Raw genomic sequence first — 144,179 nt, 5'->3', positions numbered from 1 at the left:
TCAGTATTGAAAAAAGTTCTTTAATCGGTAGGAAACCTAAATATTTAGCACCCGAATGTGACCAATGTTCTTGTGAAATGAAGAATTCAACCATAATCGGAAGTTTAAAACAATAACTAAACTTCCGAATCTGGGTAGTAACCTAAAACCCTAAAAAAAATAATCATGGATTCGTCGAATTGAAGCAATAGAAACCAAAAAAAATGGTAGAATCTTACCTAATCGGGGACATTTGAAGTTGCTGGAGAGTTTGGCTATTAGAATCGCCTACATAAGGGGCTGCATCTTCTTCGTGTTCTTCGGGTTTGTGAGTTAAAACCTCTTTATTACGGGCATGCAATCCAATGTTTGGATCCTCACCGCGATAAACGTTTTTGGTTTTAGCTTTCTGACGTTCCTTTTCTTTCATCTTTATAGAGAATAATCGACGATGATTCGATTCGACGATTAACGATAACGATGTATTGAAGCAAAGTTGAACGAGGGGGAAAGTTTTCCTCTCTGCAATCGGGGGGGAAGAGGAGAAGAGGAGTTGAAGTTGAAAAGAAATGAAATGAATTTAGGTTGACATTGGTTTTATCGGTCAAACGGTTATTAATCGGTAGCTAATACCATCTCATTAGCTACCGATTTTTAAGTGTCCCCAAATTTCAATTATTCAAAATTCTAAAAAATATGAATTTCTCGAAAATCTTAATCGTTAGCTTAGACAGTCTTTTTTTGCGTCCGATTACACAGGAGCCCCAAATTTCAATTATTCAAAATTCTAAAAAATCTGAATTTCTCGAAAAAAAATTCGTCCGATTATATAGGAGCCACAAATTTCAACATGGCAAAATTATTAAGATTTCTTATTTCTATACTTAAACAATCGGTAGTCTCGTGAGGTTCTTGTTCGTTCCGATTGTGATAGAAGCCAGATACGCGTTTGGCACAAATTTATATTAATCGATAGTGTATATATTAGAGTTACTTAACTCTTGATCCAGTATATACAATCAGACACGAAATATCTTCCGATTATGTAAGGGCATTAACGCATTCTACTAGCCTTTAGGACATCCCTTAACGTTGTATATGGGTTGGGAATAAAAAAGTCGCCCCTAATTTTTTTGGGGTCGCCCCTAAAAATGCCAGGAATAGTTTGGGGCCCAATTATATAACAATGGACCAAATTTATAGAAGTAACGTGTTATAGGGGCCGATGAAATCATTAGAAGGGCTGATATAATATATGGGACAAAAAGGGTCATTAGATAGTAATTTCAAAAACCCCTTATCAATTTTTGTTTGAAGCCAATCGTAGCTCATTGCATCCAACCGTAACTGATTAAATCCAACCATAACTCATATTTTTGGTTTTTGGAACCAGCCATAACTCATCAAATCCAATGGTAACTAGTTACGGTTGGCTTCTTAAAACGAAGAAGCCAATAGTAACTGGTTCTGAAATCGTTTTTTCAAACTTGATTGAGAAAAAAACATACTTCTATCTCATTTTCAATAGATTGATTTTTGGTCGTTGGTTGGAATTAGAGAATTAGGTTTGTTTTTCTTTCTTTTTTTAGGTTTGATTGATTGAAGGGTTATTGATGATGATTAATTTTGAATTGTTGTTGATGATGATTGATTTTAGGTTATTGTTGAATTATTGTCGATGATGATTGATTTTTGGTTGTTGTTGTTGATGATTGGAAGAAGTAAAGAGTTATTTTTTTATGTTTAATTGATGAAAGGTCACCCCCTAACCAACTAACTAGATATTAGGATAAGGGATCAGCCCCTATAACAGGTTACTTATAGAAAGCATTTCTTGTCTAACATTATTTTATTTTATTTTTGAAGCATGGAAAATCGGAAGGAACATGGCTATAAAGTTATTTTTATTTTATTATTTTTTTATAAGTAAGTTTAAGATAATATACAACTGAGCCAAGGACTCAAATGTCTCATTCCATAAGATTGAGCCCATATCATACAACTACAAAGAAAGTAAACTGATTTTTAGCTATTATTTATGGTTGTTTTCCAATCCATAATCAAATTCCTGAAATCAAGAGATGTAAACCAATCAAAAAGAGATCCCCATTGGTAAATTAGGCGTTGAACTTCAATTATCACCATCTCTTTGCATCTGCCTTTCTTTTTGGCCAATTATGTTTCTTTCTCCCCAAAGTGCCCAGCAAATTGCAAATGGAAATATGTACCAGACCTTTTTTGCCAGCTTTTTACAACTGTCAGAATGCTAGAGAGTGAACTGATCTTTTAGAGTAGTCTTGTGATCCCAAGCATGATCTAGAGATTGAGAAAAGTAGTTCCAAATTTCTTTTGAGAATCTGCAGTGTAATAGTACATGGTTAACCTCCTCTTGATCGATGGTGCAGAGAGAGCATCTATCTTATGAAATTTGACATAATTTCTTATTGAGATTGTTCACCGTGGGGATGGCATTGTGGATAGTAAGCCAAGCGAATAGTTGTGCCTTTGGGTGTGTTTAGGGTTAAAATTGTTTCTGCTGGTTTTGGTAAATGTGGGTGTGTGGATGAGAAACAAATCTAAACCTTAAACAAATGCACTGCACTGGAGTACTTTAGATTCGAGAGATCAATCTGTACAATCCTAGCCTAAACCAAGAAATGGCCGTTCCAGTCTTGCTTCTGTCACAAAGTGAAGGAGAAGGGTTGGTCTTAGGTAGGGAAGCAAAGAAGGTGTTGAGATCAGAATGGTTAACTCTGAAGGTGTGGCTATTTTATGACTTGTATCAGAACTTTGAACTGGCTTGCAGGATGTAAGCTATCAGTTCTTTGGTGTTTTCTGGATACTGTGTTGTTGTTAACCAAAAACTTGTCTGGTTGGAATAGGTAGAACCTATTTATACAAGTCATATTGAACGCACCCTGATCTCGTAGAAAGTGGGAATGATTGAATGATGGATAAGTGGGGTTGTGTGTAAATGCCAGAAAACCACGTTCCTACTACGAAAGAGACGGGTTAGTTTACACCCACTACTTCTTGCCGCCACTAACTTCCATGCTTTCTGACACTTTCGTATAATGGGCGTGTTGCACGCCGCACACTGTAAACCGCCAGAGCAATACCCTGCTGAGTATCCCCCGGTTTGTGACATGTTTGATGTCTCGAGTGATTTCGTGGAAAACGTGTAGCAGATTGCTATGTGTGGAAAGTCAAAGTCAAGAGACTTTACGCAGGAGAATAACATATGGCGCTATTAGGCTTGTCTTGGCTGGTCACTTAAGACTTGCCACATGCCTGTCAATTATGTGGAGAATTTGGACGACTGAGATTGTAACTTATGAGAAAGGGTGGCCATTGATTATGTCCACATTCTGTTGGCGCCCAATAATAGCACAGTGGCGTCATTAGTACATGCCAATGGCGTAGTGACATATTTAGCACATGCCAGCGGCACAATGGCATGGTTGGCATAATTAGCGCATGCCAGTGGCACGGTGGTGCAAGTAGCGCCTGGCGTAGCCATGACCGATAGATTTTGGCACATTGGTGTTAGACCCAAATATGGCTTGGCAACATTAGTTCTAGTTTCCACATCAATCCCAATTCTCTGGATAGCATGATTAGTCTTGGTTGGCGTAGTAACTTTGCCTAAATTAGGGTTTGGCATGCCGAAACCCTAATTAGTGTGTGGCATGCGGATGCGGCATGGTGATGCTTTTGTGCAAACGATGCCAAGTCACGCCAAAGGAATTATAGTAAGGCCATAATGTGGAAACGACCATAGGAGAAAGGGTTGCTATGAGTGGCTATGATATGGCGCCATTCCTAAGGTTTCTCGGGTCCCGCATGGCTCGTGGCATGTTGTGGGGCCCAAAGTGGCATAATTTGAGCCACAACTGGAACTTAGGGTTTTTGTTAATGGGCCTAAAGCAGAGTCGTGCTTCTGACTAGAAAACCCTAATTTAAGCACATCATGGCGTTGGCCACGAACAGGTGGTAGATTAGCACGTAGGCGCGCTATTTACGACACATTGGCATGCTGCCACAAAGTGGCATGTTTGGCGCGGCGGAGTGGCATGTTGGCATGCCGTTCAGCTCATTGGCGCAACATGGCACATTTGGCATGTTGGCGCGGTTTTTGGAAAGCCAATGGATTTGCGACCATTTGGCGCAGTTTCCCTCTTTTAACACAGTGGCAAGTTTGGAGAAACCTGATTGGTTAATATAAGAGAGGCCGGGCAACCATGGGCGTGGCCACACTTCTGGTATGCGTGTAGCGGATTTAAAGCGACCTGATTGGTCGATGGGAAATAGGGCCGGAAAGTATAGGCCCAGTCAGCGTGTGGCGGGTTTAAGGCGACATGATTGGTCGAAGGGAAATAGGGACGGTCGGGCAACATGGGGCATGGCCAATTACAAATGGCGCCGGCTGGCCTAAGGCATGGCCACACCTCCCTTTGTTGCTGCTCCTATTCTGCGACTCCTTTTATTTCTTGTTTTCTGATTTTGGGTAGGATTTTGCACCTACTAATCCATGGCGGATTAATTTCTTAGTTCGCCTAAGCTTAATTTTGACCAACGGGGTCTAATATATTACGCAAGGCGCAAAACCCTAATTTCTGCAAATTAATCAGGGTAATATTTAAGTCTTGTGAATTATCACAAAATTGATTGAATTATATGTGTTGACACAGAGTTCTTTAAGTTTATTGCGAGAGAGCAGTATGCTTTCTGATTGAGTACTTTTATGCAAGGACCTTAACCTCGATACTTGGAAATCCGTGCTACTCTGCTGCGATTGAATACAAATTGTCATGTCATATCAACATTAAGGGTTCGGCCGGGGAACATAGAAAGTATTCATAGAAACTTATATTAATTGAATAATATGGGCATGGTGCCGAAATTTATAGAATATATGGGATTGTTGCTACATGCACCATTCTGGGTAAATTTCATAAGAAAATATTGAGTTGCTCAATAAATGCGCCAGTGAAGAGGTTGAACGCTCATTACTTTTACATGGCTCCGTTTCTTTGCAGAGTGATGGCATATTAAACGCAAGGTTTATAATTTTAACCTTGAACTAAAAACTACCATCAACATTAAGTCCCCTGCTTAGCACGTAACAATGGCATTGTTGCGGGGTAAGCATTAGATGGTGACAGTCAAGCGGCAAAATGGTCGATCCAGAGTAAGCAAACATTACCAAGAAAGTGGCTGCTTCATATCTTTAGGATGTGTTGACGTTAGAGCTCCAATCTAGAAAACTCATCCTTACTTTGACTACATGGCCATTTTCTCCCGGTCTTTATTAAGGTTTCGAAGAAACATTGCTCGGTTGAAGTGGAATCCTCGGCTATCGGATAAGCCCGTTGTGATTTCTCAACATCCGTTTCTTCTTAGGGTTTACACGATATATATTCAGGTGAAACTGGATTGTCCCTCTCAGTTTAGAATAAAGACTCTTCTTGTTGAATTTATATCTCTTCATCATGTCGAACAGAAGTGAATTATCCTCGAGCCAGCCAAATTCCTCGGCCAAATGCAGGCGGCTCGCTTCTAGAGTACGACTCTAATTACCTCCTGATTTTGAAGTGATAATTCTTCTTTTTCTCATAACGCTGCTGTTTTTTTTTCTTTTTTTTTTCTTTTAGAGTGGGCAAACTCCTGAGTCTTGTGACAACTCCCCCGTCCGTATCATCCGAGTCAAGAAGATTATACCGGTATGTTTTTTTACTGACGAATGGATATTTGATTGCTACCATAAATAGGTAACAAAGAGCGATTTTATTTTGTGCAGAGGTACCCAGTTGGAACATGCGTAACTGTGGTTGATGACGACGATCTGGCCACACCCCTTCCTTCAAACTCGAGTACGGCAACTGCTGTAGACCTGGAAAATGCTGATTTAGGTATTTCCCGCTACGAATATACCAATGCAGGTTTTCCGTTCAATATCCACATGAAGTGTTTATATTCTAGCTACCGAATTGTAGGTAGGTTCTTAGTGCATAAGGAGTTAGTGGCTTTGTACACGAAGATATGGAGAAGATACGACCACATTGCAACCAGGAACGTGGTGCAACATTGCTCATCTGCGTTACCCACAGTGAACTGCCTTCTGCCCATGATTGTCGAAATGGAAGGCACATCCATTCGCGACGTCACTGAATCAACCGTTGAAAAGTGGGAGAATATGGTATCTACATGAGAATCCCTGGAGTTTAACATAAGTTGCCTGCGGCACCGTCTTGACATTGTCAAAGTTGATCGAGCCGACCTCCTTACCAACGTTGTTCCTGCTACAAAGGCCATTTTGGAAGAGGAAAAGGCTCTGACCGCTGAATCTCAAAAGGTGGAACAGGCAATCCGGGATTTGAAGAGCAGGACTGAAAGGTACCAAAACAGGCTGAAGATGATGCTTTCAAGAAACTACAACTTGTTGCATGGCCTTTTATGAGTTGTTATTTTGAATATGTAGCCATGAGAACGTCCGATTTTTCTTTTGGGTTCTGAAAAAAAAAATTTGAATTGTACTGGTGTTTGGGAATAAATGGAATTTTCATTAATACGTCTTGACTAAATGAAATTTTGATAACTCAGACATGAGGGAGGAAGGAAAAGAAATGCCTGGACGACCGTGCTATGAAACGGCGAGAGGTGGAGCAATGGTCATTGATGACCGTTTCCAACTTGCTTCCATCTTCTTTGACAATTTTGTAGTACCCACTGTTGTAGGTTTTGGTCAGCACATAAGGTCCCTCCCATCTTGGAGGGAATTTTGGTGCGGACATGTCTTGCTGAATGAGCTTGGCAGTCTTCAACACCGGATCTCCTGCTTGAAAGATTCGAGGTTTTACGGCTTTATCATATGCTCTGGAGACCCTATTCATGTACGTATGAGCATGTTCTTCCGCCTTAGTTCTCTTGGAGTCTAGAGTATCTAGCTCCGCTATTATGGCATCCGCTGCCTCAGCCTCATTCCGCTGGACTCCACTTGTTGCCACTATCCTAACCGACGAAATTTTGATCTCTGCTGCGAGGATTGCATCTACACCATAGACGAGCGAATAGGGAGAAACGCCAGTAGAGCTTCTAGGTGCCGCCCGAAATGCCCATAGTGCCATAGGAAGTTGCTCGGGCCATGTCCGAGGGTTATCGTGTACTGTCCGGCTGAGAATCTGAATTGAAATCTTGTTGGTGCTCTCGGCTTGCCCATTCCCTTGGGGATAGTAAGGAGTAGAGAAGACTTGCTTAATTCCGTACTCCTCGAGTAACTCTTGTACTTGCTTGTTGGCTAAGGGAGTGCCATTATCAATAATGATGTGCTTAGGCATGCCAAACCGGCAAATGATGTACTCCTTAATAAAGGCTGCAATTGTCTCTCCAGTAGTCCCTCGTAGAGGAATGGATTCAACCCATTTAGTAAAGTACTCCGTTGCGTTTATGATATACTCATGCTGCTTTGACGATGGCGGGTTAATCTTCCCAATGATGTCAAGTCCCCAGCTGTAAAATGGCCACGGACTACTCACCGAGTGCAGGGGAGTGGAAGGTGCGTGGATGAGGCTCCCGTGAATTTGGCATTCGTCACACCTTTGAACAAATGCTGCTGCATCGTCTTCCATAGTCGACCAGTAGTATGTCTCGTGTATCTGGAGGAATAGTTTCTCCTTCCCTTGGTGTTCACCTTCATGCGTCTCCTTTAGCATAATTGGGATTTCCGCCTTTGCCAGGCATCTTAGCAGATCACCTCAAAAGCTCTTACGGTACAGGGTTCCTTCATGGAATACGAATCTTTTGGCTCTGTGCTTCATCTTGGATGCATCCTTCTTATTAGCAGGGAGCATATCGTCGCGGTGGTGGATCTTAAATATCTCCAATTAATGTGGCGGTGCTTGACAGTTGGAGCAAGACCCTTGGAGCAATCGAGATTGAGCCTCCTGTAGATGGTGGATTTTCAACAAGGGTTAAAATCGTAAAATCATAATAGTATATGCTCCTGATATTTCCCTAAAATCATGAAAATATTTTAAAATTAGGTTAAGTGACATGGGACCGTGCCCATTGGCCGGCCGACCATGCCTTGACCATAGCCGGTCCCACACTTCATGACTCCCTATTTTATTATTATTATTTACGTAATCTCATGGAAATTCCTTAACTTCATGAAATTCCTCAGTTTCATGATATTTCCTTCACATCAGGGAAAATGCATAAAATTACATAAAATTGGGAAAGGTGTTGCGGGACCGAGCTTGCTAGCTGGCCAGCCATGCCCTAGCCGTGGCCGGTCCCACACCTTGCAATTCCCTATTTTATTAATTATTTTTCATCATCTCATAAAGATTCCCCAGTTTCAGCAAAACCCTGAATCCTTCATATTTTCTCAAAATGTTGTTCAAACGCGCATCAGAAAATATCGAAACTCTCAGGACTGAGACACGAACATTATGGTGACACGGGCATGTCTCCTTGACCAACCAAGGTCGGCCCTAAGTCATGCAAATAGCCGGTCCCGCATGTTTTAATAATTTTGACCTAATTTGCTCAATTGCTCATATTGGGTCCAAACTCTTCTCAAACAACTTAGAATTTGCTCAAACGACCATCAGCTGGTCCCAAGACCACCAAGAGCCGGTCCCATGACCCTTGGTCGGTCCCTCATCTCTCCATAATCAGGTTTTACTACCTGACGCTCACACGAGCACTATTTTAATAAATGATTAAACCAGCATTTAATCATCCTTTCACCAACTTGTCTTCAAGAGATTTTGGTATTTTGCTCAGTTGAGCATATGGGCGTGACATGGTCGATTGATCATCCCGTGACATGGTCGATTGATCAAAAATTAGGGTTTAGATCCAGAGCTTTGCAAAAACATAATTCTGAGCAGATTCAAACATTAATAATTTTATGTTTGTCCCGTGATCAACACTTTAATAATTATGCTCGGCTCATATGTCAGCATCTTAAATTAACGTTTACCCTCAAACGAGCAATATTTGCTCAGACGAGCAATATTTTCTCAGACTAAGGAATGCTGGTTCAACTATCAATCTTCAACGATACCAACAATTCATCAAACGAGCAATATTTGCTCAGACGATCTCGCTCAGTTTAAAGAATATTGGTTCAACTATCAATATTCAACGATTCAGCAACATTTTCTCACCTTAAGTTATCAACATTATTCGACAATATATCTTTGTTTCAACAGACATGTTCAATTCATGAGTCTCAGAATATTTTCAAATCACTTTCGACTCAATTATACAAGGACTCATCGTCTCATAAAGTCAGCAACCGACTCCACAATCACGAGCTGTCAATCGTGTCACATGGGGGATATTAACTAGGGTTTTGGTCTGGCGGTCTACGACACGTGTTTTTATGTACACGACGAGAATGTGAGAAAGTCGTGCAATCAGTTGGAGGAGTTAGCAAAGTAGTGGGTCGAAAATTAACCAAGTCTCCGCACGATGAGCAACTGGTTTTGACACGATTTCCCACTTCCCCACTCTTTAAATTCAGCAACTGTCTCACTTCGTGGTATCAAGGTGTTCACAATTCTATCAATATAAATAAGTCTCTGAATCATGATTGAAAAGAAGAACAATCTCTCGTCAAACAGACAACAAGAGATTAACAACTCAACATCTGAGCAATTACTCTCAACAGAGCAAATTCAATCAATCAGAACTTATCTTATTTTCTTCACGCAGAATACACAACACACCTACAATCTTTGATCACAATTGATCTCACATATTTCTCAGCTTCCCTCCTACAGATCAACCCATCCTCTCTTGTGACTGGATTGACTCTGGAACGACCATTGTCTTGGTTTAGGCCGGATTCCTACAGATTGATCTCTCGAACTTAAAGCACTCCCTTCTTTCAGTGCATCTGTGTGAGGTTGAGCATTTTCTCGGTTCAAGGAATTTCCTCCGCACGGTCATCTCCTCAATCCCGTAAAAACCAACAAATCGTTTTCCCCCATCTACAGATTGGCGACCACAGTGGGAGATCATTCTCTCGGTTGCAATCTCACATTCTCACAAGATGGTTGATCTTAGGTCGCGTACAGTTACAAATCCTAACACAAATTTGCTAGCACTAGCAACGACAATAACGATGATATTCCAGAAACCATTCCTGCTTCCAACAGTGGTGGTGGTGGTGTCACTCCCCCTCATCCCAACGCCGGGAATCATCCTCTATTCGGTCGGCATCCCAAAGAAGTTAGAGGAAATCCGCCTACCATAGGCGATCTCATGAAGGTGCAAGAAACTCTCGCAAAATATCTGACTGACATGGGTGCCACCCAGAAGGAATTATTCAGTTATCTTAAGACTCTTACAGACAAGGTGTCAGAGAAAACTCAAGAAAAGGGAAAAGGAAAAGAAACATCCTCAGATGCTGACCCTGAGGTCGTTCCAGTTCATACAGTGGATTACAATGAAGTCCGCAAAGCTGCAGACGATTCATCGGTAAAGGAATCATCAAATTTCGTTACTCAGGAAGATTTGGAACGCCTCCTGGAGAACCATGGAAAAGACAAGACACCACATGTCGGCCACCAGCCTCCGTACCCTGTTGCTATGCAAAAGATTCCACTACCAAAAGGTTATGTCTCTCCAACATTCACCCTTTATGATGGAACAGGCAATGCTCGAGAACATGTTTCTCGGTTTCTGGAAGCTTTGGGTGAACATGAACATAACTATTTTGTCAGCCTCAAGGAATTTTCAAAATCTTTGAAAGGCAGAGTATACACCTGGTACAACAACATCGCACTAGGGACTATCAAAAGTTGAGGAGAAATGATTAATGCCTTCTACAGGAAATATTTCTTCGTTTCAGAGCAAATCACTCTCTCTGACCTTGTAAGGATGTTTCCAAGAAGCAACGAACATCCTAACGATTATGTGAAAAGGTTCAGGGTTCAAGCCCTGGACTGCCACAATCCAAATGTTACGGAGCAGCAACTTGTGGACTTGTGCATCAATGGAATGATCCCGGTCTACAGAGATTTACTGGAAAATCTACGCTTCCAGACCTTTTCATAATTTCACGAAGCGTCTAAGAGATCGCCAACTACCGCACCCGCTTTACTAGAAAGGACTAAGGATACAAAAGCTGAGGAACCACGAGAGACTCGAAGTAACATGCGTCTGGTCAACAAGAAATACAACCTCCAGCCTTCCACAAATGTTGTTGCGGAAGGGAGCAAACGAAAAGCCGAACCACAGCACATGCCTGCATCTTCATTTCCTCCAAAGGCACCAAGAAAGGGTAATTAAACCCGGGAGGCACAAGTTCCAATTCAAAACGCAGATCAAGAGGCACCCGACTTCCCTTTTTCCATTGAAGATGTGATCAAACTCCTGGATTTCTGGATCCAAGATGGTGCAATCAAGTTGCCATATGTCAAGAAAGAATCAACTGAAGAGGACATGGAAAGTCCTCGTTACTGCCGCTTCCACAGGTTCTTCAATCATCCCACAAGTGAATGCAGAGTTTTGAAGCGCATATTCAGGGAAAAGGTTGAATCAGGAGAGCTTAACTTGGGGACTGAAGGAGTGCACAGAGACCCTCTCCCAGTCAGGACTTTCTCCATCTCTGAACAACCAGTCAAAGAAGCAGTTCATTCATTGATCGAGCACGTCTGCGAATTGCTTTATCTGTCGAAAGCGCAAAGGGGAGACATGTTCATGGCTTTTAATCACATAGTATATGGGAAACGTCTACCGATTCCAGAAGTACCTCCTGAACCTCCAGCTACTGACAAAGAAATGTATGACGGGGGACTGCTCACCACAGTGCATATTAAAGGAAATGAATTCAAGAGAGCATTTGTTGATGTTGGCACTTCCATTAACATCATTCCTTTCAAAACTCTCAGAGCCACCGGCGTTACTCGACAAGAAGCCACTCATGCTCCCATGTCAATCAGGGATCACAAAGGGACGCCCAGAGATGCATATGGTTACATCACCCTCAAGATCACAGAAAGCTCGGTTTGCACTGAGGCCAAGTTTTACATAATCCGAGAAGATACAGGATACGACATGATCCTCGGCCAAACTTGGATTCATGCTGGAAAGATGGATCTAGTGCATTCAACACACCCTATTGTTGAAGAAGACCCTGTTTCGGAAGAAATAGAGGATACCCCACTATTTGAGCATCTGGAGCAAGTTAAAGCCTTGATGGAACTTACACAGAAACCTAGAGAAAGTGCACACACCTTTGTCAAAAGGTTCCGTACTCGGGCAAGTCTTATTCCTCTTCATGCGCCAATATTACCAATGTTCAAATATGCTACTCTGGTCTGGGGACTTCTCCCCACTAACAACTTAGCAATTACAAAAAGCTACGAGTGGATAGCCTCACCTCAACAATATTACACCAAATGGTTGAGTACATAACCTCTTCAAGTTGACCATTCTATCAAAAGATTTATTGATGAAGACATGGCTAAGCATGACATACAGTACGCTAGATACTCCCCTCTGCACGATTGTCCATATGTACCGCAACCATGGAATCCCACCACACGAGGAATTCCGAATCAGCAGAAGATATTCAAGGCGCGGATGACCAAGCCTAACAAATTTTGTGAAGGAGACTTAGTTCTCAAAGCAACTCAAGGCAACCTTCATTCTGCAAGAAACTCCAATTGGGAAGGACCATTTATGGTTGCTAAGTCCCTAACAAGAGGATACTACAGGTTGATCAACACAGATGGCAGGACCATGTCGGTGATTCACGAGAATTGGCTTAAGGCATTTGACGCCTGAAATTATTGGGCATTTGAGGTACTGGGCGTTTGAGCATTCATGACGTCTGGGATTTGACATTTAGGATTTTCTTTCATTGTATTTCGATTTCTCCAAAATGTTTGCAATACTTGCATTCAATATTTGAATTCAGCAATTTATCGAAATTCAGTTCATTTTGCTTTAAAGAAAATCTCTATCAAATCCAAAAGAAAATCCTCAATCATCTACCAATCCAAAACCAATCAATACCAAAACCAAAATAAAACCTCACATCTCTCAGAAGTTCGGAAGTTCGAGAGATTATGAAGAGGAAATCAAAGAAAATCATCAAAGAAAGATTTTCGCTCCTCCGCATCCTTCAAGACTTGCAAAGCCGCCTTCTCCATGTTCAGGTCCTCGGTCAGCTTAGCAATCTTGTCTTCCTTCTCCATCACATCATCATTGGGAAAGGGTATGATGTTATCACACGAGTTCTTGATAGTATCTATTTTCTTACGAAGCCACTTCACGTTGAAGCCATGTCTTTTAGAATTATCCAAATTGAAATCCCAATCAAAGAGTACATCCGGAGTCACTGTATTTCTGGCCCTAGCGTATATATCACTTACAACACGCAAGATGACACTTACTTGCATTGTTAAAGCATAAGTGCGTCCAAGGTCCCTGGTAACAATGATGTGACCAAACTTCCTCCATATCTTCTCATACAAGCCTGCATATCCAATAGGAACGCTGAATCCACCAACTAGTTCATGATATGAGAGCGATGCATCAAATGGAGGATCAAAAGCAACTTCTGCACTTGGATATTCATGCACCACTATACGTTTATCAATTACTGGAGCAACTTCCACGGTCATGACAACAGTTTCTTCAGTCTTCTCTACTTGTGGATCGGTTTCTTCTATCACTGAAGTAGCAACAATCGAGGTTTCGATAACTTCAGTGACAACTCTCTCATGGCCTTGAAGTGCAGGGATGGTTGTCTCTTCATTAATAACTCTAAGGCTGCTCGAATTGTCCTTATTGGTTTCAGTATCCTCAACTTCGGTATTTAGCACCTAATACGAAGATTACATGAGGTTAGAGCAATCTAAACATGGAAAACAAATGGGATCATAAACTACAGCATATAAACAGTCCAACATCATCAAAATTCATCATTATGCACTCAAGACACGAACAAATAGCGTGAAAGTCATAAAAACACGTTTTGCAGCAAGCTCATCTGAAGAGATTTTACTCTTCCCTGTACAATACGACAAACTGGGAGCAATATACAAGGAATCTGAGGATGAGTTATATACCATTCTCTTCGTATTTATGTTCTCTACAATATATAAAAATTTCATAACAATCCGATGAACGAGCAAGGAGATATGGTCAAAACATTGGACAACATATAGTCTGAAAAAGTTATGAAAGTCTCCTGTAAGTTTACTGTTTCGCCTTTTTCAAGCTCTAAACATGCTCAAAACTTAAAAATCTTCTTTCAAAAAACTTGGAAATTTCTCGGGCTTGAAGATACATATGAAGACCGTGAAAATCCGACTTCAGACGAAGATTTTATGGCGTTTTTGCTAAAAATCTGAGTTCTGAATTTTCTGGCGACGTATTTTAGCAAAGTTTTTCGTATATGCACATGGATTCTCGTTCATTCATTCATAAATCAACATTCTTATTCCTCATGTATAAAATGCAAGGGAAATACTTACTTGGGTGGTCTCTAAAACGTTCAAAGAATCGGAATTGCCCGTGTCAACATCAAGAGTCTCATTCCATTCGGTTTGGAACCTTGGGAGTTTTCTTTATCTCTATTCTCCGAAGATGAACGAGCATAAGTACTCTCCACTTCCCTGTCAACATCCTCCTGGATATATTTTCAAACAATTAGCATTTTGTCTACGAAGCATCATATTTTGATTATATGAAGAAGTACTCACGTCATTCTCTTCTTCAACACTCAAGTCAGAAACCGTTTGCCCAGCAGCAGAGAATTGAAAGCCGTCAATACTTGATGGAGCAAAATTCTGTAACCAAATAACGAATATTGGTTTTATGATCCTCATAAAAAGGAAAGGAAAGGGTCACGGCGGAAAAGTATTGACAATTCACCAAGGAAACGACTGGGGACTTTATGGTGTTAGGACACAACTTGCAATTCTTGTTCCTTCCCTCTCCACCATGAATGACTGTTTCTGCTTCTGAGAAGTTTACTTCAATTCGAGGTCTCACAGTGCGACCATCCTGCAAAAAGAAATTGATGCAGAAATCAAAAAATCAATTATTTTAATTCTATGAAGATTACGCAAAAGATACATATTGGTGAGCATCCTGGAGATGCCTTTCGCTTATCGCCGCCGGAGATATGTTTCAATCTTAGCCGAGAAGAAATCATCTCAGCAGAAGGAGGCTCTTTCACTAAAGGTTGGTCAATCTTTACAAAATCACGTAAACGCTCAAGCTGTTGATCCCATAAATCTATGTAACCTGGAGTTACATATGTTATTCGTTCACAACAAGGGAACCAGTAAGAGCTTCCTTGTACATGTGTGCAATCTAAATAGGTCTTAAGCTGTTCCACTGATGGTTTCCTCCTTCGAAAAATTGGAACACAGTGATCCATACCCATTTGACGAGCTTCTCTATCGATGTTGTATTCTTCTACTGAAAAGTCTCAATACATTGCTGATATCAAATGACTCGGGGTACAACTCAACATGAAGGATCTCTCGCCCTCACTCAAGTCACCACCAGATTTCAAAGTCATACTTTCTTCATTATTGAAGGTTGACAACTGAGAAACATAAGAAGGGATTGACACCCAGGGGAGAAAATTAAACTCAGATTCATCGTCTCACACATCAATGAGACGTGTCTTGGATTGAGGTTGCTTTGTAGACCAGCGCATAATCCTGGCATTATCCTTCTCAGGAAAAATACGACGAGCATCAGCAACATTCAGTCCTTGCAAAGTATTACGAGGAATAGGTACATAATCCTTGAAGCGTTCCCACATCAAGGCTTGGAGAAACATCGTATTGGCGTAGCATTCAATCTTCATAAAGCCATTCTAAATGCTGGAGTTTATAACTAAGGAATCTAGGTTAGAGTACAAAGAACCCAAGAATAGACTACCTATGGGAATTTGTTCACCTTGAGCCATCTTAACGGCAAAAGGAACTACAAACGACTTTAGCAAAGTTCCAATATCCTAAAATACGTCCGTCGAAAGCCATAAACACAAGAGAGCAGCAATAGATAACATACCATCGACAGGTCTATCAAGAGGAGTATCTCTCGGCCACCAGTGTGTTGACCAGTGGGCATAACAACCTTTGCCAGACGCTTTATTAATTCTCTCTATCTCGGCTGTTAAGATGTTAGAAACTGCGGCCTCCTCTGCCGAAAGTATTCCAGAAAAGTTACCCGTGAATGGGAGATGCAACAAAGCAACTACATCCTCCAAAGTGATGGTAAACTCTCCCCATCTGCATATGAAAGTATGAGTTGGAATGCACCAACGAGCAAGTAGAGCTACAATACCTCGCGCATCATGAAAAATGAACAAGTCTCCAGATGTTTGGATAGCGCTGGTCACCTGTGCACTATCCAACATGGCTCTAACACGAGGAAAACCCAGCATGTGTCCCTCCCATCCCGAGACTTTTTCTAAAGGTCATCGGGAAAGCTTGAATTCTATGATCGACGCAGGGAAAAGTCCTCGTTCAAGACAAAATCGAATGGCTGCTCGAGGAGTCACCAATTTCTTCTAAATAACCTCCCTGGGATTTATCAGAAGACGAAATGCTGGAGTTTTGAGGCGTTTTTCAGTTCCCTTCTGAACCTCGAAGAATGCATCATCTATGTTTGGAACGTTTTTGATTCCAGGGGTTTCTTCTTCATCACCAATGGAAGTTTCATCCATATATGTGTCGTCTCTGGAGGCGTCATTTTCTTGTAAGTCAGACATCCTTGCGAAGTAGCTGTAATGTGTACAAAACACTTTACTTCAGTACATCATCATACAAGATGCAAACTTCGGCAATATGAGGGAGTTATACAATATGATGACAAAATGCTCATGCAAATATCTACAAAATGGTAATTCTTAACTTCTACCTTTTTACAATTCCACTAACAGTAGTGATTGTGATGCAAGAGTTGGCACTTCAAAACTTGCTCGTTTCTTCGAATCTACAAAAGACGAGTAAAACTCAGGTTTTCATAAAACCATGAACGCTTCCATCATACGAACATTAATCACCGGATTATGAAAACTAAACAAATATTTCATCATAAATAATTTTTTGCTTTTAATTGCTCAAAATCAGGCTTTGATTTTCGAAATATATATGTACATATATATATATATATAAAAGAGTACGAAAAAGTGATTAACTCACGTAATTTTTTTTTTTAAATTTGACTTGAGCAAAAACTCACGTGATTTTATCAAAAAAAACAAACTTTGTGGATACTCCACGGTTTGATAAAAAAAAATCTCTTTTCCTTCGTACGATCGTCTTTCATTGAAACGAAGGTTTATTTCGGTTTTGTGAAAATTCACATCTTTTAAGATAAAGTTTTGGTTTCCATGAAAGCTCATAAACAAAATTTTATCAATGGACACAAATTTATTTCAAAATAAAAATCTCTCAAGCTTGGGATTATTGCTAGTCTCTTGAACTAACGATCGAACGAACATATGTTTAGTAAAACAAGGGTTTTTCTACAAAACTCACACTTAATATATGCACACGTATACAACTTCAACGTAATCAAGGCATGAACAATTCATGAAATCAGCAGAAAAAAAATTATATCTGTCGGTGCCGGACGGGATATAGCCGGACGGTGATTGGACGGTCGGACGACGACAACAGCTCCAGCAAAAATTTTCTCCTGTGCTATGATGTGAAGGTGATGAAGGGAGAAAGGTGGTGGTCGGTCGTGGGAAAGAAATTAGAAAAAAAGGATTAGTTCCCTTTTATATCAAATTTTATTTCCAAAACCTAATCTCACAAGGATTTCCTTATTTGCCCGTCCCGTGAATCCTAAATCGACCAAGATCCCTCCATCGAGTCGGCGGTTCTACACCAATTTATGCTCATTAGACAATACTCTATAACGCCACTGGGATCTTTGTTCAAGCTTTGGTTCGCTCGCGTGATCGAAAATCCGGTAACATCTTATCTTATGACTAAGTTCAATTACTTATTTCGTTCATAATCGGTTCATCACCATTTAGTGCTGACTGATGAACATGACGGTCCCTCACTAAGCAGGGGACTTAATGTAGATGGTGGATTTTCAACAAGGTTTAAAATCGTAAAACCATAATAGTATATGCTCCTGATCCAGCAATCATATGAGTATTGAGGCTCATGTCTCTCATTGAAGCATGAAAGCTCATGCCGCATGAATCTCTGACTGAGAATACTATCTCTAAGAGTATATAGAGATATGCAGTCTCTCAGCTGAGGCAACGACATATCTCATAAATGCTGAGCAACTTCAGTATTTACTTCTATATAGAATCAGAAGATTAGACGGCTCCTAGACGACTTACCTGCTAGTATAGAGCAATAACATCTTCGGGATGTAACAATGTTTTCCCTGACTATATGAAAGAACTATGACGCTTCAACAAGCTCATATTACTCAATTACTGAATAATTAATGCTCCTAGACGATCGTGCTAGTATAGAGTTATCAATTAATTATTCCTAAATTATTAGATTTATTAACTGAATCCCTGGAAAATATTCTACATTATTCATAATATTTCGTCACTTCAATTCGTGGTTCTTCCCAGCAGAACTCCACGGTTTAGTGATAACTATTCAATATACAGGCGTCTGAGCCGCTATCGAGTAAGCCCCGACTAAAATGGTGCAAGTGTACTCAGCAATAATGCACAAACGAGCATTCCAAAACACGAAGGAACGATGAACCTATGCAAAATAGGAAGAAAATAATAATAATAAAATATTAGCAAAGGCGGCAGGGGACTGGGACCACTAGCCTGCCAGTCACGCCATGGCCAGTCTCATGCCTAATTTTATATTTTATCATATTTTATTATTTTTCCATGATCTCATGAAAATCCCTTCATTTGAACAAATCTCCTTCGTCTCAAGGAACTCTCCAGTCTCATGGTGTTTCCTCATATCAAAGAAATAATAAAATTTAGGAAAGGTGTCGCGGGACCGGGCCCACTAGCCGGCCGTCCATGCCCTAGCCATGGCCAGACCCACACCTCATGATTCCTTATTATATCCCTTATCCCATGAAAATTCCCTGATTTCATGATATTTCCCTCAACTCATGAAAAATAATATAAAATTAGGAAAAAGCTTAGGGGACGGGCTCATTGGCCGGCCGACCATGCCCTAGCCGCGGACGGTCCCACACACCCTTGTCTCATTATTTTGATATTATTTGTTTCCATCATCTCATGGAAACTCCCTCACTTAAAGGAAATTCTTAGTTTCAACAAACTCCTTGATTTCATGATATTTCCCTAAAATCATGAAAATATTTTAAAATTAAGTTAAGTGACATAGGACCGTGCCCATTGGCCGGCCGACCATGGCTTGACCATAGCCGGTCCCACACTTCATGACTCCCTATTTTATTATTATTATTTACGTAATCTCATGGAAATTCCTTAACTTCATGAAATTCCTCAGTTTCATGATATTTCCTTCACATCAGGGAAAATGCATAAAATTACATAAAATTGGGAAAGGTGTTGCGGGACCGAGATTGCTAGCTGGCCGGCCATGCCCTAGTCGTGGCAGGTCTCACACCTTGCAATTCCCTATTTTATTAATTATTTTTCATCATCTCATAAAGATTCCCCAGTTTCAGCAAAACCCTGAATCCTTCATATTTTCTCAAAATGTTGCTCAAACGCGCATCAGAAAATATCGAAACTCTCAGGACTGAGACACGGACATTATAGTGACACGGGCATGTCTCATTGACCGACCAAGGCCGGCCATAAGGCCTGCAAATATCCGGTCCCGAAAGTTTTAATAATTTTGACCTAATTTGCTCAGTTGCTCATATTGGTTCCAAACTCTTCTCAAACAACTTAGAATTTGCTCAAACGACCATCAGCTGGTCCCACGATCACCAAGAGTCGGTCCCATGACCCTTGGTCGGTCCCTCATCTCTCCATAATCAGGTTTTACTACCTGACGCTCACACGAGCACTATTTTAATAAATGATTAAACCAGCATTTAATCATCCTTTCACGAATTGGTCTTCAAGAGATTTTGGTATTTTGCTCAGTTGAGCATATGGGCGTGACATGGTCGATTCCTTATCTCGTGTAGCCGGTCCCTCCTTCACTCTGTGGTTGATTTTCAATAAATCATCAATTAATCAAAAATTAGGGTTTCGAATCCAGAGCTCCACAAAAACATAATTCTGAGAAGATTGAAACACTAATAATTTTATGTTGGTCCCGTGATCAACACTTTAATAATTATGCTCGGTCAGATGTCAGCATCTTAAATTAACGTTTGCTCAGGCGAGCAATATTTTCTCAGACTAAGGAATATTGGTTCAACTATCAATCTTCAACGATACCAACAATTTATCAAACGAGCAATATTTGCTCAGACGAGCTCGCTCAGATTAAAGAATATTGGTTCAACTATCAATATTCAATGATTTCAACAATATTTGATCACCTTAAGTTATCAACATTTATTCGATAATATATCTTTGTCTCAGCAGACATGTTCAATTCACGAGTCTCAGAATATTTGCAAATCACGTTCGACTCAACAATACAAGGACTCATCGTCTCATAAAGTCAACAACTGACTCCATAATCACGAGATGTCAATCGTGTCACATGGGGGATATTAACTAGGGTTTTGGTCAGGCGGTCTACGGTACGTGTGTTCATGCACACGACGAGCATGTGAACAAGTCGTGCAATCAGTTGGAGGAGTTAGCAAAGTAGTGGGTGGAAAATTAACCAAGTCTCTGCACGATGAGAAAATGGTTTTGACACGATTTCCCACTTCCCACTCTTTGACTCCAACAACTGTCTCACTTCGTGGGATCAAGGTGTTTACAATTCTAGCAATATAAATAAGTCTCTGAATCATGATTGAAAAGAAGAACAATCTCTCGTCAAGCAGAAAACAAGAGATTAAGAACTCAACATCTGAGCAATTACTCTCAACAGAGCAAATTCAATCAATCAGAACTTATCTTATTTTCTTCACGCAGAATACACAACACACCTACAATCTTTTATCACCATTGATCTCACACATTTCTCAGCTTCCTTCCTACAAATCAACCCATCCTCTCTTGTGACCGAATTGACTCTGAAACGACCATTGTTTTGGTTTAGGCCGAAGTCCTACAGATTGATCTCTCGAACTTAAAGCACTCCCTTCTTACAGTGCATCTGTGTGAGGTTGAGCATTTTCTCGGTTCAAGGAGTTTCCTCTGCACAGTCATCTCCATAATCCCGTAAAATCCAGCAAATAGTTTTTACCCATCTACACTTCCATATCCGGCCAGTAGTAGCCAAGACGTTGAAGATGACGGTAAAGGGTTCCAACAACGTTTGTCCACAAATTTCTCCATGAACGTGGTTAAGATGTAGCTGTGCTTCTTCATCGCCGAGACATCTCGACAGGGAGCCATCTGGGTTTCGATGATATAACACTCCGTGAAGTATGAAGAAATTTTGTAGTGTTTTGAGACTAACCTTTCCTTGGGAAAGTGAACTGTTGAGATCTTGGATAATCGGTGTCCTCCGATCGCTTGTTTCAGCATCCTTGGACTGCAAGAGCCATGTCGATGCTATAGTCCGTCTCCTTACTGTTAAGGTTTCTTCTAAAACTTCGAATTGCAGCTTCGAGGCCAATGTGGCTAAGCAATCAGAGTGTTTGTTGTTACTTCAACCGACATGAGTTATGGTTGCATCAACGAAGTAATTCAATAACTTTTGCCCCTCGGATCTATACGAAGATAGTGTTATCTCTTTTAATGCATATACTCCATTCATCTGGTTAACCAGTAACTTAGAGTCGCCTCTAACTTCCAGGTAGGTGGCGCCTGCTTGTTTGGACAACGACAGCCCTATGAGAAAAGCTTCATATTCCGCTGAATTATTGGTGCACTGAAAGTCCATCTTGAAGCAATGCGAAAAGACTTCACCAGTGGGAGACACCAGAACCATACCCGCTCATCCAGTATTATTGTTAGGGGTGGTAGAGCCATCGAAATACAGTAGCCACACTTCCTCTTTAACAAAAGAGATTTCCGGAAATTCTCCAGGAAGGTCTTCATGTAGAACGGTGGTTCCTTTTCCCGAGAAAGCTGCTAGTAAATCTACGACTGCTTGTCCTTTGATGGCCCTTGGGGAAGCACATGTTATATCCATCTCTGACATTTGGAGGAGCCATTTGGCCGGCCTTCCCATCAAGGCCGGTTTTGAAAGCAAAATTTTTACGGGGCCAACCTTAGATATCAGCACCACTTTGTTTGACAGCAAATAATGTCTAAACTTCTGAATTGAGTGAATTAGGGCTAAGCACGCTTTTTCTGCCTTAGGATATCTGAGTTCAGCATCCCTCAAAGTTCGATTGAAATAGTATATAGGATGTTTAATTCCTTCATCATCTTCTTGAGCGAGGAGAGCTCCAACGACAGTATCACTAAAGGCGGTGTAGAGACACAATGGTCTTCCTTGTACAGGAGACTTCATAACTGCTGGGGATGACAATATTTGTTGGATTCTGAAACGCCTCTTGTTGTAGCGCAGTCCAAACGAAACTTGCTTGTTTCCTCAGTAAGGGGGTGAACGAAGCATAAGCTGGGCTAAACTAGGTATAAAGCGTCGAACGTAATTTACCTTGCCCATGAAGCTCTGGAGTTCTTTCACTGTTCGAGGAGGCGGCATCATTAGGATAGCATGGGTCTTGGTTGGGTCAACCTTGATTCCCTCAGCAGTCACTGGAATCCTAAAAATTTGCCTGAAGAGACGCCAAAAGCACACTTCAAAGGGTTCATTTTCAGTTTGTACTCGCGACATTTTTCAAACACTTGCCGCATAACCTCTGTGTGTGCCGCTCGGGTTTTTGATTTGACCACTATGTCATCCACGTAATCCTTAACTTGCTTATGCATCATGTCGTGGAAAATCGCAGTCATGGCGCGTTGGTAAGTAACGCCAGCATTTTTTAAACCGAAAGGCATCACGGTATAATAAAAATTTCTAATAGGGGTTCGAAAAGATGTCTTACTTGCGCCATGCTCATACATTTTTATCTGATTGTAGCCGTTGTACCCGTCCATGAAGGAGAACATGCCATGCCTACTGGTGGCGTCTACCGGCATATCAATGTTGGGAAGAGGAAAATCATCCTTGGGGCAGCATTTTTTCAGATCCCTAAAATCGACACAAGACCTGATTTGACCGTTCTTCTTCTTTACAGGAACCACATTGGCCAACCAGGTAGGATGGTGAATGGGTTTGATAAAACCGGTGGCTAGCAACTTTTGAATCTCAATCTTGATTTGTTCCTCCACATCGTGTCTGAACTGCCTTGAAGATTGCTTGACTGGTTCGGATCCAGGTATTATATGTAGATGATGAGTGACCAGTTTTTCATCCAAGCCAGGCATTTCCTCGTACATCCACGCGAATACATCTTGATATTCCTTAAGAAGGTTCATAAGTTTTGTGCGTTCATCTGTACATAGAGTCAAGATGATGGAGACGGGCCGCAGGGATTCTTCATTTCTGATGTTGACAATCTCGAGTTCATCTGTGGTGGAATTCGTGCCGTCTTGCAACTGTCGTGGAGCGTATGGTACTTCTTCTTGTGGCTTGCCGTTATGATTGCATTCCATTGGGCAGAGAGACTGGATGGTAGTCTCCCCTGCTAATTTTTAACAACGGTGTCGATATACGGTTTTCCCTTTTTCATCACGACTTGCAACAAAAGCCCTCTCCCTTTTGTATGAGGATGAGACACACTTCCGTTTGATGAGGGAAAATTGGCGTGCCTTGTGGGTGGAGGTGTACCGTGAGACTGGGTCCCCTTTTTTAGGGACGTAAGTCTGTCCTCCTCCTCAATTGACGACCATGTAGGGAGTAGAGTGCAGTAAACCTTGCTTGACGAGTTTCGTGAATTTCCCCTTGGCTCGAACAGCTCCACGCCACAAATTAGTGCATAAGGAGACAATGACGCAGGAATGAGGACAACTTCTTCGTTCATCATGGTTTTCAGGCATTGGTGATACGCTGAAGGGATGATCCTGTTGTCATGGAGCCACGGTCTTCCCAGTATCATGTGGTAGTCCGGCTCTTTATCTATTACTTCGAATTTTACCTTCGACTGGACTGGTCCAACTGACAGATTCAGACTGATATGTCCATACGTGCTGGTTTGGTTTCCTTCGAAATCTGTCATTGTGGTAGGATACCATACGATTTCAGTTGGCCGCACCTTGGTTGTCCTGAGTGTTCTAAGAGTAATAACATTTGAGGATGCTCCTGTGTCGATGGAGCTCTTTTGAATTCTGAATTCTGAATCCTTAATGCATGCAGTGACATGTAGGGCTCTATTATGACCTTCTTCTGCCATCATGTCATCTTCGGTGAATGTAATATTGTTGACGAACATCTCTAACATTCTTTAGGTCTCCGGATGTGAAGGATCTAAATACGCATCCAAGGCTATTTGATTGATTGCAGCAAATGTCTCTGCTCGCTGATCCCTTGAAAGGTGTAGAAGCTCACATAAAATCTCCACCAAAGAGGTTGCTTCCTGGTCCACTGGCCTCTGGTTGGTGGTGAAACTGTTGATCTGAGGGAGATCATCCGGGGCATCAGTCCCCAGCGTTAGAATTTCTGGGACAGGTGAACGGCTCCAATTTGATGTCAAATGGACAAGAAAATCGAGTATGTTGTTTATCGCCTCCTTTATCAGGTCCATGTTTCTTGTGTGGATCTCCTGAACTCGTGCCAACTCGATCAGTCTTGGGATTTTTTCATTGGCTGCACCATTGGGTATAGCGTTGGGAGGAGAGGCGTCGCCATTCGCCAGATTATGAGCGGAATTAGGATTTGCGGAATCAGTTATAAGACCGATCATTCTTTTGGAAATTGAAGTTGCAACCGGGAGATTAATCTCCCACTGTGGTCGCCAGTTGTTTATGGGTAAAAACTTTTTCTGCTGGTTTTGGTAAATATGGGTGTGTGGATGAGAAACAAATCTAAACCTTAAACAAATGCACTGCACGTGAGTACTTTAGATTCGAGAGATCAATTTGTACAATCCTGGCCTAAACCAAGAAATGGCCATTCCATTCTTTCTTCGGTCATAAAGTGAAGGAGAAGGGTTGGTCTTAGGGAGGGAAGCAAAGAAGGTGTTAAGATCGGAATGGTTAACTTCGAATGTTTGGATAATTTATGACTTGTATCAGAATTTTGAACTGGCTTGCGGGATGTAAGCTATCAGTTCTTTGGTGTTTTTTGGATACTGTGTTGTTGTTAACCAAAAACTTGTCTGGTTGGAATAGGTAGAACCTATTTATACAAGTCATATTGAACGCACCCTGATCTCGTAGAAAGTGGGAATGATTGAGTGATGGAGAAGTGGGGTTGTGTGTAAATGCCAGAAAACCACGTTCACACTATGAAGGAGACGGTTTAGTTTACACCCACTACTTCTTGCCGCCACTAACTGCCCTGTGATGAGTGCCAAATATTGCATATTTCTACACCTTTTTATTGGCATTTATCTCATCTTTTGTGCTTTAAATCCCCATATTATCCCAAATTCAGTGTTTTCATTGTTTTCAAGAATAAATATTTTTACTAATTAATTTTATGTTTTTAGGTACGTAATAAAGCTTGGATGAGTTGAGAAGCCAAAAGAGCATAGGAATGGAGGCTAGCGACAATCGTAAGAGATACAACACAAGGTTCCCGCAAGAAAGCCGTGAAGTGCGAAGGAACAACACGTAAAGGGCTTCCGCAATCCACTTGTGCACCTCCCGCAAGCCGCTTGCAAAGCCTAATCCGAGCAGTGGGCTTGGTAAATAACTCAAACCCAAACCAAAGATCCAATCCCAAGCCGTCAGATTTGTTGAAGCTGCTTATCATCCAACAACTCATCCTTCAGAACATCAACATCTGATGCTCTCGCCTAAAACTCTAGCCACCTCTATTATTTCCCCTAGTCGAGCAAAACCAGACCAATTCCATTTCATCCTGTTCTCCGTTTCACAGAGCCAAAACCTTCAATAACTCCTCCGTACACTGAGTACAACTTCACCATCATTAACTCCTAATTCCTCATCTCTCTCTATCTTATCTCTATTTTTATCAAGAACAGTAACCCTAAAAGATAATATTTAGAGAGATAGAGTTAGGTTTATATATACAAGTAGGGGAGCATTGATTCAATGAAGTTGCAGAGAAATTGAAGACAAAGAAAGTCAATGGAATATCGTTGGTGAGTTGGGTTCTAATTAATTGTCGAATTGAATAAGGATTGAGAGAAAATTATGTATAAATAGAGAAGGAAGTGAGATGACAAAGTCATGCCCGGAGTAGCAGGTGCACCAAGTTGTAGTTTATATTTGTTTTCAGTACTATCACTATGTTCTAAATTCATCTGCTAGGGTTTAGATGAAGCCCTAGCCTGCTACTGTGTGATTCATACTATGTGTATTGTTCTTGAATGCTTGAATTGTTTAGGATATAATTTAATCTTAGTACGTCAACATTTTGCTTTCACAGTGTATGCCATGTACCCATTGTAGTTAGAATACCAATGTGTTGATTATGCTGCAACTCATGCTTAAACAGATTGTTATTGATCCTTAGATTAGTTGTGATTTAACTAGACAGTTAATGCTTTGGAAAGATACCTTAGTTGTGATTGAATTATCCATCGGAGAAACACCTTAGATATAGGGTAGATTTGATCGTCACCCTTATCTGCTAAAAGGACAAGAATAACATCATTAGTTGAATAAATAATGTAGGTTAGTGGTGGATTTGAAGGCCCTAGTATCCTCATTATCATTGTCTTGTATCATGTTTTACTATTTCAGTAACTACCAACTTCTCAGTCATTTCGGAAACAAAACCCCCCTTGTTGTTACTGTTTGGAGTGAATCGGTATAGAAAGACCACAACTTCAACTTAAACCCACTTTGTCCCTGAGGATCGACCTGTGCTTGACTTGTGTTTCATTAGGACACTGTGCACTTGCAGTTATCATTGTAGGTACTCTTTCTAGACCTACCACCCTGCTTTCTGACACTTTCTTATAATGGGCGTGTTGCACACCGCACGCTGTAAACTGCCATACCAGTACCCTGATGAGTATCCCCCAGTTTATGACATGTTTGATGTCTCGAGTGTTTTCGTGGAAAACGTGTAGCAGATTGCTATCTGTGGCAATTCAAAGTCAAGAGACTTGCCGCGGGAGAATAACATGTGGCGCTATTAGGCTTGTCTTGGCTGGTCACCTAAGACTTGCCACGGGCCTGTCAATTCTGTGGCGAATTTGGACGGCTGAGATTGTAACTTATGAGAAAGGGTGGCCACTGATTATGGCCACATTCTGTTGGCGCCCAATAATAGCACAGTGGCGTCATTGGTACATGCCAATGGCGTAGTGACATATTTAGCGCATGCCAGTGGCACAATGGCATGGTTGGCATAATTAGCACATGCCAGTGGCACAGTGGTGCAAGTAGCGTCTGACGTAGCCATGACCGCTAGATTTTGGCACATTGGTGTTAGACCCAAATATGTCTTGGCAACATTAGTTATAGTTTCCACATCAATCCCAATGCTCTGGGTAGCATGACTAGGCTTGGTTGGCGTAGCAACTTCGCCTAAATTAGGGTTTGGCATGCCGAAACCCTAATTAGTGTGTGGCATGCGGCTGCGGCATGGTGACACTTTTGTGCAAATGATGCCATAGTCACGCCAAAGGAATTATAGTAAGGCCATAATATGGAAACGACCACAAGAGCAAGGGTTGCTATGAGTGGCTATGATATGGCGTCATTCCTAAGGTTTCCCGGGTCCCGCATGGCTCGTGCCATGTTGTGGGGCCCAAAGTGGCGTAATTTGAGACACAAATGGAAATTAGGGTTTTGGTTAATGCGCCTAAAGCAGAGTCGTGCTTTTGACAAGAAAACCCTAATTTAAGCACATCATGGCGTTAGCCACGAACAGGTGGTAGATTAGCACGTAGGCGCGCTATTTACGGCACGTTTGGCATGTTGGCGTGGTTTTTGGAAAGCCAATGGCTTTGTGACCATTTGGCACAGTTTGCCTCTTTTAACATTGTGGCAAGTTTGGAGCAACCTGATTGGTTAATATAAGAGAGGCCGGCCAAGCATGGGCGTGGCCACACTTCTGGTGTGCGTGTAGCGGATTTAAAGTGACCTGATTGGTCGATGGGAAATAGGGTCGGCAAGTATAGGCCTAGCCAGCGTGTGGCGGGTTTAAGGCGACCTGATTGGTCAAAGGGAAATAGGGATGGTCGGGCAACATGGGGCATTGCCAATTACAAATGGCTCCGCCTGGCCTAAGGCATGGCCACACCTCCCTCTGCTGCTGCTCCTATTCCGCGGCTCATTTTATTCCTTGTTTTCTGATTTTGGGTAGGATTTTGCACCTACTAATCCATGGCGGATTAATTGCTTAGTTCGCCTAAGCTTAATTTTGACCAACGGGGTCTAATATATTGCGCAAGGCGCAAAACCCTAATTTCTGTAAATTAATCAGAGTAATATTTGAATCTTGCGAATATCACAAAATTGATTGAATTCTATGTGTTGACACATAGTTCTTTAAGTTTATTTCCAGAGAGCAGTATGCTTTCTGATTAAGTACTTTTATGCAAGGATCTTAACCTCGATACTTGGAAATCCTTGCTACTCTGCTGCGAGTGAACACAAATTGTCATGCCATATCAATATTAAGGGTTCGCCCGGGGAACATAGCACAAAAAGTATTCAAATAAACTTATATTAATTGAATAATATGGGCATGGTGCAGAAATTTACATAATATTTGGGATTGTTGCTACATGCACCATTCTGGGTAAATTTCATAAGAAAATATTGAGTTGCTCAATAAATGCGCCAGTGAAGAGGTTGAACAATCATCACTTTTACATGGCTCCGTTTCTTTGCAGAGTAACGACATATTAAACACAAGGTTCACAATTTTATCCCTGAACTAAAAACCACCATCAACAGGGGGAACCTGTTTTCTCCATATGTATTTGAAATCATCTCCAATTCCATGCTGAAGATTCTAGACTTGTCATAAATACCATTCTTTCCTAGTGTATGTGGATGATGTATAGAAAAAAGATGGAATCCACATTATTCACCATTGGAGGAGCACCAATAATCCCAAGAATATTGAGTAGTTCTGCTTTGGTTTCTTCTTCTGGAATGTGAGAGAGTTTTTAATTCCATGTGCCATTCTGAATAAAATTTGCTAATTTAGCATCCTCCTCTCTAACTGCCTTGAATACCTTCTTATGTGTTTCACTGAAAGGAATTTTGCTCTTCCAAGGGTCTAGCCAGAATTTTATACTTGTTCCATCTCCAATAATCATGGTAGAGTTCCAATGCCATGTGCCTTTCTGATTCTCCATGCCTTTTCAGAATCCTTTAGGAGAGTTGTAGTTCTTGGGATATAATATGCTTCATCTGTAGATGTTTTCAGTTGGTTACTTTCCTCCATATGGCTTCTTTTTCATGTGCATATCTCCAGCTCCATTTGGCTAATAATACCTTGTTGGTTGCTCTAAGGTCTCTCAGAAAGACCTCCAATCTTTTTTGGCTTTGAAACCTTGTCCCAAGAGATCCATCTAATCTTTTTCTTATCTGTTGTACCTCCCCAACAATAAGATCATTTTCTTTTCAACTGAAACTAACATTTGAATTAGAGATAGGAAATATACCGGAAGACTAGCAAGAGCACTTTTTATTAACTCAATTCTTCTTGCCTTTGACAAGAACCTCTTCCTGTATTTGGCTAGATTGGACTTAAACTTTTCTAGGATTGAATCCCAAATGCTATTTGTTTTCTGCTAGCTCCAAGAGCCATCCCCAGATACTTGAATAGTAAAGCTTCAATCTTAAAGGTTTAATATCTGTGCAATGTCTTGAATTTTAGAATCAGCTCCAATACTCATAACTGTGCTCTTCTCTAAATTAACCCTCAAGCCTGTAATGACCTCATATATTTGTAGTACCATCACCAGATTCTCAACTTCTTCTTCTTTTGCATCAAGAAACACAAGAGTATCGTCAGAAAATTGAAGTGAAAGACTTTTATTTCGAAGCCAATATTGAACCCTGTGATCATTTGAAGTTCTTCTTCTCTTTTTATGAGTCTTTTAAACACTTCTGCTATCAATAAAAATAGAAATGGAAAGAGAGAATCCCCCTGCCTCAGCCCCTTGTAATGCTTGAATTTTTTTGTAGAGCTTTTATTAACAAAAACTGAAGATTGAGATGATGAGAGACACCAGTATATGCAGCTCCTCCATTTGTCTCCAAATCCTGCGTTCTAGTAAAGAGTCTAAACAAAACCAGTTTACATTATTAAAAACTTTCTCTATATCGAATTTACAGAGAATACCATGCCTTTTAGCTTTTAATCTATAGTCAATCAGCTCCCCTGCTATGAGAATACCATCCTGGATTTTCTTCCCTTGAATGAAAGCACCTTGGTGTTCGCTAATGAGTTCGGGTAGCACCACTTTAAACCTTGCTGCTAAAATCTTGGAGATGATTTTGTAGATACAACTCATTAGACTTATAGGTCTAAATTGATTTGGAGAGATGTCATCCTCTTTTTTGGGGATTAAGGTGATGAATGAGCAGTTCAATCTCTAGTCTACTCTTTCCTCCTCATAAAACTCTGCAATCACTGCTAGAACATCATATTTTGTCACTGGCCAAGCTACTTTAATGAATTCCATACCTATCAGGCCCTGGAGACTTGTTATTTCCACAAGTTTTTATGGCCTTCCACACCTCTTCTTCTTCAATTAGTCTTTTCATCCATGTTTTTTATTCTTCTGAGATTTTAGGGCAGCCATCCTCTAGCAGCTGAGGTCTCCAATGATGTTGCTCTTGAAAAAGATTGGATAAGTGATCAGAAAATGCATTCCTGATGTCTTTTTGGTCAAAATTATCTTCACCGGAAATTACCAACTTGTGGATTATGTTCTTCTTTTTAATTACATTTTCCATCTGGTGTAGAAACTTTGTATTATTTTCCCCATCCTTTAGTTGCTTAGTATTTTCCCTTGTAAGCCATCTCTATGGTCGTCAATTCTTATCTGTTTTAGCTCAATTCTGTTGTTGGCTCTGTCAGCAAATTCTCCAACTTCAACTTTCCCTTGCTCTTTGGGGTTTAAAGCATCAATCTTCTTTGTTAGTAGTTCTTTTCTCACTTGTTGTTTACCATATTGTTCTCTTGCCCATTTTTTTATAAATAATTTTAAATTTGCATTTTTTTTGCAAGCATAAAACTTGCAGAACCTTCGAATTTCATAACATGCCACCAAATTTCCAAATTTGGCACGAAAGATTTATTTTGCAGCCAAAAAGTTTAAATTCTGAAGGGTGCATGATGAGTACTTACAGTGCTTGTAGTGAGAATGACTAGAGCATGGTCTGATACGTTTTTGGATAACAAGGTTTGAGATGCATCCTTGTACTTGGCTGCAAATTCCGGAGAAATTATTTTTCTATAAAGCCTGCACAAGATTGGATCATCCTTCATGTTTGACCATGTGTATAATCCTCCTCCAACTGGTAAGTCTACTAGCTCTTGATTTGACATGAAATCATTAAAGAGTCTTTTACCCAAACTAGAGCCGCCTGGTTTGTTTCTCTCCCAACTCCTTCTGACAGCGTTAAAATCACCTGCTATGCACCATGCTTCAGGCTTCCATCCCACTAAACTATCCAATTCTTCCCAAAACTCCTTTATTTCATCTGCAGTACATGGAGAGTATATGTTTGTCAGTGTCCATTCAAACTGATCACACTTGTTTTTGAATTTTTGACTGATTGTATTTGCAGAGAAGACGACTGGTCGGATACCAATGGTGGCCGGGTCAGAACATCGACTCGATGGATTTAGCCTGGGAAGCTGTTTCGGATCGGACAACATCGGTCGGGCGGGATGTATATGGTGGGGATGCATTGGGAAGCGGATTATTGCGAAGGTCTGAAACGAGATGGAAAGAAGAAATGTCGGTATAGTCGGTTGAGCGAAGAGTGTTCCCCTTGGCAACAAGGGCGCTGAGGCGGTCTGGCCACGCCGGCGGGACATCAAATGTCTGCAGCACTCACGGTATAAACGGCGCGGATTAGCTCTCCCCCAAAACCACCCAACCCGATGTGCACTAAAAGGAACAAAGGGTAATCTTCACTGTATTTGCAGAGAAGACTTCATCCAAACATTTAAGCTTTTCAGAGTCCCAAATAGATAGCATTCCTCTACCCAAACCTTTAGAAGCAATCCAATTCCATCCAAAATTTTCATTGCCCCATAAATTTTTGACAAACCAAGGTTTTTTTTTTTGAAAAGTTCACCACTTCATTAAGAACCAAGGTATAATTTTAATCATCTTATTTCTTGAATCACAACTGCCACTGGTTTAAACTTCTGTATCAGACCCTTCAAATGATCAATATTATCTACTCCATTCAAACCCCTTGCATTCCAGGTTATGATGTGAGAATTCATTTGATTAGCATCCATTGATAATGCCCTGTCTTGTGCTTTGGATATAGATTTCAAAAAGTTTCTCCATGCGTTTCAATAATCTCAACAAACATATGCTGAATATATTATTGTTTGCATGTTTGATCTAATCTTAAGTTACTGCTGACCTCCATTAACAACTGTTGGAAAACGATTAATAAAAAATATTTTTTTAAAGTTTTAATAAAAAATTATAGTTTATTGTTTTCTTTTGTGAATGAAACTTATTAGTCCCACATTGTGGAGTTTCTAATTTTTAGTAGTTTTAAGAAACTATATAAACCTTTTAGTCCCACATCGGGGAGTTTTTCTTCTTAAGTTGTATTTGTCAATTATATAAACAAATTCACTACTTTTGTAAAATCTATGGGAAAGGGGTTGCTCTATATTTAGAAGGACCCCTAAGGGAAAAAACATTTTATATTGTTTTCTCAAGTGTTCGAGATTTTACTTTATGGTTTTTTCGGAGTTGCCAAGCTCAAGTTGAGCATCTACTACATATGCTAGTAGTAGGTGTATTAGGGTGTTTTATCCTGGAGATATCCGTCTTGTGAGGGCTATAGCATCACTCTTGAGTGTATCCGGGCGCTAATGACTTAAGGGAAACGTGTTGAACACGTGAATCACTCTGTTTTTCCAAAGTTTTGCCTTGTTGCTGTTGCGGAGATATGGGGAGCTCGTCCGTTTCATCAAATGGATCACTTCCATAATAAAGGAGCTAAATATCAATAACTTTTGCTTATTTGATTTTTCCTTGTTTTTGATTATGCACCCAACAATCTTAAGACATTATAATTTGTAATAATTGAAAATGGTTGGTTGGTTTGTAAATCATGGATGTTAATTGTGGAGTGAAAAACAAAAACGAATTTTTGGTCAGCTGTAGAGTTTCGAGTTTATCTCTTAACCTAGAAAGAATCTCGATGAACTATTTTGACACAACGTAGTAGACATCCTGATAGTTACCCACGTAAAATTTCAGAATCTTTGGAGTTGTAAAAGTATTTTTTTTGATATTTTACAAAACAGAGAAACGTTCCTGAAAAATTCTGACGAGCAGAATTTTGTTGTTAACTGAAGTAGTTTTTATGGGGTAACCATGAGTTTTTTGATATGGTGGTTCAAACGAAGTTTATAAATCTATATATTATCTTCAAAACTCATATTTTATCTGAGCTAAGGTTTGTGAGATGTGGTGTATTAGGTGATTGGCAAATTACCGTGTCCGTGGTCAGAGTATAAACGAAGTTTGTGACATGAAATTGAAAAGGAACATGGCTACCAGGCGCATATGGATGAACACAAGTCTTCCAAAGCTGACAAAGGCGAGAACATCAAACACAACTCTAAGCATAGTCTTCATAAGAAAGGTATGTTTCCTAAAACTGAATCCGGCATTACTTTAATTAAGGGTGATTGTTATGTTTGTAAAATTCCTGGCCATACGGCAGTAAAATGTAGACAACATAAAACCTTAATAAGTAGAAAGTTAATGCTAATTTAGTTGAAACAAATTAGAACAAGTTCATTGACATGATGTCAAAAGTTATTTTAATAACCAATGTGAGAGACTGGTGGGTGGACTCTGGAGCCACTAAGTTTTTTTGTTGAAACAGAGACCTGTTCATCTCTTATCAGAGGATAAGGGATGTCGAGAAACTCTATATGAGTAACTCATCTGCGACAGAGGTTGCATAAAAGGCAAAGGTCGAGCATAAGCTCATATCTGTAATATTCTCACACTGAATGAAGTTTTCATGTTCCGAGCATATGAAAGAATCTTGTATCTTGTTCTCTTGAAGATGGTAAAAGATTGAAGATCTTAACTAAATGTGGAAAACTTGTTATAACTAAGGGCATTGATTTTCAGGTAACAGTTATATGACTTAGGGTCTATATAAGTTTAAAGGAAAATCTGATGAAGTGAATATAGTTGATTCTTGTGCTTTCTTTTGTGTGTATTTGAATGTTTTGCATGGTAGACTTGGAACCGTAAAATTATAAGTCAATGCATAAACTGCATAGCATAGGCTACGTACCCAAATTTAGTTTGGATCTTGAACACAAAAGTGAAATGAATATGCTATAAAATCTTTTAGCACAAATGTTCATAGTAATTCTAAGCCCTTAGAATCAATTCAGTTATGCCTAGTTGACATGAGTTCAACCCAAAACCACTATGGTAAAAGATGGTTTATAACTTTCGTGGATGATTGTACGAGGTACTATCTTGTATACTTTCTTAGGGATAAGGATGATGCCTTAGAAACCTTAAGACGTATAAACTTGAAGTTCAAAACCAATTAGAAGCCTTGAACATAACAACTGTATCCTTAAGAAGATGATAATTGCCATGTTGATTAGTTCAGGATTACCTGCGGCCTTGTGGGGGGTGGGAAGTCCTCTTAACTAGTATATCCTGAATATAGTACCCTTAAGGATCAGATGAAACTCCATATGATTTATGGAAAGGTAGATGACCTTCTCATGAATACGTCAAAGTGTGGGGGTGTTTGACTAAGATTGTCATTCCCCTTCCTAAAAGAACTAGATAGAAACCAAAAATGTTGATTGTGTCTTCATATAGGGTATGCTAAGTATACTTCTACATATAGATTTTTGGTTGTGTGTTCTGATTTTTCATACTTTGGTGTGATTTTTATGACTTTGTTGTGAATACTATTACATAATCTAGGGATGCTGAGTTCTTTGAACATGTTTATTCTTAAACCTGTACCTCATTAGAGATATGTTATTGATCCCCTAGATTTATTTTCAAATAGTCAGAACTTATCTTAAAGGAAGATGAAGTTAAGGTTGAGCCTAAGAGAAGTAAAACAATTAGACTTGAAATTTCTTATGAAGCCGACTTCATAACATTCCTAGCTTAGTCTAAGCCCTGGACTTGTAAAGAAGCCTTGATATCTACTGAAACCCCATTCTGGTAAGAAGCTTCATTTAGTGAAATTGACTCAGTCCGTCGGAACCTGACTTGAGAGGTTTATAGTTTACCTCCAAAGAGTAAGACCATGAGATGTAAATGACTCTTTAAGAGGAAACATTAGGTATATGGAACTATGGAAAAATATTAGGCTAAGTTGGTAGCTAAAGGCTATAAACTAAAAGAAGGTGTATATTTTCTTGATTCTTATTCACATGTGACGAGATTTACTTCCGTTGAGATGCTAATTTTTATTGCTGTCATAAACAAATTAGAGATACATCATATGGATGTTAAGACAGCTTTTATAAAATCGTGAATTAGATAAAGAAATTTACATAGACCAACCTGAGGACTTTGTAGTGAAAGGTTATGATGACAAAGTTTGTAAGTCGAACAAAATTTTGTATGGTTTATAAAATAAGCACGTAAACAGTGACATGGAAAATTTGATCATGTGATAATGTGTAGTGGATTTAAGTTAATGAATCTGACAAGTATATTTACAAGTAACTTGTTAAGGATGCCTGTGTGATTGTATGCTTGTATGTTGATGATATGCTTATACTTGATACAAACATAGATGTGATTAATTCCACTAAAAACATGCGCTGAATGAGAACGTTGACTTGAAAGACTTAGGCCCTGTTGATGTAATCTTAGGGATGATGATTAGAAAATAATCTATCATATATAGTCTTAGTCATTCTCATTATGTTGAATTTGTGCTAAAGAGATACAATCAGTGTGATTGTAAAGCCTGCTTGTACTCCGTACGATTATTCTTGTAGACTCGAGAAAAAAGGGTAATGGAGTATCTTAACTTGAATACTCAAGAGTTATAGGATGTCTGATGAACTTAATGAATTGTAAGAGTCCAGACATTGCATATATAGTGAGTAAGTTAAGTAGATATAATTGTAGTCCAGAGCAATAGCATCAGATGCACTGAGTAGAGTATTATGGTACCTAAAATACTCTATTACCTTTTATTTGATTTATCAAAGGTATCTTGCTGTCCTTGAGGGACTTTGTGATGTAAACTGGATAGTTGACTCAGTGGAGTCTAAGCCTACGAGTGGATATGTTTCACTCTAGCATGAGGGTTTGTTTTTGGAAGATTTACAAACAAACATATATTGCTCAATTCATTATGGAATATGAGAGTATTGAGTTAGATAAAGCAGGAGAGGGGGCCGAGTGCCTAAGATGCCTTTTAGAAGACATTCCTCTCTGGCATAGGCTTGTGCCAGCTATATCTATACATTGTGTTATCCAAGCTATAATAGCTAAAGCTGAAAATAACTAATCTCAATCGGCGTTATTTCCATTGATTGGATAAATCCCAAGGAGAATATCGCGCAACATTTGACGAAAGGTTTATCCCAAGAGATAGTTAGAAATGCATCGAGGGGGAAGGGGCTTAATCTCATAAATTAAACTTCCCATGAAGGATACTCAACCTTGCTGATTGGAGATCCCAAGATCAAGGTTTCGAATGAGACAACTAATTTGTGGTGGGTAAAGGTAAACATTATCAGAGAATTTTATTCTCTGTCCCTTCCCTATGGTGTAGACGTGATAGTGTGAATGCATGTGAAGGATGACTTTTAAGAAGTCTTAATGAGTTATATAGTTTCAATTTAAGATTGAAGTGGGGTGTAGCAGTAACACTATTTATGGAAACTCACCTATCTGAATGAGGAAGTGGGCCGCTTCCTATGAGAATATGAGATTTGATTCTCTAGAGCATTCTGAGAAACAGGATATGTCCAGGGCCAAATTGGACAAAACGACACGAGCTTGGCAGCAACCTTGGAGATATCACCCGTGGTTGTTATCGCGAATTACATCAAATGCTAGCAGTTCAAGACATAGTTCACTGTCTCTAGCAAGTAATTCCGGTAATATCTCACTAAGTAAAGGTTCAAGACCTCATGGACACCTCTGCCTAAAATGGTATTTCCTGCGCTTTTTATGTGATTTTCGTTTTGATGGTTTTGGTATTACTGGAACTTAGGACCTAAAGGTCACTAAGGGTTCACTAGTTCATGATTTTTCACTTTGGTGAAAGATACCTATAGTCTCACCATGTGAGAACTAAAGATGAAAGCTCTCAATACTATTATGACTTGTGCAATCCATAGTATGACCCTGGGGTCAACACACTTTTGTGTGAGAGAGAGGATGTAGAAATGACTAGTATGATTTCAACACTTGCACGATCAGTCTGTTTGGATCGTGAGATTGGGATGTTGATTTACCAAGATCTATCTGTGTTTTCATGTTTTATTGAGTTTTCATTCATGTGGGGGATTGTTGGAAAACGATTAATAAAAAATAATTTTTTAAAGTTTTAATAAAAAATTATAATTTATTGTTTTCTTTTGTAAATGAAACTTATTAGTCTCACATTGTGGAGTTTCTAATTTTTAGTAGTTTTAAGAACTATATAAACCTTTTAGTCCCACATCGGGGAGTTTTTCTTCTTAAGTTGTATTTGTCAATTATATAAACAAATTCACTACTTTTGTAAAATCTATGGCAAAGGGGTTGCTCTATATTTAGAGGGACCCCTAAGGGAAAAAACATTTTATATTGTTTTCTCAAGTGTTCGAGATTTTCCTTTATGGTTTTTCGGAGTTTCCAAGATCAAGTTGAGCATCTACTACATATGCTAGTAGTAGGTGTAGTAGGGTGTTTTATCTTGGAGATATCCGTCTTGTGATGGCTATAGCATCACTCTAGAGTGTAGCCGGGAGCTAATGTCTTAAGGACAACGTATTGAACACGTGACTCACTCCGTTTTTACGAAGTTTTGACTTGTTGTTGTTGCGGAGATATGGGGAGCTCATCCATTTCATCAAATGGATCACTTCCATTATAAAGGAGCTAAGTATCAATAACTTTTGCTTATTTGATTTTTCCTTGTTTTTGATTATGCACCCAACAACAAATCCACTGTATTAAAGATTGTATCCACATTGGACCCAGCGGTTGATTTGAATTTTGAGAGATCAATAATTACTTTATCATTTAAAATTTATATTTGTTGGTCCTTTGCAAACTGATTAATATTTTCCTACGTGACAAGATGCCTTCCTTGGTTGAAGCTTATCTCTTCTAATCCTTTGGTGTTTGATATTTACAGATTTTCTGGAGCTATCGCCGGCAATATTTGAATTTCCGTTTCAGGTACCATTTCAGGTATAGTCTCAGGTACCGTTTCAGGTACTGTTTCAGGTACAATACTCAGAGGTGGTTCCGATACTATAGCCGGTGTTGACAATTCTTTCTGTGGTTGCCTGAACTTACCAAAAAACTCAGTAATTAGATAGTTTCCCCCCTTCTTTTTTGCACCCAAATTTGAATTTTGTTTAGAATTTGAGTTTAAGTTTCCGTTACAAAAGGATTTCTGAGTGGGTCCACTTTTGAGAGCCGTTACACCCAGCTTGTCTGACTCCTTATGACTCACATTTTGGATTTTAAAGTGTGCATTTTCCATCTTCGACAACTGCCATCTGTACCCTTTGAACGACGGTGGCCTGTGTTGAGTGAATTCCGATTTCCATCTAATTGCAAGAATGTAGATTTTCCATCAATTTTCACTTCAGTTGCAACTGGAATCTTTTTGATGTCACCAGTAATTGTTAGTCTGCATATATCTGGGTTGCAGAGACATGTTTCCTATTCTCTTTCAGTTAAACCACCTAGATGGTCTCCTATGATCTTAAAATTATTGTAAGACCATAAATGTAGAGGGAGACCTTGAATTCGTACCCACCATTTGCACGCATTGAAGGCTGATTTGGAGATGGCCTCATCTTGATTTCAATTTTTGTACCTTATGAGACCCATTTAATAGGTATCCAAGATTTAACCCATTCCTTATCATTATTTGGGAAGAAAACTGCACTGTTAAAGTCAGTTATGGAGAGTTTAATGTATTTATTCCAATTCAATTTCTGTGATAATGCTTTTGCAACTTTATTCCAAGGTAAGGTACCCTCTTTAATCACCATTATAGATCTGGACATTCTCGCTTTGGTGCTGATTGATGTTGTACTTGCTTCCATGAAATCATTATTTGTTGTTGCTCTTTCCTGTCCCCAACCAGAGAATCTAAAATTTCACCCATACCCCACCAACCTTCTTCATTAACCCCTTTAGGAACACAGGTGGAACTTTTTCTTCCTTTGCTTGCATCATGTCGAGCAATCTTCAAATATTCCCCTTTGTCATTCTTTCGTACTTCCACCAGAAAGGAGAATGAACCATCTCTTCTGGTACATCTGCGTTCTTTTGATTTCTTCTCAATCAACGATTCCAAAATATTTCTGATCCAGCCTCCGATTCTAGCAGATAACAACACCCAATATCTCTTTCCCTCCCTTCCTTTTTCTTCAATTCTGACTCTATCAGCCTTTCCAAGTTTAATCTTGGACGCTTCAAATGTCTTTGTAGATGGGGAAAAACGGTTCGCTGGTTTTTTAGGGAACGAAGAGACGATCGAGCGATCGAAGACTCCTCAACCGAGCAAACTGCCTAACCTCAAACAGATGCACTGCACGGGAGTGCTTTTAAGTCGAGAGATCAATCTGTAGGACTCCGGCCTAAACCAAGTCAATGCCCGTTCAAGAGTCAATTAGGTCACAAAGAGGGAAGATGGTTGATCTGTAGGAGGGAAGCTGAGAATTTTGTCAGATCAATTGTAATATGTGAATGTGTTGTGGGTTTCTGCAAATGATGAATAAGTTTGAGTGATTGAAAGAGTGTTGGTCACACGATGATTTCTTGGTTAGACGATAGATTTTCTGTTTAATATATATCGTGGATTTTCTGGGTGTTTTCCGTACTATCTTTCAATCATGGACTCAGAGACTTATTTATATTGCTGGAAAATGTAAAACACATTGATATTCAGTAAGTGTGACGGTTGCTCGAGTGAAAGAGTGGGAAAGTGGGAAAGTGGGAAATCGTGGTTTCACCAGTTCCTCGTACGTGAGAGGGTTGGTTGATTGTCGACCCACTACTTTGCTAACTCCCTCAACTGCTTGCACGACTTACTCACATTTCTCACCGTGGATGAACACACGTGCTGTATCCGCCAGACCAAAACCCTAATAGATATCCCCCATGTGACGTGATTGATTGTCTCAAGAACGTGGATTTGACTAGTCAGTCATTTGATTTGATTAGACGATGGGTCTAATTTTTGTTTAGTGGATCATGATAGTCGAATGCTCTATGACTCATGGATCGAGCGTCTTCTAGGACACGATTCTCGAATGAATGCTGATAGTCTGAGCAAATATTGCTCCAGCAATTGATCGATAAATTACTGAATATTAGTATATGAATCGAGCATCTGAGCAAGTATTGCTCACTCGATGACTTACTAAATATTGATAGCTGGATCAATATTTGAGCAATTGAGCGAGTATTGCTCGTTCAGTGAATTATTGAATACTGATAGTTGGATCAATATTCAAGCAATTGAGCAAGTATTGCTGTAAGTTACTGAATATTGGTAGTTGGATCAATATTCGAGCAGATGAGCAAGTATTGCTCATTCGATGGATTATTGGTAGTGTGACCAAATAATAATTAATTAAAATATTACCAGGGCCGAATATTATATAATTAATTTAGATGTTGAATGCCGGATCAATCATAAAATTATCAGTGTTTGAACTGCTCAGAATTGTGATTCAGCGAGCGTTTGTTCAAAATCCTAATTTTCGGTCAATTGATGAGTTACTGAAAATAGGCTATTGAGTAAAGGAGGGACCGGCCACATGGGATGATGGACGACCATGTGGTTCCCAAGTGCTTGAATGAGCGTGCTCCAGGGTTTTTCGCTAACCGACTGGTGAAAGAATGATCAAATGCTAGTGTTGATCATTTATTATAATAGTGCTCGAGCGAGGGTTAGGTAGTAAAACCTAATTTTGGAGAGGTGAGGGACCGACCAAGATGGCATGGGACCGGCCCTTGGTGGTCATGGGACCTATTGCCAGTTGTTGAGAGCGTCCCAAGTTGGTTGGAGAGAGTTTGGACCTAATATGAGCGATTGATAACAAATTAGGTCAAAATTGTGAATATACGTGGGACCGGCTCCTTGCAAGCCTTAGGGCCGGTCTTGATCGTTCAAGACAGCATGCCCGTGTCACCATGGTGTCCGTGTCTCAGTCCTGAGAGTTTTGGTATTTTCTGATGATCGTTCGAGCAATGTTTTGGATTTTCAGAAGAGTTTGATCTTGACTGAAATCTCAATTTTTGCTCGAATGAGCAAGAAGAACTATGTTCATGCGACAGATAATTTGAGATTATTAAAATAATGATATTTAATTTTTGACGTGGGAAGCCTAGTCGGTCGAGTGACCATTTGACTTTTTGGCTTTTCCATGGTTTGAGCAATATTTGAGAAAATATTGAAAAAACTAGGGTTTTCGGTCAAACGATGGAGTTCCATGAGATGATGGAAATAACAATATGAGAAAATAAGGAATTATGAAGTGTGGGACCGGCCACGTCTAGGTCATGGCTGGCCGGATAGGTGGCCCGGTCCCGTGACGCCTTTCCTATTTTTTGTTTGATGAAAGTATGGAAAGCTAAGAGTTTCTCATAAACGAAGGAGTTTGCTCAAGTGAGGGAAACCCTGTGAGATGAGGGAATAAAATAATAGTGAAATAAAATAATGGAAGGACCGGTCCCACTCCTCTAGCTTATTTTATTAATTATTATTTCCATGAGTCGCTCGTTTGTTCATACTTTGATCGTTCATTCATGTGTTTGGGTGTTCGTATGTGCATTATTTTTCAAGTACACATGCACCATTTTCTCAGGACTTACTCGATGACGGTCAGACGCCCGATTGTGGAGTATTTATTATTAATTCATGAAATTCTGATGGGAATGATTCATGAAACGGAGTAATAAAATGAGTTGAGCATCTATTACTAATCCATGAAATCCAGTAGGGGAATTCAGGGAACAAAGTAATGAGATAAAGTGATTATCTATTACTAATCCATGGGATCAGTCGGGGATCAGCCTTGGAACAGAGTAATAAGATAGAATAGATTATCTTCTAGGAATTCAGTCGGTGAATGTCACGGTAGAATTAATCTATCGTAGAATCGAGATATGAGATAGTTGAAGCATCATACTCGTTCTGAAAGGTGCATAATCAGGGAACAACGTGTAGCGTTGTTAACGTCCTGAAGGCGTTTTTCCCTCTCAACAAACAATTATGTAGGGAGAGCCGCCTGAATCTATACACAGTCTCTCTACATATTCAGGAAACAGCGAATGAGTATCGCCGATGTCCTGAAGGCGTTTTTCCCTCTCAACAAACAATTATGTATGGAGGACCGCCCAATCGTTCTTCTATGTAGAGGCAGGTCTCTCTATGTAGTCTGGGAACAACGAGTGTCACCGACATCCTGAAGGCGTTTTGCCCTCTCAACAAATAATTATTTATGGAGGACCTCCCAATCTTTCTTCTACATAGAGAGGCACGATGAAATGCGTAGCATCGAACGCTCAGCAAGTGGGAGGCCTTTCTAGAAACATATTCATCGTGGCTATGAGAGGTACTCGATCAGAGATCGTGAAAATAGTTCACGGATCGTAAAAACACAAATCGTCACATGCGTTCCTGAAGCCGGGTCAGAAACATGCAGTATCATGATTTTACGATTTTAGCCCTTGCTGGAAATCCACCATCAATATTAAGTCCCCTTCTTAGTGAGGGACAGTCATGTTCCGCAGTAAGCATTAGATGGTGATTTTCCAGTTAAACGAGATAAGTAGTCGGACTTAGACGTACAAAGGCATTTTCAGAATCCTTGATTTGCTCCGATGATGTCGTGCACGAGCAAACCATAGGTAAAGACTTTGACATGTGATAGAGTGTCGTCCCATTGTCACAGAGAGACGAGGCACTATTGATTTGGATGGTCAGACGTGCAGTTTTGGTCGGTTTAGCGTTTGCGGGCCCAGACCCAAAAAGGAAACCTATGTTTTATTATGTTTTAGAAATAAAATAGATTTAAAAGGGAAGAGACCCTATATTTTTTTTCTTCTATTGACTGACCACCTCTCCTTGATTTCTTCACGCCCAAAGCAGGAGGAGAAAAATTGCCCGGAGCCGACCGTCGCCGTCACCGTCCGGCGAAGTTCCGTCCAACTCCGGCCGTTTTTAAGGTAAGAGATTTTTTTTTATTGTTAGTTTTTCCATGAATTGTTCAAAACAAAATTTCATGTGCATGCATGTGTAGGTTTTATGGAAATTTATTTTTGTAAATAGTTGTTAGTCCGTCCGTCCGTTTAGGGATCGAACGATAATCCGTAGTATGATAAAAACACGTATATGTTTTGATAATAGACCTAGTCCAGTAGTAAAATTTTATTTATGAACTTTCATGAAAACCAAAATTTATTTTCAAAGCATGAATATTTTTTGGAACGTATGCTCGTTCGCTAGATAAAGTAGTATACAATAATCCCTAGCATTAAAGATATTTTTGAAATAGACCCATATCTAATAACAAAATTTCGTTTGTAAACTTTCACGGAAACAAAATTTATTTTGGAACATATGGATCTATGCAAGGTAGAAAAGACACATTTGACGAACAAAAGCTCGATTGAGCAAAATAATTTTTTTACATACATACGTGAGTTTAGTCACACAATTTTTTTTTTAATAATTTCCGTGAGTTACCAGCTCACGAAATTCTTTTTTTTAAGGAAAAATACGTGAGTTGTTCACGTTTTTTTTGTTTTGCGAAACTAAAAATTTGTGTATGATCGAGTTCAATTGTTAGACATAAACAATTGTTAGTAAAATGTTGTTTGTATGGATTTTATGATTTAATAATGTATGCACAAAAACCAATAAATGTTCCCCAGTAGGAGTTGTCCACATGATGTAAGTTTTGTGGATCGTTCATATGAGTTTTATGAATTGCTCATGGTTTTGTGAAAATCATGTTATGATTTCAAATAATGAATTTTTATTCGTCTCTACAGGTTTCAAGAGACGAACAAATTCTAAGGATTTTGCGTTGTAATCACTAAAGCTAGTGAAACTATAAACAAGTAAGAGTTAAAGTGTTACCATTTTTGTAGATGTGCATTTTCATTCCACGATCCGTTGTTCTGTTGAATAATGTGTTGAAATAAAATGTGGCATGCTCAGCAACTTTTGCAAAGATGACCGATTCTCATGATGGCACCTCCAAAGACAATGCTCCCAGGGATGATGCTTCCAGGGATGATGATTCCAGGGATGATGCTTCCACAGACACAACTTCAGACAATGGTGTTTCTGCAGATGGGACTTCTATTGACGAAGAAGAAGAAGAGGAAAGAGTTGGGCCAAAGAACATTCCAAACGCTGCTGATGAATTTTTCGTGGTCCAATATGCCAAAGAAACGTCCCCCAGTTCCGGCGTTTCGTCTTCTTATATATCCCATGGACATTACTCAGAGAAAATTGGTGTCTCCTCGAGCAATTATTCGATTTTGTATTGACGGGAGACATTATGCCGGCTCACATATATACTTCAAGATTTCTTGGAAACCTTTGACCGACTTTTATGGATGGGCGAGGCATATGCTGGGACATAGTCACGTGAGACCCATGTTGGACCGTGCGCAGGTGACACGAGCTATCCAAGCAGCTGGAGAATTGCGTGTTTACCATGATGCGAGAGGTATAGTAGCTATTCTCGCTCGTTGGTATTTCCTACTCATACTTTCATATTTAGATGGGGATAATTCACCATTACTCTAGAGGATGTGGTTGCTTTAATGAATCTTCCAGTCACGGGTAATTTCTCAGCAGCACTTTCCACAAACGAGAAGGCGATATATGAGATCTTGACAGCTAAGATGCATGGTATTAAAAAATTATCCAACAAAACTTGTTATGCCCAGTGGTTGAAGGAGTGGTGGCCGAGTAGAACTCCTGAGATACATGTGGATGGTATGTTAAGCATTGTTGCTTTCTTGTGTCTGTGGTTATCCAGGGATGTGTTTGAAGATAGTGGAAATTTGCTGAAACCATTTGTGATCCCTTTTGCCATCAAGATGGCTCAGGGTGAGAAACTCCCCGTTGGTAGTCTGTTTCTGGGTTTACTATTCTCCAACTTAGATTCCTTGGTTGTGGATTCCAGCATTTCCAATGGTTTTATGAAAATTGAGACATATGCCAACACAATGTTTCTCCAAGCTTTGTTGTGGGAGCGCTTTGAAAAATATGCCCCGATTCCCCGTAGCATCTTGCAAGGACCGAACGCTGACATCCATTATGTTCTTTCTGAGAGGGATAATGCTAGAATTATGCGTTGGTCTACCAAAAAGCCTCGGAAAAATATACGCCTCACCAGTGTCTTAGACGAAGAATCTGAGTTTAACTTTTGTCCATGGGTGTCGATATCACAGATGATCACTTTTAACAATAATGAAGCGAATATCATTCTGGAGTCTGGTGCAAACCTGAGTGATGGTGAGAGATCCTTCATACTGAGTTGTACCCCTGGTTACTTATTATCAGTAATACACAAAGAATATCTGGTGGAGGAATATAACATTGACAGAGCAGATAGACAAATGGGTGTTGATCAGTGTGTCCCAGATGTTCGAAAAGAAAAACCATCAGTCGATCAACTCAAGGCTTCTTTGAATTGCACACGTTTGGACGGGGGTGGATATATGTACCCTTGCCCTACACGGGCCGTCTATCCAACTCCGGTATATGTAGACTTCTGGAGGCTGCAACTTGATCATTTTTTTGATTTTATAATGGCTCCTCAAACTCCGGCACAAGAACCTCATGCTGATGAGATAGTTTCTGAACGACCAAGGTTGAAGCATCTTTCCAGTAGCGATAAACGAAAAGTACTTCCTGGATGTTCACAGGTAAGAATTTTTCTCGTAATTCTTATGGTGGTATATTGATCGTCTCTTGACTACTCCATTGATTTTACCACAGGATGCTCGTGTGGTGAAATCTCGAGTTGATACAAACTTTACAGAAATTGAAGAGAGTTTTCGAGGCGGGGAACCTCAGAGCAAGACTTACAGGATGGTGCCAAATAATGTGCAGTCCCCAGCCGCTTCTGTGGTGAGTTGTTAGCACTTTTCCCGTAAAGCCTTTTCTTTATCCGTGTGATTAGGATCACAACAAACATTTGTTAAATTTCAGAATTTTTCTCCATCAATTATTGATGGTCTTCAATTTGTTCATGGGCTAATAATTCAGGGATCCAACGAAGATGAGGAAGCTAATGTGAGTACCCTTTTTCATGCAGACGATCATAGTATCTCCTCGAATGAATTAATAATAATTTTTGTTAATGTTTGCAGGAGGAAATCACCGCGGATAAACAACATGTTGACGAAGCACATTCTTCTTTGGGGAATGGAGAGATGGAGAACCCTCAAAACCCACAACCAAATGGAGGTAGTAATGGAGATTTTTTTTGATAGGGGAGTTTTTTGATGGGAGCATGGGGGACAAATCAGATGTTAACATGTGCCATTCATATTAATTTTTTTCACAAATTATGTTTCCAAAAATACCAAACATAAAATATAAACAATTAAGATGAGCAAGATTTTCTCCAAAAATACATTTTTTTTATATTTTTGGAAGCAAAATTTGTTGGAAGAAATTAATAGGAAATACATATGTCAACATATTATTTGTGCCCCATGCCCCCATCAAAAAACGTCCCCATCAAAAATCTATCCGTAGTAATGCCACTGACGGTGATTTCAACATTGATGAACCTTCAGATGACTTAGAGACTCATCAAGTAAGTATTTCTACTGTAATTTATTCATAGAAGTATGAAATTATTGACTTGTGAATGAATTAATGAGAGTCCATGTGAGTATATGAGAAATTTTGCCGGAATACGTCCCCAGAAAATTTCAAGACTTCAGTCTTTCAGTAAAAACGATGTAGAATCTTCGTCCGATGTCGGATTTTCGCCGTCTATCTATGTTTTTTCATGCCTAGGAAATTTCCAATCTTTGGAAGAGAATATTTTTGAGTTTTGATCATGTTTAGGTCCTGAAATAGGCGAAACAGTAAACTTCCAGGAGACTTCCAAAACTTTTTCAGATTGCGTGAAGTGTAATGTTTTGGCCACATCTCTCTGCTCGTTCATCCGATTATTATGACATTTTGATATGTTGTAGAGAACATCCGTACGAAGAGAATGATATATTACTCAAATTTAGATTCCTCACCAATTGCTCCCAGTTCTCAGACGAACTTGTTGTAAAACGTGTTTAATGACTTCCACATTATTTGTTCATGTATTGGATGCACAGTAAAGAACTTAGATAATGTTGGTTCACTTACATGTTGAATTATATGACTGCTTCTTCAATTACATGCTTGGAAACTCTAATTTTTATCTTTGCTATATTAGATGGAAAATGGTGGAATTGAGCATAATGAGTCCTACAATGATGACTCAAGCAACCTTGGGACTATTAATGAAGAGACAACCACCTCTGCACCTCAAGGACATGAAATTCTCATTGTTGAAACCGTTGAAGCGACCGATACTCCAATTGTGGTTGTCTCAGAGATGGAAGATATCGGGCCAAGAGTGGAAGAAGCTGCTCCAGCTGTTGAGGAAACTGCTGCTATGACTGTTGAAGTTACTCCAATGATTGCACGAATATCCTAACGCAGGTATTGTTTGTGAGCCTTCATTCAACGAGTCACTCCCATATCACACATTAGTTGGTGGATTCAGCGTTCCCATAGGGTATGCTGATATGTATGAGAAGTTGTGGAAGATGTATGGTCACATTGCCGTTGAAAGAGACCCCAAGCTCCGTTACTTCTTGACAATGCAAGTAGGATATATCTTGCGCGTCATAGATGATATACGAACCAGAACCAGAAGTACTGTCACTCAAGATGTACTCTTTGATTGGGAGTACAACTTGAAGAAATTTGAAGAACTTGGTTTCAACTTGAAGTGGCTCCGTGAAAATATTGACACCATCAAGGATGCAGTTAGGCCTGTCAATGGAAGAATATCCGTCGGATATTTAGAAATACGATATCCGACATGTTAAGTATTACCGGATATTCGATATCCGATAATATCCTATAGGATATCAAAATCAGATATCGATTCCGATAGGCTAAGCTGTCAGATATCCGATAAATATCCGATAGTATCCGGTTATAACAAAAAAGCTTAAAAACCCTTGTAAAACATTTTCATAATTGACACTTATGGGATATTTATCCGACAATATCCGATACTAGACTCGAAATTAGGATAAATTATAAATAAGTTCCTATACTATCGGATATCGGATATTAACATTTCGGATGGGGTCTAATCCGTTTCCGATATGTTAAGGAAGAAATATACGATAAAATATCCGATCCGATATCCGATAAAACGGATAAAATCCTATAGGATCTCGAATACTCGGAAACGGATACCGGATATCGGACAAATATTGACAGGCCTAGATGCAGTAGAGAACAATATACCTTTTACCAGTGATGCTGTGGTGGAGAAAAGGGCCAAGATTGCTGAGTTGACTGAGAAGCTTCATAAGCACAATTGTGCTATATTTTATACCCATATTTATATTAGTTAGGATTCAGTATTTTGGCTAATGACACCATTTTAGTGCTTTTGTAGAAAGTACAAACAAATTTGATCTTCTCGAGGAAAATGAACATAAATGGCGTTTGCGGCAAAAAAACCACCAAAATAGCTCATGGAACCAAGATGAGAAGTGTTTTTTTTTTTTGGATGCCACTTGATTTACTGGCTACTACCACATAAGTTAATAGGTATTATCACCACTAGGAATACCTTACCGCATAAAAGAAGTTCATTCCTTCCGAGCCACAGGGAACCCACTCAAGTGCCAAGTTTACGAGGAAAGCAAACAAGGTGGACAGATACCAGAAGTGCTGCGGAGGTAATAAAAATAAGAGCGGACGTGGCCTATCTATCCATCACATCTTTGCGGATTGGTCAAGGCATCATTCTTTGCCAAATAAATGGAAGTTGTGAGAGAGGGTTGGTGCAGGTGATTTTGCTATGAAATGTTCTTGATCAAACAATGGTGGTTGCTAGGAGAAAATGGGGTGGTGGTGATGGTGTCCGTCTGGAAGTCTTCAGCCATGAATAAAGTTGGAACCAATCTCCAAGAAGGGTTAAGTGGCAAAATGTCCCAATTTGGACTACAACGTTGTGAAAATGCCCCAGACGTTATGCAAAAGATCAAAATGCTCCAAAACGGAATCAAAATGCCCCAATCTGTTATGTTTTCCGTCTGACATGGTTAAGTGGTCAAAACAGTAAGCGTGTGGCCCCGCACGTGTAAATAAATATCATTTGTACCATTCTGTCAAAATGCCCCACAAGCACGTGACTACTTAACCATGTGCCACATTTAGTTAGATTACGACACGTGGCTAGACTAAAATTGGACGGCCAGAGATGAAGTGGTTATATTTACTGAAATGGATGTTTCTTTTTCTAAAATGACCAGCATGTCCTGTTAACTAGGATTGCGACACGTGGCTATTCTTTTAGTTGGACGGCTAGAGATTTGGTTGTTATATTTACAACAACGTTTTTTTTTAAGAGAATGACCACCGTGTCCTACAATCTAAGATTGCAACACGTGTCACATGAGTTCAAATCAACGGCTACAGATTTCGACCGTTTTAAATCCGACCCTTGTAGATTCCGACCGTTTTAATAACAGTCACTTTCTTGTCTCGCCTGACTTATATAAATGGGGAATTTTCACAACCTTAAATCAGTATATTGGTTTTTTTTCTTCAAAATCTCTGCTAGCTCAAGTGAGAAAATGAAAATGGTAAGAGCAATTTCAAGATTTTTTCAAAGAAGAACATAGTTAAGGGGTGAGTATCTTATCCATCTTACTTTAATTTTTACTTAATTTGCAGGAATGTGAGATGTGCAACGAAAATAATCATCAATCAATTGATTGTCCTTGGATCTACAGTAGGTGTAAATTAGTTCCTTGTAATGGTATTCGGAAACTTTTAAAGGTCAAAGAAGGTGCTAATTCAGGGAAGAAATTCTTCTCTTGCTCTAATCCTATGTGTCCATACTTCGAATGGTTTGATGATGCTATTAAAACCATGACACCTCAGTACAAAGGAGGTTGTAAATCTTGTGTTGGTGATCACAAATTTGATGATTGTCCTTAGTCATATACTCCTTGTATCAACCCCAAATGCAATTCAACTAAGGTGAGGATGTTAAACATAGCTCAAACATCATGGAATTATGGTATTGGCTACCTAAAATGAAAAAAATGTGAAGATTTCCAATGGGTGTCTGATGCTATCTTTGTGGAAAAACAAAAGCAATCTTATAATTCTGAAGATAAAATTTGTACACAGTTTAAAGACAAAGTGAAGGTAAAGTGCAGAATTAGAAGTTAATGTATGTAAACAAAAGCAATGTAACAAAATATTGTCAACATTCATCTGAAGTAGCATTTACTGGTGCACTCTGCTCTTCATAAAACCCACCTACATTGAAATCTTCATTACAATCATCAGTCTCATTATCAATATTTATACCTCTAGCACACATAGAAACCCAATCTTCATAATTGTACTTTTCTTGTGTTTCTTCATCTTCACTTTCCTCTTCACTTTCATCTCCACTTACCTCTTCCTCATTAGGTTCCTCAAACAAAAAATCAGGCCTATCATTTGGATGACAGTCATCTGATTGTAGATTAGGTAAATTCATCTGGTCATCATCTTCATTCCCCTGTACTTGGTTGTCTGCAACAGATGCTTGTGTAGCATTACCTTGTGCTTCATGCACTGGGTTTTCTGCAACAGATGCTTGTGTAGAAACAACTGGGTCTTCATGCACAAAATCAAGTCTTGTTGATCTCATATCACTTAGCCCACTAATACTAGCAGTCTTATTAAGTCTTGGACTCCTCCTAACCTCAACCCTTTTACTAATAGTTTTATTCTTCACTGGACTCATAAAATCAGTCACACCACTTACCCCACTAACATTAGCAGTATTACAAACAAAACCCCAATGTGTAATTGTAGGAATAACTACAGTGAACCACAGTCTTACCAAATTGTCTTTACCTGGTTTCCCTTTATTCCAAAATGAAATAAAACTCTCCTCTGTTTCACACTTATCATATGCATTCCCATTATCATCATCAAATAAAAACAGTTCTAGTGCAGAATTCATACCCTGTTCATTCACCAACCTGCTCTTTAGCATAGCCATGAAAGCTTCTCCACTGGTACCAGCTTTAAAACCAAAACAATAAAGGTCCTTAAACCTCTTGCCTACATCTGTAATCCAGAAATTCCTATCCTCACTACCCATTCTGAAACATTTAAAAAAAATGAAACAATAATCAGTTTCACAGTAATCAACAGTTACCAAAATAGACAAAGATACACAGAAATTCGTCAATTTCTTATCCCCTAAAAATGGAAAACCCCCAATTATAATCCCCAATTTCGTTTCTTTCAAACCCTAATTAGAAAGAGAGTTAGAAACAACCCTAAATCATCTGCTAAAAATTCAATAACCCAAAAATATAATCCCTAATTTCGTTGTATTCAAACCCTAATTAGATTTATTCAAACCAAAAATTTGCTTCACTAAAACCCAATTTTGTTTCCCTGAAATCCTAATTTCATTTATTATCTTTCAAACCCTAATTTCATTGATTCTCTCTGAAACCCTAATATCATTTCTTCTCTTTGAAACCTAATCACAGTTACCAGTTTCACAACGTTTCGAAAACCCTAAATCGTAAAACCCAAAACAAATTTAGGGTTAAAAGTTTACCTGTTCTTCACTGGGTTAAGAAACGTGATTCTTATCTTCTCCGCATCTATCTTCACTGGGTTAACGTCTGTATCTCGATCTCTCTGTCACTCGATCTCTCTCTGTATCTCTCTCTATCTCTGTCTGTATTTTGATTTCTGTGGCTCAAACACGACCAAGGTTGAAGATAAGAATTGAAGTATTCGTGCGAACCACACGGGTGGTACAGGTGTCTCAGCCATGGATCAGTTTACATTGCACGCGTGTCATCAGTTTGAAGTCTACACGTGTTATGAATTTTTTAGCACACGTGTGACAACAAGTCGGGCGATATTTCTGTCCAAGGGCAAAAAAGACATTTCACAACACCGTTGACCAGTCAAGAGTGATCAAAATGCCCAATTTTGACTATTATAGGAAAAAGTAACGGATTGAGGAATTTTGATCTTTTGCCTAACGTCTGGGGCATTTTCACAACGTTGTAGTCCAAATTGGGGCATTTTGTCACTTAACCCCTCCAAGAACTAATGATTACATGCAACGTTGGCTTAGAAATGTTGTTGGATGTATGAACAGTTTCCGACAGTGGACATACTGTTGGACTAAGTTTCCCAACCATGAGTTTGCTGGGTACTGCCTAAGCTGGTTCAGTAGGAGGTGTTGCCGGCGAGTCAAGAAGCTATCTCAGTAAATCGCGCAATGGAGAATTATGGGGTTCAGGTTGAGCTGGTTGTATGCATTCGGTGGTGATGTCTTTTTCTAAAGTTTCATTGGGTTCTGTCCAAAATGGTTTTCGCTAAACGGTGGCTGTATCAGAAATCTTAGACCAAATGAAGAAGAGATCAAGCTTGACTGTGACTGTTAGTATTAATCCATAGCACTACAGATATCGGAGCTGTGAAGACTTAATTGGCGAGTATGCTACGCTGGAGTTGCATGGTCAGGCAAGTACGTGAATGGAAGATGGATGAGTTAGTTCTATGGCATTCTGTTCGAATGAGACGGTGGTCTAAAATGTGTCGGAGTTGGGAGAATGATTTAATCCGTTTCAAGGGTTATTGACGAAACTGTGACGTTCAGTTGGATTGAGTTGCTTGCAGAGTTGCAGCTTAAAAAGACGTGTGAGAAAATGAAGGGTTGAAAAGAAGTTTGCTGCCAGAGTCTCGACTTGCAAGTACAGGCCAAACATGGAGCTGGTGGTGCGAGTTTGAGATGGATGTGGGATTCAAGGAATTTTGTTCCGAGCAAGAAGAAGTTGGCAGCAGTGATTGGCTGATGCGGGTAAGATATCGGCCAGACTTCGGTGTTGGACCTGGATATAGAGTTTGGAAAGTGGCATCGTTAAGTGGACTGGGCCTTGAGAAATAATTATGTTAGCTCTTTTCGATTCTTCTCAGCACATATATGCCTGGGCAGAAAGAAGAAAGGGAGGAGGCTGCGGCTGGGAGCCGACGACAGCAGCAAAGGAATTCTAGGGTTTGGAGTTTCATTTTCTCCCATTGGATTTCAATTAGCTAAGGATATATTTGTTTATGGTTTTTAAGAAATCCATAGTTAGTTAATTCCATATTAGAGTTTAGGTAGAAACAAAATTCATTGTGTAAACTCTATATTTACATGCTTAATAATGATATGATTGATTAGTATTATTTCTTCATATAGCTTGGTATTTAATTGCTCATGTGATTTTCTTGATTACTTGTGCTCTTGATATTTCGTGCTTCGGTTAAATCCCTTGACGTGGTATGCTTTAAGATTGATAGGTAATGCTTTAGAATCACTACCCTTGAAGCGAAGAAAATTACAGCGGAGAAACAATATTTGAAAATGCATGGAATAGGTTTTTAAAGATTAGTAGAGTTTGCATAATTAATTGGTGGAAACCGGAAATCCTAACAACTTCTATCATTCTGTTTATCGTTAAAATTATTTATTATTTCGCTTTATTCTGAATTCTTGAAAACCGTTAAAACTTTGTCAATCTGGTTATTTGATTTTTGGTATTAGCCAGTAATAGTATTTGCACACTCCTCGTGGGAACGACCTGTACTTGTCATTGTTCTACTAGTTAGACACTGTGCACTTGCAGTAATTTATTGTAGGTTTCCCAACCTATCAAGTTTTTGGCGCCGCTGCCGGGGAGTGGTTGCATAATACACTCTAGTTGATATCAATTTTTGTATATAGCTTTTTTTTTGTATATAATTTATTTTCGTTTTTCTTTTAGATTTCTATTAGTTCTTTTTACGCAGTTTGTTTGAATATTTTCGAGGTACCTTAGAAAGTGATGCAAGGCAAGAAAGAAAGAATGCACTCGCAAAGCCTTTGCAAGAGCCACCCGGAAGATCCGTTAGAGGTTTGCTTAGCACATTTTGAGTATGATTTTGATGATGATAGTGTTATTTGTGAAGTCAATGCCTTATTAGACTCAGCACCGCTGTTAGACACTAATAAATGGAAACCCAAACTAGAACCTCTAATTCTGCCCGAGTCTCGACTAGTTCCATCTGTCGATAAGGCTCCAACCTTGACTCATCTTGATAATATTTATAATGAAACCGTCGTAAATGATAGTGGGTCTATGAGTCATTATATCATTGCTCCATTGAGCCCTTGTTCCGCGGATGAATCTGGGCCAACATCTGTTCGTCTGACTCATTTTGCTGAACTTGAACCAATATCCGGAAGTTATTTCTGCTTATTTAGAGATTGATTCAAGACGTACACCTCAATAAGAAGCTATTCAACAGTTTATACCTCTTTGTGTGAATGATTTACATATCCCGACAATGCATGAATTGATTAGCAAGGTTTATTATTTATGGGGTATAGATTCACATATATCTTTGGATGATTATAATTTTTGCAGGTGCATATTTTCTGCTGACCGAATTAGTGGGGTTGATCCCTAACTCTTAAGGTTTATATATATGATTTGCAGCTTACTTTGGGGTACCAACCCCACATTGTTTGAGAACGTGCTACTAGAAAACAGGAAAACAAACACCTTTCACTTCATGGGAGTCAACCCATCAGATTTGTTCGTTTTACTCTATCTTTTATTTATTTATTTAAAAAAAAAATCTCCCATCTTAATTTTTAGGTTGGATGACTCAACTACATTGAGGACAATGTAATGTTTAAGTGTAGAGGAGTGGTCAATTATTTATATATTTTTTTAAGTGTTCAAAAAAAATAAAATGAAATGACCAGCTGTTTAGCGGGTCTTAAAAAAAAATTGCATGATATGACCAGCTGTTTAGCGGGTCTTTCTGTCTAGCTGTTTAGCAGACATCTCTCGATCTCGCTATTTAGCAGATCCGTCTCGCTGTTTAGCAGACATATCCCGGTCTTGATGTTTAGCAGACATTTTTCTCGGTCTTGCTGTTTAGCGGATCTGTCTCGCTGTTTAGCAGACATCTTTATACCACTGTTTAGTGGTTCCGTCTAGCTATTAAGCAGACGTCTCTTCATATCCAGTTGTTTAGCAGATATATTCTTTGTTTTGCTCGAGGACTAGCAAAATATAAGTGTGGGGTGTTGATAAGCACAATTGTACTACATTTTATACCCATATTTATATTAGTTAAGACTCAGTATTTTGGCTAATGACACCATTTTAATGCTTTTGTAGAAAGTACAAACGAATTTAGTCTTCCTGAGGAAAATGAACACAAATGGCGTTTGCGGCAAAAAAAAACACCAAAATAGCTCATGGAACCAAGATGAGAAGTGTTTTTTTTTGCTGCCACTTGATTTACTGGCTACTACCACAGAAGTTAATATGTATTAGCACCACTAAGAATACCTTACCACATAAAAGAAGTTCATTCCTTCCGAGCCACAGGGAACCCACTCAAGTGCCAAGTTTACGAAGAAAGCAAACAAAGTGGACAAATACCAAAAGTGCTGTGGAGGTAAGAAAAATAAGAGTGGACGTGGCCTATCTATCCATCACATCTTTGCGGATTGGTCAAGGCATCATTCTTTGCCAAATAAATGGAAGTTGTGAGAGAGGTTGGCGCAGGTGATTTTGCTATGAAATGTTCTTGATCAAACAATGGTGGTTGCTGGACGAAAATGGGGTACTGGTGATGGTGTCCGTATGGCAGTCTTCAGCCATGAATAAAGTTCGAACCCATCTCCAAGAACTAATGATTACATGCAACGTTGGCTTAGAAATGTTGTTGGATGTATGAACAGTTTCCGACAGTGGACATACTGTTGGACTAAGTTTCCCAACCATGAGTTTGCTGGGTACTGCCTAAGCTGGTTCAGTAGGAGGTGTTGTCGGCGAGTCAAGAAGCTATCTCAGTAAATCGCGCAATGGATAATTGTGGGGTTCAGGTTGATCTGGTTGTATGCGTTCGGTGGTGATGTCTTTTCTAAAGTTTCATTGGGTTCTGTCCAAAATGGTTTTCGCTACACGGTGGTTGTATCAGAAATCTTAGACCAAATGAAGAAGAGATCAAGCTTGACTGTGATTGTTAGTATTAATCCATAGCACTACAGATATCGGAGCTGTGAAGACTTAATTGGCGAGTATGCTACGCTGGAGTTGCATGGTCAGGAAAGTACGTGAATGGAAGATGGATGAGTTAGTTCTATGGCGTTGTGTTCGAATGAGACGGTGGTCTGAAATGTGTCGGAGTTGGGAGAATGATTTAATCCGTTGCAAGGGTTATTGACGAAACTGTGACGTTCAGTTGGATTGAGTTGCTTACAGAGTTGCAGCTTAAAAAGACGTGTGAGAAAATGAAGGGTTGAAAAGAAGTTTGCTGCCAGAGTCTCGACTTGCAAGTACAGGCCAAACACGGAGCTGATGGTGCGAGTTTGAGATGGATGTGGGATTCAAGGAATTTTGGTCCGAGCAAGAAGAAGCTGGCAGCAGTGATTGGCTGATGCGGGTAAGCTATTGGCCGGACTTCGGTGTTGGACCTGGATATAGAGTTTGGAAAGTGGCATCGTTAAGTAGACTGGGCCTTGAGAAATAATTATGTTAGATCTTTTCGATTCTTCTCAGCACATATATGCCTGGGCAGAACGAAGAAAGGGAGGAGGCTGCGGCTGGGAGCCGACCATAGCAGCAAAGGAATTCTAGGGTTTGGAGTTTCATTTTCTCCCATTGGATTTCAATTAGCTAAGGACTGATTCATACTTGTTTGTGGTTTTTAAGAAATCCATAGTTAGCTAATTCCATATTAGGGTTTAGGTAGAAACCAATTTCATTGTGTAAATTCTACATTTACATGCTTAATAATGATATGATTGATTAGTATTTTGTCTTCATATAGCTTGGTATTTAATTGCTCATGTGATTTTCTTGATTACTTATGCACTTCAATTGATATTTCGTGCTTCGGTTAAATTCCTTGATGTGGTATGCTTTAGGATTGGTAGATAATGCTTTAGAATCACTACCCTTGAAGCGAAGAAAATTACAACGGAGAAACAATATTTGAAAATGCATGTAATAGGTTTTTAAAGATTAGTAAAGTTCGCATAATTAATTGGTGGAAACCAAAAATCCTAACAACCTTCTATCATTCTGTTTATCGTTAAAATTATTTATTATTTCGCTTTATTCTGAATTCTTGAAAACTGTTAAAACTTTGTCAATTTGGTTATTTGATTTTTGGCATTAGCCAGTAATAGTGTTTGCACACTCCTCGTGGGAACGACCTGTACTTTCCATTGTTCTTCTAGTTAGACACTGTGCACTTGCAGTAATTTATTGTAGGTTTCCCAACCTATCAAAGCTGAAGTTGGAGAAGGCGGCCTTGCAAGTCTTGGAGAATGCAAAGACGAAGAAATCTTACTTTTCCGATTTCCTTTAGTTTCCCTTTCCATAATCTCTTGAACCTTGAACTTTTGAGAGATGTGAGGCTTTAGTTTTTGGTTTTAATTTTTGATTGGTTTTGAATACGCGGTGATTGAGGATTTCCTTTTGGATTTGATAGAGATTTTTTCTTTAAATGAAAGAACTTTGATAAATTGCTGAATTCAAATACTGGATGCAAGTATTGCAAACGTTTTGGAGGAATTAAAAATACAGGTAAAAGAAAATCCTAAAATGCATTGGGTGTCTCGAACAGTCGCTCGTGTCTTGAGCGAATGACACCCCAAGACGCCGAATGTCTCAGATGTCAAAGGCTTTGAGCCAATTCTCCTGTATCACTGGTATGGTCCTTCCATCTGTGTTGATCAGCTTGTAGTATCCTCCAACTATGGATTTAGCGACCATAAAAGGTCCTTCCCAATTAGAGCTTCTTGCAGAATGAAGATTGCGCTTAATTGCTTTGAGAACCAAATCCCCTTCATGAAATTTGTTTGGCTTGACGGTTCTTTCCCTAAAGATCTTTTGCTGATTCGACATTCCTATGATGACGGGGTTCCATGGTCGTGCGGTCGTAGTTTCCTGACTTTGTGGAACATATGGACACTCGCGCAAGGGAGCGTACACAGGGTATTGCTTGTTGAACTTAGCCATTATCCTAGCAACGAATGTATCAGTAGAATGCTGAATTTGGAGAGGTTCTGCATCTAACCACTTGGTGAAGTATTGCCGAGGAGAAACCAACCACTCATAGCGTTTGGTGAGTGCTGAGTTATTAGCAGCATTGAGTCCCCGGACCAAGATATCATATTTGATAGTTGATAGTATGGGAAGCATGAGGAGGAATAAGACTTGTCTGAGTGCGGAACCTTTTGATGAAATTATGTGCATCTTCTTCAGGTTTTTGCTTTAGTTCCATCAAGGCCTTGACTTTCTCCAGATGCTCGAATGGTGGGGTGTCCTCTATTTGTTCTGAGTCGGGGCTTTCTTCAACAGAGAAATTTCCAATGGAAGACATTGGAATTACCTTTTCAGTATGAATCCATGTTCGTCCAAGGATCATATCATACCCTGGGTCTTCCCTAATTATGTGAAATTTGGTTTCTTCCCAGGTCGAGCCAGTTTTTATATTGAGAATGATGTAACCATAAGCGTCTATAGAGACTCCTTCATGATTTCTGACTGAGGTTGGAGCATGAGTGTCCTCTTGTCGGGTGATACCTGCAGCTCTGGATTTTTCAAAGGAATGATATTGACAACAGTGCCAACATAGACTAACGCTCGCTTGAATTCATTTCCTTTCAAGTGCACTGTGGTGAGAAGTCCCAAGTCGTACATCTCTTTGTCAGTGACCGGAGGCTCAGGGAGTGTCTCTGGAATTGATAGTCGTTTACCAGACACTATATGGTTCAAAACCGCAAACATGTCCATCCTTTGAGCCTTTGACAGATAAAGCAATTCGCAGGCATGCTCGATCAATGATTGAACTGCTTCTTTGACTGGTGTTTCAGAGAACATAAAGGTTCTTATTAGGAGAGGATTTGTGTACTCCTTCAGTCCCCAGTTCCCCTGAATCGTCTTTTTCTTTGAATATGCGCTTCAAAGTCCTGCAATCACTGGCTGGATGGATGACATATCTGTGGAAACGGCAACAACGTGGATTTTCCATTGCTTCCTCTGTTGGCTCTCTCCTGACGAGAGATAGTTTGAAGCATCATCATGAATCCAGACCTCCAATAACTCGATCACTTCCTTAATAGGAAAAAGGAAGTCTGGCTCTTTTTGATCGTTCTGTTGATGTTGAGCCAGTGGTTTTACATTTCTAGCCTGGTTGTCCATTCTTGGTGCTTTTGTAGGATGGGACGCTGGAGGAGCATTCTTATGCTGTTGCGCTTCAACTTTCCTATTACTTCCTTCAGCAACATTCGTGGAAGGTTGGACATTGTACTGCTTATTGATCAGCCGCCTAATATTGACTCGAGCGTCTCGCAGCTCCTCAGTTTTGACAGTTTTTGTTCTTTCTAGCAAGGCCGGAGCAGTAGTTGCTGATCGCTTGGCCGCTTCGTAGAGTTCTGAGAAAGTTTGGAACCGAAGATTTTCCAGCAAGGATCTGTAGACAGGGATCATCCCATTGATGCAAAAGTCCACCAATTGTTATTCAGTAACATTAGGATCATAACAATCCAAGGCTTGAATTCTGAACCTCTTCATGTACTCATTCGGATATTCAGTGTTTTTCTGTGCCATTCTCCCTAAGTCAGAAAGAGTGATTTGCTCCGAGACAAAGAAATATTTCCTGTAGAAAGCATTAACCATTTCTCCCCAATTAGAAATGCTCCCTGGTGCAATATTGTTATACCATGTGTATGCTCGTCTTGTCAGAGATTTTGAGAATTCCTTCAGACGGACAACATGGACGTGCTCATGCTCGCCTAGCGCTTCCAAGAACCGGGAGATATGTTCTCGAGCATTCCCCGTCCCATTGTACAACGTGAATGTTTGAGAAGTGTAACCTTTTGGGAGAGGGATTATTTGCATAGCAGCAGGGTATGGAGGTTGATGACGATGGACTGATGATGCATTGCATTTCCCTCGATCCTCCATAAAGCGTTCCAGATCTTCACGAGTAATAAAACCGGCAGGCTCCTTTGTTGGTGGGTTTTCTGCAGCTTTGCGGGCTTCATCATCATCAACTACGTGGACTGGGACAACTTCATGATCAACTGTTTCTTTGGCTTTCCCCTTCTCCTGAGTCTTCTGTGCCATCTTGTCAGTGAGAGTCTTGATACAATTGCACTACTCCTTATATGTTTTAGCCATGTAAGTCTGGTTCTTGGCAAGAGTCTCTTGCACCTTCATGAGATCAACTATGGTGGGTGGATTTTCTCTGAATTCTTCAGGGAAGCGTCCGAATATGGGATGGCCTTCGATGTTGGTTTGAAGAGGAGCAATATCACCTCCATTGTTAGAAGGAGGGATGGTTTCCGGAATACCATCATTTGTGTTGTTTCTAGTGCTAGCGTCGTTTCTATTGGGATTTGTGACTAACTCAGACCTAAGACCAACCATCTTTGTGAAAATTAAGATTGCAACCGAGAGATTAATCTCCCACTTTGGTCGCCAATCTGTAGATGGGGAAACACGGTTAGCTGGTTTTCTAGGGATCGAGCGATCGAAGACTCCTCAACCGAGCAAACTGCCTAACCACATATGCACTGCACGAGAGTGATTTTAAGTTCGAGAGATCAATCTGTAGGAATCTGTCCTAAACCAATTCAATGGCCGTTCCAGAGTCAATTCGGTCACAAAGAGGGAAGAGGGTTGATCTTTAGGAGGGAAGCTGAGAATTGTATGAGATCAATGGATGTGTTGTGGGTTTCTGCAAATGATGAATACATTTGAGTGATTGAAAGAGTGTTGGTCATACGATGGTTTCTTGGTTAGACGATAGATTATCTGTTCAATATATCTCGTGGATTTTCTGGGTGTTTTCCGTACTATATTTCAATCATGGACTCAGAGACTTATTTATATTGCTGGAAAATATAAAACACATTGATCTCCAGTAAGTGTGACGGTTTCTCGAGTGAAAGAGTGGGAAAGTGGGAAATCGTGGTTTCACCAGTTCCTCGTATGTGAGAGGGTTGGTTGATTGTCCACCCACTACTTTGATAACTCCCTCAACTGCTTGCACGACTTACTCACATTTCTCATCGTGGATGAACACACATGCTGTAGGCCGCCAGACCAAAACCCTAATAGATATCCCCCATGTGATGTGATTGAGAACGTGGATTTGACTAGTCAGTTGATTGATTTGATTAGACGATGGGTATAAGTTTTGTTTAGTGGAGCATGATAGTCGAATGCTCTATGACTCATTGATCGAGCGTCTGCTAGGACACAGTTCTCGAATTAATGCTGATAGTCTGAGCAAATATTTCTCCAGCAATTGATCGATAAATTACTGAATATTATTATATGAATCGAGCGTCTGAGCAAGTATTGCTCACTCGATGAATTACTGAATATTGATAGCTGGATCAATATTTGAGCAATTAAGCTAGTATTGCTCGTTCAGCGAATGACTGGATATTGATAGTTGGATCAATATTCAATCAATTGAGCAAGTATTATTGTAAGTTACTGAATATTGGTAGTTGGATCAATATTCGAGCAGATGAGCAAGTATTGCTCATTCGATGGATTATTGGTAGTGTGACCAAATAATAATTAATTAAAATATTACCAGGGCTGAATATTATATAATTAATTTAGATGTTGATTGCCAGATCAATCATAAAATTATTAGTATTTGAACTGCTCAGAATTGTGATTCAGCGAGCGTTTGTTCGAAACCCTAATTTTTGATTAATTGTTCGTCAATTGATGAATTACTGAAAATAGGCTATTGAATAAATGATGGACCGACCACATGGGATTATATACGACCATGTGCTGCCCAAGTGCTCGAGTGAGCGTGCTCCAGGGTCCTTTGCTGTCCGGCTGGTGAAAGAATGATCAAATTCTAGTGTTGATCATTTATTAGAATACTGCTCGAGCGAGCGTTAGGTAGTAAAACCTAATTGTGGAGAGGTGATGGAACGACCAAGAGGGCATGAGACCGTCCCTTGGTGGTCGTGGGACCTGTTTCCAGTCGTTTGAGCGATTCCAAGTTGGTTGGAGAGAGTTTGGACCCAATATGAGCAATTGATAGTAAATTAGGTCAAAATTGTGAATATACGTGGGACCGACTTCTTGCAAGCCTTAGGTCCGGCCTTGGTCGGTTAAGTAATCATGCCCGTGTCACCATGGTGTCCGGGTCTCAGTCCCGAGAGTTTTGGTATTTTCTGACGATCGTTCGAGCAATGTTTTGGATTTTCAGAAGAGTTTGATCATGAATGAAACTCTCAGTTTTTGCTCGAATGAGCAAGAAGAATTTTTCTCATGCGACAGATAATTTGAGAATATTAAAATAATGATATTTAATTTTTGACGTGAGAATCCTAGTCGGTCGAGTGACCATTTGATTTTTTGGCTTTTCCATGGTTTGAGCAAAATTTGAGAAAATATTGAAAAAACTAGGGTTTTCGGTCAAACGATGGAGTTCCATGAAATGATGGAAATAATAATATGAGAAAATAAGGAATTGTGAGGTGTGGGACCGGCCACGGCTTGGGCATGGCCGGCCGTCTAGGTGGCCCGGTCCCGTGACACCTTTCTTATTTTTTGTTTGATGAAAGTATGAAAAGCTAAGAGTTTCTCATAAACGAGGGAGTTTGCTCAAGTGAGGGAAACCCTGTGAGATGAAGGAATCTATATGAGATGAGGGAATAAAATAATGGAGGGACCGGCCACGGCATGACCGGCTGGCCGGTCCCATTCCTCTAGCTTATTTTATTTCCATGAGTCGCTCGTTTGTACATACTTTGATCGTTCGTTCGTGTGTTTGGGTGTTCGTATGTGCATTATTTGTCAAGTACACATGCACCATTTTCTCAGGACTTACTCGATGATGGTCAGACGCCTGATTGTGGAGTATTTATTACTAATTCATGAAATTCTGCTGGGAATGATTCATGATGGAGTAATAAAATGAGTTGAGAATCTATTACTAATCCATGAAATCCAGTCGGGGAATTCAGGGAACGAAGTAATGAGATAAAGTGATTATCTACTACTAATCCATGGGATCAGCCGGGGATCAGCCTTGGAACGAAGTAATAAGATAGAATAGATTATCTTCTAGGAATTCAGTCGGTAAATGTCACGGTAGAATTAATCTATTGTAGAATCGAGATATGAGATAGTTGAAGCATCATACTCGTTCTGAAAGGTGCATAGTCAAGGAACAACGTGCAGCGTTGTTATCATCCTGAAGGCGTTTTACCCTCTCAACAAAAAATTATGTATGGAGAGCCGCCTGAATCTATATACGGTCTCTCTACATAGTCAGGGAACAACGAATGAGTGTCGCCGACGTCCTGAAGGCGTTTTTACCTCTCAAAAAACAATTATGTATGGAGGACCTCCCAATCGTTCTTCTATGTAGAGGCAGGTCTCTCTATGTAGTCAGGGAACAACGAGTGTCGCCGACGTCCTGAAGGCGTTTTGCCCTCTCAACAAACAATTATGTGTGGAGGACCGCCAAATCTTTCTTCTACATAGAGAGGCACGATGAAATGCGTAGCATCGAACGCTCAGCAAGTGGGAGGCCTTTCGAGAAACATAATCATCGTGGCTCTGAGAGGTACTCGATCAGAGATCGTGAAAACGGTTCACTGATCGTAAAAACACAAATCGTCACATGCGTTCCTGAAGCCGGGTTAGAAACATGCAGTATCATGATTTTACGATTTTATCCCTTGCTGGAAATCCACCATCAACAGTCTTCCATTCTACCTGCATCAATTTCTTTAAAGTTTCAATGGCCGAGTTGATTCTGAAAAGGACGGATTTGTGAAAAGACGAGGGTACCCAAATACACCACAATCTTTTATTTATCCACCTATAAGTCCTCTACCGAAAGTGATTGTCTATGGACAGAGTTGAGACACTACAACAAATCATTTCACACTTCATGTGATCGTCTATGGATACGAGATCGAGACAATACGACAACAAGATAACTTGTATGATTGACTACGGATACAAGATCGAGACAATAAACCAACGAAGTATGATACTTGATAATAGGTTCAGACTTAACCAAAATCTATAGGATCAATATCAAGTATATTCGGAATTAACGTTTGTGTATTTTACTTTTAACTATAATAAACCAATTATAATTGCGGAAATAGAAAAGTAAAAGACACAGCAAGATTTTGTTAACGAGGAAACCGCAAATGCAGAAAAACCCTGGGACCTAGTCCATAATTGAATACTCTTAGAATTAATCCGCTGTACAAAATCAACACTAACTTCGTATAGTTGATACCAAGCAACTAAACCTATATTTCACCTAGTTTCTTCAGTATCCATGCACTGGAACAATTCCTTTGGATCCTATTCCAAACAATAAAGGAACAATAAATCTGTTTGGTAACAACTCTATTGATTCTTTCCAATGAAGATATCTCAAGTAATATGTAAAGGCTCTTACGTTTAACCAATAAACTCCTTTGCCTGGTTAGATCAATCCAATCTTCAATTACCGAAGTAATAAGATCCGGATTTGTAACAATCAAATAGAACTCAAGAGATCTATTATTGCTACCGATCTCACGTAATTAATCAATCGAATAAATTCGATATTAGTTGGATCCCAGCCGATCAAGTTTTGTGCACCAAATATATATAAACCAAATCAGAAATCTTCTTCGTCTTCGAATCTTCTAGATCTTCAATAAAAACCTACACAACATAACTTGAATCTCTTGTGATCAATCACGCACAGAACGCAGTCTGTTAACAATGGATTATCACAAGACGTCTTTAGATCTACAAACAGTTATAAAGATCCCGTTGATACTTCAATCTAGTTTGAGTGAATCTTATATCAGAAGAGAAGATTCTCAAGAATAAACAAACTAGGAACAATCAAAGTTCAACAACTGTTAGTCAATCAAATCAATCGAAAACTAAAATAAACTGCAATTATCTAGTTTCCCACCAACGGTACTCGTAGAGCTTCTTGATCCCACAGAAGTATTTAAACGAGCGGTCGTAAGAGATTTCTCCTAATTAGGATACTTTCCTCTCCGGATAGACGGCTTCACCAGTATCAACACAAAAGAGTAGTTTTGCTGGCTCTTAGGATATTTTGCTCGAAATGAAAACTTCAATATTTATAGACCAAGGAAGTTTGACACCAAGGAATTTCCAAAACCGAATATTCTCAAGATATGCAATATATTTCCAAAACGGTTTTCATAATTCCTGGGAATGCTTTGTCCAATATAACCGAAATCTCACTAGAAAATATCCAATTAGTAAATGCACATTAACAGTTATTATTCTCTAGAGATATGCATAAAACCAATAACCTTAATTAAAATATTCTTAATTTATTTTCGATCCGGGATCTCCTTGAGTTATTAAGGAATATCTTTTAATATTAAAAGATAAGAATTACTGAGTATGTCGACATATTTTCTTATGTAAATCCTCTTTCATATTTACAATCTTGGAACCGATTATACCACACTTCCAAACGAGTTTAGAACTGGTTCATCTGTATTCCAAAAAAACTATGTGATTGATCAAATATCAATTCACTAATCATGGGTTTACAGTTTTACCAAAACACAAGGATCGGTTTTACCTCCATATGGTTACTGGGACCGGTTACATCAGTTACCAGGATCAGTTACGTCAATTACCAAGACCGATTACCATATTCTCATGGTATTACTTGTGATCGGTTACACAAGTCACTAGGATTGGTTACACCAATTACTAGGACCGCTAACGCCAATTACAAGGATTGATTACACAATAGTTGTTAGAGCATACCTCAGTTGAACCCACCAAGCATTGGTATGTCAAGTTTGGTTGTCATATTTTAGTGAATCAAAACTCATTTAAAGAGTCGCTTGATTATGTACTAGAAACAACTTCGTATAGGTTAGACTAGTAAGTCTAGGATTATGAGACATACAAGTATTACTCGAAGACTTGAAGAATATGAAGAAGTAAGGAGATACAACGACAACATCATCCTTCCTCTTGAGGTTAGTAATATTTTGACTTGAACTGTTTCTTCCTAACGTATCTTTCAAGTCGTTCTATATTGAAAGCATAACTGCGAAGATATGAATGATTATACTCTAGTAGTAGGACATGAATGATTAACTGTTAAGGAATATGATACGAAGTATAACGCTTATCTTTTGAACTTCGTATATAAGACATCGACATAATCGTACGAATGCTCTTGTAATTATGTGTATGGGTAAAAGGTGAAGATTTCATCCTAGGAAACAATGTTTACATTTGTTTAAAGGAAGTACATTCATGAACTTATTTTATGAATAGAAAGGGAAATCACTAGGCTTATTGTTATTGTTATTCATTACATATCTTTGGATTACCAATATGTGGGAGTTAGTAGAACCGATAATAACTCGTTATATATCTTGGTAAAACTAGTCACAATGCCTGACTTATGTATTGGTATGACTTTTATTAGTGTAACCGATTGTAGATGGGGAAAAACGATTTGCTGGTTTTTTAGGAAAGTGAAGAGACGACCGTGCGGACGAGACTCCTCGACCGAGCAAACTACTTAACCTCAAGCAGATGCACTGCTTGGGAGTGCTATGAGTTCAAGAGATCAATCTGTAGGACTCCGGCCTAAACCAAGTCAATGGCCGTTCTAGAGTCAATTCGGTCACAAAGAGGGAGATGGGTTGATTTGTGGAAGGGAAGCTGAGAAGTGTGTGAGATCAATGATGATCAAGGATTATGTATGTGTTGTAGGTTTTTGCAAGTTTTCTGTGAACTGTTGAGTTCAAATAAGTTCTTGGTCAATTGATGGAATTCTTGAGAGTGATTACTCAAAAAATTGTCTTTCTTTCAACAGTGGATTCAGAGACTTATTTATATTGCCGGAATAGTAGAAACATTGATCTCCAGTAAGTGTGACGGTTGCTCGAGTGAAAGAGTGGGAAAGTGGGAAATCGTGGTTTAACCAGTTCCAGGTCGTGCGAGGACTTGGTTGATTGTCCACCTACTACTTTGCTAACTTCCTCACTGCTTGCACGACTTACTCACATTTCTCATCGTGGATGAATACACGTGTTGTAGGCCGCCATACCAAAACTCTAATTGATATCCCCCATGTGACGTGATTGATGTCTCACGAACGTGGAGTTTGCAAAGCAGATATGTATTTAATTAGTCAGTCGTTGAATTGATTAGACAGTGAGTCTTATTTTTGTTGAATCGAGCATGATTGACGAATGCTTAGTGATTCATGGATTGAACATGTCTGTTGAGACGTATAGTTCTTGAATCAACATGATGATAGTTTGAGAAAATATTGCTCATATGATAAATCGTTGAATATTGATAGTTGAATTAATATTATCACTCTGAGCAACGTTGCTCGCGTCTGAGTATTGAAAATTGATGGTTAAATCAATTTTCCTCGTTTGAGAAAATATTGCTCGTTTAATGAATTATTGATAGCATGACCAAATAAAATATTAATTAAAATATTTATAGCTGGACCGGATATTATATAATTAATCAAGATGTTGATTGCTGAATCAACATAAAATTATTAGTGTTTAAACTTTCTCAAAATTACGATTTGCAGAGCATTCAGTTCGAAACCCTAATTTTGATCAATTATTGATCAGCTGGTGACTTATTGAAGATCAATCACTGAGTGAAGGAGGGACCGAGGCATGGGATGATGGACGACCATGTAGTTCCCAAGTGCTCATGTGAGCATGCACCAAAGTCCTTTGTTGACCAATTGGTGAAGGGATGATTAAATGCTGGTTTAATCATTTATTAGAATAGTGCTCGTCTGAGCATTAGGTGATAAAACCTAATTATGGAGAAGTGAGGGACTGACCAAAAGGGCAAGAGACTGGCCCTTGGTGGTCGTGGGACCAGCTGATGGTCGTTTGAGAAAATTCCAAGTTGGTTGGAAAGTGTTTGGACCCAATATGAGCAATTGAGCAAATTAGGTCAAAATTATAAAGATGTGTGGGAGAGGATCCTTGCAAGCCTTAGGGACATACTTGGTCGGTCAAGGAAGCATGGACGTGTCACCGTAATGTCCGTGTCTCAGTCCTGAGAGTTTTGGTATTTTCCGGTGTGCGTTTGAGCTATATTTTGGATTTTCAGAAGAGTTTGATCTTTGACTGAAATTCTTGATTTTGCTCGAATGAGCAAGTAGAACTTTGCTCATTTGATCAATATTTTGAGAATATTAAAATAATAATATTTTAATTTTTTTCGTGAAAAGCCTAGTCGGTCATGTGACCATTTGACTTTTTGGCCTTTTCATGGTTTGAGCAATATTTGAGAAAATATGAAGAAATCAAGGTTTTTGCTCAAACGGAGGAGTTTCATGAGATGAGGGAAATAATAATTATGAAAACAAGGGATTGCAAAATGTGGGACCGTCCACGGCTAGGGCATGGCCGGTTGGCTAGGTAGCTCGGCCCCGTGACACCTTCCCCTATTTTTATTATTTTTCATCGTTTGAGAGAAAATATGAAGAAAGCGTGAGTTTTTCTCAAACAAGGAAATTTGCTCGAATGAAGGAGTCTTCATGAGATTATGAAAATAATAAAATAAGAAAAAATAAAGGAAGAGGCGTGGGAGACCGGCCGGCCGGTGGGCCCGGTCCCTAGGCGCCTCTTTTTATCTTATTATTATTATTATTATTTTATTTACTTTTTTGAAAAACTTTATTTATAAAGAACAAACAAAAAAAAAGTTTTTACAAGAAGCTGGTTGGGAGTCTCGCAACAAGCTGAACTCCAACACCTTTTTGAATAACAATACCTAACCTATGAAAAAGAAACCTCCCTACCTTGTCGTTTAAATCATGGTTCGACAAACAATTCCTAAGTCTCTTCATAAAAACCACCGCCTCATCAATAAGTTCACCTAGAGTGGTAAAAGAAAACACACAAAATTCATAACCAAGTGATGTACATCTGTCCAAGTACTTCTTACATTTACGAGTAATTGCTCTAGAGATGGCTTGGCCTGGTGTAAAATTATGTGCGCCACCACCTGAGAACGACGAGATCCCTGTAATGCCAAAGCACGTGTCTCGACCATTCTCCCAATTATAAACTAGGATATCTGCTGGCCTGAAATTAGAGTCATTGGCTGACTGGAACCCCAAGGAAACTCCTTTACGAGCTGCTACTGCTGATTTGAAACAAATATCAGCCAATAAGTCTCGAACTGAGTCATGCCTGTACTTAACACCAACATCACTTGCACAATGCAATGCATTATCTCCAAAAGCATCCATCAAAGTGCCGCAGCTGGGACAAGGACTATTTTCTTCGAAAAACGGTATACCCAGCCTGTAACGCAACACAGAACCAAATTGTCTCGGCCTTATACATTGATTTAATCCACTAATAGGTATATCCAATAAGTAATCCTGAGCATGAGCAGTTTTATTACATTGCCATAGTATTGAATCTCTCTTAGTCATCACAAACTTCTCGTGTATCTCTTTCACCACAACATCAAAGTATGGAACTGCCAGGGTCTTATTATTATTATTGTTATTATTATTATTATTTTCTCTCTCCTATTTTGTGTAGGATTCCTCGTTTGTCCATATTTTTGAATGCTCATTCGTGCATTTGAGTGCTCGTTCATGCATCATCGTTGAGTACACTTGCACTATTTTCTTGGGGCTTACTTGGTGATAGTCCAGACACCCGATTGTTGAGTAATCATTTCTAATACATGAAATTCAGCAGAGAATAATTCATGAAACAGAGTAATAAAATGAATTGAGTATCTATTACTAAGCCATAAAATCCAGTCGGGGAATTCAAGGGACGGAGTAATGGGATAAAATGGTTATCTATTACTAATCCATGAATCCAGTCGGGAGATTCAGGGAACAGAGTAATGAGATGTAATATATTATTTTCTAGGAATTCAGTGGATAAATGTCACGATAGAATTAATCTATTTGCAGAATCAAGATATAAGATAGTTGAAGTATCATATTCGTTCTGAAGGCGTTAAGCCCTCTAACAAAAAATTATGTCTAGAGAACGCCTGAATTTATACACGATCTCTCTACATAGTCAGGGAACAACGAGTATCGTGACGTCCTGAAGGCGTCAAGCCCTCTAACAAACAATTATGTCTAGAGAGCCGCCCATTCATTATTCTATGTAGAGGTAGGTCTCTCTACGTAGTCAGGGAACAACGTGCAGCATTGACGTCCTGAAGGCGTTAATATCTCCGACAAACAATTATGTCCTTAGAACCGCCCAATCATTTGATTCTACGTAGAGGTCATGATGAAATGTGTGTAGCATCGAACGCTCAGCCGGAGAGGCTTTTCCTGAAACATATTCATCATGGCTCTGAGAGGAATGCTCACTCAGTCAGAGATCGTGAAACGGTTCACGGATCATAAAATATGAATCATCACATGCATTCCTGAAGCTGGATCAGAAACATGCAGTATCATGTTTTAACGATTTTATCCCTTGTCGAAAATCCACCATCAACATTAATTCCCCTGTTTAGTGGGGGACAATCATATTCCGCAGTAATTATTAGATGGTGATTTTCCAGTGGATGAGATAAGCAGTCGGGCTTAGTTGTATAAAGGCATTTTCAGAATCCCCGATTTGCTCCAATGATGTAATGTACGAGCAAATGCTCAGGTAAGGACCCTAGCAGTATGATAGAGTGTCATCTCGTGAGTATAGAGAGACGAAGCACTGCTATTTTGGACGTTCAGACGTCCAGTTTTGGTCGGTTTAGCGTTTACGGGCCTAGCCTCAAAAAGAAATCCTTAATTTAGGAACAAACGTTTGTTCGTTCGTTAGTTTAAGAAACAAAATAAACTTGAGTCTAATGATAAATTTTTTGTCTTTGCGCTTTCACGGAAGCCAAAATTTTATTTTTTAAATATGTGAGATTTCACAAAAGGGAATAAACTCTCGTCTCAAAGGTGGATACTCGTACGATAGAAAAGTTTTTTTTTTTTTTTTTTGAATAGACATGCGTCTGTTAGTATAAAATTTTGTCTATGAGCTTTCACGAATTTTTGAAAATATACTCTTATTTCAAAGACGTATGCTCGCGTGAGGGAGCATATATATATATATATATATATATATATATATATATATATATATATATATATATATATATTTCAAATTCACGTGAGTTTCACGCTAAAATATATTTTTGTAAAATCAATGTTTTGATTTTGAACAACTGTTGAAAGTAGACAATTATTCATGGTGAAATAATGTTTGTATGGGAGTTTCCATAATTGTAGTGAATGTTCACGCAATGAAAAATCAAGTTTTGGTTTTTGAATAAAAATTTTGCTCGTTTTTGCAAGTTCGAGGAGATGAGAAAATTTTGAAGTATTAACTCTTGCATCACAATCACTACTGTTAGTGGAATCGTAAATAGGTAAGAGTTGAAAGTTACCATTTTTGTAGACGCTATTGCGAGCATCTTCATTCCATGATTCATTGTTTTGTTGAATCCTGCGCTTTGTGTGCACGATGTGCTGAAGTAGAAATGTTATGCATCTGTCACAACCACTTTGCAAGAATGACTGACTCCCATGATGACACTTCTAGAGATGATGTTTTCAGAGATGGCATCTCTACGGATGAAACTTCAAGATATGGTACTTCTGGGACCTCTGAGTGATGGTGAGAGATCTTTCATACTGAGTTGTACTCTTGGTTACTTAGTATGAGTAATACATGGAGAGTTCTTCGTGGAACAGTATAACATTGACAGAGCAGCACGCCAGATGGGCTTTAACCAACGTGTTTCGGACGTTCGAAGGAATAAACCATAAGTTGAACAACTTTAGGCTCATTTGGATCACACGTACTTGAATGGTCGTGAATATATGTTTCCTTGCTCTAAACGATCCACGTATGAATCTCCAGGTCATATCGGTTTCAGGACCCAACAACTTGAGCGCCTTCATGACTTTGTAATAGCTGCTCGGACTCCCTCAAAAGAACCTCCTACTGTTGAGATGGTCTCCGCTCGGCCGAGATTGAAATATCCATAGGACGGTCGTGTTGTAATACCTCGGATCGATGTGGATTACTCAGAAATAGCAGTAAGTCTCCGGGGCGGAGAATCCAGAAGTAGCGTTCCCTATACCATGACTTTTTCTTGTCCGTGCAATTAGGATCATGAAAAAAATGTTTGTTACTTCGTCTCAGAAATTTGCCCCATCGAGCCTTGATGGTCGTCGATTCGCTGCTGGTGAACAAACAGTCTCTGAATCGAACGTTGAAGAAGAAGTTGATGTAAGTACTTTTTCGTATAATCGTTCATAGCACTCCTTGAATGAAATATTAATAATTTTTTCTGATGTATCCAGGAGGATATTTCGTGGATAAACAAAGTATTGACAATGCTCATTCTTCCTTAGAAAATGGTGAGACGGAGAACTATCAAAACCCAGGACCGAATGAAGGAAATAATGCTACTAATGGTGATTCCGGCAATATTAATCTTCCGAACGGATTAGAGACCCCTCAAGTAAGTATTACCTTGTACTTTCTTCATAGAAGTATGAAATTGATGATTTGGGGATGAATAAATGAGAACCCACATGAACGAATGAGAAATTTTGCCGAAATACGTCACCAGAAAAATCCAGACTTCAGTCTTTCAGTAAAAACGCTGTAGAATCTTCGTCTGGTGTCGGATTTTCGCGATATACCCATGTTTTTTCATTCCCACGAAATTTCCAAGCTTTTATACAAAAGCTTTTTGAGTTTTGAGCATGTTTAGAGGCCGAAATAGGCGAAATAGTAAACTTCCAGGAGACTTCCAGAAATTTTTCAGATGACATGTAGTCCAATGTTTTGGCCACATGTCTTTGATCGTTTATCCAATTGTTATGAAATTTTGATATGTTGTAGAGAACATCCATATGGAGAGAATGGTATTTGACTCAACCTTAGATTCCTCACCAATTGCTCCCAGTTCGTCGTCTTATACAGGGAAGTGTAAAATCCCCACAGAGCTTGTTGCAAAATGTGTTTTATGACTTTCACGCTATTTTCTCATGTATTGAATGCACAGTAAAGAACTTAGATAGTCTTAGTTCACTTACATGCTGGATTTTATGATTTCCCGTTGATTTTCATGCTTGGAGCGTCCTAATCCAGCGTAATCTTCATGTTAGGTGCCAAATGTCAAAGTAGAGAATAATAGAGCCAATGATGATTCAAACCATATGGCGAATCGAGTTGATGATGTTACCATCTCTATACCTCAATTCCATGAGTGTTGCTACTGAAGTTGTCGAAGATAATGAAGCTCAAATCACTATTACTGCAGCAGGGGTAAAAGAAACCGGACCCACAATGGAAGAAGCTGCTCCAACAATAGAAGAAACTGTTCCCACAACTTCTGAAGTTGTTTCGATGATTGAGAACCACATAATAGTGCATGAATACCCTAATGCAGGGATTTTTTGTGATCATCCATTCGGAGAGTTACTCCCATATCACACATCAATTGGTGGATTTAGCGTTCCCATAGGGTGTGCTGCTATGTATGAGAAATTATGAAAAATGTACGGTCACATTGTTGTCGCCAAGGACCCAAAACGCAGTTACTTCTTGACAATGCAAGTAGGAACTATCTTGCGTGTCATAGATGATATATGGACCAGGGCTAGACGTACTGTTACTCAAGATGTACTCTTTGATTGGGAGTACAACTTGAAGAAATCTGAAGAACTCGGTTTTAACTTGAAGTGGCTTCGTCAGAGGATCAACACCATCAAGGATGCAGTAGAGAACAATATACCTTTTACCAGTGATGCTGTGGTGGAGAAAATGGCCAGGATCGCTGAATTGACTGAAAATCTGGAGTTGGAAAAAGCGGCTTTGAAAGTCTTGGAGAGTGCAGAGAAGTAGAAATCTTACTTTGCTGGCTTCCTTTAGTTTTAATTTCCATAATCTCTTGAACCTTGAACTTCTGACAGATGTGAGGTTTTACTTTGGTTTTGGATAAGTGAGTGATTGAGGATTTTTTTTGGGGATTTGATAGAGATTTTTCTTTAAATAAAATAACTTTGATAAATTACTGAATTCAAATACTGGATGCAAGTATTGCAAACGTTTTGGAGGAATTGAAAATATAGGTGAAAGAAAATCCTAAAATATATCGGGTGTCTCGAGCATTCGTTTGTGCCTTGAGCATCGAATATGCTGAATGTCTCAGGCGTCAAAGGCCTTGAGCAAATTCTCCTGTATCACTGGCACGCTGGTCCTGCCATCCATGTTGATCAGTTTGTAGTATCCACCAACCACGGACTTAGCGACCATAAAACGCCTTTCCCAATTAGAGCTTCTTGCAGAATGAAGGTTGCGCTTAGTTGCTTTGAGAACCAAATCTCCTTCATGAAATTTGTTCGGCTTGATCGTTCGTGATCTGAATATTTTATGCTGGTTTGGAATTCCTCGTACAGTGGGACTCCATGTTTTCGGAGCTTTCCAATCTTGTGGCACATAAGGACACTCGTGCAAGGGAGAGTGTCCAGGGTATTGCTTGTTGTGTTCGGCCATTATTTTAGCAATGACTGTATTAGTGGAATGTTGGACTCTCAGAGGCTCCACATCTAAACACTTGGTGAAGTATTGCTGAGTGCAGAACCTTTTGATGAAAGCATGGGAATCTTATTCAGGTTTTTGTGTTAGTTCCATCAAGGATTTGACTTCCTCCAGATGCTCGAATGATGGAGTATCCTCTATTTCTTCTGAATCAAAGCTTTCTTCAACAGAGAAATGTGCAACTGAAGGTGTTGGAGTTACCTTTTCAGCATGAATCCATGTTCGTCCAAAGATCATATCATATCCCGGGTCCTCCCTAATTATGTGAAATTTGGTTTCTGCTCAGGTTGAACCAGTTTTCATCTTGAGAATGATGTAACCATAAGTATCCCTGGAGACTCCTTCATGGTCTCTGACTGAGACAGGAGCATGAGTGGCTTCTTGTCGAGTGATGCCTGCAACTCTGGGAGTTTTCAAAGGGATGATATTGATAGAAGTTCCAACATCTACCAACGCTCGCTTGAATTCATTTCCTTTGAGATTGACTGTAGTGAGAAGTCCCCAGTCATACATCTCTTTGTATGGAGGCTCATGGAGCATTTCTGGAATGGACAGTGGTTTTTTGCGGACACTATATGGTTCAAAGCCGCAAACATGTCCATCCTTTGAGCCTTTGACAGATAAAGCAATTCGCAAACATGCTCGATCAATGATTGAACTGCTTCTTTGACTGGTTGTTCAGAGAGTGTGAAGGTTCTGATTGGGAGAGGATTGTTGTGTACTCCTTCAGTCCTAGTTCTCCTGAATCGACTTTTTCCTTGAATATGCGCTTTAGTGTTCTGCAATCACTTGTCGAATGACTGACATACCTATGAAAGCGGCAGTAGCGTGGATTCTCCACTTCCTCCTCTGTCGGCTCTCTCCTAACGCGAGGTAGTTTGATCGCACCTTCTTGAATCCAGACTTCCAACAGGTCGATCACCTCTTCAATGGGGAAAGAAAAGTCCGGTTCTTCCTGGTGCTTGTGTGTTTCGAGTTTGGTTGCCCTTCCTTGGTTCCTTTGTAGGATGGGACGTTGGAGGATCATTCTTATGTTGTTGTGCTTCGGCTTTCCTCTTGATTCCTTCAGCAACATTCATCGAAGGTTGGATATTGTAATGCTTGTTGATCAGGCGCCTGCCACTGCCTCGAGTTTCTCGTGGTTCCTCTACTTTTACGGTTCTTGTTCTTTCCAGTAAAGCCGGAGCAGTAGTTGTTGATCGCTTGGATGCTTCATGAAGTTCTGAGAAAGTCTGGAACCAGAAATTTTCCAGCAAGGCTATGTATACTGGGATCATCCCGTTGATGCACAAGTCCACCAAATGTTGTTCAGTGACATTAGGGTCATGACAATCCGAAGCTCGAATTCTGAACCTATTCACATAGTCATTCGGATGTTCAGTGTTATTCCGAGATATTCTTCCCAAGTCAGAGAGAGTAATCTGCTCTGACACGAAGAAGTATTTCCTGTAGAAAGCATTAAGCATCTCTCCCCAACTAGCGATGCTCCCTGGTGTAATGTTGTTGTACCTTGTGTATGCTCGACCTGTCAGGGATTTCGAGAATTCCTTCAGACGAACGACATGGTTGTGGTCATGTTCGCCTAGTGCTTCCAGGAATCGAGAGACGTGTTCTTGAGCGTTCCCCGTTCCGTTGTACAGTGTGAATGTTGGGGAAGTGTAGCCTTCGGTAGAGGAATTCTTTGAGTAGCAGTAGGATATGGAGGTTGATGATGGTGAACAGATGATTTTTTATCTTTTCCTCGATCCTCCATGAAACGTTCCAGGTCCTCACGGGTGATGAAGCCTGCAGGTTCTTTTGTTGGTGGATTATCTGCATCCTTGTGGACTTCATCATCGTATACTACATGGATTGGAAGCGGTCGAAGATGTTTCTTTGGCTTTTCCCTTCTCTTGGGTTTTCTCTGACATCTTGTCAGTGAAAGTTTTGAGATAATTGCACAGCTCTTTCTGTATTGCAGCCATGTCAATCTGGTTTTTGGCGAGAGTCTCTTGCACCTTCATGAGATCACCCATGGTAGGTGGATTTTCTGTTATTTCTTCTGGAGAACGGCTGAACAGGGGGTCTCCAATGATGGTTTGAGGAGGAGTGGTATTACCAACACCGATGTTGGAAGCAGGAGTAGTTTCTGGAGTACCGCCGTTGTTGCTAGTGCTAGTGTTGTTTGTGTTAAGATTTGTAACTAAACCTGACCTAAGATCAACCATTTTGTGAAAGTTTGAGATTGCAACCGAGAGATTAATCTCCCATTGTGGTCGCCAATCTGTAGATGGGGAAAACAATTTGCTGGTTTTTTAGGAAAGTGAAGAGACGACCATGCGGACGAGACTCCTCAACGAGCAAACTGCTTAACCTCAAACAGATGCACTGCTTAGGAGTGCTTTGAGTTCGAGAGATCAATCTGTAGGACTCCGGCCTAAACCAAGTCAATGGTCGTTATAGAGTCAATTAGGTCACAAAGAGGGATTTTAGTTGATCTGTAGGAGGGAAGCTGAGAAGTGTGTGAGATCAATGATGATCAAGGATTGTGGATCTGTTGTGGGTTTCTGCAAGTTTTCTGTGAACCGATGAGTTCAAATAAGTTCTTGGTCAATTGATGGGATTCTTGAGAGTGATTACTCGAAAAATTGTCTGTCTTTCAATCGTGGATTCATAGACTTATTTATATTTCTAGAATAGTAGAAACATTGATCTCCAGTAAGTGTGACGGTTGCTCGAGTGAAAGAGTGGGAAATCGTGGTTTAACCAGTTCCAGGTCGTGCAGGGACTTGGTTGATTGTCCACCCACTACTTTGATAACTCCATCAACTGCTTGCACGACTTACTCACATTTCTTATCGTGGATGAACACACGTGTTGTAGGTCGCGAGATCAAAACCCTAATTAATATCCTTCATGTGACGTGATTGATGTCTCACGAACGTGGAGTCTGCAAAGTAGACGTGTATTTGATTAGTTAGTCGTTGACTTGATTAGACAATGAGTCTAAGTTTTGTTGAATCGAGCATGATTGACGAATGCTTAGTGATTCATGGATTGAACATGTCTGTTAAGACGTATAGTTCTTGAATCAACATGATGATAGTTTGAGAAAATATTGCTCATATGATAAATCGTTGAATATTGATAGTTGAATCAATATTATCACTCTGAGCAACGTTGATCGCGTCTGAGTAAAACTATTGAATATTGATGGTTAAATCAATATTCCTCGTTAAATCAACGTTGCTCGCGTCTGATGAATTATTGGTAGCATGACCAAATAAAATATTAATTAAAATATTGGTAGCTGGACCGAATATTATATAATTAATTAAGATGTTGACTGTTGAATAAACATAAAATTATTAGTGTTTAAACTTGCTCAAAACTAAGATTTGCAGAGCATTCAGTTCGAAACCCTAATTTTGATCAATTGGTGATCAGCTGGTGATTTATTGAAGATCAATCACTGAGTGAATGAGGGAACGGATACATGGGATGATGGACGACCATGTAGTTCCCAGGTGCTCGTGTGAGCATGCACCAAAGTCCTTTGTTGACCAATTGGTGAAGGTATGATTAAATGCTGGTTTAATCATTTATTAGAATAGTGCTCATCTGAGCATTAGGTGATAAAACCTAATTATGGAGAAGTGAGGGATCAACCAAAAGGGCATGATATTGGCCCTTGGAGGTCGTGGGATCAGCTGATGGTCATTTGAGCAAATTCCAAGTTGGTTGGAAAGAGTTTGGACCCAATATGAGCAATTGAGCAAATTAGGTCAAAATTATAAGGATGTGTGGGACCGGCTCCTTGAAAGCCTTAGGGCCGGACTTGGTCGATCAAGGAACCATGCACGTGTAACCATAATGTCCGTGTCTCAGTCCTGAGAGTTTTGGTATTTTCTGGTGTGCGTTTGAACAATATTTTGGATTTTCAGAAGAGTTTGATCTTTGACTGGAATTATTGATTTTGCTCGAATGAGCAAGTAGAACTTTGCTCATTTGATCAATATTTTAATTTTTTTCGTGAATAGCGTAGTCGGTCATGTGACCAGTTAAATTTTTGGCTTTTTCATGGTTTGAGCAATATTTGAGAAAATATGAAGAAATCAAGGTTTTTGGTCAAACGGAGGTGTTTCATGAGATGAGGGAAATAATAATTATGAAAATAAAGGATTGCAAAGTATGGGACCATCCACAGCTAGGGCATGGCCGGTTGGGTAGGTTGCCCGGTCACGTGGCACCTTCCCATATTTTTATTATTTTTCATCGTTTGAGAGAAAATATGGAGAAACCGTGAGTTTTGCTCAAACAAGGAAATTTGATCTAATAAAGGAGTTTTCATGAGATTATGAAAATAATAAAATAAGAAAAAATAAAGGAAAAGGCGTGGGGGACCGGCCAGTCGGTGGTCCCGGTCCCTAGGCGCCTCTTTTTATTTTATTATTATTATTTTCTCACTCCTATTTTGTGTAGGATTCCTCGTTTGTCCATATTTTTGAATGCTCATTCGTGCATTTGGGTGCTCGTTCATGCATCATCGTTGAGTACACTTGCACTATTTTCTTGGGGCTTACTCGGTGATAGTCCAGACACCCGATTGTAGAGTAATTATTACTAATTCATGAAATTAAGCGGAGAATAATTCATGAAACAGAGATATAAAATGAATTGAGTATCTATTACTAATCCATGAAATCCAGTCGGGGAATTCAAGGGACGAAGTAATGAGATAAAATGGTTATCTATTACTAATCCATGAATCCAGCCGGGGGATTCAGGGAACAGAGTAATGAGATATAATATATTATTTTCTAGGAATTCAGTGGATGAATGTCACGATAGAATTAATCTATTTGCAGAATCGAGATATGAGATAGTTGAGGCATCATATTCGTTATGAGGGGTGTATAGTCAGGGAACAACAAACGACGTGACGTCTTGAAGGCATTAAGCTCTCTAACAAACAATTATGTCTGGAGAATCGCCTGAATCTATACATGGTCTCTCTACATAGTTAGGTAACAACGAGTATCGTGACGTCCCAAAGGCGTTAAGCCCTCTAACAAACAATTATGTCTAGAGAGCCGCCTAATCATTATTATGTAGAGGTGGGTCTCTCTACGTAGTCAGGGAACAACGTGCATCGTCGATGTCCTGAAGGCATTAAACTCTCCGACAAACAATTATGTCCCGAGAACCACCCAATCATTTGACTCTACGTAAAGGTCATGATGAAATGTGTATAGCATCGGACGCTCAGCCGGGGAGGCTTTTCGAGAAACATATTCATCATGGCTCTGAGAGGAATGCTCACTCAGTCAGAGATCGTGAAACGGTTCATGGATCATAAAATATGAATCATCACATGCGTTCCTGAAACTGGGTCAAAAACATGCATTATCATGATTTTACGATTTTATCCCTTGTCGAAAATCCACCATCAACACCGATCCTAAGTAATCACCTAAGATAGTATGATGGATATTTGTAATTGGTGTGACCGATCCTAGTAATTGGTGTGACCGATCACAAAAATTATTGTGTAATCGATCCTTGTAATTGGCGTAACTGGTCCTAGTAATTGGTGTAACCGATCCTAGTGACTCGTGTAACCGGTCACAAGTAATACCATGAGAATATGGTAACCGGTCCTGGTAATTGACGTAACCGATCCTGATAACTGATGTAACCGGTCCCAGTAACCATATGGAGGTAAAACCGATCCTTTTATCTGGTAAAAACCGTAAACCCATGCTTAGTGAATTAATATTTGATCAATCACATAGTTGTCTTAGAATACAGATGAACCAATTCTAACTTGTTTGGAAGTATGGTATAATCGGTTCAAAGATTGTAAATATGAAAGAGGATTTGCATAAGAAAAGATGTCGACATACTTTGAACATGCTCAGTAATTCTTATCTTTTATTGTTCAAAGATATTCCTTAATTACTCAAGGAGACCCGACCGAAAATAAACTAAGAATTTTTAAATAATTTATTAGTTTTTGCATATTTCTGGAGAATAAAAATCGATATTGTGCATTTACTGATTGGAGATTTTCTAGAGATTTCAGTTATATTGGACAATGCATTTCCAGGAATTATGAAAACCGATTTGGAAATATATTGCATATCTTTAGAATATTTGGTTTTGGAAATTCCTTGGTGTCCAAACTTCCTTGGTCTATAAATACCCAAGTTTGCATTTCGATCAAACTATCCTAAGAGCCAGCAAAACTACTCTTTTGTGTTGTTACTGGTGGAGCCGTCTATTCGGAGAGGAAAGTACCCTAATTAGGCGAAATCTCTTACTACCGCTCGTTTAAAGACTTATGTGGGATCAAGAATGAAAAGACGAGGGTACCCAAATATACCTCAATCTAAAAAATTTCCACCTATAAGTCCTTTCTCCGAAATTGATTTTCTATGGACTGAGTCGGGACAATACAACAAATCGGTTCACACTTCGTGTGATGTCTATGGATATAAGATCGAGACAATACGATAACAGTCTAACTTGCGTAATTGACTATGGATACAAGTTCGAGATAATACAACAACAAAGTATGATTACTTGATAAGAGGTTCGGACTTAACCAAACACTATAGGATTGCTATCAAGTAATTAGGAATTAACGTTTGTGTATTTTACTTCTAATTATAATAAAAACAATTATAATTGCGAAAATAGAAAAGTAAAAGACACATCAAGATTTTGTTAACGAGGAACTGCAAATGCAGAAAAACCCCGATACCTTGTCTAGAATTGAATACTCACATAATTAAGCTGCTATACAAAATCTAAACCAACTTCGTATAGCTGAGACCAAGCAACTAAACCTATAGTTCACCTAGTTCCCTCAGTATCCCTGCGCCTCCAACTTGTAATAAGTCACGCACTTGGAACAATTCCTTTGGTTCGTATTCCAAACAGTAAAGGAACAACAAATCTGTTCGGTAACAACTCTTTTCAAATAACATGATGTGAGTTTGACAAAAGGTTCTTCCGTTTATCCCAATAAACTCCTTTGTCAGGTTCTTAGATCAATCTATTTAACAATTAAAAAGGTAATTATTTAGACTATGCAATCAATACTATTAATCACAAAGAAATGTATTGATGCCGATCTACTCAACTACTCAATCAAATCTATCAAAAGATAAACCGATTATAGTAGGATTCCCAGCCGATCAAGTTTTGTGCACACCAAAGATTATGAACTCAAATAAGAAATCTTTTTTGTCTTCAAATCTTCTTAGATCTTCAATAAATACCTGCACACAAACAACTTGAATCTCTTGTGATCAATCACACACAGAATGGAGTCTGTTAAGGGTGGATTATCACAAGACGTCTTTAGATGTAAAAAAAGTCTAAAGATCCCCGTCGATACTTCGATCTAGTTTGAGTGAATTTTATATTAGAAGAGAAGATTCTCAAGCATAAACAAACTAGGTGCAATCAAAGTTCAAGAACCTTTAGTCAATCAAATCAAACGAAAACTAATAATAAACTACAATTATCTAGTTTCCCACCAACGGTACTCGTAGAGCTTCTCAATCCCAAAGAAGTCTTTAAAACGAGCGGTCGTTAGAGATTTCGCCTAATTAGGGTACTTCCTCTCCGAATAGATGGCTCCACCAGTAACAACACAACTAGGCAGTTTTGCTGGCTCTGAGGATTAGTTTGCTCAAAATGCAAACTTCAATATTTATAGACCAAGGAAGTTCGGACACCAAGGAATTTCCAAAACCGAATATTCTCAAAGATATGTAATAAAGCCAAAATCGGTTTTCATAATTCCTGGAAATGCTCTGTCCAAATATTGACCGAGATCTCAGTGGAAAATCTCCAATTAGTAAATGCACATTACCAATTTTTATTTTCTAAAGATATGCATTTAATTGCTGTAAATTAAAAGCATATAAAACTAAAAACCTTAATTAAAAGATTCTCAGTTTGTTTCAATCCGGGATTCTCCTTTAGTTATTAAGGAATATCTTTGAACAATAATAGATAAGAATTACTGCACATGTTCAAAGTCTGTCGACATCTTTACTTTGTAAATCCTTTTTCATATTGACAATCTTGGAACCGATTTTCCACACTTCCAAACGAGTTTAGAATTAGTTCATCTGATTTCCAAGAACTATGTGATTGATCAAAAACATCCAATCACCATTAATGAGTTTAACGGTTCTACCTCTAAGTGGCAACTAGGATCGGTTACACTAGTTTCCAAAAAATGGTTAACTAAGTACCAGGATTGGTTGCCACTATTTATGGTACTTACTTGTGATCGGTTGCACAAGTTATAGAATCGTTTACACCAATTACTAAAACTTGTTAACCTACTACAAGGATCGATTACACATCTTGTGATTAGTCCCACCAAGTTCTAGGATCGGTTACCCAATGACTAGGAATGGTCACACCAATTACAAATATCGATCATACCATCTCAGGTGATTACTTAAGATTGGTTTCACTAATAAAAGTCATACCAATACATAAGTCAGGCACTGTGAATAGTTTTACCAAGATACATAAACAAGTTATGAGCGGTTATACTAAACACACATATTGGTAATCCAAAGATTTGCAATGAATAACAATACCAGTAAGCCTAGCGATTTCTCGTTCGATTCATAAAACAAGTTTATGAATTGTAATTCCTGTAAACGAATGTAAAAGCATTGTTTCCTAGGATGAAAACTTCACCTATACCCATACATAATCACAATAGCATTCATATAATTATGTCGATGTCTTATATACGAAGTTCAAAAGATAGGCGTTATACTTCGTATTATAATTCCTTAATACTACGTCTAACTAGAGTATAATCATTCACTGCTTCGCAGTTATCTTTTCAATATAGCACGACTTGAAAGATACGTTAGGAATGAAACAGTTCAAGTCAAAATATTACTAACCTCAAGAGGAAGGATGATGTCGTCGTTGTAGATTTTTACTTCTTCACATTCTTCAAGTCTTCGAGTAATACTTGTATGTCTCATATCCTAATAACTTTCTAGCTAACCAATACGAAGTTGACTCTAGTAAATAATCAAGCGACTCTTTTAAATGAGTATTGGTTCACTAAAATATGACAACCAAACTTGATATACCAACGCTTGGTGGGTTCAACCGAGCTATGCTCTAACAATCTACCCCTTTGTCTTTAGTGACAAAACTCTTACATCATATGGATAAACAAATTACAAGAATTCATTATACATACGCTTGATTCCAAGTTTCAACAACACAATAACATGTATACATTCAATACATAAATGCCTTTGTTGACATTATAATAACAAAACTAATACTCCCCCTAAAGGTACGATAGGTATATTTTTAATCCGCACGTCTTTGTTATTCCCTTTGTAGTTAAGATAACCACAAGTATCAATATGATATGTTACTCCCCCTTAGTCCGTGCTTTACTCTTTCGTTAGATATAACGTTTACGCACCATTGTCCTTTCCTTAGTGATACCAAATCACTTGTTTACTCCATATATTTATCCCTCTTTTTGTCACAAAATGACAAAGGTACGATCAAATAAAGGACAAACCGAAAGGATCTTACAAATCTTAAAAGACTTGAAACGTATAAGAGTTAAGCACGAGGGTTCCATACACCATTTTAGATAACCAATATCAAAACCGAAATTACAAAGTAATTTTATTTTGATATGTTACCAAGGAAACAATAGCAATTTTCCCTAATAGTTTAGCAAATCAAAAATTGACTAAGCACCTTAGTTATTTTGCTAAACCGATTGTACAAATACAATCGCTTGTTTGATAAGACCAAATAAAGATCAAAATTAACTTTATTTTTCTCATCAAGTTCTAATTATTCGAACAATAACTTAGACCTTTCACTTTAAACAAGACAAGTACTAGGTTAGTTAACTAGTATTTCTTATTAAGGCATTCAATTAGACTTGAATAACCGAATCCTCCACTTTGATAAGTCTAACTAAGATCAGAATTAACTTAGTTTCTCTTATCCGGAATCGAATTGGACTAAACAATTGATCCCGAAAACCTTTTTTTAAGCCATAAACAATTCGTACAAACCAAATAAATCAACTTGCATAATTATTTACCTCAACCAGAAGCAATTGAAACAAACATAGACATTAAAGCACCGCAATTGCACCGAAATTCCGTAAAGCCTAAACAATTGATACCAAACAATAAAGCAAGATAACAATAGTTTTTCTCAACCGGAAACAATTGAATCACCACACACATCCATACACACATAATGGAATAAACATCAATTGTACCGAAATTTTGTTAAGCAAAATCAAAATATATGAAATAAAATCAGGCTTTTCTTAAACAGGAAAACAATTAACTAACAAATTCGTTACCTCAAATTCCGTAACCTCTTCACCCCCAAAAGATATGTCATTAAGCGCAAGTTCACATTAGAACTCTCCCCAGTTAATGTTGTCATCCTCTCGCAAGACAAAAGAACAACAACAAAAGGCAACCTTTACCAGAGAAAGTTTGAAAATCGGTTTTACTAATGCACAACAAAAGTTGAAAACCCAAAACACATTTGCTTTTATGCTAAACCAAAAATGATTCAACATATTGTGACTTTTTCACACATGAATTTCAATAGGAAACCCTTATGATCCTTTGATAAATCCTACCAACATGGGCTAGAACTTAATCCCCCTAAACCAAAAAGTCACCCAAACCATAAGGGTTCACACAATATGAGATCGAATATTAAGGTTATGAAAACATAAACACATAGCAATAATATAAAGCATTCAAGCACATGCTATGTAATCGAAAAACTATCACAAGAAAAATTATAAAATAATAATTGTATTCATAAATAATAGATATTTTTATTCAAAATAGACCTTATACAATTATTGAAAGAGATAAAAAACTGTTGTCTATTTTCTTGGACTTAATCCTTCATCTCAATGCTGGAGGAAGGTATATTATTACTTTCAGTCTTCAAATTGTGAAATTCTTAAAGTAGATAACCTTGTTGTTTGACCAGAATTTCTTGCAGTTGAGAAATTTTTGTGAAGGATTCTGCAAGAACATGTAATTCTGTCTTTGATTGATCACAGAAGTGTGTCAATGCTTCGATACACTGATCTTTCTTCAGCATATTCTCTCTTTCCTTCTTGCTAATCCAATCTCTCTTTTTGATTTTACTCTTTGATTTCTCAATATCCGGAGAAGATGCAGATTTATTCTTGAAGTGATCTTTCTGATCTAGCATCTCATCAAGAGACGACATTGGATCCAGACTCATAGTTCAGACAAGGAATGGTCAAAGAAAGAGAATGATCTTTTTTATAATTTTCATACTTCCTAAAATATAATATTCCTATAAATACGAATATCTCAAATATTTTCAATTACTAGATTTTATTCCCATAATCTACACATAAGTGCCTTGATCTTTCTTCTTCCTCACACAATATTTGGCACACGTGGTGAGGAAAGAATTCTAATACCGATCAGGCGGTATTAGTATGATATTTTCTCTCATTATGGAATTTTGAAAAACTAGAGTGTCCTTGATCTAGTATCGTATGAGAAAGTCTCTTTTTGTTACCTTAAACTAACGAAGTATCTTGAGATTGACTGGAGTTGCATATGCAACTTTTAACAATTCTGTTTTTGAGACAGTTTTTGCATCTTGTCTTATTTTTCCCTTTACCATTAGATGATTTAGTAACATCAAAAGAGATGTCCATTCTTAAAATGGTTAAATCACTAATAGAGGAGGAAAGAATAAGATTGACAACTAATGCAATATTAGCTGTTTCCTCTTCTTCAAAATCATATGAATCAGAGGTATCATCTAGAGTTACAGCCAGAGCCTTGCTTCCAGTGTATTTTTTAAGATTGGGATAGTCTTTTGCAATATGACCAAACCCTTTACACTTAAAGCACTGAGGCTAATATTCATCATCTTCTTCCTGATCCTTTTTGACATGAACTCAATCATGTGGATGAGAAGATCGATGAGTATCCTTTATGAATCTCTTATTTCTTTTTTTAAGAGATCTCGAAACAGTCTAGTAATCAATGATAATGATTGTTTAATTTCATCATCAGAATTTTCTGCAATATGTTCATCTGAATCACCCTGAAAAGACGAGGATACCCAAATATACCTCAATCTAAAACTTTTCCACCCATAAGTCCTTTCTCCGAAAATGATTGTATATGGACTGAGTCGAGACAATACAACTAATCGGTTCACACTTCGTATGATCGTCTACGGATACGAGATCGAGACAATACAACAACAAAGTATGTTTACTTGATAAGAGGTTCGGACTTAACCAAAGACAATAGGATTACTATCAAGTAAATAGGAATTAACGTTTGTGTATTTTACTTCTAATTATAATAAAAACAATTATAATTGCGGAAATAGAAAAGTAAAAGGCATAACAATATTTTGTTAATGAGGAAACCGCAAATGCAGAAAAACCCCGGGACCTTGTCCAGAATTGAATACTCTCAGGATTAATCCGCTATACAAAATCAAACCAACTTCGTATAGTTGAGACCAAGCAACTAAACCTATAGTTCACCTAGTTCCGTCTGTATTCCCACGCCTCCGACTTATAAATAACTCACGTACTTGGAACAATTCCTTTGGTTCGTATTCCAAACAGAAAGGAACAAAAAATCTGTTTAGTATCAACTCTTTTCAACCAAGTGATATGAGTTCGACAAAGGCTCTTCCGTTTATCCCAATAAACTCCTTTATCATGTCCTTAGATCTATCTACTAATAACTACCGAAGTAATCGACTAGATTTTGCAATCAATACCTTGAATCACAAAGAAATGTATTGATGACGATTTACTCAACTAATCAATCCAATCTACCACAAGGATAAACTGATTATAGTTGGATCCTCTTTTACCGAAAAAAGTATCGTGCACACCAAAGAATATGAACCCAAATCAGAAATCTTCAAAGTATTCTTTGTCTTCAAATCTTCTTAGATCTTTAATAAACACCTGCACACAATCAACTTGATTCTCTTGTGATCAATCACACACAAAACGGAGTCCGTTAACAATGAATTATCACAAGACGTCTTTAGATATACAAACAATCTATAGATCCCCGTCGAAACTTCGATCTAGTTTGAGTTAATCTTATATCAGAAGAGAAGATTCTCAAGCATAAATAAACTATGTGCAATCAAAGTTCAACCACCGTTAGTCAATAAAATTAATCGAAAACTAATAATAAACCGAAATAATCTAGTTTCCCACCAACGGTACTAATAGAGATTCTTAATCCCAAAGAAGTCTTTAAACTGAGCGGTCGTAAGAGATTTCGCCTAATTAGGTTACTTTCCTCTCCGAATAGGCGACTCCACCAGTAACAACACAACTAGGAAGTTTTGCTGGCTCTGAGGATTAGTTTGCTAGAAATGCAAACTTTGGTATTTATATACCAAGGAAGTTTGGACACCAAGGAATTTCCAAAACCGAAAATATTCTCAAGATATGCAATATATTCCAGATTCGGTTTTCATAATTCCTGGAAATGCTTTGTCCAAACATTGACCGAAAATATCTTAGAAAATCTCCAATTAGTAAATATACCTTACCAATTTTCATTTTCCAAAAATAAAATAAAAATCCTGAATTAAAAGATTGTCAACTTATTTTTCGATTCGGGATTTTTCCTTTAGCTATTAAGGAATATCTTTGAACAATAAAAGATAAGCGTTACTGCACATGTTCAAAGTATGTCGACATCTTTACTTTGTAAGTCCTATTTCATACTTACAATCTTGAAACCAATTTGCCACACTTCTAAACGAGTTTAGAATTGGTTCATCTGACTTTCAAGAACTATGTGGTTGATTAAGAATACTCAATCACAAATCATGGGTTTCACGGTTCTACCAAAACAAGTTTCGGTTCTACCTCCATGTAAGTACTGTGCATAGTCACAATAGCTTTCCAAAAAATCGGTTGACTAGGTACTAGGATCGGTTCCCCACATACTTATGGTAACTACTTATATTCGTTGCACATGTCTATAGGATCGGTTCCCCTTTCACTAAAAACTTGTTGCACATGTTCATATGATCGATTCCCCCATATACTAAAAACATGTTGCACCTCTTACAAGGATCGATTCCCCTTTTGTGGTCGGTTCCACCTCTTCATAGGATCGGTTCCCCTTTGCTTAGAGTTGGTCATACCAATAACACTAAATCGATCATACCATCTTAGGTGATTACTTAAGATCGGTTTCACTAATAAAACTTATACGAATACAAAAGTCAGGCCTTGTGAATAGTATTACCAAGAACATAAACAAGTCATGAGCGGTTATACTAATCACACATATTAGTAGTTCAAAAGATATGTAATGAATAACAATACCAATAAGCCTAGCGATGTCCCTTTCGATTCACGAAATAAGTTCATGAATTTACTTCCTTTAAACTAATGTAAAACATTGTTTCCGAGGATGAAATATTCACCTCATACCCATACATAATCACAATAGCATTCAAACGATTATGTCGATGTCTTATATACGAAGTTCAAAAGATAAGCGTTATACTTCGTATTGTATTCCTTAATACTACGTCTAACTAGAGTGTAATCATTCATGCTTCGTAGTTATGTTTTCAATATGCACGACTTGAAAGATACGTTAGGGAATGAAACATTTCAAGTCAAATATCACTAACCTCAAGTGGAGGGATGATGTTGTCATTGTAGCTCCTTACTTCTTCACTTCTTCAAGTCTTCGCAATACTTGTAATGTCTCATATCCTAATACTTTTAAGCTAACCTATACGAAGTTGACTCTAGTACATTATCAAGTGACTCTTTAAATGAGTTTTGGTTCACTAAAATATGACAACCAAACTTGACATACCAACGCTTGGTGGGTTTATCCGAGATATGCTCTAACAATCTCCCCCTTTGTCAATGTTAGTGACAAAACTCTTACATCATATGGATAAACAAATTACAATAGTTCATTACACATACGCTTGATTCCCAAATTCAACAACAGAATAACCTGTATACATTTAATCCATAAATGTCGTTGTTGACATTATAATAACAAAGCTAATACTCCCCCTAAAGGTAAGATAGGTAGATTTTATCAGTCAGCACGTCTTTGTTATTCCTTTGTAGTCTATATAACTACAAGTATCATATGATATGCTACTCCCCCTTAGTATATGCTTTACTCTTTCGTTAGATAAACGTTTAAGCACCAATGTCCTTTCCCTTAGTGATACAATCAATATAAATCAATACCAATATCACTTGTTTACTCCATATATTTCTCCCCCTTTTTGTCACAAAATGACAAAGGTACGAGCAAATAAAGGACAAACCGAAGGATCTTACAAATCTCAAAATAGACTTGCAAACCTATAAGAGTTAAGCACGAGGGTTCCACACACCATTTTTGATAACCAATATCAAAACCGAAACTACTAAGTAATTTTGTTTTGATATATTACCAAGGAAAAAAATTCCCGAAGAAATTTTCCCTAATAGTTTAGCAAACCAAAAATCGTCTAAGCACCTTAGTTCCTTTGCTAAACCGATTGTACAAATACAATCGTTTGTTCGATAAGACCAAAATAAAGATAACTCTATTTTTCACATCAGGTTCTAATTATCCATATAACTTAGACCTTTAACTTTTAAACAAGACAAGTACTAGGTTAGTTAACTAGCATTCCTTGTTAAGGCATTCAATTAGACTTGAATAACCGAAACCTCCACTTTGATAAGTCTAACTAAGATCAGAATTAACATAGTTTCTATTATCTGGAATCGAATTGGACTAACCAATTCATCCCGCAAACCTTTTCTTTCGCTAAGCCATAAACAATTTATACAAACCAAATAAATCAACTTGCATAATTATTCACCTCAACCAGAAACAATTGAAACAACATAGACATTAGAGCACCACAATTGCACCGAAAGTTTGTAAGCCTAAACGATTGATACCAAACAATAAAGCAAGATAACAATAGTTTTTCTAAACCGGAAACAATTGAATCATACACACATCCATACATAAATAATGGAATAAAACATCAATTGTACCGAAGTTTTGTTAAGCAAAAGCAATAAATATACGCAATAAACTCATGCTTTTCTTAAACAAGAAAACGATTAACTAACAAATCCGTTATCTCAAATTTTGCATCCTCTTATCCAATATGTTTTCATCTTCTTCCAGGGAGAATTGATATCGAAATATCATTATGTTGTCATCCTTATGCAAAACAAAAGAATAACAACAACCAACCTTTATCAGAGAAAGGTTGAAAACCGGTTTTAACTATTGCAAGCAAAAGTTGAAACCAAGAAACACATATGCTTTTATGCTAAACCAAACAATTCAACATATTATGAATTTTTCACATATTGTTTCAATCAGAACCCCTCATGATCCTTTGATAAAGCCTACCAACATGGGCTATAACTTAATCCTGCTAAACCAAAAATTCACCCAAATCATAAGGTTTCACAACATATGAGATCAAATATCAAGGTTAGAAAACCGAAATCAAACATCCCATACACATACATAGCAATAAGATAAAGCATTCAAGCACATGCTACGTAAATATAAACTATCACAAAAAAAATTATAAATCAAATAATTTTATTCATAATAACATAGTTTTATTCATAATAGACCTAATACAATCATTGAAAGAAATCAAAAATTGATGTCTATTTTCCGCAACTCAGTCCTTCATATCAGTGCTAAATGAAGGTGGATTATTACTTTTAGTCTTCAGCTTGTGAATTTCTTCAAGTAGATAACCTTGTTGCTTGACCAGAATTTCTTGCATGTGAGAAATTTTCGTGAAAGATTCTGCAAGAGCATGTAATTCTGTCTTTGATTGAACACAAAAGTGTGTCAATGCTTCAATATACTGATCTTTCTTCAGCATATTCTCTCTTTCCTTCTTGATAATCCAATCTTTCTTTTTGATATTTCTCTTAATATCAAGAGAAGATCCAGACTTAATCTTAAGTTGATCTTTCCGATCTAGCATATTACAAAGAGAAGATGTTGGATCCAGACTCATGGTTCAGACAAGGAATGACCGAAGAAGGGGAAGGATGTTTTTATAATTTTCATACTTCCGAAAATATAATATTCCTATATATACGAATATATCAAATATTTTCAAATACTAGATTTTATTCCCATAATCTACACATAAGTTCCTTGATTTTTCTTCTTCCTCACTCAAAATTCGGCACACATGGTGAGGAAAGAATTCTAATACCGATCAGGTGGTATTAGTATGAGATTTTCTCTCATTATAGAATTTTGAACAACCAGAGTGTCCTTGATCTAGCATCGTATGAGAAATTCTTCTCTTGTTACCTCGAACTAGCGAAGTATCTTGAGATTGACTCGGGTTGCCTATGCAACTTTTAGCAATTCTGTTTTTGAGACAGTTTTTGCAACTTGTCTTATTTTTCCCTTTACTATTAGGTGATTTAATAAGATCGAAAGACATTTCCATTTTTAAAATGGGTAAATCACTAATGGAGGAGGAAGAAATAAGATTGACAACTAAAGCAATATTAGCTGTTTCCTCTTCTTCAGAGTCATATGAATCAGAGATCTCATATAGAGTTACATCCAGAGCCATGCTTCCAGTGTATTTCTTAAGATTGGGACAGTATTTAGCAATATGACCAAACCCTTTACACTTAAAGCACTGCGGCTGATATTCTTCATCTTCTTCATGATCCTTTTTGACAGAAACTCGATCATGTGCGCGAGAGTATCGATGAATATCCTTTATGAATCTCCTATTTCGTTTTTTTAAGAGATCTCGAAACTGCCTTGTAATTAATGATAACGATTGTTCAATTTCGTAATCAGAATTTTCTACAATCAGTTCATCTGAATCATCCATCTATCTATTCCTCTCCATTGGAGCTTTCAAAATTTTTGCAGCTTTAAAAGCGATTCTTTTACTTTGAATAGACTGTGATTCATGATCAAATATCTTTAACTTTCCAACGAGTGTGCTTCATCATAGAATTGAGAGATCATTTGCTTCTATGATTGCATGCTTCTTAGAGTCGTATCTTGGTGGCAACGATCTGAGAATTTTGCATACTATATCTTTTTCAGAGATAGTCTTTCCAAGAAACCTCCCTTTCTTGCTCTCGGAACTAAATCCAGCGACGACCTCCAAATATAATGTATTCTGGCAGAATAAATTTCTTTCCATCCATGGATTCGTGAATGATGTGGTGAAAAATCCTCGCGGCAAGCCTTCCCTGCAATTTTAGCGAAACATCCATTGTTGAGGGAGCTTCCCATGGTTAAGCGGAAATCTCCCGGCCCGGATGTGGACAGTCCGCAGAAAAAGGAACGAAGGTCGAAAAACCGTGCGGGTGGTTTTCAGTCGGATTCGACAGCTTTTGTGACTTTCAGTTCTTCCAACACACGGGTATGTATGACTCCATATTAACTTGACTAGTTTACACAAATCTTCTGTTTTGTTGCTGAATATCTTTTCTTCTTTTCTTTCAAAACTCAGGGTCTTGACAGCACAAACGCTTTTTCCAGACTTGCACGTAGTCAAAAACCGGCGACTACGTTTCCTGAATATAAAGAAAAGGAATGTTCGGGATCCAGTGGTGATGATGGAAGTACTTCTGAGAGTAGCGCCGAGTCTTCATCCAGCGAGTCCGCGAATGAGTCAGTGAGTTTCCACACATTTCCCTTTTTTTTGCTGAAATAAATACCTAATCCGTGATATTATAGGGAGAAACCGTTTATGAAGATGGCCCCGAGACGGAGACTCGTGAAGATACAGCTTTGTCTCCAACCGTGGAAGCTTCACCCGCTGGCGATCTGGAAATGAAGGTCGATCAAGATGAAGATGTTGTTGCGTCTCAAATGGCGAAAACCACTTCTAAAACTGCTGACGCAATTGTTGTAAATGAGCCTTTTCCGGTCATGGGCTATGTTGCAGGCGTCATTTTCGCTCCTCCATTCCTGGTTCCTTTCCAAGATCACGTGTTGGTCGGAGGCTTCAGTGTGCCAGCCAAGTATGCGGCACTGTACACCAAGACATAGGAAAGGTATGGACATACTTCCACAACCAAAAAGATCACTAGATGGTTCGCGCTGGTTAAACGCGTGGAAGAAGCCTTATCTTCGATTCACGACATGTGCGATGTGACTGGCCATACCATTTCTGAAGACGTAATCTCAAGCTGGAAGTTTCACCAGGATATACGTGTAGACTTTGAGTTCAACGCTCCCTGGTTTGTTGAAGGTTTTACCGAGATCCAAAATTTGCAGGCTAAAGTGATCAAAGATACCTATGCAGATGCGATCAACCAACATGAAGCAGAAATCGAAAGGTTGTCTCAGGAGTTGCAGCTGAAACAGGCGGCTCTTCAAAGCGCGAAGGATGCTTTCTCCAAGAAGAACAAACCATTGCTGAATGATTTCCCTTGAATATCTTCTGTCTTCTGAACTTCCTTTGCTTAGGTTCTTTTTTTTAAAGGCAAACGAAACACCTAGTTCATGGTTTGATGTTTTTTGGATTGATAGATGATTGCTCCCTACGAGGTTTTTTGGATTATTTTTGGAATGCGCTATATTTTTTTTTTATAATGTCACTTTGATCATGACGGTGAGTAGCAAAAATATTCCAGGAAAGTCATAAAACCATGATCGTCGTATGAAAGTGAGAAGTATGGGATGAAATTTTGGAATAACATGGTTATCGGTTTCTCTTATCAATGTGGAAACTCGAAGTAATAGGTTATGTACTTTGCCTAACAAGACTTACTCCCTTTTAGGGTCTCCCAACAAAATGGATCCTCAGGGCGTAAGTCCGAGTTTTATGGGGAACGTCGTCTTGACTGCGAGAAGTCCCCAGTCACTCCTTGTTGTGTGATAACTGATAACTGAGCCGTTGATTCCCGAGCAGACTGCTTTCTTCTACCATCTTGAGATCGGGGTTAAAAAATAAAATTGGATATTGGAAATTGATATTGTAACCGAGAGATTAATCTCCCATCGTGGTCGCCAATTGTTTGAGGGTGAAAGCAGTTTCTGCTGGTCTTGGTAAATTCGTGTGTGTGGATGAGAAACGAGTCTAAATCCTAAACAATGTACTGCACGGGATTACTTTTGATTCGAGAGATCAATCTGTACAATCCTGGCCTAAACTAAGAAATGACTGTTCCAGGATTGCTTCGCTCATAAAGTGAAGGAGAAGGGTTTGTCTTAGGGAGGGAAGCGAATAAAGTGTTGAGACCAGAATCGTTGATCCTGAAGGTGTGGTTGCTTATGACTTGTATCAGAAAGTAGAACTGGCTAGCAGAATGGAAAGCTACCAGGTGATTTCTGGATACTATGTTGTTATTCCGACCAAAACTTGTTGTCTGGTGGAAAATAGGTGAAACCTATTTATACAAGTCGTAATAAAACGTACCCTGGCCTCGTAGGAAGTGGAAAACGATTGAGTGGTGGAATAGTGGAGTAACGTGTAACGTCAGGAATTATGCTTCCATAATGAAAGATTCGTTTACACCATTAATTATTGCCATTACTAACCGCCCCACTTTATGACACTTTCTTGTAACGGGCGTATTGCACACCACACGCTGTAAACCGCCAGACCAATACCCTGATAAGTATCCTCCAGTTTGTGACATGTTTGATGTCTCAAGTGTTTTCGTGGAAAACATGTAGCACTTTACTACGTGTGGCAAGTTAAAATCAAGAGTCTTGCCGTAGGAAAACATCATGTGATGCTATCAGGCTCGTCTTGGATGGTCGCTTAAAACTTGCCACAAGTTTGTCAGTTTGGTGGCAAACTTCGATGGCTGAGATCACATCTCATGAGGAAGGGTAGCCGTTGATTATGGCTACCTTGTGTTGGCGCCTGATAATGGCATAGTGGCGTTTTGGTATATTCTAGTGGCAGTGCGGCATGGCTGGCATGACTCGTGCATGCCAGTGGCATGGTGGTGCAAGTGGCGCCTGGCGTAGCCATGACCACTAGATTTAGGCGTCTGGTCTCCCAAAACTTTCCACAAACCTGTCAGCTTGGTGGCGAACTTGGATGGCTGAGATTGAATCTCATGAGGAAGGGTAGTCGTTGATTATGGCTACCTTCTGTTGGCGCCTGATAGCGGGCACAATGGTGCCTTTAGTGCATGCCAGCGACATCGCGGCATGGCTGGCATAGTTCGTGCATGCCAGTGGCACAGTGGAATGGCTGGCACAGTTTGTGCATGCCAGCGGCACGATGGTGCAAGTGGGGCCTGACGTAGCCATGGCCACTAGATTTAGGTGGCTGGTCGCCTAAAAGTTGCCACAAGTCTGTCAGTTCAGTGGAAAACTTGGATGGCTGAGATTGCATCTCATGAGGAAGGGTAGCCGTTGATTATTGCTACCTTCTGTTGGCGCCTGATATTGGCACAATGGCGCCTTTAGTGCATGCCAGCGACATTGCGGCATGGATGGCAGAGTTTGTGCATGCCAGTGGCACGATGGAATGGCTGGCATAGTCTGTGCATGCCAGTGGCACGATGGTGCAAGTGGCGCCTGGCGTAGCCATGACCACTGAAATTTTGGCACGTTGGTGTTAGACTCAAGCGTGGTGTGGAAATATCAGTTTCTGTGGCAATATTGATCCCCATATTCTGTGGAACATTGTTTGGCTTGGTTGGCGCAGCAATTTTGCCTAAATTAGGGTTTGGCAACTCGAAACCCTAATTAGCATATATGGCATGTTGCGGGCCTGGGGTGGCATAGTTTTGTGCCACGATTAGAAATTAGGGTTTCTTCCACCGCCACTAGAGCATGGCCGCGCCTAGGGTTTAGGCTAGCCAAATTGAAGTCCGTTGTGAAGCTGGTCACGCACGGAGAGTGGGTTGGCAAGTTTTGGCATGCTGTCGCGGTAAGTTGCGCGTTTGGCATGCCGTTTGGAATGTGCGCCTGGCATGCTTGTTTTGGCATGTTTGGCATGCCGTTAGCATGTTGGCACGGTTTTGGAAAGCCAACTTAGTATGAAGACCTCTTGACACAATTTCCACCTCTCTGTGGCAGGCTTAGAGCAACCTGATTGGTCACTGAAGGTAGGGGCCGGCCAAGCAGGGGCGCGTCTACCCTTTTGGTGCGCGTGGCAGGTTTAATGAGACCTGATTGGTCGATAAAGGAATAAGGTCCGGTTGAGTAGCATGGGGCGTGGCCAAGCGGCGCTGGCTAACCTATGGCGTGGCCACGCTCCATTTTATTGCTTCTCCTACCCCGCGGCTCCGTTATTCTTTGTATTCTGATTTTGGGTAGGACCCTGCTCCTACTAATCCACAACGGATTAATTGCTTAGTTGTTTAAGCATAGTCTCGACCGACGAGGTCTGATATACTGCGCAGGGCGCAAAAACCCTAACTTTGTAAATTAGTCAGGTTCATGATTTTTGTGAGTTGTCACAAAATTGATTGAATTCTATGTGTTGGCACAAAATTCTTTATTTACAAAGTGTAGTGCGCTTTCTGACTGAGTATTTTGTGCAAGGGCCTTAACTTTGGTACTTGGAGATCTGTGCTACTCTGCTGCAAGTGAACACAAATCCATCATGCCATACCGATATTAAGGGTTCTACCGGGGAACATAGCACAGGAAAGGTACTCATTGAGTCTCATATTAAAAAGTAATATAGGCAAGGCGCTGAAATTTACAGAGCATCTGGGATTGTTGCTACATGCGCCAGTCTGGATAAATTTCATGTAAATATATTGAACGACTCAATAAATATGCCAGTGAAGAGGTTGACACTCATGGCTGTGCTTCCTTACAGAGTGACGTAACATCAGATGCAATGTTTTACGATTTTAACCCTAATCTAAAAACTACCATCAACACTTAGACCTTTAACTTTTAAACAAGACAAGTACTAGGTTAGTTAACTAGCATTCCTTGTTAAGGCATTCGTTTAGACTTGAATAACCGAAACCTCCACTTTGATAAGTCTAACTAAGATCAGAATTAACTTAGTTTGTCTTATCCGGAATCGAATTGGACTAAACAATTCATCCCGTAAAACTTTTCTTTCGTTAAGCCATAAAAAATTCGTACAAACCAAATAAATCAACTTGCATAATTATTCACCTCAACTGGAAGCAATTGAAACAACATAGACATTAAAGCACCGCAATTGCACCGAAATTTTGTAAGCCTAAACGATTGATGCCAAACAATAAAGCAAGATAACAATAGTTTTTCTTAACCGGAAACAATTGAATCACACACACATCCATAAACAAATAATGGAATAAAACATCAATTGTACCGAAATTTTGTGCAAAAGAAATAAATATACGCAATAAACTCAGGCTTTTCTTAAACAGGAAAACGATTAACTCGATCTAGTTTTGTGAATCTTATATCAGAAGAGAAGATTATAAAGCATAAAAAAACTAGGTGCAATCAAAGTTCAACGAACGTTAGTCAATCAAATCAATCGAAAACTAATAATAAACTGCAATTATCTAGTTTCCCACTAACGGTACCCGTATAGCTTCTCAATCCTAAAGAAGTCTTTAAAACGAGCGCTTGTGATAGATTTCTCCTAATTAGGTTACTTTCCTTTACGAATAGACGGATCCACCAGTAACAACACAACTAGGTAGTTTTGCTGGCTCTGAGGATTAGTTTGCTCGAAATGCAAACTTCAATATTGATAGACCCGGGAAGTTTGGACACCAAGGAATTTCCAAAACCGAATATTCTCAAAGATATGCAATAAAGCCAAAATCGGTTTACATAATTCCTAGAAATGCTCTGTCGAAATATTGACCGAAATCTCAGTAGATAATCTCCAACTAGTAAATGCACATTACCAATTTTTATTTTCTACAGATATGCATTTAATTGCTGGAAATTAAAAGCATATAAAACTAAAAACCTTAATTAAAAGATTCTAAATTTATTTCGATCTGGTATTCTCCTTTAGTTATTAAGGAATATCTTTGAACAATAATATATAAGAATTGAAAAAGCGGGGGTACAACAACCACACCCAATATTTCGCTTAGCAATCTGTATGGACAAACTCTAATATACTTTCTATTGAATCAACTAGACAGTCAGACTCAATCTAGATAAAAAGTATATCAAAGAGTTTATATCTCAATCTCTCGATTTGATATATACTCAAGCAAATAGAAATCTACGAGTCTTTATCAAATACTAGAGAGATAACTTGGATGGTACCAAAGACCAATATCCAAGTGTCAATCAATTTAAATCAACAACCAAAAGGTCGGATATTCTAATTGATTGAACAACGCACAACCTGTGATATTTCAATTATATAACAAAATATAATGCGGAATAGAAATAACACAGACACCAAAATTTTGTTAATGAGGAAACCGAAAATGCAGAAAAACCCCGGGACCTAGTCCAGATTGAACACACGATGTATTAAGCCGCTACAGACACTATCCTATTACAAACTAACTTCGGTCTGGACTGTAGTTTAACCCCAACCAATCTCACATTGATCCAAGGTACAGTTATGCTCATACGTCTCTGATCCCAGCAGGATGCTACACACTTGATTCTCTTAGCTGATCTCACCCACAACTAAGAGTTGCTACGACCCAAAGTCGAAGACTTTAATAAACAAATCTGTATCACACAGAAAAGTCTATAATGATAGATAAGTCTGTCTCCCACAGATATACCTACAAGTTTTGTTCCGTCTTTTGATAAATCAAGGTGAACAAGAACCAATTGATAACCCGGACTTATATTCCCGAAGAACAGCCTAGTATTATCAATCACCTCACAATAATCTTAATCGACGCGGCGAAAGAAGATATTGTGGAATCACAAATGATGAGGTGAAGATGTTTGTGACTACTTTTATATCTTGCCTATTGGAGATATCAATCTCAAGCCAATCATTACGATTGTACTCGTACGATAGAATATGTAAGATCAGATCACACAACTACGAGAAAGTAGTATCGGTCTGGCTTCACAATCCAATGAAGTCTTTATGTCGTTAACCCGGTTTCGAAGAAGAAACCAAAGGTTAAAGGAGAATCGACTCTAGCTTACACAACTAGTATCACACGTAAGGTGTGGGGATTAGGTTTCCCAGTTGCTAGAGTTCTCCCTTATATAGTCATTCAAATCAGGGTTTGCAATCAATGTTATCTTGGTAACAAAGCATTCAATATTCACCGTTAGATGAAACCTGATTAGATTCAAGCTAGTATCTTTCAACTGTTAGATCGAAAACTTAGCTTGTTACACACAAATGAAATGCACGTTTCTAGATTTGTGTAACCGTACCCAAACATGTAATTTGTTGGTTCAACAATAGTTAACCAAATGTTTAGCCATATGAGCATTCATATCAACCATATTATTCTTCACCATAACTAGTTCAAGTGACTCAAATGAACTAATTAGAGAGTTGTTCAATTGCAAGGAAATCTTATGTAACTACACAAGACACAATCGAAGCAATTTGATTCACTCGAATTGGTTTATGAACTTTATAGCCACGGTTTGCAATTAACATTCCTTAGTTTATATAAACATGAGTTCACAAACAATCCTCTTTAGATATAACCTAACTCAAGTTCGCGGACAGGGTTCGCAGACTTGAGTTCCCGGAAGGAGTTCTCAAACTCCGACAGATTTTCTCGGGTCGAGAACTTCCGCCAGTTCGCGGACTTAGTTCACGGCTCTTGTTCCGGTTCTCTTGATCAACAAAGTTCGCAAACTTCAGTTCAAGGAATAAGGACTTATACATATATGTGTTTCCACAACAATGCTTATATCCATCATTGGTTATATAATCTAAACTCTCATTTCAATCATTGAAACATTCTCAGAGGACGTTATATAGTTGTTATTCACAAACCATTTTTCGTCAGAGCAATTTTCAAAGTGATTGAAACATAACATGACTTTTGTCACTAGGTAAAGATGAACTTGGTTAAAGCGAAAGCTTACCAACACATATTTCGAGAAATAGATAGGCGAGTTAAACTTGGCTTGAAATACCAAATGTGTATAATCAAAGTCTACATAGAAAAACGACTTTTGTCTCAAGATAGGAGATAGAGTAGATAGACTTTTGAGTGATAGATAAGTTCAAGTCTCCACATACCTTTTTGTCAATGAAGTTCCACCAGTTCCTTGAGTAGTTCCTCGTATTATATGATGATCGCCATGGAGTTCTTGAGATCAACTACACTTTCTATCCTAGTCCGAGACTTAGCTATAGTAGACTAGAAATCAAGACTTATAGTTTTAATCACTAACATTGACAAACATGCTTGAGATAGCAATGCATGCGAGTTCGACCGAGCAATGCTCTAACAATCTCCCCCTTTGTCAATTTTAGTGACAAAACTATCAATACATATGGAATACAAAAAAGATAAAGAAATTTAAGTAGCTCCTATTCCACATGTCTAATCTTCAACATTACTCGAAATATTCGTCACTTCCAAGTACTCAAATGATCCCAAAGGTTGTAAGTTCAGCATCATCGTTGTTGAAAATCCGTAGCTATAACAATGAGAAAACATAATTCTCGATCATTGTTATACAGTGTCATAATATCATTATACAACATCAAAGTTCAATTGTATCACAAATTTGACAACAATACTATGGTGATATGTATCACTCCCCCTTAGTCAATACTCCATCTCACATGGAAACCACTCCCCTTACATAATGATTTGAAAACCATATGTATTTATAGTGTGAACTACATATTAATTCGGAAAATGGGTCGTTTGTCCAAATATTTTTAAAACACGGTTCAAATGGACGAGTAAAAATTAGTATGGGTGAAATGGACACCAAAAAAAATAGTAAAAATGAAACTAGATTCATCCTGACATAAACTTAAAAAATAGCAATGATGAAACTGGATGTATCCTGATGTAAATCAAAAAATAGAAAAAGTATTTAAAAATGGATAGGGTGAAACTGTTTACATCATGGCTACTTTTATATTTTTGTCCATTTAAACAATATCAAAATCTAAATGTCCTTTTCACCCAGGAATTGTTGATTTTGGTCTTTTTAACCAATTTTGTGATATTAATTCTCCCCCTTTTTGTCAATAAAATTGGCAAAAGTACAAGAACGGTATCCTAATGAAATTTCTGAAAGAGATGTTTCATGACCAAAAGTAAGCATATATGGTTATAATTTTTGATTGTTGTTGTAGTAATGAGGTTCAAACTCTCGGACTTGTGAAGATTAAATTTAAAGATTTAATAAAATTATATACAAAAATATTAACAAAGTGGGTGAGAGGTAACCAAGACACTAGAATCCACTATTACACATGAATGATGTCAAATATTTCATAACTCTAATTATCCTTTTAATCCTTTATTTCTTAATCCACAAATAATTAAACATATTCTCAAAAATTAATTGTATCCCTTAAGCATAGATTATCTAACCAAAGCATAACCTATCTAATTGAATCACAACTAATGAAGAAAATTATGTAAACTTTTAAGAACTCTGCAAAAGCAGTGATTGAGTGAATTATAATTAAATACTAGAGAAAATGAAATAGTTACCCATTGTTCATGTGTGAATAGCTTCATCCATTTCCTTGTTACGAGAGAATTAGCCGCTCATCATGTTGGAAACACGCTCAAAAGTTGATTTCATTTATGCTCAAAGGGTTACAAATGATGAATAAGGGAGAATTATAATAAAAATCGGGTTTGCAATGCTTAAAACTGTTGCAAAAGCCGTTACAAAGAGCCGTTACTGTACTGTTGCATTTTTTAAGTATGTGTCTGATATGCGACCCAGTATGAGTCGCTGTCACTGTTCGAAAACGACTGCTGCTGCAGGTCCGTTCTTCGTGTTCTTCAGTGTTCTTCAATGGCAGCAGCAGCATCAGGTGGTCTCTCTGCAAATTCGATTTTTTTACTCTGTGGTCCTCTAAACTTCTCCCAATCTCTCCCTCCCATTCTCTATGATCCCCTCAACATATTTATACTCCTTAGCCCCATTTAATTATGCCAAAATTCTCAATATTCTTCATTAAACTCGGCAGTTAAAGAAAATATTTTCTGGATATTTTTTCTTCATCTGAGCATCTGCAGCTGTCCAACCTTCCTTATTTTCCTTATACACGTTCCATAGTGTTGCTAGAGTCATCATACACGAGCAGAACACGCATAAATCTTCAAAAACTCGTGAATTATTCTTCTCATGCACGGGCTGCCCTGTTTTCTTGTCACGGATTTTCTAGCCAATTTTGATCGAAACAAACACCCATACCAGCTTTGTTAGGACATATCACAACTACCCATTAAGTTTCAGCCCTTTAGTCTACCTAGAAATCCTTCAAATTTCGATCGAAAAATTCACCAGAGAGCTGCTCTTTTTTCCCGTCAATTTTTAAGTTCAAACGAAGAAGGTGGTGTCCCCCTAGCCAGATGTGGGGTGCGAATAGCAGCTGCCTGTTTTGGGGGTGACCTGGGGTGCCCCTTAGTAATTGATGTGCCCCTTAGTAATTGAGGTGCCCCTTAACCAAATCTGGGCTCCGTATAGCAAGTGTCCTCCGGGGTGTTCCGAGTGATTTTTCGAGCCGATTTTTCCAACAATATTTATTTTCCAAAAATACCTAAAAATACACAAAACACCATAATAAGGACGAAAACGAGTACCAACAATACGAAACATTGAGGACAATTTAGGCACATAAATGTGCCTATCAATATATCATCTTGTTTAGATGCAATCATAAAGCCGAAGCTAAATGCATTCATCAAGGAGTTTAAAGATACGAGATAACCCCTATAATATTCCACAGCCTCACTCCCCACAAAGATTTGGAAATTAAGCACAAGTTCAATTAAGAACTCTCCCCCATAAAATGTCATTCCAGAAAGAACAACAAGAGCGACCTTAATTTCAAAAGAAAAGAAGGATTTCTTTGGACATAATAAATCACATACGAATATGAATTTGAATCCAAAAATACACAATTAAATTAACCAAAAGAGAACCTATGATTAATTTAATCGGAAATGCTCAACATAAGTGAACTAATGGAGACTCAAAAATACTCAATTAGATTAATCACAAGAGAACCCATAATTAATCTAATCGGAATACACAACCAAATTGACCACAAAAAGTAATCAATTTAATTGTTCATGCTCGACATAAAGTACCTCACGGAGCAAAAACTAAGCTAATCATAAGAAAATAATCAACTCAGTCGATAATGCTCAACATAAGACACCTTATGGAACAACACAATATATACACAAAAATTGTGGATCGGAGGTCGACCTAATACCGTGGAATAAGCAAGGACTCATTCTATTTTCCATCACTATTCGCACCATGACATACAATAGACATAATCCTTGCAAACAAAATATTTTAACCTATCTTCCATTAATAATTAACATAATAGGATTAACTTTTGTATTTGTCAAAAGTTCATTCATTCTTTTATCAACACATGCATATCAACATATAAAGGACTTAACTTTCGATAATGTATGGGACAATCACAGTTCACGAACGCAAACACACATATCCGATAAAAAATTGCAATATATAAAACCATAAAGATTAATACTGCAAAAATCATCTTCCAAACAGTTTTAGAATTTAAACAAATAAATCTAAAAACATGAAGATGAAAACGTTGGACATAGCTATGTGTAATCACAATAATTGCTATTCCAAACTCTAGTTATTCTTCTAAATAAAATCAAAAAAAGAAGATTTAGTAGGAAAACTCAAACCAATAAGCTAAGAAACTAAGGAAGACTCTAGTACTATGCCCGAACACGAACTAAGATCAAATAGACGGTTCAGGATCTTCACGAGTCTTGAGGTCTTTGAGCTTGTGATTGATATTATCCACAACATCTTCAGAGTGGATATCTTTATTGAGAAGTTCTTCGACATGAGTTTTCATGAGAACAAGGTCAGAACTAATCTTTTTCAACTCAGTTCTTACCATATCAAGACACTTCATAGTATCAACAAGTTGCTGCTTTGCATCCTCAAAGTTTTTGAGAAAATCGAGAACCACTTCAGCCGAAATCTCTTCAACCTCCTCAATGTCCGAGTAGAAATCAATAGATTGAGGAAAAGATCCTTCCATTTCAACAAAGGTTCTCTTCCCTTTATCGAATTCGAAATATACGCATTATCAACGAAGTCTTCAGGTAAATCCCAAGAGCAGGATGATGAATCCATTGATGATAGAGAACCTAGAGTGAAATAATTCAACTCAATAGGGTAGGTATATAAACAAGTTTCGAGAGACTTAGGGTTTACAAAATTGGTTTGTGAGAGAATCCCAAAACCGTACGTATACCCGTAAGAAGAGGGTCCACAAAACTCCTTCCAAAAAGGCTGTTTGTGAGGATTATTTGTATCACATCTTGTTGACAGACAATGTCCATATTTTTTCTTTTTAAAAGGAACAAGTTTGAAGGCATAGAGCCAAAAACTAGAAGCAAAAAAAAAAATCAAAAAGGAATCTTACAAAAAATACTCATGTAAAAGTGTTACTTGATAATCCATCTAAGAACGATAAGAAATTAGCTAGATAATCAGTGTCACTTTGGTAAAGAGTATACCTAAACATTTCTCACTTAGATAGGATTTTTTTTTGTAAGTGAGATTTCAACCTTGTGATTACTTAATGCCACTCGCACCACTGTGCCACTGGCATGCATGAACTATGCCAACCATGCCGCAGTACCACTGGCATGCACTAAAGGCGCCACTGTGCCATTATCAGGCGCCAACAGAAGGTAGCCATAATCAACGGCTACCCTGCCTCATGAGATGCAATCTCAGCCATCCAAGTTCGCCACCGAACTGACAGGCTTGTGGAAACTTTTAGGCGACCATCCAAGACAAACCTAATAGCATCACACGCTATTTTCCTGCGGAAAGTCCCTTGACTTTGACTTGCCACACGTTTCAAAGTGCTACATGTTTTCCACAAAAACACTCGAGACATCAAACATGTCACAAACTGGGGGATACTCATCAGGGTATTGGTCTGGCGGTTTACAGCGTGCGGCGTGCAATACGCCCGTTACAAGAAAGTTTCATGAAGCAGGGCGGTTAGTAATGGAAATAAGTAATGATGTAAACGGATACACTTCCTTCCTCATGGAAGCATAAATTCTGACGTTACACGTTACCCCGCTCTTCCACCACTCAATCGTTTCCACTTCCTACGAGACCAGGGTACGTTTTATAACGACTTGTATAAATAGGTTTCACCTATTTCCACCAGACAACAAGTTTTTGGTCGGCAACAACATAGTATCCAGAAATCACCAAGAACTGATAGCTTTTCACTCTGCAAGCCAGTTCCACTTTCTGATACAATTCATAAAACAAGCCACATCTTCAGAATTAACCATTATGGTCTCAACACTCTCTTCGCTTCCCTCCCTAAGACCAAACCTTCTCATTCACTTTGTGACCGAAGCAAGCCTGGAACGACCATTTCTTGGTTTAGGCCAGGATTGTACATATTGATCTCTCGAATCAAAAGTACTCCCGTGCAGTGCATTTTTTAGGGTCTAGATTCGTTTTTCATCCACACACCCAAATTTACCAAAACCAGCAGAAACATTTTTAACCCACAAACACTTACTTACAAATAATATGGATTAAGTATATGATAGAAAGAGTTCGTTCCACGGGAGGCATTTGTTATTATGCAAATTTCAGTTTCTTAGTAACCAAGGGGGATTTTGATTTTATCAAAGCAATAAAATAAAGCAAAACAAATAAAATAATTTGAATAAACAATAAGGAGAAGATATTGGTCACGGGATAGTATCATTCACAAAAACGTATTTTCATCGATGACTAAAATTGGTATTTTAATTTCTCATTTACTAAAAGTCATAGGATATCTTGATCGCAAGTATGTCCCGCTAACTCCCTGATGTATATGTGAATTCTTCCTAGGAAGCATCCTAAAGTGTAAAAGAACAATTAAGTTTAACTTCCTACAAGCACTAAGTTCTATGGAATAAGACTAATCAAGGCAATCAAACGTGTAAAAGCACTAATTCGATTTAACCAAGGTTATGATTCATATGTGATCATAAAGATGTATCACTACAAGTAATAACCACACTATGCTAATTAGAATCAGTGATAAACAACTTTTTCGTATTGAAAACCCTAATATAGCTTTAGAAATGAATGCAAATCGGATTAATTCCGGACTCAACCAAACAAGCAATCAAATCATATGAAAATATTAATAATGAATCATAAACAATAAAGTTGAGACAAAACTAATGCATTGAATCAAATATCATGTTGAGAAATCAACTTTATCCCATAACCAATAATATGTGTTTAGATACTCATAGCTTTGAGTTCATCATCATCAATAATAAAAATGAAGAAGATAAAAAATAAATGAAAGCAAACCCTAATCGCCGCTATCTCCAAAATATCCAAGTAGTAGTGTAGAAAAATACGTGATCTCCAAAAGAAAGAATAACTTTTCCTTTTTGTAGCTTTTCTCCAACTTCTAAGATTAGGTCCAATCTCATATGTGAGGAGTACCCAAGTGAAAATATGTCCCCAAAGAGGTCACCGGAAAGCTGATAAAGTGGTCAGAACTTGGTCGGCTAAAATATCTCAGGTGACCGGCAAAGTCCACCCTGTCACCGGTTTAAATGTCAGTCAAACGAGTCAACTCGGTCAAAGGAACCAAGTCAGATGATGCAACTCATTGATGTCATCAGGTGAGTCAGGATCATGAGTCAACTACAAATCAGCTGTTTTACTCGGCTAGATAGCTGAATTGCTCAGGCCTGAGCAATTTGCACATGCCAGAATATGTACTGCGCAATCATTACGCTTCACCAGTGCAATCCAGCCATAATGGCTGTGTACAGTTTTAGTTCTTCCTCCAGCTGGAATTTGCGACCACTCTGCCTAGTTATTGCATAACCACCAAGAGACCTCACTAGAACCCATCTTCTACAGCTGCAATATCACACAGTCTCCCATCCAACACCCACACAAGCCTGTACCAACACAGATTCGACACCTGCATCGCATCCATCCCCAGCTCCATGCCTGCACTCTTTTAACAGCGCTACTGCATCATTTCTCGCACCAACATAGTCACCACTTCATTGCATCATTACCAGACATACCTTCTCTACATTGCAGTAACACTACTACTTCTCATTCTGCTCCATGACAACATCATAACTTACATTTTCTTGTAACATGCAACTCAACCTCATAGCTCGCGATTGCAGATGCAGCTCATTCCACAACCACACAGCAAGTGATTCCTCCATTTTCTATAACTGCATCTACAACAAGTTCTCAATCTTCAATTCTCTAACTGCACTTCTCAAGTCCATTGTGAAAAAGCGGGGGTCTAACAATACCACCCAATATTTCGCTTAGAAATCTTTATGGACAAACTCGAATACACTTTTAAGAGAATCAACAAGACTCAATCAATTAAAAGTACATCAACGAGTTTATATCTCTCTTCTTGATTTGATTTACTCAAGCAAGAACTGCGAGTTCTAATCAAATACAAGGAATAACTTGGATGGTACCAAAGACCAATATCCAAGGATCAATCAATATCAATCAACAACCAAAGGTTGGATTTCCAATTGATTGATTCAAACGCACAACCTGTATTATTTCAATTATATAAACAAATATAATGCGAAAATAGAAATAACACAGACACCAGAAATTTTGTTAACGAGAAAACCGCAAATGCAGAAAAACCCAGGGACCTAGTCCAGATTGAAAACACACTATATTAAGCCGCTACAGACATTATCCTACTCCAAGCTAACTTCGGATTTGACTGTAGTTGATCCTCAATCAGTCTCCCACTGATCCAAGGTACAGTTGTACTCCCTACGCCTCTGATCCCAGCAGGATACTGCGCACTTGATTCCCTTAGCTGATCTCACCCAAAACTAAGAGTTGCTACGACCCAAAATCGCAGGCTTTGACAATTGTAGATGATGGATTTTCAACAAAGGGAAAAAACCGTAAAATTATGAGGCATGTTTTTGACACGGCTTTCAGGCAAGCAAAGATTCATATTTTACGAAGCCATGATGAATATGTTTTCGAAAAGCCTATACCAGCTGAGCGTTCGATCCCTGGCATTTCGTCGTGACCTCTATGCATAATAACGTATTTGGGCGGTTCTCCGTAGATTGAGAGATTAACGCCTTCAGGACGTCGGTGATACTCACTGTTCCCTGACTGCAGGAGAGAGACCCACCTCCACATAGAAGAATAGTTGGACGGCGGACGCCTTCAGGACGTCGGTGACACTCACTGTTCCGTGATTATGTGGAGAGACCGTGTATAGATTCAAACGGTTCTCCGTAGATTGAGAGCACCAACGCCTTCAGGTAGTAAACAACACCGTGACTCCCTGACTATGCACCCTTCAGAATAGATGTGACGCTTTAACTATCTAATATCTTTTCTGTAATAGATTAGTTCTGCCGTGACATTCACCACTGAATTACCAGAATAATCTATTATTGCTCCTATTCCATGGTCGAATCCACGGCCTGATCCCATGGAATGGCAATAACAATTGCTCCTATTCCATGTTCGAATCCACGGCCTGATCCCATGGAATGGCAATAACAATTGCTCCTATTTCATGGTCGAATCCACAGCCTGATCCCATGGAATGGCAATAACAAATGCTTCGATTATATGATCGAATCCACGGCTTGATCTCATAGAATGGCAATAAAACAACTGTGATATCTCATTACTCCGATTTCATGATAGAATCCACTGATCTCATGAAATGGTAATAGATAATCTTAATTACTCCGATTCTATGGTCGAATCCACGATCCAATAGGATGGTAATGCTTGTTTTATTATTCTGAATTTGTATGTGAATCCACAAATGATCCTGCGAATTAATATGAACAACTATTCATTTTTATTACTCAGTTTCATGAATATTCTCCACTGAATTCATAGATTAGTAATAAATACTCAACAACCGGGCATCTGGACCATCACTGAGTAAGCCCCACAAAAATGGTGCGAGTGTACTCGACAATGATGCATGACTGAGCACCCGGATGAACAAACGAGTGTCCAAAAATATGAAATAATGAGGAATCCTTCGCAAAACAGGAGAAACAAAAAATATTAATAAAATATTAAGAGGCGCCCAAGGACGAGCCCACCAGCCGGCCGTCCGGCCGTGCCCTAGCCATGGTCTATCCATGCCTCTCCCATTATTTTCCTTATTTTTTGTTATTTCGTGAACTCACGAAAAATCCTTGGTTTTAGCAACTTTCCTTGTTTTTGCAAAACCCGTGAATTCTTCATAACTTCGTGGATTCACGAAATAATATTATAAAATAAGGAGAGGAATCTAACCGGCCGGCCATGCCTAAGCCGTGGCCGGTCCCACACCTCAAAATCCTTAGCTTTTTATAATTATTATTCCCTAATCTCACGAAACTCCTCCGTTTCAACAAAAACTCGTGGATTCTCCATAACTTCAAGGATTCTCCATAACTTCAAGGATTCATGAAAAATAATAAAATAGGGAAATGTGTGCGGGACCGGGCAACCTAGCCGGCGGCCATGCCTTAGGCATTGTCGGTCCCAGACCTTGCAATCCATAATCTTGCATAATTATTATTTTCCTCAATTCATGAAACTCCTGGGTTTGAGAAAAATTCATGATTTCTCCATATTTTCTCAAATATTGCTCAAATCACGAAAAACTAAAAGCCAACATAGTCACACGACTGGCTAGCCTCTCACGACAATTTTAAATATTAAAACACTTTTATTTTAATATTTTCAAAATATTGATGAATTGAGTATACATGCTTATTCCAGCAAAAATCGAGAATTCTCAGTCAAGATGAAACTCTTCTGAAAATTCACTATGTTGCTCGAACGCGCATCAGAAAATACTGAAACTCTCAGTATGGAAACACGGACACCGTGGAAACACGTGCATGCCTCCATGACCGACCAGAGTAATTCCTGTGGCTTGCACAAGTTGGTCCCACATGTTTTCATAATTCTGACCTAATTTGCTCAATTGCTCATACTAAGCCCGAACTCTCTCCAACCAACTGAAGAATCCTTCAAATGATCAACAACTGGTCTCGTGACCACCAAGAACCGGTCCCATGCTCTCTTGGTCGGTCCTCATCTCTCATACCTAGGTTTTGTCACCTAATGCTGAATCCAGCAATATTTCAATAAATGATGAAACCTGCATTTAATCATCGGTCTTTCACCAACTCTCAAACTGAGAACCCTGGTGCGTGCTCACTCGAGCACTGGGCATCACATGGACGCTCATCATCCCATGTGGTCGGTCCCTCTTCACTCATGACCAACTTTCAGCAATTCACCAATTGTTGGATTGATCAAAAATTAGGGTTTCGAACAGACGCTCCACGAATCACCATTCTGAGCAAGTTCAAACACAAAATTATGTTGATTCAGCAATCAACATCCAAATTAATAATATTCGGTAATTCACCAATATTTTTGATTAATATTTTATTGGGTCACGGCACCAGTAAATAATTATTTGAATTGAGCAATACTTGCTCAGTTGCTCGAATATTGATCCAACCATCAATATTCTGTAATTCATCAGTAGTTTGTCGAATTGAGCAACACTTGCCCAATTGCACGTCAAATTACCAATATTCAGTATTTTGTTGAATTGAGCAACACTTGCTCAGTTGCACACCAAAATTATCTAATTCGTCAAATTGAGCAATACTTTCTCAGTTGCTCGACAAACTCTCGATATTCAGCAATTCGTCGAATTGAGCAATACTTGCTCAGTTGCTCGACAAACTCTCAATATTCGGAAATTCTTTGAGTTGAGCAATACTTGCTCAGTCGCTCTAGTCAGTAATTCATTGACATATCAGAGAACTACATGTTCAATCCATGAATCGCTGAGCATTCACCACTTATGCTCGATTCAACAAAGCCAGATTCACAGTCTAAATCAGTCAACAACTGACCAACTAATACACGTCTGCCCTCGCAGACTCCACGATTCGTGAAATATCAATCACGTCACAAATGAGGGGATATCACTTAGGGTTTTGATCTGGCGGTCTACAGCACGTGGATTCATCCACAACGAGAAATGTGCGTAATTCGTGTAAACGGTCGAAGGAGTTAGCAAAGCAGTGGGTGCACGATCAGTCAAGTCTCCGCACGACATGGAACTGACTTTACCACGATCTCTCACTTTCCCACTCCGTCACTCAACAATCTGTCACACTTACAGGGATCAGTGGTATATCATTGTTGCAATATAAATAAGTCTAAATCGAGGACATCAGGATATCATCAATCATCGATTATCATCATTATCCGTCAACAACTCGATATAAACTTATTCACAAAACTCAACTTCAGCAGTTCATCAATATTTCAGAAACCTTTAACACACCCACAATCCTTGATCATCACTGATCCCACACAACTCTCAGCTTTCCTCCTACAGATCAACCCATCTCCCTTTTTGCGACCGAATTGACTCTGAAACGACCATTGTCTTGGTTTAGGACGGAGTCATACAGATTGATTTCCCGAATCTAAGCACCCGCTTTATAGTGGTGCATATGTGTGAGGATTAACATTTTGCCCGGCTGAGGAGTCTCGACAGCACGCACGACTCTTCACTTTCCCAAAAAACCGGCGGCTCGTTTTTCCCCATTCACAGATTGGAGAACACGGTGGTAGATTAATCTCTCGGTTGCAATCTCACATTTTCGCAAAATGGTTGATCTTAGTTCAGGTTCAGTCACAAATCCTAACGCGAACATCGCTAGCACTAGCAGCAACGGTGGTATTCTAGAAACCATTCCTGGTTACAGCAATAGTGGTGATAATACTCCTCCTCACACCAACAACGAAAATCAACCTCTCTTCGGCCGACGTCCTGAGGAAGTCAGGGAGAATCCACCTATCGTAGCTGATCTCATGAAGGTGCAAGGGACTCTCACCAAAATCATATTGACATGGCCACCACTCAGAAAGAGCTGTGCAATTATCTCAAAACTCCCACTGACAAGATTTCAGGGAAAGCTCAGGAGCAAGGAAAATCCAAAGAAACATCTCCATCCGCTGGTCCTGAAGTCATTCTGATCCATGTAGTAGATGATGATGAAGTCCACAAGGCTGCAGATAACCCGCCAACAAAGAAACCTGCAGGTTTCATCACTCATGAGGACATGAAACGCTTCATGGAGGATCGAGGAAAAGACAAGACACCATCTGTACACCGTCATCAACATCCATATCCTGCTGCTACTCAAATAATTCCTCTCCCAAAGAGCTACACTTCCCCAACGTCCACACTATACACGGAACAGGGAATGCTCGAGAACACGTGATTCATGGAGGCACCAGGAGAGCATGAATACAGCGGAATGATCCCCAATCTACAGAGCCTTGCTGGAGAATCTGCGATTCCAGACTTTCTCAGAACTCCATGGAGCAGCCAAGCGATCAACAATGCTTTACTAGAAAGAGCAAAGTCTGCAAGGTCGAGGAATCTCGAAGCATCCGACACCTATTCAACAATCAGTACAATCTCCAGCCTTCCACAAATGTTATTGCAGAAAAGAGCAAACAGAAAGTCGAATCACAGCGCAAGCACGCTTCTCTAGCTCCTCAGAAATCACCAAAAAAGAGGTAGTCAAATCCGGGATGCAGAAGCTCCAACTCAAAATGCAGATCCAGCAGAACATGATTTCCCTTTCTCCATCGAAGAGGTGATCGAACTAATGGATGTCTGGATCCAGGATGGTGCAATCAAGCTGCCATATGTCAGAAAAGAACCAACTGAAAAAGAAATGGAGAACCCTCGCTACTGTCGTTTCCATAGGTTCGTCAATCATCCCACCAGCGACTGCAGGATCTTGAAGCGCATATTCAAGGAAAAGGTCGGATCTGGGTAACTTAACTTGGGTACTGAAAGATTACACAGAGACCCTCTTCCAGTGAGAACTGTCACAATCTCCGAACAACCAGTCAAAGAAGCAGTTCAGTCAGGCATGTACGAGAATTTATTTATCTGTCAAAGGCTCAAAAGGGAGACATGTTCACGTCTTTGAACCATATTCTAGAAGAGCCTCCAGGACCTCCCGCCACAGACAAGGAGATGCATGACTGAGTACTTCTTACCACAGTCCATCTTAGAGGAAATAAATTCAGAAGAATGTTGATCGATGCTGACACCGCCATCAACATCATTCCACTGAAATCCCTCAGAGGCACAGGTATCAGTCGACAAGAAGCTACTCGTGCACCCATCTCAATCAGACACCATGAAGGAACACTCAGAGATGCTTATGTCTACATCACTCTCAAGGTGAAAATACATTCAACCTGAACATATAACAAGTTTCACATAATCAGGAAAATTCAAGACATGACGCAATAGCATGGACCCATGCTGAAAACATGACTACAAACAAAGCTTCTTTTGTTGCACATCTCTCCAACAAAGAAAGTTCTGATCCAGAAGATTTGGCGGACGTTCCATCATCAGAGCACTTGGAGGAAATTCTAACTCTGACGAGGTTGAAACAATAACCTGCAAAAGATACATAGAAATTCATCAAGAGGTTTCGCATTCGGTCAAGTCTCATTCCTTCCATGTCTATGTCTTTCATTCCCTCACATGTTATTCTAGCATGGGGACTCAATTCAGCTAGCATCTCTGCTATTACAAGACGCTATGAGTGGGTAATCTCACTCCAGCAATATTTTACCAAGTGGTTGAACCTGACACCGCTTCGAATCGAGCATCTCACCGTGATATTCACCACTGAGAGATGACGGAAGCATGGCAAAGAACACTTTGAGAATTTCTCCATAAACTTGCAGGAATGTTCATGAGTGCCTCAAAATCAGAAATCTCTGATGTCTGCATAAGTGATGAATCCCTCACAACGGAATGCTGAATCGACAGAAGATATACGGAGCTGAGACGATCAAGCATAAGACATTCGACGTTTCAGCTCTCAAGCACATAAGAAGCCTTCGAATTGTACTCTCAATCAAAGAGTACACCTTCAATAATAACGCCTCTAGATTCAGCACAATATCTCGACGTGACACACCGGTTCAACACCGACATGATCAAAGTATAGATGAATTACAATCGATAAGCCGTCACCATCCCATGATAAGACTTATGAAGTAGATGCAATACCGTTCATCAACTACAAACTCCTTCAACTCTGTTAAGTGAATGAAGGATGCACTGGGGACTTGATTTTATTGGAAATATCAATTCAATATATTTCAAAAAATGTTATCCACATAACAAGTCATTGCAACCTAATGTGATTCCATGAAACGTCGTCAAACGGAACCTCTCTACATCAAAAGCCCCTGCACGACTGGGGAACTTCCTCTCTTCACCAATCATATCCAGAATGAGCTGCTCTGCTATCTACTGCGCAACAACATCGATTCCATGACGAATCCACTTCACAGTAAAGTCATAACATGAGGATTTGGTTTGAAATCCTAATACACCTTCATCTTAGGAATGCTCAACTCACCAATTAGTTCGTGCATGCTCACTGGACGAAAGAGCAAAGACTATCATCTTCGGTCTCTGTATCAACTCCAATCATAGTATCGGCATCAGCATGTGGAGGAACTCTATTCATGGTCTCAGCATCAACAAGAATTTATGGAGAACTTCCAGTTGTAATCTCAACATCACTCTCGGGCGCAACATACGGCTTCATCAACTATCCATTCTCTATGGATCATACTTCTTCAAGCCCTAATGGTTCATATCAAGATGTGTAAACATGAAAACATGCTAACATGAACGTCTTCCTAAATCTTGCCCGACAGACGGGCACAAAACCAAAATCTTCGACAAGATGTTCTCATCGCCTCTACAAGTGAGATACGACATGCTCCAGGCCATGGGTTTAAAAAAACGTACCAATGGGTGAGGAATGGGACAATACTTCCTCAATGAAAGATGTTCGTCTATGTTTCTTCTACAACATACCAAAAGGGCGCATCAACCGGGCATACGATCTGAAATATATGGCCTTTACCGTCAGGTCTATGACGTCTGAAAAATTTGTACGGGATTACAAATTACAAATGTGCACGCTTAGTTGGCTGACCTCTGCAACTCCAAATTGAGTTATTTTTTGCTCATGTGATAACTCAGTATCTTAGCTTCAAAAGTTGGGGTCAAGCATCTAATTCCGACGTTGTATGAGGTTCCTACAGCTTCCAGAGCATACAACATGCAAGCAGCAATTCTTAGACGGGATTCATAACCTCCACAGTCGATCGATGTCCACCAGGTCCTTCCTCTAAATCCTTCATCAAGGTACCTCCAACTTCGACCACCAAGGTCTTTACACAATTTTTCTACCTGGGTCCTCTATCTAGGTCTCACCAGAAGAAGGGAAAACGAAAGGGAGAGACTTAACAAAATACTGGGGACTGACGGTCCACTGGTCAAGACGATCGATTTCACAATCCAAAACCAATCAAGAAATCAAAACCAAAATAAAACCTCGCATCTCTCAGAAGTCCAAGGTTCAAGATATCATGGAAAGAAAACTAAAGAAAGTCAGCAAAATAAGATTTCTGCTTTTCTGCATCCTCCAAGAGTTGCAAAGCAACTTTCTCCGCCTCCAGCTTCTTGTTCAGCTCAGCAGCTTCATCCATCTTCTTCCTGATAGCATCAATCTTTTGACGAAGCCACTTCAAATTGAAGCCAAGTTCTTCAGTTTTCTTCAAGTTGTACTCCCAATCAAAGAGTACATCCCGGGTGACAGTATTTCTAGTTTTGATAAGGATATCATTTATAACACGCAAGATCACTTCTACTTGCCTCGTCAAGAAATAACTATGCTCCGGATCCTCGGTAACGACGATGTTCCCATATATCTTCCACGGTTTCTTGTACATAGCAGCATATCCAATGGGAATGCTAAATCCACCAAGAAACCTGTGATATGGGAGTATCTCACCAAATGGAGGATTAAAAGCAGTCTCTGCATTGGGATACTCATGCACTATTATCCGGTTCTCAGTTACTGGAACATCGTCAGCAATCATAGGAACAACTTCGGTTGGAGCATCTTCTTTCATTCTCGATTCGGGTTCCACCATCTCACGCACAATTGGAGTTTCAGTCACCTCCAGGGCATCAACAACAAGTGTTACATGACCTTCAGGTATAGGGATGGAGGTCTTATTATCAATGGCTCCATGGTTGCTCAAGTCATCATTGTTGGATCCATTATTCCTAACTTCAGCATTTGGCACCTAATGTGAAGATTACATGGGATTAGAATGATTCAAGCGTGGAAACCCAACACAACCATAAAATCCAGCATTTAAGTGAACTAACATCATTTAAGTTCTTTACTATGCATCTAAAACATGAGCAAATAGTGTAGAAGCCATGAAACACGTTTTTCAGACAAGCTCATCTGAAGAGATTCTACACTGCCCTATATTAAACGACGAACTGGGAGCAATTGGTAAGGAATTTAAAGTTGGGTCATATATCATTCTCTTCGTATGAATGTTGTCTACAACATATCAAAATTTTATAGAAATCGGATGAACGAGCTAACAGATGTGGCCAAAACATCGGACAACATGCATCCTGGAAAAGTTCTGAAAGTCTCCTGGAAGTTCACTATTTCGCCTTTTTCAGGCCCTAAAAATGCTCAACATTCAAAAATCTTCTCAATTTTTAAGCTTGGAAATTTCCTGGGCTTGAAGATACATACGCAAACCGCGAAAATACAACTTCGGACGAGGATTCTACAACGTTTCTAGTAAAATCTGAAGTCTGAAATTTTCTGGTGACGTATTTCGACAAAGTTATCCATAAATTTACATGGATTCTCATTCATTCATTCACAAATCAACAATTTCATACTTCTATGAAGAAATTACAGAAGATATACTTACTAAGGGAGTCTCTAAATCATTTGAAGGATCGGCAATACCGGGATCTCCATTGGCAACGCCGTTATCTCCATTCGGTTCGGGATTTCGGGAATTCTCCATATTCCCATGTCCCAAAGAAGAGCACGCTTCATCAACATTCTGATCATCTATAATTATTTCTTCCTGGATTCATCAACAACAATTATTATTATTTTATTCAAGGAGATGCGCACAAAAAAGATACTTACATCGACTTCTTCATCAGTGCTGGATTCCTGAATTTTGCCCGGGAACAAGTTGAAGACCGTCAATCGATGGAGCAAAAGTATGAAAAGAAATAACAAACCTTGGTCTCGTGATCCTAATTGCACGGTCAAATTCATGACACAAGGAGCGCTAACAACTCACCAAAGAAACGGCTGTGGACTGCACGTCATTTGCTAACCTCTTGTAGTCCTTACTTCTGGGTTCTCCTCTCCCGTAGACTTTATTTCATTTCCGTGGAGTCTACATTGATCCGGGATTTCACTATACAATCATCCTGCGGTAAAGCTAATAAAATAACCAGAAGTACAACTCGGTATGAAGGATCTCTCACCATCACTCAGAGGTCCCAGGAGTACCATTTCTTAAAGTTTCATTCGTAGAGATGTCATCCCTAGAAACGTCGTCTTTGAAAGTGTCATCATGGAAGTCAGTCATTCTTGCAAAGTGGCTGTGAAAGACGCATAACATTCAGCGCATCATTCATGCACAACGCAGGATTCAACAAAACAATGAATCATGGAATAGAGATGCTCACATCAGCGTCTGCAAAAATGGTAATCCCCAACTCTTACCTATTTTACGATTTCACTAGACTTTAGTGATGACACGAAACTTCGAAAACTTGATCACTCCTTCAAACCTGCGAAGACGAGCAAAACTTATCATTCTAGAGTCAACACTGACTTTTCACAAAACTATGAATAGTTCACATAAAATCACTAAACTCATACATACATTATTTCATCACATACACAATTGTTTGCTTTCAGCAATTGCTCAAAAATCATAAATTGATTTTCATAAAACCGTGAACAGCCCACGTAAATTTTACTGTGTGAACATCCACTGATTTTCCAAAATTGGACAAACGTCCATTCTATAGTTGTGAAAACTCAGACATTATTTCACCATGTATGATTCTCTACTTTCAACAGTTGTTCAAAATCACAAAAAATATTTTTAACGTGAAACTCACGTAAATTTGAAAATATATATTTTGCTCCCTTGTGCGAGCATCCATCTTTGAAACAAGATCATATTTTCAAAAATAAAATTTTTCATGAAATCTTATAGACAAAATTTTATGTCATTAGACTCAGGTCTATTTTGTTTGTTTCTTAAACTAACGAACGAACGTCTGTTCCTAAAACAAGGATTTCCTTTTTTTGGCCGAGCCCATAAACGCTAAACTGACCAAAACTGGACTTTTAACAGACCAAATTAGCGATGCTTCATCTCCGTGCTCACGGAATCACACTCTATCATACCATCGGGGTCCTCACCCAAACATTTGCTCGTACATGACACCATTGGAGCAAATCGAGGATTCTGACGATACCTTTGTAGACCGAGTTCAACCACTGATCTCGTCGACTGAAAATCGTCATTTAATGCTTACTGCGGAACATGACTGTTCCTCACTAAGCAGGTGACTTAATGTAGATGGTGGATTTTCAACAAACGGCAAAAACCGTAAAATCATGAGGCATGTTTTTTACACGGCTTTCAGGCATGCAATGATTCATATTTTATGAAGCCATGATGAATATGTTTTCGAAAAGCCTCTACCAGCTGAGCGATCGATCCCTGGAATTTCGTCGTGACCTCTATGCAGAATAACATATTTTGGCGGTTCTCCGTAGATTGAGAGCTTAACGCCTTCAGGTCGTCAGTGATACTCACTGTTCCCTTACTGCAGGAGAGAGACCCACCACCACATAGAAGAATAGTTGGACGGCGAAAACCTTCAGGACGTCGGCGACACTCACCATTCCCTGATTATGTGGAGATACTGTGTATAGATTCAGGCGGTTCTCCGTAGATTGAGAGCACCAACGCCTTCAGGTCGTAAACAACACCGTGACTCCCAGACTATGCACCCTTCAGAATAGATGTGACGCTTTAACTGGCTAATATCTTTTCTGTAATAGATTAGTTCTGCCGCGACATTCACCACTGAATTCCCATAATAATCTATTATTTCTCATATTCCATGGTCGAATCCACGGCCTGATCCCATGGAATGGAAATAACAATTGCTTCTATTCCATGGTCGAATCCACGTCCTGATCCCATGGAATGGCAACAACAGTTGCTCCTATTCGATGGTCGAATCCACGGTCTGATCCCATGGAATGGCAATAACAATTGCTTCGATTCTATGATCGAATCCACGGCTTGATATCATAGAATGGCAATAAAACAACTGTGCTATCTCATTACTCCAATTTCATGATCGAATCCACTGATCTCATGAAATGGTAATAGATAATCTTAATTACTCTGATTCTATGGTCGAATCACGATCCCATAGGATGGTAATACTTGTTTTATTATTCTGAATTTGTAGTCCAATCCACAGCTGATCCTGCGAATTAATAATGAACAACTATTCATTTTTATTACTCAGTTTCATGAATTATTCTCCACTGAATTCATAGATTAGTAATAAATACTAAACAACCGGGCATCTGCACCATCACTGAGTAAGCCCCACAAAAATGATGCGAGTGTACTCGACAATGATGCACGACTGAGCACCCGGATGCGCAAACGAGTGTCCAAAAATATGAAATAATGAGGAATCCTTCGCAAAACAGGAGAAAACAATAAATATTAATAAAATAATAAGAGGCGCCCAAGGACGGGCCCACCAGCCGACCGGCCGGCCGTGCCTTAGCCATGGTCTGTCCGTGCCTCTCCCATTATTTTCCTTATTTTTCGTTATTTCGTGAACTCACGAAAACTCCTTGGTTTTAGCAACTTTCCTTGTTTTTGCAAAACCCGTGAATTTTCCATAACTTCGTGGATTCACAAAATAATATTATAAAATAAGGAGAGGTGTGCGGGACTGGGAAACCTAACCGGCCGGCCATGCCTAAGTCGTGGCCGGTCCCACACCTCACAATCCTTAGCTTTATATAATTATTATTCCCTAATCTCACGAAACTCCTCTGTTTCAACAAAAACTCGTGGATTCTCCATAACTTCAAGGATTCATGAAAAATAATAAAATAGGGAAAGGTGTCTGGGACCGGGATACCTAGCCGTCCGGCCATGCCCAGCCATGGTCGATCCCACACCTTGCAATCCCTAATCTTGCATAATTATTATTTTCCTCAATTCATGAAACTCCTAGGTTTGAGAAAAATTCATGATTTCTCAATATTTTCTCAAATATTGCTCAAATCACGAAAAACCAAACGCCAACATAGTCACATGACTGGCTAGCCTCTCACGGCAATTTTAAATATTAAAACACTTTTATTTTAATATTTTCAAAATATTGATGAATTGAGTATACATGCTCATTCCAACAAAAATCGAGAATTCTCAGTCAAGATGAAACTCTTCTGAAAATTCACTATATTGCTCGAACACGCATCAGAAAATACTGAAACTCTCAGTATGGAAACGCGGACACCACAAAAACATGTGCATCCTCCATGACCGACCAGAGTCATTCCTAGGGCTTGCACAAATTCGGTCCCACATGTTTTCATAATTCTGACCTAATTTGCTCAATTGCTCATACTGGGCCCGAACTCTCTCCAACCAACTGGAGAATCCTTCAAATGATCAACAACTGGTCCCGTGACCCCCAAGAGCTGGTCCCATGCTCTCTTGGTCGGTCCTCATCTCTCATACCTAGGTTTTTTCACCTAATGTTGAATCCAACAATATTTCAATAAATGATGAAACCTGCATTTAATCATCGGTCTTTCACCAACTCTCAAACTGAGAACCCTGGTGCGTGCTCACTCGAACATTGGGCATCACATGGACGCTCATCATCCCATGTGGTCGGTCCCTCTTCACTCATGACCAATTTTCAGCAAGTCACCAATTGTTGAAGGATTGATCAAAAATTAGGGTTTCGAACAAACGCTCCACGAATCACCATTCTGAGCAAGTTCAAACACAAAATTATGTTGATTCAGCAATCAACATCCAAATTAATAATATTCGGTAATTCACTAATATTTTTGATTAATATTTATTGGGTCACGGCACCAGTAAATAATTCTTTGAATTGAGCAGTACTTGCTCAGTTTCTCGAATATTGATCCAACCATCAATATTCGGTAATTCATCAGTAGTTTGTCGAATTGAGCAACACTTGATCAATTGCACGTCAAATTACCAATATTCAGTAATTTGTTGAATTGAGAAACACTTGCTCAGTTGCACACCAAAATTATTGAATGCGTCGAATTGAGCAATACTTGCTCAGTTGCTCGACAAACTCTCGATATTCAGCAATTCGTCGAATTGAGCAGTACTTGCTCAGTTGCTCGACAAACTCTCAATATTCGGAAATTCGTCGAGTTGAGCAATACTTGCTCAGTTTCTCGACAAACTCTCGATATTCAGCAATTCGTTGAATTGAGCAATACTTGCTCAGTTGCTCGGCAAACTCTCAATATTCGGCAATTCGTCGAGTTGAGCAATAATTGCTCAGTCGCTCTTGTCAGTTATTCATTGACTTATCAGAGAACTACATGTTTAATCCATGAATCGCTTAGCATTCACCACTTATGCTCGATTCAACAAAACTAGACTCACAGTCTAAATCAGTCAACAACTGACCAACTAATGCACGTCTGCCTCACAGACTCCACGATTCGTGAAATATCAATCACGTCACAAATAGGGGGATATCACTTAGGATTTTGTTCTGGCGGTCTACAACACGTGGATTCATCCACAACGACAAATGTGCGTAAGTCGTGTAAACGGTTGAAGGAGTTAGCAAAGTAGTGGGTGCACGATCAGTTAAGTCTTCGAACGACATGGAACTGACTTTACCACGATCTCCCACTTTCCCACTCTTTCACTCAAGAAATCGTCACACTTACAAGATCAGTGGTACGTCATTCTTGGAATATAAATAAGTCTAAATCGAGGACATCAGGATATCATCAATCATCGATTATCATCATTATCCGTCAACAACTCGATATAAACTTATTCACAGAACTCAACTTCAGCAGTTCAGCAATATTGCAGAAACCTTCAACACACCCACAATCCTTGATCATCATTGATCCCACACAACTCTCAGCTTCCCTCCTAAAGATAAACCCATCTCCCTTTTTGCGACCGAATCGACTCTGTAACGGCCATTGTCTTGGTTTAGGCTGGAGCCATACAGATTGATTTCCCGAATCTAATCACCCCCTTTACAACGGTGCATCTGTGTGAGGTTCAATAGTCCGCTCGGTTGAGGAGTCTTGACAGCACGCTCGACTCTCCACTTTCCTAGAAAACCAGCAAACCGATTTTCCCCATCTACAACAATAAACAAATCTGTCTCACGCAGAAAAACCCTAAAGTTTTTGTTCCGTATTTTGATAATAATCAAGGTGAACAGGAACCAATTGATAATCTGGTTTTATATTCCCGAAGAAAAGCGTAGATAAATCAATCACCTCACAACAATCTTAATCGTATGGTAGCGACACAAGATGTTGCGGAATCACAAACAATGAGACGAAGATGTTTGTGACTACTTTTTATATCTTTCTTATCAGAGATATTAATCTCAATCCAATCAATCTGATTGTACTCGTACGATAGAAGATGCAAGATCAGATCACACAACTACGATAAAAGTAGTATCGGTCTGGCTTCACAATCCCAATGAATCTTTAAGTCGTTAACCTGGTTTTAGAAGAAAAAAACCAAAGGTTAAAGGAGAATCGACTCTAGAACGCAAACTAGTATCATACGTGAAGTGTGGGGATTGGTTTTGCACAATACTAGATGTCTCCTTTATATAGTCTTTCAAATCAGGGTTTCGTCTTGGTCACAAAGCAAACAATATCCACCGTTAGATGAAAACCTTATTTAGATTCAAGATAATGTTTCTCAACCGTTAGATCAAAAACTTAGCATGTTATACACAAATGAAATGCACGCTTCTAGGTTTGTTAACCGTACCCAAACGTGTACATTTTTTGGTTCAACAATAATTAACCAAAAGGTTAGCCATCTGAGCATTTCATACCAACCATATTCTTCTTCACCATAACTAGTTCAAATGACTTCAAATGAACTAGTTAGAGAGTTGTTCAATTGCAAGGAAATCTTATGTACTATACAAGACAAAATTGAAGCAAAGATGATTTGATTCACTTGAATCGGTTCATGAACTTTATAGCCACGGTTTGCAAATTGCATTCCTTAGTCTTTATAAGTTTAAGTTCATAAATCATCTTCAGATATATAACCTTCTTAAGTTCGCACACTAGGTTCGCGGACTTAAGCAACCGGGCAGAGTTTACAAACTCCAGCAGAAAATCTCGGCAAAGACTTTCCGCCGGTTCGCGGATTCAGCTAGTTCGTCAACTCCAACAAAATATCTCGGGATGAGAAATTCGGCAGTTCTCGGACTTGGAAACAAGCCATTCTTCCGGTTTCTCTTGATCAACAAAGTTCGCAAACTTTGGTTCAAGGGATAGGACTTATGCACATATGTGTTTCCACAATAATACATATGTACATCATTGGTTATGTAATCTAAACTCTCATTCCAGCCGCTGAAACATTCTTAGAGGACGTTATATAGTTGTTATACCATTTCTCGTCAAAGCAATTTTCAAAATGATTGAAACATATCATGACTTTCGTCACTAGGTAAAGATAAACATGGTCGAAGCGAAACGCTTACCAACACATATTTCGATATATAGATAGGCGAGGTATACTCGGCTCGAAATACCAAATGTGTATAATCTAAGTATATATATAGCATACGACTTTTTGTCTCAAGAAGTAGGAGATAGAGTAGATAGACTTTTGAGTGACAGATAAGTTCAAGTCTCCACATACCTTTTTGTCGAGAAGGTCCACCGGTTTCTTGAGTAGTTCTTCTTCTTGTATGATGAATCGCCATGAAGTCCTTGAGCTCAACTACACTTTCTATCCTAGTCCGAGACTTAGATATAGTAGACTAGAAATCAAGACTTATAGTTTTGATCACTAACATTGACAAACATGCTTGAGATAGCAACGCATGCGAGTTCGACCGAGCAATGCTCTAACAATCTCCCCCTTTTTTAATTTTAGTGACAACTATCATTACATATGAAATACAAAAAAGATAAAGAAACTTTAGTAGCTCCTATTCCACATGTCTAATCTTCAACATTCCTCGAAATCTTCGTCACTTCCAAGTACTCCAATGATCCCAAAGATTGTAAGTTTAGCATCACCGTTGTTGAAGATCCGTAGCTATAACAATGAGAAAGCATCGGTCTCGATCATTGTTATACAGTTTCATAGTATTATTACACAGTGTCAAAGTCCAATTGTATCACAACTTCAACAATAATACTATGGTGATATGTATCACTCCCCCTTAGTCAATACTCCATCTCACATGGAAACCACTCCCTCTTACACAATTATCCGAAAACCATATGTATTTGTAGTGTGAACTACATATTAATTCTCCCTCTTTTTGTCAATAAAATTGGCAAAGGTACAAGAACAGGATCATAATGAAATTTCCGTAAGAGACATTTCATGACTAAAAGAAAATACATACCATCTAATTTAGATGCAATCATATAGCCGAAGCTAATAACATTCATCAAGGAGTTTAAAGATACAAGATAACCCCTTTAAAATTCCACAGCCGCACACCCCTCAAGATATGACCATTAAGCACAAGTTCAAAAGAACTCTCCCCCATTTGATGTCATTCCCAAGAGAACAACAAGAGCGATTTTAATTTCAAAAGAAAAGAAGGATTTTGATTGGACACCAAAAAACCATGAGAATGATTTTCTATATCCAAAAACTCAAACAAATTAATCACAAGTAAACCCATGATTAATTTAATCGGAATACGCAATCAAATTAAACACAAAAGTGATCAACTTAATTGATTATGCTCGACATAAGAGAACTTACGGAGCATACGACTAACATAACCATTAGAAAATGAATAGGATAGTTGTTCTTATACTCAACATAAGAGGAATCTTACGGAGTATGAAAATACTCAACTAGATTAATTACAAGAGAACCCATAATTAATCTAATTGGAATACACAACCAAACTAATTACAAAAGTAATCAATTTAATTTTCATTTGTTTTGCTCAACATAAAAAGACTTATGGAGAAATAACTAAATAACCAAACAAGATGATTAATTTAGTTCAAGAATGCTCAACATAAAGTACCTTACGGAACAACCAACAAATCTAATCAAAGATTAATCAACTTGGTTGTATCATGCTCAACATAAGACACATTACGGAGCCTCACAGTATTACATAAAATATGGATCGGTGAAGATCAATACTGTGGAATACACAAGGATTCATTCTATCTTCCATCACCATTTGTATAACGATATTTAATAGACATAATCCTTGAACACAAAAGATTTTAACCTATCTTCCATCAAAGAATTGACAATACAGGCTTAACTTTTGTATATGTCAAAAGTCTATTCATCCTTAAATCAATACATGAATACCGATCATGAACGACTTTACTTTTGACAAAATATGGGACAACATAGTTCACAGACGTAAACACCAATATCCCATAACAAATTGCAATATAAAAAATCATAAAGATTAAATACTGCAAACCATCATCCTCCAAATATATTTAGAATTTAAACCAATAAACCTAAAAAAAGAACAAGAAGATGAAAAATAACAGCTATGTGTAGTCACAATCATTGCTATACAAGCACTAGTTATTTTTCCAACTAAATCAAAAAGAATACTTACTAGGCATTATAGATCATTCTCAGAGCATCTACAAAATATTCCTTCTCATTATTGAAAAACCCATTGATTATAGGATCGTTCAGTTCCTCTAGATCTTCAGAAATATCAGTTAACTCACTAAGTTCTCTTTTTAGATCACGCAGGGTATTCTTGGTTAGAGACAACCTTTGTTCATAGTGAGTTATCTCTTCCAAAGAGGAAATGATTCGAGATTTTAAATCATTTCGCTTGTTGATGAAAACTTTCACCATGTCTCTAGCACGACAAACATAAAAGAGACAGTTAGAGGGAGAACCTTCTCCATTGATTGTTGATTTCTTCTTTATCATTCTCGAGGAAGTGATTCCTTTGCAAAAATGTATATTAACTGCTTCTACTGCATTTCTTTTGGTAGTACCTCTAGTTACAGGAGCCATGAGAACGTAATTGAAAGAAGGAGAAAGCAAACAATAAAGGCAGATTTATAAATGTCAAACCCTAGACCATTTTGACACAGTCTTCCAAGAATCTAAAAATAAGATTACCTACACAAATTAAAATTCACGAACATTGACTTGAGACACTTCTCAGACACTTCTCATCTTTCCCAAGTTAAAGATGAGAAGGCAAACTTCACCATTCAGTTGGTGACCGGACGGGCCAAATGCCCACTTCCCTTGTTTTTTCGTGGCTTGTCACTGTTGGTTGTGCTAACAGATTTCTTACTTCCTCTGGAATTCTTACCTTGTTTATCTTTATCCAGATTCACTCTTTGCATGTTATTTTGAAGTTTGGTGACTCTTTTGTTGCTTTTATTGAATCTCCAACATGTATCTTTATCATGCCTTGAGTGTCCATAGAAGGAGTAGATCAATGTGGATTTTTCATCTCCATATAATTTTTCTTGTTTGACACAACACCCAACCATTGTTTTCTGATTTGCAGAATCCATCACTTTTGCTATTTTTGTTTTGAATCCTAAACCATGATTGTTCCCAAAGGATCTCTGACCAAACAACATTGTTGCAATTTTGTCAGAGCTTCCAGACAGCCTTTGCAGGTCATATCTGAGAGAATTAATCTCTTCTTCCTTTAGAGACATGGTTTTGACGAATTTAATATGAAGATGCTCTATCTCAATATTTTTTGTCTGGAGTGATGATTCAACATTCCTCAATGAGGCTTTAAGACGAAGGTTCTCTTGAAGAATCTCTTTATTCAGGAGATCAACCAACACAGTGTCAAATTCAAGTTCCAAATCCGAATTTGAAGTTGAAAGAGAATCTGAAGTAAGGGCAGTAAATCCATTGCACCAGTTAGACTCATCTGAGTTATATAGAAAAGTATTGTCTTCTGTTGAATTATTTTCAGCAACCAGAGAAGATGGAAAACCTGCAAATCTATTCTTCCTTTTTATTAGATTCTTGACCTCTTTGACTACTAGTGAATGATCGCATTCATCAGCCCAGGACATGTGAGAGGAAGACATCTCTGGTTTGTTCACAGCGTTGAGTGCGAACGTTTTTCCTGTCTCTTGATCAAGAATTCTTAACTTTCCAATTAGCAAAGTCTTGGAAAGTGTTTCAGGGTTATTTCCCTCAACAATGACATGATTCTTAGACTCGTATCTAGATGGCAGCGATCTGAGAATTTTCATCACAATGTCCTTTTCAGGAATAGTCTTACCCAATGCAAAAGATGCAGTAACAATTTCAGACACTCTCTGATTAAACTCATCAAATGTATCTTCATCTGCCATACGAAGGTTCTCCCAATCGAAATTAAGGTTTTGAATCATATCTTCCTTTTCACTGGAGTTTCCTTCAAATACGGTTTCTAAGATATCCCAAGCATATTTAGACCTAGTGCAATTTGACACATGGTGCTGAAGATTTGGGGTAATGGCATGTAAGATTCAAAGCGTCGGAATTTTTCTTTGCAGCAAGTATCTCGGCAGGATTATATTCACCAATATTCTTGGGAACGTTTCCATCTCCAACTGCCACAACGGGAGCATCATATCCATTAACAACATATACCCATGATTAAAAATCACGCGCTTGAAGAAAAGCTCGCATAGCAATTTTCCACCATAAGTAATTAGAGCCATCGAAGACTGGTGGTACGTTAATAGAGATAACACCTCTGTCCATAGAGTCAGATCACTACAAACACAGACTTTTAAGGTCTTGAACGTGTTTGCCTGCTCTGATACCAATTGAAAATACGGGGGTCTAACAACACCACCAATATTTCTCTTAGCAATCTGTATGGACAAACTCGAATATACTTTTAAGATAATTAACAAGACTCAATCAATTAAAAGTACATCAACGAGTTTATATCTCTCTTCTTGATTTGATTTACTCAAGCAAGAACTGCGAGTTCTAATCAAATACAAGGAATAACTTGGATGGTACCAAAGACCAATATCCAAGGATCAATCAATATCAATCAACAACCAAAGGTTGGATTTCCAATTGATTGATTCAAACGCACAACCAGTATTATTTCAATTATATAAACAAATATAATGCGGAAATAGAAATAACACAGATACCATAACTTTTGTTAACGAGGAAACCGCAAATGCAGAAAAACCCCTGGACCTAGTCCAGATTGAACACACACTGTATTAAGACGTTACAGACACTAGCCTACTCCAAGCTAACTTCGGACTGGACTGTAATTGATCCCCAATCAGTCTCCCACTGATCCAAGGTACAGTTGTACTCCCTACGCCTATGATCCGAGCAGGATACTGCGCAATTGATTCCCTTAGCTGATCTCACCCACAACTAAGAGTTGCTACGACCCAAAATCGCAGGCTTTGAAGATAAATAAATCTATCTCACACAGACAAGTCTATCAAAGGATCAATATGTCTCCCACAGAAAAACCCTAAAGTTTTTGTTCTGTCTTTTGATAATAATCAAGGTGAACAGGAACCAATTGATAATCCGGTTTTATATTCCCGAAGAACGGCCTAGATAAATCAATCACCTCACAAAAATCTTAATCGTATGGTAACGAAACAAGATGTTGCGGAATCACAAACAATGAAACGAAGATGTTTGTGACTACTTTTTATATCTTTCCTATCAGAGATATTAATCTCAAGAAATCAATCTGATTGTACTTGTACGATAGAAGATACATGATCAGATCACATAACTACGATAAAAGTAGTATCGTTCTGGCTTCACAATCCCAATGAAGTATTTAAGTCGTTAACCTGGTTTTAGAAGAAGAAAACCAAAGGTTAAAGGAGAATCGACTCTAGCACGCAAACTAGTATCACAGGTCAAGTATAGGGATTAGTTTTTCATAATACTAGATGTCTCATTTATATAGTCTTTCAAATCAGGGTTTCGTCTTGGTCACAAAGCAAACAATATCCACCGTTAGATGAAAACCTTATTTAGATTCAAGATAATATTTCTCAACCGTTAGATCAAAAACTTAGCATGTTATACACAAATGAAATGCACGCTTCTAGGTTTGTTAACCGTACCCAAACGTGTACATTTTTTGGTTCAACAATAGTTAACCAAAAGGTCAGCCATATGAGCATTTCATACCAACCATATTCTTCTTTACCATAACTAATTCAAATGACTTCAAATGAACTAGTTAGAGAGTTGTTCAATTGCAAGGAAATCTTATGTACTACACAAGACACAATTAAAGCAAAGATGATTTGATTCACTTGAATTGGTTCATGAACTTTATATCCACAGTTTGCAAATTTCATTCCTTAGTCTTTATAAGTTTAAGTTCAGAAATCATCTTCAGATATATAACATTCTTAAGTTCGCACACTAGGTTCGCGGACTTAAGCAACCGTGCAGAGTTTACAAACTCCAGCAGAAAATCTCGGCAAAGACTTTCCGTCGGTTCGCGGACTGGGTTCGCGGACTCAGCTAGTTCGTCAACTCCCGCAGAATTTCTCGGGATGAGAAGTTCGGCAATTCGCGGACTTGGTTCGCGGACTTGGAAACAAGCTATTCTTCCGGTTTCTCTTGATCAACAAAGTTCGCAAACTTTGGTTCAACGGATAGGACTTATGCACATATGTGTTTCCACAACAATACTTATGTCCATCATTGGTTATGTAATCTAAACTCTCATTCCAACCATTGAAAAATTCTTAGAGGACGTTCTACAGTTGTTATACCATTTTTCATCAAAGCAATTTTCAAAGTGATTGAAATATATCATGACTTTCGTCACTAGGTAAAGATAAACATGGTCGAAGCAAAACACTTACCAACACATATTTCGAGATATAGATATGCGAGGTATACTCGGCTCGAAATACCAATTGTGTATAATCTAAGTCTATATATAGCATACGACGTTTTGTCTCAAGAAGTAGGAGATAGAGTACATAGACTTTTGAGTGACAGATAAGTTCAAGTCTTCACATACCTTTTTGTCGAGAAGTTCCATTGGTTCCTTGAGTAGTTCTTCTTCTTGTATGATGAATCGCCATGAAGACCTTGAGCTCAACTACACTTTCTATCATAGTCCGTGACTTAGCTATAGTAGACTAGAAATCAAGACTTATAGTTTTGATCACTATCATTGACAAACATGCTTGAGATAGCAATGCATGCGAGTTCGACCAAGAAATTCTCTAACACACTGCATCAGTTACTCAGCTGCACTCTCCTTTACAGCACCAGAGACTCATCTAACTCCTATCACCTACCTCAATGCTTGACCTGAACCGATACCTGTAGCTTCTCGTAGTCTTATCATCACCTCCTCCACTGCATAACCAAGAACCTCATACCATCAAACATGAATCCAACACCACATACCCAACAACTGCTTTTGAACCTTCTGCAATCAGCTAAGACCCACATCACCATTTCTGCAGCTGCTGCAATTTATAACCCAGACCTAGGCATTCATCTATAAACTCAGGTCATATTCAAATACAGCTTCTTTCACCGCGTTGCTTCAGTTCATTATCAAAATCCCAATCTGAGCTACAACTACAACTCACTCTTGAACTCAACCAGTGCCATCAATTCTAAGCAACATCAACCCCCACAGACATACAACAACTCAAACACCAAAATCATCTGATACCCATCTTCAATTTCTTCATCTGTTTCTCTGTCTTGTTCATCTGCTTCCATTCCATACTTGGACCCTAACTTCAACATCTCAACTCTATTACCGACTGCGATATCATCTTTTTTATCGATTCAAAACCCTAAGGACGCCACTAGTTCCTCCTGAGTCTTCTTCTCATCTTCTCTACCTAATCCTGGTTGAATTCGAGCTCAGAAAACACTCCTCAATCTGTTCCATAACTTTCACAGATCCTCTTTCTCTTTCGTGTTTATCATCACCAAGAGTTATCCCTAATTCTTCATCGGATTCACCAACAAAGTAATAATCAAACCCCTCTCAATTTCATATCTGAATTTCTCTCCTTCTTAAAATCTAATTAATTATGCCGCCATTTCTCAATTTCTGCTTTCTCTCTCACTAAATTTCAGATGAATGGTAATGAGAACACATATTCTTCTCTGAATTTTAGGGTAATAGTAATGAATGGAATTACTACAGACGCCTAACAAATTGATATATGCCACCCAATTATTATTTGGCCTATCTGTCTCAGAAAAATGACAGTCCATTTTTCACTCCTTCTTGCGACTTTAGCCGGCTCCATGTATCACTCGCCTGTGAATTAACCTTTTTGCGTTTTACGCTCCAAATGGACGATTTCTCCTTTTTTTGCTCCAAATGACTCCAAAGTACCTAAACACTCACAAGTAAACATAAGATACAAAATTTACACAAAAAGTAGCAAAGAAAGCATAAACAATAGATATGAATATAATCTCATCCTTAAAAGTTGAGAGAGAAATAACCATCCTTTTATAGAAAGAAATTCGGGTTCGAGAGTGATCGAAAGTCTCTACTCTGCCTCATAAGAAAGGGTTTTATGAAGTTGCTCTCAATAATAAATAGTTTTTGTAGATGGGGCAAAACGAGTTGCTGGTTTTTACGAAATTTAGGAGACGACCGTGCGGAGGAAACTCATTGAACCGAGCGAACTGTCAAACCTCACACAGATGCACTGCAAAAAGGGAGTGCTTTGAATTCGAGAGATCAATCTGTAGTACTTTGGCCTAAACCAAGACAATGGCCATTCTAGAGTAAATTCGGTCACAATAGAGGATGGGTCGATCTGTAAGTGGGAAGCTTGGAAATGTGTGAGATCAATGGTGATCGAAGATTGTGGGTGTGTTGTGTATTCTGAAAATAAGATAAGTTCTGAATGATTGAATTTACTCTGTTGAGAGTAATTTCTCAGACGTTGAGTTGTTAATATTGTGTTGTCTGTTTGACGTAAGATTGTCTTATTTTCAATCATGATTTAGAGACTTATTTATATTGCTAGAATTGTAAACAGCATGATCCCATGAAGTGTGAAGGTTGATGGAACCAAAGAGTGGAGAAGTGGAAATGGTGTTAAAACCAGCTGCTCAACGTGCGGAGACTTGGTCGATTTTCCATCCACTACTTTGTTAACTCCTTCAACTAGTTGCACGACTTGATCACATTCTCATCCTGTGTATGAATAAACGTGCCGTAGAACGCCACACCAAAAACCTAGTTAATATCCCCCATGTGACATGATTGATGTCTCGTGATTGTGGAGTATGCAAGGCAGACGTGTATTTAGTTAGTCGGTTGCTGACTTCATGACTTCATGGGACGGTGGGTCCATGTATTGCTGAGTTGAATATGATTTGCTAATGTTCTGAAACGCACGAATTGAACATGTCTGTTGAGACAGAGGTATAATTCTCAAGTAAACGTCGATAGTTAAGGTGAGCAAATATTGCTCATTCGATGAATTGTTGAATATTAATAGTTGAACCAATATTCCTTGGTTTGAGCAAATATTACTCATCTGAGAAAATTTTGCTCGTTTGATGAATAATTAGTAGCATGACCAGATAAAATATTAAATTAAATACTGGCAACTGGAGCGAGTATAATTAATAAAATATTGATCATGAGATCAACATAAAATTATTAGCGTTCGAATCTGGAACTATGAACCTTGAACTCGAAACCCTAATTCGATCAATTGATGGTTCATTGAAAATTAACCACAAAGTGAAGGAGGGACCGGCTACATGGGATCATGGATCAACCATGTAGCACCTACATGCTCGAGTGAGCAAATACCAAGGTCTCTTGAAGAGTTGGTGAAAGGATTATCAAATGCTGGTTTAATCATTTATTATTAAAATAATGCTCGTCTGATCCTTAGGTGATAAAACCTAATTAATTATGAAGAGATGAGGGACCGACCAAGGGGTCATAAAACGAGCCCTGGTTGGTCACGGGATCGTCTGACGATCATTCCATGAAATTCCAAGTTGTTTGGTAGAGTTTTGGACCCAAATACGTGCAATTGCGCAAATTAGGTCAAATTGTGAAAATGCATGGGACCGGCTTCTTACAAGCCAAAGAACCAACCTTGGTCGGTCAAGGTAACATGCTCACGTCGCCAGAGTGTCAGTATCTCAGTCCTGAGAATTTTGATATTTTCTGATGTGCGTTTGAGCAACATTTTGAGAAAATATGACAAAATCAGGGTTTTTGCTGAAACTGAAGAAACTTCATGAGATGAAGGAAAAATAATAATAAAATCAAGGAATCATGAAGTGTGGGACTGGCTATGTCCAAGGCATGGCCGTCCATCCAATGAGCCCGGTCCCATAGCATTTTTCCTAACTTTATTATATTTTTCATGATTTTATGAAAATACCATGAAATCAAGGAGTTTGTTGAAATAAAGGAGTTTTTTTTTGAAATCAAGGAGTTTCCTTGAAGTGAAGGAGTTTCCATGAGATGAAGGAAACAAATAATAATAAAATAAGGACGTGTGGGACTGGCTTGGGCATGGTCGGTCGGCTAGCTCCCGGTCCCGTGAGTTTTCCCTAATTTTATGTATTATTTCATGATTTTATGGAAATTCCACAATTTGAAGGAAATATCATTAAATCAAGGAATTTCATGGGATCAAGGAAACATAAAAAATAATAATAATAAAATAAGGGGCATGTGGGACCGGCTAAGGCATGACTGGCCGGCTAGGGCTCGGTCCCACGAGTTTCCCTAATTTTTATTATTTTTCATGACTTGAAGGAAATATCATGAAATTAAGGAAATACCATGAGATCAAGGAATTTCATGGGATCAAGGAAATAAGAATAATAATATAATAAGGAATGTAAGGTGTGGGACCGGCCACAGCTAGGACATGACCGGCCGGCTAGTAGGCTTGGTGCCGCATACCTTTCCTAATTATTTAATTATTTCCTTGATGTGAAGGAAACACCATGAGACTGAGGAGTTTCCTTGAAACGGAGGAATTTTGCTCAAATGAGGGAATTTTCATGAGATCAAGGAAAATAATAAGAATATGATAAAATATAAAATTGGGCGTGGGACTGGTCACGTCACGACCGGCCGGCCGGTGGTCCCAGTCCCCTAGCGCCTTGGTTAATATTTTATTATTTATTATTTTCTTTCCTGTTTTGCATAGGTTCATCGTCCCGTCGTATTTTGAGATGCTCGTTCGTGTGTTCAGGTGCTCGTTAATGCATTATTGTTGAGTACACTTGCATCCTTTTGGTCGGGGCTTACTCGAAGGTAGCTCAGATGCCCGTACGTTGAATATTTATCACAAACCCATGGAATTTTGCTGGTAAAACCATGAATTGAAGTAAAGAAATATTATGAATAACATAGAATATTTTTCAAGGATTCAGTGAATGAATCTAATGATTTAAGAATAATTAATTGATGGCTCTATACTAGTACGATCGTCTAGGAGCATTAATTATTCAGGAGGAATCGAGTGATATGAGCTTGTTGAAGCGTCATATTCCTTCTATATAGTCAGGGAAAACATTGTTACATCCTGAAGACGTTATTGCTCTATACTAGCAGGCGAGCTGTCTAGGAGCCGTCTAATCTTGTGATTATATATGGAAGTAATTACTGAAATGGCTCAGTATTCATGAGATATGCCGTTGCCTCAGCTGAGAGGCTACATATCTGCATACTCTGAGAGTCAGTATTCTTAGTCAGATATTTGATGAGAGACATGAGCCTCAATACTCATCTGATTGTTGGATCAGAAGTACGTATAATTATGGGTTTACGATTTTAGCCCTTGTCGAAAATCCACCATCTACATTAACTCCATGCTTAGTGAGGGACAATCATGTTCCTCAGTCAGCATTGAATGGTGATTTTCCGGTTATAAACAATATAAGCAATTGAACTTAGTCATAAGACAAGACATTACCGGATTTTTGATAGTTCGATCGAACCACAGCTTCAGTGAAGATCCCGGTGGCATGATAGAGCATCGTATAATGAGCATAAATTGGTGTTAAACCGCTGATTTTGATGACGTGACCTTGGTCGTTTAAGGATTCACGGGACGGGGCCGATAAAGAAATCCTTGTGAAATTAGGTTTTGGAAATAAAATTTGACATAAAAGGAATTAATCCTCTTTTTTTTTTTTTATTTCACCTACAACAACCGGACACTACCTTCATCACCTCCTGATCTTCTTCGCGTCAACAGTAGCAGGGAGGAAGGAAATTTCGCTGGAACTTCCAGCCGGAGCAGCCACCATCCGACCAACTTCTGGTCGGCGCCAACATGTACGTGAATTTTTTTTTAAAGTTTATTGTTTGTTCATGAGTTGTTCATCGTAAAAAAAAAATATGTGTATATACATACTTTTGGATGTGAGTTTTATGAAAAACCCTTGTTTTAGGAACGTACGTTCGTTCGATCATTAGTTCGAGAAACTAGTAATGATCCCTGACTTAGGAGAGATTTTTTATATATATATAGACCTGTGTCCAGTGATAAAGTTTTGTTTATGAGCTTTCATGGAAACCAAAACTTTATCTTGAAAGATTTGAGCCTTCACAAAAATCGAAATAAACCCTCGTTTTGAAGACAAATGATAGTACAAAGGAAAAGATTTTATTTATTTTTATAAAACCATGGCCTGTTCATGGATTTTTTTTTTTGATGAGACCGTGGAATTTCCACAAACTTTATTTACGTGAGCCTTGCTCACGTCAAAAGAAAATGTTTTTTTGTTTTTTTTTTTTAAATTTCGTGAGTAAATCACGTTTTGTTTATATATATGAACATATGTATTATTTTCTTAAACTCAAAACTATAGTTTTGTGTAATCCTTAAAAGTAAACAATTATTTATGATGAAATAATGTTATAGTTTTTATAATTTCATGGTGAGTGTTCACACAGTAGAAATATTCATGATTTTATGAAAATCTGAGTTTTTGCTCGTCTTTTGTAGGTTCAAAGAAACGAGCAAGTTTTGAGGTGTTAACTCTTGCATTACAATCACTATTGTTAGCGGAATCGTAAAAAGGTAAGATTTGAGGATTACCATTTTGTAAATGCCTGCATGAGAATTTTTCCAATTACTTCATTCCATTGATGTTTGCATCTTGCATGAATGATATACTGAAGCAGAGCATTGTGTGCATGTTACAGCTACCTTGCAAGGATGTCTGATTCCCAAGCCAATGATGCTTCTAGAGATGATACATGTGTATATAATGATGCCTCCAGGGAAGATTCATACATAGATAATGATTCCCAAACATAGAGGATGCATTCTTTATGGATCAAGGGTCTGAAAAACGTCTCAAAACTCCAGCATTTCGTCTTCTGATAAATCCTAGAGAGGTTACTCAGAAAAAATTGGTGACTCCTCAGGCGATTATTCGGTTCTGTCTTGAACGAGGATATTTTTCTGCATCAATCATTGAATTTAAGCTTTCTCGACGGCCCTTAGAAAAGTTTTCTGGATGGGCGAGGTACATGTTAGGTTTTCCTCGTGTTCGAGCCAAGTTGCATGACGCACTGTTATAGTTTTGAAAGTGGTAGTAAAAGTTCGTTGCTCGGACTTGTAAGGATTTAAAAATAAAAATATATACAAAAAATATTAACACTGGTGCGAGAAACTGGGGCTTAGGATTCGGCCAAGTTCATTTCTTAAATGGTTCAGAAATTAATTCTAGGCAATTATAATTCAAAACAAAATGAATATTAACTCTATTCTTTGCCAAAGTAGATTTTATAAAATATTACTTGTATTTCTTAAGCATGGCATATCAAAAATCCCTAGGACTAAGCATAAACCATCAAATGAAATCACAAATAATTAATTAAAATCTTAATTCAATTAAAATTGGTGCAAAAAGTAAATAAAGAATTAAATAAAATTACCACATGGATGAATTAAGGCTTCCTCCGTCGCCCCAGTGTTGGGGTTTAGCTCCTCATATTAATCATAATCTCAAAATACATGTATAAAGCTCAAAAGTTGATTAAAGGGAGTAAAACAATTAGGCAGAAAAATTGCAACAGAAATAACTGTTGCAAAGGCGATGTTCAACTGTTACAAGAAGAACGATACAAATGTTATGCTGTTGCAAGACCCAAATTACGACCCACTACCCTGCGTCGTAAACACTGTTGGAGAACGACTGTCTATGCAAGTCCGTTCTTCGTGTTCTTGGCCTTCATCAATGGCAGCAGCAGCAGAAACTCAACTCATGATTTCTGCTTCCTGCGCTCTCCTCTCTTCTCCCAACTCTCGACACCTTCTTAGCAACCAGGGAAACCTATTTATACTCAACAGGGCGAATAAATCATGCGCAATAACTCCAAAAATCATGTCATCACTCGGCAGTGAAAGAAAATATTCTCGAGTATTTTATTTCGATTTTCTTCCCTTGCACGCGTCTGTAGATGTCGACACTATCCCAACATGGTCGTATAGTATCCTGAGAGAATATCTACCAAAACCTAGTGTTATCTTCTCCCATATCTTTCCTTTTATCATACGTAACTGCCAAAACAGAACCCATATTCCTGTCTCTCTGTTTAGCTCAGTCCGGCTATTCTAGCCCAAGTTCATCGATCAAAACAGACGTACCAGGCCTGTTAACTCCATTCAAGACTAACCCAATGGTTTCCAGCTATTGAATCTCGTTAAAACAACCCAAGAATTCAAGTCAAAAATCTGTTTGCTGTGTGCAATTTTTCCCGCCAATTTGCATGATTTGAATTTTGAAGATGGTTGCCCCCTATCCTATGATGGGGTGCCAATAGGTATTGGGGCTAAAATAAAGTTATAGAGGTGGAAACATCCAAAACTTGGGTGCCTTTAGTAATTTTTATGGGACTTTTTCCGCATTTTTTTCGGGGTTCCTCCGGGGTATTTCTGGGACGCTTCCGGCATACTTTCGGGGTAATTCCGTACATTTCTCTAGGGTGTAAAACACCACTTTTTGAGCCCATTTCGCCGCAAGGGCTTATTTCTCTAAAAACATCTACAAAATCACAAAATAACACAATAAGTACTTAATCGAGTCTAACAATACAAAATATTGAGAACAAAATAGACACATAAATGCGTCTATCAAATACCCCACAAACTTATTATTTTCTAGTCCTCGAGCAAAACTAAAAAATAAAACCGAGTTAATTTCGGGTGGGTTTAACAGAGGTGTACCCACAAAAACCATGACTTCTAATTGGTCACAAGTATCCAAAGAGCTATGAGGACATACATATTCTCAACCTATCTCCAAGTAACTAGAATGCCAGAGAAATTAAAGGTGTCACCTCTAAAGCTGACTGAAGAAAAGGGGAGACACATCCGCACGACTGCTAGATAAAGAGATATCCGCTACACAGCTAGATAAACATTGTAAGATGCGTCCGCTGCTTTACAGCTGGATAAGATTAGGAGAGAGATAAAGATGAGAGGGACATCTGCTACACAACTGGACTAATTACGTGTGATGAGTTAAACCAGTGCTAGAAAGATCTTGTGCCAGATTGAAAGCAGACTAACAAAGCAACCAAAATGCATCTTTCTTCGACTCTCTCACAGTGCTCAGTAGAAATAACGTCTTTTTCGGTCTTCAACTGTTGATGATAAACTCTCGAACCTCATAGAACCTTGACAATTAACTCTTCTCTTCGATTTCTTGCTTGACTTATAAATTTCTTCTTCCCTATGGCCTTATTGAACAAAAAGAACGTAATGATTTTTTTTTTTTTTTTCATTTTTCATTTTTCATTTTTTTTTACTAGACAAAAATTTACATGTCCATGAGAGAAGGACTTTAGAACTTGGATCTTCACAACTTGTGATGTCTTGATATCATGAACTTCAACAACTTATATCATTTTCTCTTGTACTTCTTGTAACTAAGTCTTCAACTTTGATTTTTGAATTATTCTTTTCTATTGTTGCTTCTAAACCTTAAACGTCTTCAACTTTTTCATAAATTTTGATGTCACTCCGCTTGTTGATGATGATAAGTTTCTACTGAGAGAGAGTCGTAATCCAGTAACTATGATTACATTGTGAGGTTTCTTTGTCTTTCTGGCATTTCCTGACCCACTTGCCTTTCCATCATGGATGGTTAGGTCCATCACGGTTACCCTCTAAAAGGAACAAGTTCTCTCCTGAATTTCAAAGATCTCAATGTCTTTTTCTCTAATGTCTCAATAAGTTGTTATCCCTAGCATTCCAATTTCTATCTTTTCGGTGAGAAACAGTATGTAAACTTAGCTAACCGGATACCATGTGACGCTAGAAGTTTCAAAAGTGAAACTAAAAATTTCTTCCCCACCCTCAAACTTAAATCTAACATTGTCCTCGATGTTCTAAAGATAAAATTAAAAGCATGAACAATGAGAAACTGTTACCACTTGAAGAAAAAGAGTTAAGGAAAGATATTACCATGTTGCATGAGATTGGGTTACCTCCCAAGAAGTGCTAAGTTTAAAGTCTTCAGCCAGACTTAGGAAAGGATTAGTCAACTCGAACCATAAAGTAACAGTCGAAATAACTGTGGGTCTTCAAAACGAAATAGAGCTGACCAAAGGAAACTACAATAACCCAAGAAAGTGAACAAGGATAGCATGCCCTTATCTAGTTTCCTGATTAAGATATTTATATCTAATTGTGGTTCAGGTTCAGGTTCTATGAAAGGGTCTAAATAAAATATTTTTCTCGGATGCATTTCCTCATAGGTTGGATCCAAATTATTAGGTCCTAGAGTCTGGAAAAACTCAAATAAGAACTTAGAATCACAAAATAATAATAACCTAAATAACTGAGGATCCTCTAAGTCAATCAGGTTTGACTTACATAATTGACCACAGTGAGAGTAGTGGTCATTCTTAAGCAAATGTGTCGATTCTAATTTCCTAAGGCATTTAGGTCTAGTCTCACAACTTAATATTCGACACATTTGGAATATAAACGTTCCCACAGTTGGAAGAAAACTATTTGGTGGGAAAACAAAGTCAATCTGGGGATCATATCCTGGGCAAACCACATCAACCAGAGGATGGGTTTCTAACGACTGAACTCCTTCATGGACATCATTAGGCTCAGGAAAACGAGTATGAAGGTAATCTTGTAAAATGGTCGAGGCACAGATATCAAGTCCTAAGTGTAGGGAATTTCTGAGAGTTAAAGGTAAGGCACTAGGGAAGTGATAATCACCCCCAAACTTAGAGTTTTCAGTGTCTCTAGATAGACCTCTAATTATTTCTTGAATTTCCGTATCTTCGGAGTCCTTAAAATATTCAAGAGATTATTCTAAGTTATTATCAGGTAGTGCATCTTTACTCATCTCTACGGGTCTATCTTCTTCTTCCAAGACTATTGTTTCTAAGTCGTTAGACTCTAAAACAGTATTTTCGAAATGAACCCGTTCCTCTAAACCACTATCGGCTTTGTAATCAAAAGGAAAATCTACATCGTCTAAAACGGTGGTATCCCTAATCAAATCCTCGTCCTTTTGAATAGGTGAATAATCATAAATATTATTTGGATTTGAACTAGAAATAATATAATCACTATACAGCTCAATTGGATTACTAGACTCCTGATCACTATGCCTACATATTTCAGATTCTTCATTACTGCTATCCTCATCATCATAGTACGAAGATGATTGAACCTTATCTAAATAAGTAGTGTCTTTTATTCTAACCTCGTCCTCTAAATTAGGCAGATATTCACTATTTACATCAAGGGTAAAATTGGAAACACTATTTTGGAAATTTAGATCTTTTAGAGAAGTTCTATTCTGGGTCTCTAACAAAAGATTTTGGGCCGACTCACATGAATTCCTTATGGTATCGTGTATAGAAGGTTCACTCATGGGTGCATTTTGTTTATTCATTTCTAACACAAACCTATTTGTATTCTCAGTTAATTGTTTGAGAGACTCTTCTAGAGGAGGAACGGGTTCAGAAGGATCATAATAGGGACTAGTTTTCAATAGTTTGATTGTATCCTCTAGAGACGAATAACTAGTACTATAATCTTCTTGCTCGTAATACTGATGCATGTGTGGATAGTAATTGAGCTCACCAGGGTATGACCCATATCCTTTCAAAGGATGGCGTTCCCAACCACTATTCCCAACATGGTCGTAAAAAGGATGATGTCCATATTCAAATTCAGGTCGATACTCATTGTATTGGCTTCTATCATACCAGTTCAACATTCTTAATTGCAAAGGAATTCTACACAATCACAAACAAGCATGACTCGACCAAATCAAACCTATAGAATCTAGCGAACAAAAAGCATGATGGCTCCACTTAGATTGTTTTCTAGACCAGCTTCTATTCCTTCGAAAAGGAATTCGTTACAATTTGAGCACACCCCTCTAGAATCAATCCGAGCTAATGTAAGTTGAATCGAGGCGAGGGAAGCTCAGTGGAGCTTTGATACCCAAGGCCTCACCGCTATCACAAGGCGGCGCAGTCACGCATTCAACTCACAGAAACCATCATGAACTTTGAGGTGTGCTTAAAGAGCAACCAATATTTTTCGAACGAGTTTCCTATTAAGCTCGTTACCCTATCGGTCTCGTTCTATTCCAAATTTTAAAGCTTAGGTTCGCGTTTGGTTTCGTTTGCCTAAGGCGGGCAAGAAGGGAGAGGTGATGAAATCCGAACCCTTATCTTGTATTGGCCAGGCCTTGCCCTTTACTAGGAATTTAAAACAGTCCAAATTCGTCCTCAATCAATGAATCACCTTAAGGAATACAGTAACTCGCTTACAGGAGATTCGCGAGTGTTTCGATGGACTTACCTCCCGTACCAGACGGGGATGAACCGTTGAAGTCGACTCGGGCCACGACTCCTATGTCATGTACTAACCCGAGGGGCCGAGACGATATATAATCATCGTCCTTCCCTGCACACAGTTTATATAAATTTTTTTTTTAATAATACCCTTCCGTAGGGTTAAAAAAAATAAAGTCCAATTGTTTAAAGTCCAAAGTCCAAATTAAATAATAATAAAAAAAATTACAGTTTTCCTCACACACTCTAAAAAAATTAAAAATTAAATCCTAAAATTGTCCTTTTTTCTTCTCTTTTCGCTTTTCGCTTTAAGCTTTTTCC

The sequence above is a fragment of the Papaver somniferum genome, chromosome 6, assembly GCF_003573695.1.
Source record: "Papaver somniferum cultivar HN1 chromosome 6, ASM357369v1, whole genome shotgun sequence".
NCBI lineage: Eukaryota > Viridiplantae > Streptophyta > Magnoliopsida > Ranunculales > Papaveraceae > Papaver > Papaver somniferum.
The sequence above is the reverse complement of the archived record's forward strand: the minus strand, read 5'-3'. Positions refer to the sequence as shown.